The sequence below is a fragment of the Pelodiscus sinensis genome, chromosome 4 (assembly GCF_049634645.1).
Source record: "Pelodiscus sinensis isolate JC-2024 chromosome 4, ASM4963464v1, whole genome shotgun sequence".
Lineage (NCBI taxonomy): Eukaryota > Metazoa > Chordata > Testudines > Trionychidae > Pelodiscus > Pelodiscus sinensis.
In genome coordinates this window covers 36,993,446-37,137,624 of record NC_134714.1, presented here as the reverse complement: position 1 = coordinate 37,137,624, position 144,179 = coordinate 36,993,446, and the positions used below count along the sequence as shown (strand labels likewise).

General features: G+C 42.0%; 1 long non-coding RNA gene across 1 annotated transcript; it reads left to right on the top strand.

Annotated features, from left to right (window-relative positions):
- Window positions 1-72,977: 72,977 nt before the first annotated feature.
- LOC142828970 (uncharacterized) lies at window positions 72,978-137,101 on the top strand. Its single transcript, XR_012903159.1, has 3 exons — window positions 72,978-73,105; window positions 113,017-113,098; window positions 136,943-137,101. It is a non-coding gene; the product is annotated as an uncharacterized LOC142828970 (long non-coding RNA).
- Window positions 137,102-144,179: the final 7,078 nt, after the last annotated feature.

Sequence of the window (144,179 nt, the reverse complement as noted above, 5' to 3'; positions counted from 1 at the left end):
GGAGCCATGTGGGCGCCCATAAAGGTGCCACTGGTCTGGAGGTTTATATTGTCACCAAATTTGAAATAATTGTGTGTGAGGATAAAGTCTCAGAGCTCAGCCACCAGTTGTGCTGTGGCATCATCAGGGATGCTGTTCCTGATAGCTTGTATTCCATCTGTGTGTGAGATGTTTGTGCAGAAAGCCTCTACATCCATGGTGGCTAGGATGGTGTTTTCTGGCAGAAAACCAATGTATTGTAGTTTTTTCAGGAAATCAGTGGTGTCATGGAGATAGCTGAGAGTGCTGGTGGCATAGGATCTGAGTAGAGAGTCCACAAATCCAGACAGTCCTTCAGTGAGAGTGCCAATGCCCAAGATGATGGAGCGTCCAGGATTTCCAGGTTTGTGGATCTTGGGTAGTAGATAGAATAACCCCGTTGGGGCTCCAAGGGTATGTTGATTTGTTCCGAAGCTTGTGTAGGAAGTGTCCTGAGCAGATGGTGCAGTTTCTTAGCGTATGCCTCAGTGGGATCTGAGGAAAGTGGCCTGTAGAATTTGGTATTGGAGAGCTGTCTGGCAGCCTCCTTTTGATAGTCAGACCTGTTCATGATGACAACAGCACCTCCTTTATCAGCCTCTTTGATTATAATGCCGGAGTTGTTTCTGAGGCTGTGGATGGTATTGCGTTCTGCATGACTGAGGTTGTGAGGCAAGCGATGCTGTTTTTCCACTATTTCTGCCTGTGTGGCAGAAGCATTCTATGTATAGGTCCAGACTGTCATTTCGACCCTCAGGAGGAGTCCATGTGGAGTTCTTCTTCTTGTGCTGTTGGTGGGAGGGTATCTGTGTGTCAGTGCACTGTTCAGTGTTGTGTTGAAAGTATTCTTTGAGTCAGAGATGGCAAAAGTAGGCTTCCAGATCACCACAGAACTGTATCATGTTTGTGGGGGTGATGGGGCGAAAAGAGACTTACTTAGTATTATGTATTTATATTATATTTTAGTATTATGTATTTAGTGTGGAGACTTAAATACAGATAGTCACTTCAGGGAGACTTTGCCCAACTTGACATTGGGCTGGAAGATTCTTCAAGGTCTAGGTTATTAACAAACTTCAAAATAAACATCCAAGAAGGGGTTGCAGTTTTAGAAGACTCTTAGGGCTCTGTGGAGTTTTTGAAGAGCTCAGAGAGAAACTGAGGCAAGATGCTGCAGCACTGCAACTGGTTTTGAGGGGGGCAGCAGATCTGGTAATACACACTATTGGTCATGCACATCAAATGCATTACAATCAAAATCAGGCTGTTTTATCAACAAACAGCAAACTCCCTAGACACCTGCCATAGCACTTTGATTATAAGGACACCGCCCTGTACACTTACTCTTTTAATAAAAAAATTCATAGTAGAAATAGAAGCTCATTTAAAAACACATTATACAACAACTTGTAAATAAAATGTATGTCAGCAATGCTGCAAACTTTCCCTAAGGACAAAAATAAAGCAAACAAACACACACTTTATATGGCAGTGAATGTAGTGCAGACATAAGATTTTCTCCAACAATCAGCTTTTCCCTTCTGAAAAACAACAATTGGCTTGATATTGATTCAAAAACATGTTTCCTTTCAAATAACATTTTAAAGTTAGAGCTACAAAGCCATTAGTTATTAATTAGTAGAATAGAGTGAAATTTTGAATGAAAGATCTTTTACATAACTAGAAAGAAATGAAAACAGCTTTTCATACAGAACATGTTGAGTAGAGGATTTGGTTTAATGATTTAAGTCTAAGAAAATAATTCACAGCAAATAATTCACTTGACAAATTTAGCTTCTGTTTCGTCTCATGTTTTGTAAATATAAGATTATTGTGAGGGTTTTTTTTTTACTCTATAGAATTGATTGATAGGTTTGCTTGCAAATATTTATTTAACATTCAATAATTAGAAATGTGTTGGTTAGTTGTGGTTGGTCAGAAGTCACATGATATTACATCTGTTTCCTGATTGAACTAGCTTCTTTCTTAGACTCAGGAGATGTAATTATGGGTTTGAATTTCTTGTGTAAAGAGTGTAATTAAACAAGATTAAGGATATTTAGAAAATTGTATATCTTTTTAGTGGGATCACACACCTTTTTTTTTCTAACTCTTCAGAAACATCACATGATTATAATATTAGTATCAGAATTCAAAGTTTACATTAAATTTAGTATCATCATACATCACACAATAAATTTTCAATAGATATATGAAGTAGAGGTGACTAGAGGATGACAATTCTGTTTCATAACAACATTGGGACAAAAACAAATACTCTGGAACATTTTCAAAAAATGGAATTATGTCAGGCAGAGTGTGTGTGTGCATATATGCAATCTGCAATATGGAAGATCTGTGGAGTGGTTCTCATGACTTCAGTTCCAACCTACATCACTTCTGGCATATGACACTTTGGGCATCATGAAATGTCACTAAACATGTTGTGAACAGATAACTGAACTGAAATCTTGCAGGGAGGCGGGGAGAAAAGTTCAGCAGAAGGACCGAGCTAAAGATTATGTAAGGCAGTGTTTTATTTTTAAAATATTTTGATTTGTAAGCTATAAATGAAAAGTTTACCTAAGAGCTCTTAAAGATCCCAGTTGGAAGTGATCTGGAGTGATTCTGTGTTCTGAATCAGTCAAAGCAGGAACTTGAATCTGGGTTTCCCTCATCCAAGCTGTAATTAGCGTCCATCTCTTTCTCTCATTCCCTTTTGTCCTCACTGCCTCTTTGTGGTCCATCCTTTGCAGCTAACATTTCTCTGTGAAATGTGTCCATTTCAGTGAAACATCATTCTGGTAAAGATATTCCAACCAGTTCTGATGTGCAGCTTTTAGTGGGAAGAGCAGGCCTTTGAGAAGGTGTCCTGCTGCTTTATCAAGCATTGTCCCTCCTTAAATTAATATAGCCATATATAGCACTCCTGGCGCAAATAGTCCCATGTGCAAATTAATGTTTGTGAGTATTCTAACATGCAAACTTAAAATGTGGTTTTTGAGCTCTGATCCAATTATCAATTAGTTATTTTATTAATTTCACTGACCACTGGATCAGGACCCCTGTGAGCCTTCTTACGACTCAACATTGAATGCTGAATGCTCAGAAAAGGCTATTAGCCAGGGGATAAAATGGTGTCCTTGGCCTTTGTTTGTCAGAGGCTGGAAAGGGATGGCAGGAGACAAATCGCTTGATCATTGTCTTCGGTCCACCCTCTCTGGGGCATGTGGTGCTGGCCACTGTCGGCTGACAGGATACTGGGCTAGATGGACCTTTGGTCTGACCCAGTACTGCCATTCTTACGATCTTATGTTATGTTCTGATGTTCTCAGTGGCAGTGAAAACAGAATGGGGGTATTACAAAATAAATGAATATCTCTAGTTTTTTTAAGCAGACAATTACGCTCATTGCTTGAAATTTCAGTGGTTAAAGTAGCCTTTATTTAGGGTACCTCTACACTGCAACACTATTTTGAAATAACTTAGTCCAGGTCTACACAGCAGGCAGTTATTTTAAAATAGTGTCAAAATACCATCAAGCTGGAGGACTTCTTTCTTCAACTCCTATAACCCTCATTGTACAAGGAATAAGGGAAGTCGGAGGAAGAGTGCTCTACTTCGAAAGAAGTGCTGTGTAGATGCTCCCTATTTTGAAATAACCTATGCAAACTGAGCTAAGCCCTGCAGTGTAGACACACCCTTATTGTCCTAAACTTGCCTTGTGTTACTCTGTACCATTAACCTGACTCATTCCACTCCCGAATGAACTGTCTTCACTTCTAACTAGATGAAGTGATTCCTAAATGCAGTGTTAGCCTACTTTAGAACCCCTAAAAGCTCTGAGTCTGTTAATATACAGTTTAAAATAAAAAAGGATATAAAAATAAAACGGGCTATTTCATCACTTAATTATGTGCATTCTTAGCTCTGTTCTTTTGATACACTTCTCCACATTCCCAATTTCAGTTCAGACATCTGGTCAGAGCTTGTTTTGTGACATATCATAATGCCCAGAATGTAACGTGCCACAACCGATGAAGGTTGGAACTGAAGTGTGTTGGCATTCCTATACATGAAAACCTGCATGGCACCCACCTAAACTATACCCAGAAGAACCAGTGCTTTAATTCTGACACTTTGAGGACCATTACATTCCCTCAGAAACTTTAAAAGAGAGGAAATCAAAGAGCGTGGGGGCAACCATTTAAAATTAATTGACCTGTAGAAGTTCCAGAACTATGCATGTGCTTCTTAGGCACAGGAGTAGTAAATGTCTAGAATAGAGAGTGGTTCGTTTAATTTAAAATCATGGCTCTCTTGGACCATTCAAAAAGTGTGACTTGGACTGAATCATTCTGAGTGTGCTGTGCAAGTTGGCTCTGAGTATGTCCCATGAGAGTTAGACTGCTTGTACTTGAGAATAGGCTGTGAAGACAGAACTTCATGCCGTTGCTACTCTGAAGTGCTTGTAAAGAGGAGACCATGATTCCAATTGTGAGTGGCATTGTGCCTGCTTTCCATTGTTCCACTGTCCCAAAGCTGCTCCAAAGGTAGGACACTGGTCCTCAGAGAAACTACCCCACTTAAAGTGAATCTTTGAGGACTGGCTGCCAAAATCTCCCCTTGAGGACATACCTGTTATAGCACATACTCACAATGTACTAGCCCAGTGGAAGGCAACTGGTGGTGCATCAGGGTAGTTCATTGGAAGTCTCTGAGGCATTTTGATGACATTGACTGTCTGTAGGTATAGCCTTAGTAGCCATCAGAGGCTGCTGTTCATGGCCACTGAGAGCTGCAGGAAGCAGCACTGGTCATGGAGACATGCTGGCTGCCATTTCCTGCAGGTTCCATTGGCCAAGAATGGAAAACCATGGCCATTGGGAGAGGCAGGGGAAAGTAACAGGCTCCCCACCACTGCTCTAGTCTGTCATTCTTTGATCCTTTTAGGATCCATTGACAAACGGGCTGGGCTAACTCAAGGACAACTGAGGTTTAAAAATCCAGCTCCTAAGGGTACGTCTACACTGCATTCCTCTTTCAAAATACCCTTAAACCTCAGAGTAAAGATTATTTTGAAAGAAGGGTTTTTTTCTCAAAATAACCCCGTCTAGACTGCATTTGTTCTTTTGAACACAGGGTATTTCAAAAAAGTGCCTGGATGCCATTATGCAAATGAAGCATGGGAAATTCAAATGTGTACTTCATTTGCAATTTCACTCTCCTGCATTTGCATTCCTCTCTCGAAAGAGGAATGAAGTGTAGACATACCCTAAGGGCTCATCTAGACTACGCTAAAGTGTTGAAAGGGAATATGCAAATTCTGCAGGTGTACCGGTAGTTCGGAATAGGAATCCTAGTCCGAACTACCTAGTTCGAGCCCCGTGTAGCTGTGCTGCACGGGGTTTGAACCAGCGGGGTTTTAAAAATGGCGGCTCCCCACTTATGCAAATGAAGCCCGGGAAATTCAAATCCCAGGCTTCATTTGCAAGTGCGGTATGCCTACATTACCCTCCTAGTTCGAACTAGGAGGGTAGTGTAGACATACCCTTAGAGAGCCCTACCCAATGGTAACCTTCTTAAATCCCCCCCCTCCGAACATTATCATAATCTCCCCAGTGAACCAGCGCTTGCCATGCTAAAATCCCAACAATAACTTCTGCAATGACAGCTAGAGTTGTGTGAGAAATAGAACTGCATTTATCAAAGTACAAACCTGAAGCCATTGCCTGAGTAATTTCCCTCTCTCTGTGTTCATATATGAACAATTTGGCATCTTCAGTTTCACCACAGCTAGTTGAAATCTCAGATCTATTGCCAGCCAGGCCATTTTCAATAATAAGACTGTGAAATTTCCAGTAATGTAGTCCTGCTTTTCCTGCCACTGGGTAGGAGACTAAGTACCTGGAGGAAAGTAAATTACAATGTTACAGATGTTGTCCTTCATCAGAAATAATGGTAAAAGGGACCACTTTTGGCATGCTTTTCTAAGCAGCACATCACTAGCTACTGTGGATGAAAGTACATGCAAGCAACCTCCATGAATTATTTGTATAACTATTAAGCATAAAGGGTATTTATTATTAACTGAGCTGTGGTGTGCACAATTAAAATACTAAAGTGCATGTTCTTTAAAAGACATAGAGATTCTAAGTTCTTTAAACTGAAATGATCTCTGCTGTATAGGTGCTATAATGAAGGTACATTGAGATTTAACTTTGCATAAGATAATACCCTGGTAAGTAAAATTAATGAGTTGGGATAGAACTGGTCCAGAAATATTTAACTAAGTTACCTCTGTGTTAGCATGAAGAGTGAAATTTATTTCCTGGTTACACCAGGGAATTGGAGATCAGCAAGACTCCTGAAATTTCCTGTTATTTCTGACACTGATCCTGTGAACAGCCTAATTTAACCTCTCTGGCTATGTCTAGACTACGTGGAAGATTCGAAAGAGGATATGCAAATTCTATGGAAATTTCTTCCGATCTCACTTTCGAAAGCAGAGCTTTTGAAAATGAAAGTAGTCTAGATGCATTTTTTCGGTAACCCCCCTTTTTCGAAAAGCCGTGTAAACCTAATTTTTTGAGGAAGAGCAACTTTTTCAAAAAAGGGGGGATTGCCGAAAAGACCGCATCCAGATTACTTTCACTTTCGAAAGCTCTGCTTTCGAAAGTGAGATTGGAAGAAGATATGCAAATTCCACAGGAATTTCCTCTTTCCTCTTTCGAATCTTCCACATAGTCTAGATGAGGCCTCTGTTTACCAGTCTCTGAAACTGCTGTAATAAAATATTACTAACTTCCAGGGTGTGGCATCAGAACAGATAAATGTTTGTAAATGAGTTTTTGCCATGCTAACTCATGGTTTATATGCTTAGCCACTCGATGGCAAGCATGGTGAGTCAAACTTAGGCTATTGAAGGCCTTGAAGAAAGTGGGAAGTCTTTTTCTAAGAACCAGGGTACAAAATAATCTAGGCTGAAAGCAGATTCTTTATCTTGTATGAGAGAAAAACACCACAAATAATCTATCTAACTGAACCTGAGAACTTTTGCCATAGTATTTGAGCAAGTGCTCCGCCCTACGAAATACCAGGTACTTATCTCCCCTTTTTAAATTGCCTTTGACAACCTTTTCCAAAAAGATAGGTACACAGCAATTATCTCATTGTTATTGTTTACAAGTTTTATCTTTATATATATATATATATTTAGGGAGACCGAGAGTGTGTTTGTGTGTTTAAGCATCGGGAACAGCAGCTGATGGAAATTTTTTTGTTAAATCCTATATTTACCTTTTATAAATGTTTTTCTGTCAACTGAAAACTGTATTTTATGTTGTTGGGCGTTGTTGGTTTTTGTTTTCTTCATAAGGAAAAGCCTTACTACTTGATCTGAGAGACTAATACAGTTCCTCATTTGCAAACTTTATTTTTAACATTCACCTTCACTTCTTGTCTTAATCTATTGTGCCATGTTCCACCCAACAGGGTGACTTCATTTAAGTGGTGGGTGAAATTATTCCAATATATGCAAAATTATTCATATATAAATTCATACACTTGGGGTATGTCTGCACTTGCAGCCTAATTCGAACTAGGGCTGCAAATATAGGCATTCGGAATTGCAAATCAAGCCAGGGATTTAAATATCCTGTGCTTGATTTGCATCTTCCCGGCAGGGCGCCATTTTTTAAATTTACAAGCCCGAAGTAACTGCCCGCATCTACACCTCATTGCAGGAGGAATAACAGGTAGTTCGAAGTAGGGCTTTATTTCGAACGCCCATTTCACTGCCGCTTGTAGATGCGGACAGTTACTTCGGGCTTGTAAATTTCAAAAATGGCGCCCGGCCGGGAAGATGCAAATCAAGTGCGGGATATTAAAATCCTGGGCTTGATTTGCAATTCTGAATGCTTATATTTGCAGCCCTAGTTCGAATTAGGCTGCAAGTGTAAACATACCCTTGGGAATCCATAGGAATGAAAGGCTTTATATAAATGTAAGCTCTTATTTCAGCAAGATGTAACATCAATAAGATGACAAAGACATATTTCTTTCTCTACTTGACATTCTTCTCAAGGCTCAGGTTGTTGACAAGGCTGAATTTTGTATAAATAAGCAACACAGAGATCAAGAATGAGTTCTGGACTGAAATGTAGTAATTGAGATATTATTGCATAATGCATTTATCAGTTGACTATACATCAAAGCAAACTCTTGCGATGACTTCAGTGCAGGTAATTTTGCTGGATTTGTATGCATGCTCTTAGGAAGAAGAGCTAGTTTTAGGGATAAATGTTATCCCTCTCCCCCTTTTTTTAATGTGCACTGACTTTCATTATCACATTAGTGGAAGAAAACCCATACTTCCTCCAGAGGGACTATAACATAGAGCTTGAAATCAGTATTCCTGAATCTCTCTTCCCATGGGTGCTACTGATTCTCTGTGACTTTGAGTAATCCACTTAACCTCTATAAATTGCCCTGAATCTGTCCTGAGTTAAGTGCCTCAATGAATGTTTGAAAATTTGGCCCATTTGTTGGTGCTGAGCGCTTGAGACACAGGCTTTAAGCTCTTCTGTATATGTGTCTTCCAATATAACTCCCATCATCTGGCAGGTGGTACTGTGGTCTGAATGGATTACTGTTTAGATCTTGGAGATGTTAATCTTATAACTAAAGCTGCCGACAGTGAAGCAAAGGACTGTGTTGTTGAGGTGGGGGATATGGAAAAGTATGATAGCATGCCAATTCTAAAGATTATGTTCCTATCTGATAGTCTCTTGTGCACATGAGATCTTCTTTAGATTCACTGATTTACCCACACTGGAGCTCAACTGAAGACAGTAAAGTGACAGACCTGGCAGAAGATAGCCAGAGGCTGCCAGAACTCACTGCATAAAATGGCCACTTCTATGCAAGCATCTAGTAATAAACTTAATGAAGCACTGTGCCTGAAGGAAACAGGAAGTTTTACATACTTGATTGGCAGTTTCTTGAGTGCAATTTATTTCACTGATCTCTGCCAAATGCAGACTTAGAAAACTAAGAAAGCTTTAGTGAAGATAACTGAGAAGCTTTTAGAATCCCTAGTAAACATACTTCTGAATGTGGTCCACTGATTAAGAAGGGGGAAAAAGTACCTACATAATGTAACTAAATGACAAGAAGCTGATTTATAAGTCTTCTAGTGCAATTGTCTATTCCTTTCCCTATGTGCAGCAATCTCCATGGAACTTAGAGGGAGGAGCACAGTTTGCAGGATGAAAGAGTTTAGAAGAGGCACCAGTAAGGTAGTCTGTAGGTATGTGCTTAGAATGCTACCTTCAGGTGAAACACTTCTTTTTATTGCTTCCTTGTAAAGAGCCAGTTTATTACAAGCCTCATATCCTCTCCTGTTAGCACCTAGCATGTAGTACATGAAACACTATAGACAATGGGTTACAACCTGAGCCAACCATGACTATTTCACGCTGCTCCAATACCAAAAATGTGCAAAAGCCATCATCATAACCTCCAGCTGGTACAGAATAAGGTTTTGTGACTCTTTGCCGGTACAATCTTCTGTAGGAGGTGTGATTGAGGAAAAATGTATGGCCAGAGCACCAGTGTGTTCTTGTGATTCCTGAATACGGCATAGTACACCTTAGGGCTATAAGTACAGAGGGGTAGCTGTGTTAGTCTGAATCTGCAAAAACGGCAAGGAATCCTGTGGCACCTTATAGACGAACTGATTCTGGCCTGCATATTTATACCTGCCTCTGGAAATTTCCACTACTTCAGTTAGTCTATAAGGTGCCACAGAACTCCTCGCCGCTTATGGCTATAGGAACTGAAGCAGAACTTTAGTTAGAACATTTACATGTCTGTCTGTACATTTGTTGATTTCCACTTTTCACATCCTTATGTTAAAGTGATTTGAGCTGAAGATGAGTTTGGTGTTTGAATTCACCAGCTGAAACAAGATTTGGTCATTGAAAATATACAATTGAGATGCTGCCTTCCCAATTTATGACATTATTTCCTTCTGGATAGCTCCATGGCATTACAGATTCCCATAGTATGGGAATTGACACCACCTGTGCATTCCTTTGCTTTCCAAAGTAATGCTTCAATTGGGATTTTCAGGGGGCCTCATTACATTTGTTTCTTCATAATCCATTCTCCATAATCCCATCAATTTTGCAATGGTGGACAATCTTTTGGTCTTTGCTTTCATGTTGGTTAAGCTATTACTTAGACAAGCTATGTCAAATAGTATACTGTCAAATAGTATAGCGATAGATGGTGTTGCATCCATCTACATTTTTTTTCTTAGTGAAGTCAAAGGCAACTCTAAGCAGGAGCGAGGAAAGGATGCATCCTTATTTTGTTTCACTATTCACTCAAGTCTCTGTTTACCTTAACAGTGAAGTTTGCAGCTTGATATAAAGACTGATAGTGTTAATTATTTTTGTTGGCATATCATAACAGTTCAAGATATTTCAGATTAAATTTTGATTGAGACTGTCAAAGGCTCTCCTAAGAAATTTGTAAGAAGTGGTTTTTTTCATACAACCCTCTTTGTTTGTTACTTTTCATTCTGATGCTGCCTCAGTAGTTCTTGATTATGCATTGGGGTATCCATTCTGAGAAACCATAAGAGTACTTAAGTATCAGAGGGGTAGCCGTGTTAGTCTGTCTCTGCAAAAGCGACAAGGAGTCCTGTGGCACCTTATAGACTTACAGATGTATTGGAGCATAAGCTTTCATAGACAAAGAACCACTTCATCATGCATGAAGAAGTGGGTCTTTTCCCATGAAAGCTTATGCTGTAATACGTCTGTTAGTCTATAAGGTGCCACAGGACGCCTTGTTCCATAAGAGTACTTACAGCACTTCCAGCTCATGTCCAAGAAGATGAAACAGTAAATGGCAAAACTTTGGCTACAAATTCAAATTGACTTTAACCTTTTGAGAACACAGCAAGGACTCAAACTCCCCCAATATTGAGCAGCTAGGAACACATCTGTTTTTGAGGGTCAACCAATTGTTCATTGCAACCTGGATCTTATCTATTCCAGATCTGGAATCATAGTGTAGTTTCCTAATATGTCATTTAAGAACAGAATAAGGCACAGTCATTAAGATTTAAGCCCAAAAATAGGAATAAGATTGGACTCCAGTGAGTTGGAAGAAGAAGCAAGGATTGCAGTATATGGTCTCAGTTGCTTCATGTGGCAGAAAAGCTGAAGCCTTCCTGGTGTGGCTCCCATCAGTCTGTTCCATTTCTCACCTGAAGAGAGACCAGCTCTACAGAAGGGAAAAGGAATTCTCTCTTCATGGTCTAATCTTCCTTCGGGTAACCCTTAAAACTGATAATACTGAAGATTTGTGATATAAGTATTGTGGTTTGTAGCGAGGATCCAAACCCAACCCTGGATTTTAAAAGTTCCGCAATGTGGGGGTGCTTGAAATACGTAAACCTGTATTGGAACTTTTAAAATAATCTCTTGGACAAACCTGGGCATCACATATGAACAAACTCAAGCACTAGAGGATTCAAGATTTAAATGCAGAAATGAATTTTTCATTTAGACCATCTTGACTGCTGTTTAAGGGCTCAACACTAATGTTTTATCTTCATAGAATTTACTATAAAATGTGGTCAGCCCTCCTCAAATGCCTCTCTATGTTCTACAAAATATACTTTATGCTAGAAGCCAAATCTATGGCTGATGCAAATGGGTAGACTGGAATGGGCTTTTAAGTATGAATAACAATAAAGTTGTGATAAATTCAGCTTGTGATATATTATTCATTGCTCCATAAATCTGCTTTTTAAAACTGAAGTTATATTTTTTTCAGTCCTGAATTTCCAGAGAAAATTGACCTTGGCCACCCCTAATAAAACCAGCAACCCAATGACTAATCATTTTTTCTTCTCAAGCCCTATAAAGAAACACATGCAATACATATTTAATGAACAATCAAAAGACATTGTAAACACTTCTAGGGGAAAATGTAAAGAAGTTTAGTTACCAAAGCAGAATCTTGACATGATTTCCAAGCTCTGCAAGTAAAATGAAATTGTTATGGAGTGTATGTCAATTATAAGTCTATGCACCTGAAAACGAAAAAAGAAACACCCTCCCCACCTCAATCAGAGGTTAATTGGACCATTATATTCAGATACTGTATAATTTCTGTCCCCTCTGTGTGATTTCATAAATATTTGAAAAAGTTTCAGAGTAAAAATAGTTCAACCTGCATAATGGAATAGACAACAACATCTTTTAGAGTGGAGTAAAAAATGTGAGCAGAGAACTGGGAGAAAAGGATGTAAAAGAACTGAGGTAAATAATTGGTTGCTTATCTTAGATGTATGGCAATTAGATAATTAAGTTTTCTTTTTCAATTGCAAAATAGATAAAAGACTAGGAGAGACATAAAAGAGACAACAGAATAATTTGTACAGTTCTTATAGCTTCCACTGCTCTGTTTTAGTACTTAAGAGCCTTAAATAAAATTATTTCTTGCCTCCTTTTCCTCTTATGGCTCTATGACATCACCATAAATGGAAGGGCTTACTTGGTATGGCCTTTCTGGCCTTGTCACTACTCAGTTTCTCCAACTTTCCCAGTTTATCAGACTTCACAGTAATATTTTCAGTAACTCACCAAAGAACTAGGACTACTGAGGAACATTAGGGTGGTCCTAATCATTCAGGGACAGCAAAGCTCAAAGTAAGAATTCCAACTCCTTGGAAGGGTTAGCTCAGTCTTCTACACCATGAATCCTCAAGAATTTTTGGCATGAACCAGAGTTTTCTAAGTTCTTTAAAGCATTCTGGATTTTAATTATTTTTCTATTGTTGTATGAAATCTAGACTGAAAGGGTGATAGTTATGTTAATTCACTACCTCCATTCTTTTTCATTAGATCTTTTTTGGGTCCATAGATTGTACTGTGAAGGTTTCTTTTCTTCCCTTGTCTTCAAAGGCTGCTCTTTGCTGATGAAGTAATATTTTCCAATCTGGCAAACGGACATACATCTGATAGATCATTTTATCCATATATACAACATCCATATTGTGGTAGATATGGTAATTTTCTGGAATATCTTTAGGATATCTGACTATTAAATTTATGCAACATTGTGGGCCAGAGATTGTAGGTGATTCCATGAGGGAGATGGGCACAGCTCTTCAAGGATCTTCGGACGGTGTGGGTAACTATGCAAATACACTTTGCTGTAACACCAGAGTATTGCCCGCAACTGAAGTGGCTCACATACACAAACTGAATTCTTCTGAGACCCACACACACTGGATAAATAGCCAGAGTTTCTGATTCAAGGCCTTTTTTCTTTTTCTTTTTCTTTTTCTTTTTTTTTTTTTTTTTTTTTGATCCAGCAAATGGACAGGCCCTTTTCTCCCTAGAGGCAGTCCTTTCTGGAAGAGGTTGAAAGGACTTTAGTCTACCAATGGCCCCATTGATTAATGCTTTTGCTCTGCATACAGGAGCTTTTATGATTTCTTAGTTTTGCTTTCATCCTAAAAATAATTGTGCTTATTTAAAGAATCATAGAATAGTAGGACTGGAAGGGACTTGAGAGGTCATCAAGTCCAGTCCCCTGCCCTCATGACAGAACCCAGTGTTGTCTAGACCATCCGCAGGGCTGGATTAAGACCTTCATAGGCCCTAAACACTGAAAAGATTACGGTGCCCCCCATATTTAATTCAAAATAAAAACAATACTACACTGTAAAATGGTACCCCTCCTTTGCTGGTACCCTAAGCACATAATTAATCTGTCTATTGGGTAATCCATCCCTGACCATCCCTGATAGAGATTTATCTAACCTACTCTTAAATATCTCCAAAGATGGAGATTCCACAACCTCCCTAAGCAATTTATTCCAGTATTTAACCACCTTCATAGGTCATGTTCTCTAGACCTTTAATCATTCTTGTTGCTCTTCTCTGGACCTTCTCCAATTTTCCCACATCTTTCTTGAAATGTGGTGCCCAGAACTGGACACAATACTCCAACTGAGGCTTAATCAGCACAGAGTAGAGTGGAAGAATGACTTCTTTGTGTCTTGCTCACAGCACATCTGTTTATGCATCCTAGACTCATGTTTGCTTTTTTTGCAACAGCATCACACTGTTGGCTGATATTTAGCTTTTGGTCCACTATAACCCCTACATCCATTTCTGCCGGACTCCTTCCTAGATAGTTGCTTCCCATTTTGCATGCGTGAAACTGATTGTTCCTTCTTAAGCAGAGCACTTTGCATTTGTCCTTATTAAACTTCAACCTGTTAACCTCAGACCATTTCTCCAATTGTCCAGATCATTTTGAATTATGACCCTGTCCTTCAAAGCAGTTGCAACCCCTCCCAGCTTGGTATCATCTGCAAACTTAATAAGCGTACTCTCTATGCCAATATCTAAATCGTTGATGAAGATATTGAACAGAACAGGTCCCAAAACAGACCCCTGCAGAACCCCACTTGTTATACCTTTCCAGAAGGATTGTGAACCGTTAATAACTACTCTCTGAGAATAGTTATCCAGCCAGTTATACACCCACCTTATAGAAGCCCCATCTAAGTTGTATTTTCCTAGTTTATTGATAAGAATATCATGCAAGACCATATCAAATGTCTTACTAAAATCTAGGTATACCATGTACACTGCTTCTCCCTTATCCAGGAGACTCATTATCCTATCATAAAAAGCTACCAGATTGGTTTGACATGATTTGTTCTTTACAAGTCCATGCTGGCTGTTTCCTATCACCTTATTATCTTCCAAGTGTTTGCAGATGAATTCCTTAAATATTTCCATTATCTTTCCTGGCACAGAAGTTAAACTGACTGGTCTGTAGTTCCCTGGGTTGTTCTTATTTCCCTTTTTATAGATGGTCTATGTGATAACTTAGAGGAAATATGCTGCCTAGATGCCGGCAGTGAGCTAACATTATGTTGATGGTGGTCTGTTTTAGGAGTCTGACTTGCTGGGAATATCACGGTGTATGCATGGAACTGTTCAGTCTGGAAAAATTCTCATCAGGAGGGGCAGACCTTTGTCTCTGCCCAAGCAAGGTACTGTTTGGGAGCTGAAAGACTAGAAATGAGTGGTTGTGGTGGACCATGGTATGGAAATAGAGGTGCAGTTGTCCTGAATGATTCCCAAGTGTTTGTAACATAGAATCATAGATTCCTTGGGTTGGACGAGATCTCGGGAGGTCATTGAGTCCCACCTCCTGCCCAAATCTGGAATAACCGTAACTAAATCATTCCAGACAGGGCTTTGTCAAGCTGGGACTTAAAAACCTCTATGGATGGAAATTCCATCACCTCCCTAAGTAACCCATTCAAGTGCTTCCCCACGCTCTTAGTAAAAGTTATTTTCCTAATATAACAACCTCTTTATCCCCCACTGCATTTTGAGACTATTGCTCCTCATTCTGTCATCTGTCATGGCTGAGAACAACCTCTCTCTGTCCTCTTTGGAACCCCCTTTCAGGAAATTAAAGGATGCTATCAAATTCCCCCTCACTCTTAAGCCCAAATACCCCAGCCACCTAATCATTTTTGTTGCCCTCCACTGGACTTTTTCCAAAGTGTGCACAACATTTTCTGTAATGGGAGGGCCCAAACTTGGATGCAGTATTCCAGATGTGGCCTCACCAATGCCAAATAAAGGGGTATAATCACTTCTCAAGATTTACTGGCAATGCTCCCCCTAATGCACCCTAATATGCCATTAGCCTTCTTGGCTACAAGGGTACACTGACACGTCCATTGTAATCTCCAGGCCTTTTTCTGCCAAACCACCACTTAGCTAGTCTGTCCCTGGCCTGTAGCAGTGCTTGGGATTGTTCCATCCCAAGTGCAAGATTCTGCACTTGTCCTTGTCGAACCTCATCAGATTTTTTTAACCCAATCCTCGCATTTGTCTAGGTCATTCTGGACTCTATCCCTACCTTCCAGTGTATCCACTTTTCCCGCTAGCTTAGTGTCATCTGTGAACTGACTAAACAAAAACTGACTACAGGTTCATTCAACCTAAATCATTTCAATAGCAAGGTCTGATAATGTGTGCAAAATATTTCTGGCTCACAAACAAGCCCATTGAGAACAAAGGTATTTTCCTAGCTCTGGTTAAGCTTTGGGCCAAATTTAACAATATCATAAGTGAATACAACTCCTATTGATTTCTGTGAGTGTCGCAGCTGCTTAGGGAAGGGCAGAATTTGTTCCAATAAATTTTAATTATCTTTTTTTTTCAAAGCTGGTCACTGCTGCAAGCCACTGGGCCAAGTAATTCAATGCAAGGGAACCTTTGCCAAGCACACACATGGCTCTATGCTAATCACTAGTCAATTTGTCTGTCCACATTTTCAAAACCAAAGAAGGTGAACAAAGCAGTTGAATGCCAGATGTGAAATATGTCTGAGACATCAGCCAGAACAATAGCAGCATCTGTCTATTAGGTAGCTCTGAGGATTTGTTATGGTGCATGGTAGTTGGCCAGTAGCTTTGTGTTCTGGCTTGGAAAGACTGTTTCCATTATCATAGCAGTTAATTTAAGCTGTCTTCACTCACATCTATTTACTTTAACATCTTTGACAACAAAATTGTCAAGAAATAAATGTTACAATGAACTCAAGAGTTTGTTTGCCAATCCATTAAATCTATTAATCCTTCCTCAAACAACGAGTACGGGAAACATTATCCCTTTTATGGTTGAGGATTTTATATAGTAAGGATCTGAGGCAGTATGAACATGAAATCAGATGCAAAATTATGGCTCTGAGTTCATTCTTGCTACCCTGTAACTACATATTTCTATGCATAAGAGAGTAGGTTAGAAAGAGAAATACAAGATAAATCAGAGGCCAAATTATGCAGAGGCAAAACTCCATTGAACACAATGATTGTAAAACCACAGATAATTTATCCCCATACGCTACCCTCTTATAGCCAATCATTATTAGCATTGTAATGGACTAAATTCAGAATGGATGTAAATGGTCACATCTCCTATTGAAGCAATTGGAAATTCACCCACTAACACATGAACTGAACTTCTCCCGATGTATAAAATTTCACAACTCATTTCTACATAGGCTATTCATTCCAACAATTCTACAAATTTTTAGCCCTTTGACCTTACCATTTTTCTACCTACTTTCTTCCCCAATTGTCACCCCATTGGAAAGGTCAAATAGATTGAAGATACCAGCATAAGATAATTGAATTAATGAGAAAAGAAGCATACATATGTTTTATTTGTTGTTGGCTAATTTGAATCATCCTTTACCATATTAAATAACACTTTGTCCCTTCTTTTAATATCCTCTGAGAACTCAAAAACATAATAAATATTAATTTATTCTAATGCCCTAAGGTATGCAACTAGCTAAGGCTGAAACAGATATCCTTTAATTACCCCCAGGTGTTTTTATGTAGATCAGAATTGGACAAAAATCAATCCTTTAGAAGTCACTGGTATATTTTTAATGTAATCCCATAAACCAGAGTATATGCAGGTCTAAACTTATCATCCTTCGCTGCTACTAACTGGTAATTAAGAAGAGCAGCATAATTAAGACATACCTTAAAGGGCTGGAGAGATTCAATCCCATATCTAGTTTAGTGCTATACATTGTGCAGGTAAGAGAAAGTAATAGTCGTATCAGATGATACAACATCCCAATTGGATTAAAGTACTTTAAATTCTCATTTGGGATGAGTTGTGTAGCTGGTAGATGAGTTGCTTAGGTCAATCTAGAACAACTATTAATAGAGAATTATTCTCTTTTAAATAACAAACCACCCCTTTTCAGCACATCATTTTGGATAACAAGCTTATATTCAACCTCTCTAACAAGAAGAATAAAGAGAAAAAAAAGAAATTCTAGGTCTTTGATCTTATTTGCTTCTTATGAATGCAGTAACAAAGCTTGGCAGTGGTGTTTCTAATTAAGAATGTAATAGTCCAGCAAATACATTGTACCCATAGTAAATGCACATAAGCAAAAAGTATGACTTAATTTTATTACCCTTTATTTCATTCTCTTATATGGATAAAAATAGGTCCTCTACTTCTAGTAATCCCCAGGTATTATTTTGTACTTGGACATCACGTAGGAGTTCCTTCTTGGGTTTTACTTTATTTATTTAAGGGCTCTGCTTATTAATAGCCAGTTGGAAATTCTGAACTAGTTTGATACACATCTGGTTGATTTTTCCCATCCCACTAACTCCTTTATGGATTTGGTATTTGTGAGGTTAGTTCAGTGAGAGTGTCAAGAATCCCAAGGGCTGAGTTGATCTTTAGTAAAAGAGTAATGTGCTGTGCACAGAAGGTGTGATGGAGAGGTCTCAAGCCAAACATATTTATAACAAAGGTTGTAGTTGTACTTTTCATTTAAATTCAGTTTTCATCAACCATCTATTCCTTTAAGTACTTCATTGTGTAAAAAAAGGAAAATGATTGTTAGCTATATTTAAAATATGACCTTGCTTTTGATTTCCTAGAAATATTGGGCTAAATTTCCACTAGGCCAACTGTTGATTTCAGTGGAATTTTACCAGGGATGAACTTATCCATACTGTTGAACATGAGTTTATAGTTTTGAAGGATTGTTACCTTTCTCGATGACATAAGTTTTCCTCAAATTTTCCTCTAAAATATATGTTAACTCATTTTCCATTCTGACATCCTGCAGAATGGGAGAAGCAGAAGTTAATACCCTATAAACTGAGGATCAATTTTGAGAAGCTGTATACTTGGGTCTGGTGTATCCTGATTAACCCCCAAAAAATCAAGGTCTTGCACTCCTCAAATCCTCCTCTGAAAGGTGGAAATTACACTTTTGGAGAAAATCAGTATTGTTTCCGTGGTCAAGAATGGAACAGTGTTAAAATACATAGCTGAATCAAATATTTAGACAGGCTATGGTGGTTGTTACTCAACTTGACCTGCTTCCAGTGGAAAGAAAAGTTTTACAGAAGTATTCCAGTGATATCATTCTACTTGTGTCTCATTTTAGATGATCAAAAAGAGATATCTAACTCCCTCCTAATAATTATTATGTAACATGTCTTCCACTTTTTGGATGATGACCTGAATTTCCACAAATAGTACAGGATTTTTACTCAAGCAGATCAACATTTTTAAGTGCCTATGATTTGATTCTTAATTCATTTTAAAGTAAGTGTCCTACAGTACCAATCGTCTTTAATGAGAGCTGTTAGGATAACACACTATTGAGAATCTGTCTACTCTTTTAAGTTATGGACTCAAGAGTTGATACTTTCAGAAGTGCCTATGTCTCACTTCCAAATATGACTTAGGCATTTAGAAGCCTGAATGTTATTGAAAGTCAATAGGATTTGGATTCCTAAAACACAGATGCTTTTGAAAAATTTATCTGGGAGCCTTCTTTAATAGTATTTTCTGCTAGTGATTTTGCCTATGAAAAGCAAATTATGCCTTCACAACAGATAAATTCTAATCTATTCAACAGAATCCCAAAGAGACAAATTTAGGTTAGATAAATAATACAAACCAGTAAGTAGAGGGATCACACCTCCTTTTTACTTAAATTATAACTAAGCCAAATTATGCAGAGTTGAGCCTTATTAAAAGTATTCACTGTACAGAGTTAAAAGAAGTGCAGTCAATGAATTATCTATAGGTTTCCATTATCCAAAATCATGCATAAGCCTTTCACTTATTAGTTACTTAGCCTATTAAATGTTTACAGTAGAGGAGAAATTCACTTTTATTTTTCTACATCATGAAAGAGTAATAAGATAAAACACAAGTAAAGATGTTGAAGATGGGAAATTGGTTGTCTTTGGGGAATGGTAATGGGATACCAAGGCTTTTGCCTCAAAATCAACTCAATTTTGAGAGCTAAAGATCTCTCCAACGTCTGGTGGTTTGGACTGTGTGGAGTTATTTCATGGTCTCAATTCTTTTTTAACAGATTAAAAAATCATGAAAGCAATTGGCAATATTATACCCTTGTCAGTAACAGTACCGCCAACTTCAAATGTTCTAACTTCATGAGTTGGTCCTCTCTTCTCCTTGCCCCCCAAAATCAGATTTAAAATTCCCAATGTATATGGGATTCTATGGATTTACCATCTTGTTTTTGAACCTTTAATGGTTCAAACTGTATATGCATGAAGTCTATAAGCTTACTTTTTTTTTTCAAATTGTAACTTGAAATTTTTATGTATTCAACTAATCCCAGAAGCTAGGTTTTAAGAAGACAACAACAACAAATACTGTGAGATTCATGATAAAATCTCAAGAGCTGATACCAATACAGAAAGACTAGCCATTATCTCATCATGAGAAATAGTTATAATCTCTTCTCTAAAAGTACTTTCAGCGTGGTAAAGTTTAAAATGAAAACAAGATATATTGGACCTCTGTGGCTTTCAGTGGCATAGTTCCTGGCAAACTTCTGTCCTTTCTTTCTTTTTCTCCTTTCTTGATCATCATTTTAGCATTAATATTTTTCAAGCAGTGGATAAGTTCCAGGAAAATGCAATCCTTCTCAGTTGTTGCTGGACATAGAATGAGATCATATTTCTCAATGTCATTTGCAAATTGGAAGATTTTCAAAAAAACATTTGAAAATTAGTCAATGAGAAATGCACCTGCCAAGATTAAGGTCAAGATGTTGTGTTTCCCTACAGATTGGTGAAATACAGTGCAGATACATGCTTTTGTTTAGGTGTTCAGATGGTTTTAATAATGAAAGGCAAGGAAAAGTCTTGAGAGTGAATGTTGTACTTGGAAATGTAGCAGTAAGATTCATTTCTTAGCAGTGACTCTCCACAGCTGCAAGGCAGAAAGACTGGGCAGTACTGTTTTTGGCTATATGGCTCCACTGCTGCAGGAGGGGGAATTTGCAGTGTAGCTGCTGCTGCTACAATTCTATTCATTAAAAGCTCCATGTTGTACAAAGTCAGTTACTTGGATAGTAAAACAAATCAGTGTTTTCTCCATGGGTAAATAATTCTGATCCCCATTCTGAGGTGAAAGTGTTTGAACTAGTGTTAGACATTAATTTGATTCATATTCTGTAAAGAATTTGAGACCTTAATATTCTTTAAAAATGATTATTGTTCACCTTTTCATCTGCTGGATATAGAATCATTCTGCACATCTCCAGTTTTAATCAAGTAAATCCCCAGTCTACTCTCCTTGGAGTGAATGAGAGTCTTTCTCCTAACCTTGCCGTGCATTGGATCAGATGCTAAGTGGTCATTTTAAATTATTGGCATGTTTCTATACCAGTTGGTGGAAGCAGACATATTCTGAATACACAAAGGAAAATAGTGTATTGCTGTTGTTTACTCATCTATATCGTACAGTTATTTCATATTCATAATCGCATTACATTCTAGAATGAATGCCAGCTCAGTACAAACACAGAAAGTGAGCAGCAAAAGACAAACCCGCCAAAGATACCGTAACAGTTCATGGAACATGGACACTTGCGTGCATGAGTATGAAGATGAGACCCACACCACCTATTATACTCATTCATGACCAGCGGATTCTTACATAACAAAGCAAGATTTATCCAATTGTTATTTGCAGATTGAAATTTATTGGCAAGAACTTTGTATGTGACCTGTGGCTATCTGGAAGATTTGTAATACATAGACGCTACAAAAACCTTTATATAGTAAGGTATCTTATCTCCCCTCTGGCTAGTTTAACTTGATGTTATGGACAATATAGCTAATTCTATAATACTTGTGCAGAGTGATTCTTCATCATGCAAAAAATTATATCTTTTCACCTGCATGCAACAATTTACACATTTACTTGTGCACATCAATTAGTTGCTATTTAAATTATTATAATTAATCTGGTTTATGCTTTATTTCTGTGACATTTGAGATTATTTACTGGGCAAAATAGCAAAAGTTTTGCTTATTCCTGAACCTAAAAGTTTAGATTTAGGCTATGTCTACACTACAAAGAAAATTCGGAAAAAGATACATAAATTGCGAACTGCTATTTGCATATCTTTTTCCGCTTTTTTTCTGAAAGAGGCTTTTCTGACATTTGGCTTGTCTACATGGGGCCATGTGTTGGAAAAAATCCTGTTTCAGAACATCCTTTCTTCCTCATAAAACAAGTTTACAGGGATGCTGAAAAAACGCATTTGCTTTTTTGAAATTTTTTTCAGAAAATCAGACGCATTCCTTGGATGCGGCAGAGCTTTTCAGAAAAGCTCTGTTGTCTAGACATACTCATAGTCAACTGCTTCATCTTTTTTCTCCCATTTTACTTTTAGTTCTTTGTTGTAAATTGATATATACACACACCCAGATAACATTAACTGAAAAGACTTTTTGCATAGAAAGTTGTGACTATTCTTTTCAGGTATGGCTTTTACCACTTTTTTGTCATCTCCCAACTAGATTTAGTGGCATACCTGAAATCAACTCCAAAATGTCATCTGGTTGCTCCTTCATTAGTGCATACAATATGCATACAATGCATATTGTACCAATGCACAGGCTTCTAGCTAACTTATGAGTGCAATTAAAGTTGTTGACTTACCTACAATGTTTTGTAATGGTTTCAAGACACGGATACCTTGCAGACAGTCTCTCCTGTCATGTGAGATTAGCTGAGGCTACCAAGCTACTAACCTGCATATAAGGAGCTATTAACAAGGCTTCCTCTATGCAGGGTCCTTGAGTTTGAAATTCGCTCCCATATCCCTTGATATAACAGAAGCCAAACCATTCACTCTCAGAGCACAGTGCATGGCACCTCATGGGCATTTACTTACCTAAAGTGAACAGAAGGAGCTAAGTGTCACATTTGGAGGGTACAGAGTTTTTTAACCAGATATTATTCCTCTTCAATGTGCATATATATTTTAATTGCAGTTAATCTATGCATGTGCCTTCTGCACTGGATTTGCACAATGTTATAACTAGGAATATATAAAGGTAGAATATACATGGAGCAGTCACTGTGGTTATGTAAGTATGCTAGATATACTGTAGAAACTAAAGGTTATCCTCCACCATAGATAACTAATGGTAGCACTCGAGATGTTCACTTCCCCAAGACTCTGCCAAAATTTTCATTGTTAACTGGAGTGCCCTTTCTTCTTCCTGTAGGTGGCTCTCTATGTATCCCCTTCCCTCGCAAGCACCAGTCACTTATGCCACCAACATTTTGGAAGGTGATGCTCTGGACTCCAGAAAATGGCAGGCTTTGGATGCTATTGTGTTAGGCTTTGTCTAGACTACAGGGTTTCTTTGAAAAAAGTGGCCTTTTTTTGAAAAAAAAAGTCACCTGCATCTAGACTGCTGTCGTGTTCTTTCGAAATTAAATAGAAAGAATGCAGAGGTTTTTTCGACAGTGGTAAATCTAATTTTACAAGGAAGTATGCCTTTTTTCAAAAGAGCTTTGTCAAAAAAAGGCGTTCTTAAATGCAAATAAGGCTTTTTCGAAAGAGAGTATCCAGATTGCCTGAGTGCTCTCTTTTGAAAAAGCAGATCACTTTTTTGAAAGTTGTGTGGCTGCCTAGATTATCTCTTTCGAAAGAGGCTTTTTCGAAAGAGCTCTTTTGAAAACGCCTCTTTCGAAAGAGGCTTGTAGTCTAGATATACCCTCAGTTAGGAAGTGCCCAAGTACAATTACTTAGGTTGCTGAACTATAAACATTAGAATATCTATACAACAGAAATAGTTTGCATGAAGTTTTATGCAAATCAACAAAAAATGGTCAATGTATGTCAAAGATTGCCAGCCAAGCTGTTCAAATTTCTGTGTAACTTGAAACTAGGAGAAACTAGGCTGGCTCTGGATTTCATTTAAAAACTGAAATTAACCCAGTTATGCACAGAAAGTTTGCTGAGTTTTTCAATTCTTTTCATGAACAAGGGGTGAGCTCTTGTCAAGTCTATCTACTTTATGATTTGGGGTCAAAGCTTCTAGAGCTGGTCAAACAGTAAAAAATGATACAATTGTGGAGTGGAGTAGGCCTTAAGGACCCTCTGCTGGAGGTCTCAGGGTTCTGTTGCACTCATCCCAGGACAGAAGAAGTTGAAAGGTCCTTCAAGAAGGCTAGAGTGGCTTCAGGGGAAGCAGTCAATCTAGGCCCACGAGGGCCATCTAGAAAGAGCTGTAGAAAAGAGCTGAAGTTTGCAGCTAATTGTAACTAGAGAAGAAAGGACCATCTTCGTGTATGGAAAAGCCTCAGGAGTATAGACACTTAAGTCTGCTGAGAGGGAGCGAGAGGCTCCTGGCTGCCTGCTAGGACTAACACAACAGCCTGATTATATGCACACAAACTTGTAGTCTCATTTATTATTTATTTTATTTTTATTATAAATACATAAATTAAGTACAGTTATCTTCATCTACCCTGCAAGCTATCATTAATTGAGTGGTTTTTTTTATAGGTACATACGATATACATTAAAATGTGGACCAGGGATCCCTAAATCTCTGCAACTGTTATTACTCACCATCACTTGAGCCAGTATCAGTTGGGCTATGTCTACACTGGCGACTTCTTGCACAAGAACATCTTGCGCAAGGGTTCTTGTGCAAGAAGTCTTGTGCAAGAAAACGTCCACACTGCCATGTGCGAGCTGTGCTTTTGCACAAGAGCTCCCATGGCAGTGTAGACACTGTCTTGAGCAAGTAAGCTCTGATGGCCATTTTAGCCATAGGGCTTTCTTGCGCAAGAAATCCCTGCCGAGCGTCCACATTGCCCTCTTGTGCAAGAGATCCTGCACATGAGGGCTTACACCTGATAAAAAAGAGCGTAACTCTTGTGCAAGGAGCACTGTCTTACCACACCGTACTGTAAATTTCCTTGTGCAAGAGCGGGCGGGCAGTGTGGACACTCTGCAGATTCTTGCGCAAGAACGGCCATACTTGTGCAAGAAACCACGAGTGTAGACATAGCCTTGGGCTGTGTCTAGACTGGCAAGTTTTTCTGCAAAAGCAGCTGCTTTTGTGGAAAAACTTGCCAGCTGTCTACACTGGCCACTTGAATTTCTGCAAGAACACTGACTTCCTACTGTCTGAAATCAGTGCTTCTGGAGGAAATACTATGCTGCTCCCGTTTGGGCAAAAGTCCCTTTTGCGCAAAGCTTTTGTGCAAAAGGGCCAGTGTAGACAGCTCAGCTTTGTTTTGCGCAAAAGCACATCTAGATTGGCATGGACGCTTTTCCACAGAGAGTGCTTTTGTGGAAAAGCGTCCATGCCAATCTAGACGCTCTTTTCCACAAATGCTTTTAACTGAAAACTTTTCCGTTAAAAGCATTTGCGGAAAATCATGCCAGTCTAGACGTAGCCTTGGTGTTTTATTGTTGGAATATTTGTAGAAAGGTTTCTTTTCTGAGGAAACTGTTTTTAAATTGCCTTCCACATTTTTCTCTCTGCCTGCAAGCTGTGCATTCCAGAGTATGAAATATTTACCAAATATCACTTAGATGTCTTTTCTACCACATTCCTCGACTTTACAAACTAGGTTGTTTACAACTATGCTGCCCTTCTGACTAATGGGCACCCTGGGGGAATATTGTTGGCTTTGAAACTCAGCTGAATATTTTCAATAACTAACTCCTGAAGCCAGTGAAAGTTAAGAGCAGTGAACATTAATCAGTTATCTGTCTGATTGGAGTATTTGCTTCTCCTTTTGGGAGTGGAAGGAAAAAGACACACATGATGATACACTAACTACAGCAGTGGTAAGGGTAACCTGCTGGCAGGCTGCCAGACAGAACTTTATTTTACATTCACAGATACAGCCACCCGCAACTCCTATTGGCCATGGTTCACAGTTCCTGGCCAACCAGCTGCTGGAATAGAAGCAGCCTGCAGGGACTTGCTGGCCACTACTTACCCTTATCACAAGCTGCCCATCATTCACTTACAGTCACATATAACCAAATAAACCCAACAAAACATTTTAACATTCTCTGTTAATACAAAATAAAACAACAAATGGTCTGGTAGCACTTAGACTAAAAACATGTAGATGGTATCATGAGCTTTTGTGGGCACAGCCCACTTCTTTAGATGACCAGAGTTATGAGTTGGGGATATGAAAACTCGAAATAAATAGGAGAGGGGAAGGGGAAGGGGGGAAAGAAAGACAGAGCATCATTAAGTATCTGGGGAATGGGTACTTAAATCTAAGCAGATAAAAATCAATCAAGGGACTGCCCTTCTGAGTGGCAGAGTCTAGAGCTGCTTAGAGGTTATGCCAGCAACATGCAAATAGGTCTTGGTTGTAGGAGGATGAATTTACCTGCATGCAAGGAGTGTGCTACCAGCTGCCACCCCTCATCAACAAGGATCACATCAACATGACGGCAGAGGGAGGGGAGAGTGCCATCACCAGAGCAGAACTGGCACAGCCTAATCACTCTCACCTGAGATACCATCTGGAGACAGAATCCAGAGCTGTCCCACTGTGAGGGGCCACAAGCTCCAGGATATAGTAGTGGTTTTGTAATCCTCCATTTCCTTACCTAGGTCCCATCCTGGGGGAAAGGAACTCACGCCAGTTGCAGTAGTGCACCGCCTTTGTGTCACTTAAACTTTAGTTATGGGAGGCCTGGTTATAGTTACATTCTTTACTTGTTTGAACTGTTAAATAAATGCCCCGTTTGTTAGCACCCACATTTTAGTCAGTTTATTTTTCTAAGGGGCTGAGACAAACCCCCATGACAGAAGTGGGTAGGAAGATGTTCCTTTAGTCTGGTTCCCTTTTCTGCCAGGCATACCAGTCAACAGTTATGGCAACTGCAGCAGGACTCCCATTTTAGTTTGTTTTGGCCCTTTTGTTTTGCTGACTGCAACTGCAACCCATTTGGTTGCATGGATGGGTCTCTGTGGCTTAGCGCATACGATACAGGGATTGGTGTGTTGGCTGCAAGGCCTGACAACAGCAGTGTCGCCATGTCCCACAGCAAGACTTAGCGCTGCCATAGAATGGTTGGCTGCTTACTGAGCATTTTAATTTAGGGTTGTTGTTTGCTAAGGGGACTCTCAGCCAGGAAGCTGAGTGGGCTTGCTGAGACCAAGTATGGGCAACACCTGTAACAGTTAGTGGTCAACGCATCTGTGAGTGAGACTGTGATAATCTAATGGCAGGAAGCTGCTGCAGGGCAGTTGGTTCCCTGTGGAGCATAGCACCTCCAAGTCCAACAGAGGCCTACCAATGAGTCAAGCAATGGGTGGAGGCCACCCCGACAACCTTAGCTGGTTGGGGCCTGACACCGCACACAAGTAGCAGTGAGGAAGTGGCAGATCAGCAGGAGTTAGCTTTGCTCTGTTGGCCTGAGGTCCCTCACCTCATGTCATTGCTATATCCCTCTGCTACTGAGGAGGCTGTTTGTAGATGATACCAAGCTGGGAGGTGTTGCAAATGCTTTGGAGGATAGGCTGATAATTCAAAATGATCTGGGCAAACTGGAGAAATGGTCTGAGGTAAATAGGATGAAGTTTAATAAGGACAAATGCAAAGTACTCCACTTGGAAGGAACAATCAGTCACACATACAAAATGGGAAGTGACTGTCTAGGAAGGTGATAGAAAGACTGTCTAGGAAGGAGTATTGCAGAAATCTGGGGAACATAGTGGAACACAAACTGAATATGAGTCAACAGTTTGGCACTGGGGGTGGGGAGAATCCTGGGATGCAAAACCACAAGAAATCATTCTTCTACTCTACTCTGCACTGATTATGACTCAGTTGGAGTATTGTGTCCAGTTCTGGGCACCACATTTCAAGAAAGATGTGGGGAAATTGGGGTATGTCTACACTACAAAGTTAATTCGAACTAACGGACATGAGTTCAAATTAACTTTGATAGGCGCTACACTAGCGCTCTGCTAGTTCGAACTTAATTCGACCTAGCGGAGCGCTTAGTTCGAACTAGGTAAACCTCATTTTACGAGGACTAAGCCTAGTTTAAACTTATTAGTTCGAATTAAGGGGTGTGTAGCCCCTTAATTCGAACTAGTGGGAGGCTAGCCCTTCCCAGCTTTCCCTGGTGGCCACTCTGGCCAACACCAGGGAAACTCTATTGCCCCCCTCCCAGCCCCGGACCCCTTAAAGGGGCACGGGCTGGCTACGGTGCCCATGCCAGATGCAAGCCTGCCAGCACCCAGCCAGCAGACCCTGCACCTGGCATGGCTCGAGCCAGCCACCCGATGCCCCCCAGCCCTCCCTCTCTTCCTGGGACCAGGCTGGCGGCTCCCGGGAGCTTGCCCAGGACCTCAAGAGGCGGGCTCCCACCTGGTCCAGTGCAGACATCATGGACCTCATCCACGACCTCCACACTAGGCACAGGAAAGCGGCCGTCTAGGGCAGGAGAGCTGCCATCCTGGCCACCCAGAAGCAGATTTGCATGAAAATCAAGGTGGTCCACTGAGACCTCCGACCCTGAGCCCTGAGCTTTGAATGGCCGTACTGGGTCAGACCAAAGGTCCATCTAGCCCAGTAGCCTGTCTGCTGACAGCGGCCAACCCTAAGAACCCTGGAGTGGATGGACCGACGACAGTGACCAAGCCATTTGTCTCGTGCCATCCCTCTCCAGCCTTCCACAAACCTTGGGCAGGGACACCACTCCTACCCCCTGGCTAATACCACTTCATGGACCCACCCTCCATGAATTGATCTCAGTTCTCTTTAAACTCTGTTCTAGTTCTAGCCTTCACAGCCTCCTGCAGCAAGGAGTTCCATAGGTTGACTATTTGCTTTGTGAAGAACAACTTTCTGTTATTAGTTTGAAGCCTGCTACCCATTCCTTTCCGTTGGTGTCCTCTAGTCCTTCTGTTATGGGAACTAATGAAGAACTTTTCTGTATGCACCCTCTCCACCCCACTCGTGCTTTTATAGACCTCTATCATATCCCCCCTCCATCTCCTCTTTTCTAAGCTGAAAAGTCCCAGTCTCTTTAGCCTCTCTTCATATGGGACCTGTTCCAAACCCCTCATCATTGTAGTTGCCCTCCCCTCTCCCACCCTCTCTTTTCCCCTCTCCCACCTCCTTTTCCCAGTCTCCCTGAGTTTTGTTCAATAAAGAGAGATTCTATTTTTGAACATTATTGTTCTTTATTTTGTACATCAGGAAGGGGGGCTACGGAGGGGTAAGTGGAAGGAGGTGAGGGAGGAATGGGGTACGAGCCCCCGATGGGGAAGACTGTGCTGGCTCTGCGGGCTTCTGGGGGTGGAACCTCTCCTGCAGCCCCCCAATTGCCCCCTCTCCCCAGATGGCAGCCTGCGGCAAGTGCAGCCGGTCTGATGGCCGAGTGCTGTGATGTGCCCAGTGTGGGCACTCAGGGCACTCCAAGCCAGGACTGCTTTGCAAGCGGGCACCCCTGAGAACTGTGTGTCCAGGGTGGGGGTCGGGTCCCTTTAAGCACAGCCCTCGGCTAGCCTGAGACAGCAGCTCCACGCTCTAAGTCCTCATCTGATGCCCTGCCGGCACTGCTTCCGGCCATCCTTAACCCCAGTTCAAGGTCCACTCTGTGTGGACATGCTAGTTCCAATTAGAAAAATGCTAATTCGAACTAGTTTTTTAGTCCGGGTGCGTTAGTTCGAATTAGCTTAGTTCGAATTAACTAATTCCAACTAAGTTAGTTCGAATTAGCGCTGTAGTGTAGACATACCCATTGAGACAATTCAGAGAAGAATAACCAAATGACTTAAAGGTCTTGAACACATGACCTATGAGGGAAGACTGAAAGAATTGGGTTCATTTAGTTTGGGAAAGAGAAGACTCAGAGGGGACATAACAGCTTTTAAGTACCTGAAAGAATATTACGAGGAGGGAGAAAAATTACTCTCCTTAACAAATGATGGTAGCACAGGAAGCAATGGTCTTAAACTGCAGCAAGGGAGATTTAGGTTGCACATTAGTAAAAACTTCCTGTCAAGTTGGTTAAACTTTGTAATAAATTGCCTAGGGATATTGTGGAATCTCCATCATTAGAGACATTTAAGAGCAGGTTAGATAAACATGTATGCAGGATGATCTAGATCAATGTTTCTCAAACTGTGCTCTGTGGAGCCCAGGGGCTCCACAAGGTTGACAAACTGGAAAGCCTTCAAAAGCATAATTCAGAATCGCCATGAACTGATGCAATTAACACACATGGCAGGGGCTCTGCATAATTTTTTATGTATGTATAGGGTTCTGGAGCCCATAAAGTTTGAGAACCACTCATCTAGATGATACTTGGTCCTACCATACCATGTGGGCAGGAGACTGGACTTGATGACCTTCCGAGGTTCCTTTCAGTTCTAGTATTCTGTGATTCTATGAATGACAGCATGAATCACACATTATTGTAGATATCATACTCATGCTTTTAAAATCATAGGTCAAAGGCCCACTAAAATGACTGTAATAGGGAAATGGTGAGGAAGGAGGGGAATTAGAGTATGAGGAGAAATTTGAGACTATTCATAATCATTCATCACCACTGGTTAATCAACCATTCACATTTACCATACGCCCCTTATTCTTTTTTGCTGTAGAAAGAATAACTCAATAAAATAACAGACCCAGTCAGTTATATGCATAATAATTCAGTAAAGGCTGACATATGAGATCTCTTCTAAAAGCCTGTGTCACATTGGTAGTTGTAATCTTTATGAGAAATACAGTTGGATATTATGTAAGGAGATAGACATATGATATATAAGAAAATTTGTCCCTTAAAGTCTTGAAGTTAAAGGCAGTTAACATAGAGGTAACATGCCATAACACAAGTTGGTTTTATGAAAGGAGGGCTCAAGCCTCCTGACTGAAAAATGCTGAGAGAAACATTTTGGGTGAACATGACCTTATTAGACAAGAGGGAACCTTGTGTTAAATTTAGGCCCCAGAGAAAGGTTTATGATTTTATTTTACATGTAAACCTTTTTTTCCAATATCTCTGCTTACTGTTATTTTAATCTCTGTTCTTTGTTAAATAAACTGATACTTACTTTTTCTACACAGAAATCTAAGGGCAGCATGTAAGTGATGCTGTGTCCCATGGTGTAATTGATAAGCTGCAGTGTACTGTTCCTTTGGGAACAGAGGATTGGGAAAATCTTGGAGGCTGCGTCTACACCACATGATTATTTCTGAATAGCTATTCCACAACAAATATTCCATAATCGCTTATCTAATGTATAAAAGAGAATGTTTGTATGTTTGTGCTCTAATAACTTGGACACTATAAGAGCTACCGCAACCAAACTTTGCATGGGATAACCTTTTCTCCAGGAGAAGGTTTTAAGGAACAAATTTTCGCCTTCCTCCTTGTGACACCCTTTTAGATACTTGAAAACCGCTATCATGTCCCCCCTTAATCTTCTTTTTTCCAAACTAAACAAGCCCAGTTCATGAAGCCTGGCTTCATAGGTCATGTTCTCTAAACCTTTAATCATTCTTGTCGCTCTTCTCTGTACCCTTTCCAATTTCTCCACATCTTTCTTGAAATGTGGCGCCCAGAACTGGACACAGTACTCCAGCTGAGGCCTAACTAGTGCAGAATAGAGCGGCAGAATGACTTCACGAGTTTTGCTTACAACACACCTGTTGATACAACCTAGAATCATATTTGCTTTTTTTGCAACAGCATCACACTGTTGACTCATATTCAACTTGTGGTCCACTATGACCCCTAGATCCCTTTCCGCCATGCTCCTTCCTAGACAGTCGCTTCCCATCTTGTATGTATGGAACTGATTGTTCCTTCCTAAGTGGAGCACTTTGCATTTCTCTTTATTAAACCTCATCTCTTTATTAAACCTTATCTCAGTACATTTTCCTTTCATGATCATTTGTCAGCCAGAGCCCGTATGCTGCCCTCAATTTGTCAGTCAACTTTCATTGAGGCTAACTCATTAGTTGGAGTTGCATATGTGTATCACAGGAACGGAATATGAAACCAACGAGATGTAGTGGAGGGAAGAGGTCAGCTATCAGATTAAGAGCAGTCTCCTCCAATAATTTCTTCATTCTTTGCCCCTTTCCACAATGCTTTCCGCTCTTCTCTTCCCACCTTTATGATGATCTCAAGTAGACATGGGATGGAGATGATGAGTCTGGCTTCAGAGCTGAACCTTCCTCGGGTAAAGACTTTGGCCTTTTGCTATCTCTAAATTCAATTGGCCACTTCTCCCATAAACTGGCATTTGAGTCCCAAAAGCACTGTTCCACTAGCACAATACCATTGACATTTGTTATTTGAATATATGGTTTGCTGCAGCATACATATATTATGGTCTTCTCCTACTCCCATGAACATCCATTGCAAAACAACATAAGGGCTCACTGATGTCAGTGGGATCAGGATCATGTGTATTTTTAAATTTACTAGCAAAATAATATTCCCACTTTGTTCAGCCCTTTTTCATCCATTGATATAGTTAGTATTAACAACTCCTGGTGTGGAAGAGGGACAAAAGGAGAGGAACAGAATCTCTCCCTCGTGCTCAAAGACATGCTGAAAGCAGGAGCATGGTCTGTAAACTGAGGGGCACGCTCTGTACCCAGTTATCGATTCCGTCTGTTGCTATAAGCAGCAAGCTCCTGTTTCTGCTTCAAAAAGCAGTTCAATAGCACATCCAGAGAAGGACCTCTTGCCCTAACCAGAAGGATCCCTTGAGTGGGATGCACTAGGCATTAGCTTGGATCTCTGTGATTATACCAGCCAAGACACAAATTGACTACAAATGTAATAATGACCATTTAAATTCATTATTCCATGACAAGTGAATTACCGTGTGTTTCCACAGACTGTCACTACCACATGGTAACAATTTTGTTAAAAACTCTGGGAATCCAAATAAGTTTATAAAAGGGATGGCACTTAGTGAATTATTCAATTCATTTTCCCAACCCATCTCGCAATGTTTAGCTCACATTGTCAACCTTGTTGGCTCAATTTAAAAACACCATCTCTAGTTTTGCTAAATACCATTAAACAGTTCCTTGACCATCTTTGACTCTTTAAAAATAATTTGGATTTATTAATCCTACCCGTGCCACTGTAAGCATCCAAACTGCTGTCACTTAAAAAATGCTGCAGCACAAAAATAGCAAAATGAGGTTTTTTTCTCATCTTCTAAACATCAATTTTATACAAACAAAACCTTGGGAAGCATAGATACCCTCTTATTGTACAGAGACTTGCAATGATGACAGTCAACTATTTCCTTGATTCAGAGAAATATTATGTCTGTTAGTGACATTTATAAAATAAACTGCTCCTTGACCTTTACCCTTATGTATGATTCATCTTCTTGGGCTTTAATTTTGTGACACATGCTGAGCAGCTAGCATTTAATGAAACAAACTGCTGTGTTGATGCAGTACTTCAGAGAGAAAATGCATGCCATTTCATTATAACACACAATTGTGAATAAATGCTGACACATTTAAGAAAAAAAACATGTATAGTTATTGTTCTTTATAGCTGAGGGGTGAGAGGGATGGATGAGGCTCTGGAAAAAGAAAAAAAAACATTATACACACATTAAGGTTTTAATCAGTCCAGAGTGCTGTATAAAAGAAACCTTTGCATAGCCACAAAAACTCCATACGGTAGATGTGGAGAAAATTATTCTGCCCATTTTTACAGCTGGGAAAACTGAGGCAGTGGAGAAGTGAGAAATCTCAGGCCATATACCAAAACAGTGCTAGAGGCAGACTAGAATGTGGGACTCTCTGACTCCTAACCCCATGCTCTTGCCTCCGTATTTCATTAGACTGCAAAATCCTTGCAAGTATTTTAGGAGCCCAGGACTGCAAATGTGTACACACGTACATGTGACAATTCCATTAAGCACAACTGGACTAAGCATGTGAATAAAGCTAAACACATGTGAAAGATGAGGTCATTAGCTCCTGGTCTTTGAAATGGTGAGTGCCACCTGAGAAGCTCTGAACATCTTCCAATGATCTCAATCACCTTGAAAGATAGGGCTCTCAGCTAGATATAGTATAGAAAGGAGTGATCAACTATGTGGAGAGATGATAGATTCATAGATTTTATAAAGCCAGAATAGACCATTGTGATATCTAGTCTGACCTCATACATGTCTCCCAATAATTTCTTCATCTAGCATAATGTCTTAGCAGGCATCTACACATCAGGGCTTAACTTGCAATAAGCTACACAAATTGAGCTACGTCAGTAGCATAGCTTATTTTGAAATAGATTATTTCAAGTTTTGGTGCTGTCTGTACAGCACTTATTTTCAAATAGAGCACTCTTCCTCTGACTTCCCGTACTCTTCATAAAATGAGGAATACGGGGGTCAGAGTAAGAAGTCCTTCATCTTGACAGTAGTTCAACATTATGTTGAAATAACTGCCGGCTGTGTAGACACGGACTACATTATTTTGCAATAACTCTAGTTATTTCAAAATAATGTTGCTGTGTAGACATAGCCTTATTGAATTACAACATATCTTTTAGAAAATATCTATTTTTCATATAAAGACATCAACTGATAGAGAATTCACTATGTTCTTAGATTAGTTGTCCAAAATATTGCAGTGGTTCAAAATACTTACATAGGCCATGTTCAGTCAGCATATTTTCCTACAAATAAGAAATTCTAATTTAACAAGAATGTTGGGAAGAATAATTTATAATAAAATTCATAAAAATAACGAGGAATGATGGGTGATTAAAATAGTTTGGAATAAAAGAACTTTCATCCAAAGCTTGAACAAGACCCAAAACTGAGCCTTTATTGAAGTTCATAAAAGCGTCTTACACATTTTTCCTCTTTATTTTTCATTTTTGTTGCTTCTCCAATTCCAAGTTATTAGCAAGATTCCCATAGTATAAGAGGCAGACCACACACGTAGAACACCAGACAGCCTCGTGAGGGAGTGTGAGAACTGAAGGTTCAGATCAGATGCTTTGCAAAATACTATTAGTTGGATATTCACCCAAACCAGCCCTATGTTTGTCAACCTTTGAAGAATTCTTATCATAATTAAGTTTAATTAAGGCCCCAAAACTCAGCATGTGCAAAATCCTGGAGTCCTTTCTCATCCTCTATTTAGTTGCTTTACTGAGGCCAACTCCCGTTACATTCAATGGAAAAGTCTTATTGAAATCAGTGATATTATCAGGCCCTAAATAGCCTGGGGTAGGCTGTGTCATTAAGCTCAGCATATAATTAACTGATGGGGGAATTTCATCATCTTTAGGGTGGAACAGGAAGGCATTTGGCATCCCCTGACAAGCAGGGAAAGGGCATCCGCTATTGCATTCCATAATGGAGTGTACCGGCTAAAACTCTCTAAACTGGGACTCTCTGGTTTGGCAACATCCATGGTCAGGCACAGATGTTGCAGAACAAGAGAGTCCTGGTAGAGGGCCAGCAGCAGAGGACAGCAGGCTGCCCACAATGAGCTGATGGAAGCGCTCCCCCGCATGTGTCAGCAGAGTTGCCCATTAGGGCTAGAAACCTGGAGAATGGCTGCTTGTCGTAGTGGTGATGGTGATGGCTCGCTGGGTCTGGGAGCCATGGCAGTGGTGGCTGCCCTGCGGCGCTGGCAGGATAGCGGGGCTGGCAGGAGGTGGGGAGCTGTCCAGGAGGCCAGTGGCAGTGGGGATAGAAATATCCTTCCTTGTTCCAGCAAAATCCTTCATATGGGACCAGTCAGGTGTCCAGGGTGCCAGACCAGGGAGGTCCAAACTGAGATTAGTATATGGTAAACTATGGGTTTACACCTGTGGATTAAGGAGGGAGTCTCTTAACTCCTCTGAACTAGGTCCGAAGGAACAATTTGTATATTGGAATTATAGAATCATGGAATACTAGGACTAGAAGGGACCTCGAGAGGTCATCGAGTCCAGTCTCCTGCCCTCATGGCAGGACCAAGTACTGGTTAGACCAGTGGTCTCCAACCTTTTTACATACAAGATCACTTTTTAAATGACAGAACGAGCCACGATCTACTGCCCTGCTCCTTCCTCAAAGCCCCCCCCTTCCTCTCCATCACTTACTATCCCCAACCCTTATACTGCTGCTTTTTTCCCCAATTCTTCTGTAGGAAGAGGTTTTTCCAACATTTGGCCAGTCTAGACTGGACCAAATGTCAGCAAAACCCCTTCTTTTGGAAGCCCCTTTATTCCTTTTGGAAAGCACGTTTGCTCTTCCACTAAAAAAAGCAGAAGAACAAACACATCCCTGGATGAAGAAGAATTTTTCTGGTATATCTCTGGAATCCTGAAAAATTCCTTCAGTCTAGCCTTATCCTCATTGAGTTGAGGCAGGATGTGTAGGCTTTTGGGTGGGAATGAGGAATTTGGGTGTGGGAAGGGGTGAGAGATGCAAGCTCGGAGAGGAAATCTGGATGCAGGAGAAGGTGCGGAAGAGGATGTTGGGTCAGGGAAGGGGCTTCAGGCTGTAAGTGTTGGGGTCAGATGTAAGGTTAGGGTACTAAGCAAGCCACAGGCTTATGGATATGAGGGTGCATGAATTTGGGTTAGGGTATGTGAGGGGCTCAGTGCAGGTGGTTCCAGTGTATGATAGGTTCAGATCGAGGGTCTAGGGGAAGGAGGAGTGCAGGAGTGTTATGATGCTGTGGGCAGATGGGGGCTTGGCCCCAACTGGGGGTTTGTTGGTCAGGCTTCATTTTAAAATAAGGGTATGTCCACACTACCTTCCTAGTTCGAACTAGGAGGGTAATGTAGGCATACCGCACTTGCAAATAAAGCCCGGGAAATTCAAATCCCGGGCTTCATTTGCAAGTGCGGTATGCCTACATTACCCCGCTAATTCGAACTAGCGGGGTAGTGTAGACATACCATAAATACTAAGTCAAACACAGAAAGTTTCTGCATTGTCTTTAATTATGAGAAGGGCAGGAAACCTGTTCTGAGTCAGAGGTCACTGACCCACAGAAAAGTCATTTGGGGCCAAACAAGTGAGATGCAAAATAAAAACTCCTCCAAAACCCCCGCAAGCCTCACTAATGTGGCCCCAACTGTGCTGGTGGAAGCAGGGGACATGGTATTGGGGAAGGGTGCCAATGGGTGCTGGGGCAAGGTCCTGGGGCAGAGGACAGGGTGTCAGTGGAGGCAAGGGACAGAGTGCTGGGGTGGGGACAGGGTGCTGGCGGGGGCAGAAGCAGGGGCCAGGATGCCAGTGGGAGCAGAGTGCCAGTCGGAGCAGGGGGCAGGGTGTTGGCTGGGGCAGGGAATCCTCAGCACACACTTCCCCCCCCCCCCCCGAGGAAGGAAGCAAGCTCCAGCAGGAGCCTCCTCCCGGGACTCCTCTCCCCTCCCCCGCAAAGGAGGAATGCCACGGCGTGCGTTTCCCCACAGAACTCCTCCCCCCTCCCCAGTTCGCACTTCCCCCTGGGACTCCTACCTCCTCCCCCGCAGAGGAGGGGAGCCCTGGTGTGCGCCTCCCCTCCCTGCTCTTCCCCCCCCCCCCCCGAAACCCCAGCACATGCCTCCCTCCGGGACTCCTACCTCCTCCCGGCGCATCACAGACCTGGAGATGGGGAGCATGCAGTGCACTTCCAGAAACCCCAGAAGTGCTGTGCAGCTGCCGGACTTCCCTCCACCCCTTGGGAAGCTGGCACTACCTCCATTTTTGGAGGTAGGTAATGGGGCTTCTTGGGGGTGTAGGAAATTGAGGGGGCCCCAAACACCTTGTGATTGACTGGTCAAGCCCTCCCGCTCGACCAGTAGATCATGATTGATGGGTTGGTGACCACGGTTCTAGACCATCCCTGATAGACATTTATCTAACCTACTCTTAAATACCTCATTCCATTCCATGAGGTGTAACAGTTAACTCGAACTAAGGACTTCGTTCGAGTTAACGTTTGACTGCCGCATGTAGCCACAGGCAGTTAGTTCAGACTAAGGGGATTTAAAAATGCCGCCCGGACGGGAACATGCAAATAAATCCCAGGATATTTAAATCCTGGGTTTCATTTGCAACTTTGAATGCCTACATTAGCCTCCCTAGTTTGAGCTAGGGGGCTAGTGTAGACATACCCTTGGAGTTTTGCTTGTCTAAGCAAAGTCTTCAAAATCAGGTCCTTATCTTCAAAACCATATCTTCAAAATCAGGTCCTTGAATTTCAGTGGGAGGTTTATTTGGATGCAGACCACAGGATCAGGTCCTGAAAGAGTTACTTATTTGTTGAGGGCCTGATTTACCACTGTGTGCGTCTGATTCCTCACTGGTATTTCAAAGCATTGCACCAGAGTGCATGTGCAGTAGCACAGTAGGGACTCAAACTACCCCCTTTAAAAAAATAATTTCCCAGACTTGACATATTTAGCTACATATTTAGATTACAATCTATTGATTTAAATAAATTAGGTTACGTAGATACGTGCATATAACATATTTAGACATTAAAGTGAAAATTAAAAGCTTTGGGAAATAATTTGTGCTTCAGAATGAACATAAAAACAAAAATAGTTCCTGTCCCCCCACACTCCTTCCTGATTAATGTGCCATGTGTTTTCGTTATAAAGCCAGATCTGGTGCACCGTGCTAGCAGACCACAGCATGACATTGGCATTGCCTGCTGATTGGAAATGAGCCACCACCAGAAGAGAACTGTGATTAGACAATTTTGTGTGTGTGAGTGTTAGTAAAAATAGCATCTTGGCGTTGAACTTGTCGTCTTGTGCCTGGATATTTTAACTGACAGGAAATATAAAGTCCCTTCCACTGTTCAGAGGGCCTCTTTTAGAGAACTGCATCATCAAGAATACTGTGTTAATGATGAAATTTCAGGAATAGTGCTAAATTTCATGACATTTGAGGGTTAAGCCAGATATTCCAATTTATTTTAATGATTTAATGGTCATTTTATATATTTTGTGTATTTACAGATGTGAACATTTGTAAGCAGAAAAATAAATCCTTTGTGCATTCATGATCTATCATTTAATTTAATTTGTGTTCACTTTTTTATCAGGAGACCTATCCCAACACCCACTGAAGTCAGCATGGGAACTTTATTGGGCTTGGTGTCAGGCCCTGGTAGGATTAAGAACCACATTCTTCCTCATTATAGGTTCATATCAGCCCAAGCCTATTTATTAAATATTATGAAACAAGAAGTAGTCCTGTAGCAACTTAGAATAGTGATAGAGATGTAGCCGTGTTAGTCTGGTGTAGCTGAAACAAAATACAGGATTATGTAGCACTTTAAAGACTAACAAAATGGTTTATTAGATGATGAGCTTTTGTGGGCCAGACCCACTTCCTCAGATCAAATAATGGAAGAAAATAGTTGTGACTATTTTCTTCCATTATTTGATCTGAGGAAGTGGGTCTGGCCCACGAAAGCTCATCATCTAATAAACCATCTTGTTAGTCTTTAAAGTGCTACATAGTCCTGTATTTTGTTGTAGCAACTTAGATACTAACAAATATATATAATGATAGTATTGAGCTTCTACTCACACCTCATTATATATATATATATATATATATATATATATGGTCTGGTAGCACTTTATAGACTATAGTGATAAATCCGGTCATCTGAAGAAGTGGGCTGTGCCCACGAAAGCTCATGCTACCACTTTATTAGTCTATAAAGTGCTACCAGACCATTTGTTGTTTTTTTCTGTAACAGCCTAACTCGGCTACCCCCTGAAGCTCCTACATATATAATGTGTGTGTATGTATGTGTGTGTGTGTGAGTCTAAGGTGCTACAGGACTACTTCTTTAAAGAAGTTACAGACTAACACTGTTACCCCTCTGAGACTATTAAATATTATGATGATTTATTCTTAATAATTATAACTTAGTACCTTTTAATGGCTGCTTTTGATCTGAAAGATGACTGAATCCAGTCATCTTCTAGTATCTGGAAACAAAATCATCAACACAAATAGCATGAATTGGCATTGTTACTACATCCCACCAAAAAAGGCCAGGGGTTGCCTCTTTCATAGAAATTGAACATATTTCTTACCTGCCTCCAGGTCAGTCATGAAGTAAATCAGAAGCATGGAGGAATCTGACGTTTCTCCTGTCTGAGCCATGATTTCCTTTAATCAGATTAATGGCCTCGTTTTCCATGCCAGTCAATCAGTATAGTACTTTTCACTGTACCTGTCACATCACTATCTACAATAAAACATTTTTGCCCTAAATTCTGCACATTCTTACTGACATCAATGTGAATTCAGTCTGAGAAATGCCTTCAAAATCAAAATTATTATTTTAAATAGGTGAATGTGTGTGTTCATACTTGGAAACTCTAAAATTCCCATAATTTATCTACTTATCTATTCTACTGCCTTGGAATTATAGCACACCGGTTATGTCTACACTGCACCTGTTTTGCACAAGAAATATGCAAATGAGGCAAAGCATGGACTATCTTCAAGCCTCATTCACATAATTAATGAAGCTCCGTTTTTGCACAAGAGGCTTTTGCGCAAAAAGGAGCCATCTACATGGTTCCTTTTTTCACAAAACCCCACTCTTACGCAAGACCCATTGTTCCTGAAAAAAATGTGGAAGAATGGCTCTTGCTCAAGACGGGGGTTTTGTGCAAAAAGGAGACGTGTAGACAGCTCCTTTTTGTGCAAAAGCCTCTAGCACAACAATTATGCAAATGAGGCTTGGCGATATTCCATGCTTAGCCTCATTTGCATATTTCTAGCACAAAACGGGTGCAGTATAGACACAGCCACATTGTTTTTTTGGCCTTGTTGGTTACAGAATATTGGAAAGAGGTAGGGTAGGTAAAATCTTTTGTTGGACCAGCTTCTGTTAGTGAGAATGACAAGCTTTCAAGCTACACAGTGTTGTTCTTCAAGGGTATGTCTAGACTGCTGGCTTCTTTCGGAAGAAGCTTTTCCGGAAGGGATCTTTCAAAAAACTTGTTCCGAAAGAGAGCATCCACACTGCAAAAGCACATTGAAAAAGCGATTTGCTTTTTTGAAAGATAGCATCCAAACTGAATGGATGCTATCTCTCATTTAAGCTGTGATTACTATGGATGGAATGGCCACTAGGGCACCTGTGCTTTTTCCTCTTTCCTCTTCTTTCGAAAGAACTCCCTCTTCCCTGTCCACACACGCCTTTTTCTGAAAGAGCTCTTTCATAAAAAGGCTTCTTCCTCGTAGAATGAGGATTACCAATGTTGTAAAAACCCCTCTGTTCTTTCAATTTTCTTTTGGAAGAACGCGATTGTTGTGTGGCCGTAATTGAAGGGGTTTTTTTGGAAAAACATTTATTTTTCCAAAAAAAACCTCTGTAGTTTAGACATACCCCAAGTCTGGGGAAGCTCCTCAGACTTACAGTGTATGTTTATGTCCTGGAGTAAATTACAAAAAGAGTAATATTATTGATTGAATAGAATCTAATGACTTTGGAGCTATTGGGTTCTCTCTTACCGATCCTTAGTCAAGGGTCTGTTAGAAAGCTGATTTGGAATATTTATTTTGATTATAGAGTGCATTAATTTAATATGTAAAAAACTTCAGGAAATTTCGTCTGGAAAAAGAAACAAAAGCAAAAGACCCCAGTGCATATGTACAGGAAACTGTATTTCCAGAGTAAATAGCTTGTTGCTTATTGTTTCTTTTTTTCCAAGACACCCTTGAGAGAAAGAACCATATTATAGACCTGGAAATTGTCACTTTGATCAATGGAGCAATTTTTTAGTTATAGGAGAAAAGAAATCAAAACAAAACAAAATAAAAAAACCCCATGAGAAGCTGCTCAATTTTCTTTTTACTCTTTTTATTTGCAAACAAATATCAGAAGCTCATGTCTTCATAACTGCTTTCCTCCTGCCCTCCCACTGCTCAGAAGGAAGGTCCCTGGATACTGGTCTCTATATCACCCTTATATGGGATAGCACTATGGGATAGGGCATGTCTACATAGCAGGACTAAAGCCAAAATAAACTACGCAACTTGAGCTACGTCAGTTTGTGGAGCTAAAGTCAAAATAGATTATTTCGGCTTTTGGCAATGTCTACAGAGCAGGAAGTCCGAGTTGGAGCACTCTTCTTCCAACTTCCCTTACTCATCGTAAAATGAGGTTTACAGGAGTTGGAGTAAGAAGTCCTTCAGCTCAACATTATGTTGAAATAACTGCTTGCTGTTTACATGTGGACTATATCCTGATGTTATTCCAAAATAACACTGCTGTGTAGACATAGCCTTATTCCAAAATAACATAGTCTTCATCCACACAACAAGCAGTTATTTCAACATAATGTCAACATAATGTCGAGCTGGAGGACTTCTGTGACTTCTGTAACCCTCATTTTATGAGTAGGGAAGTTGGAAAAAGTGTGCTCTTTCTTGGACTTCTTGCTGTGTAGACAGTGCCAAAAGCCAAAATAAGCAATTTCAACTTAAGCCACACAACTGATGTAGCTGAAGTTGCGTAGTTTATTTTGGCTTTAGCCCTGCTGTGTAGACATGACTTTAGAGAGGCTATTTTCTGCCCAATGGAGTTATACTCTCCTCACCCTTCCTGCCCAAAAATCCTGAATCCAGTGGTGACCAGAAGTCAGGATGGATGCCTTACTGCGGCTATGTTCCACACTCTTCTGCAGTGTGGATGCATGAAAGCATGAGAAGCAGAAACATGTTGGACAATCATTTTCTAAAACATTGATATCCTACACTCTTATGCTGCTGAAGAATAACAAGAGCTGGAATAGTCACACCAAACTTGTGTGAAAATGAATTGTGCTTCTCTTCTTTCTGCTAACCACTGTTGCTTTGAAAATATTCAGCCCAGGGGTTGGTTTAGTGTGACTTTTCCCCCAAAGCTAAGTCCCCTCCAAAAGCTATTAATACTTTTTTCTCAGCCTCTCTGATCTCAAACACCAAATGCCTCATCCACCTAAAGTCCCCTTTATCAAAGGAAAATAGAAAATTAGGGGAGGGCAACTGCATTCAAGGCTTTGGAAAGTGTCTTCTTCTTTATATATACACTGTTAATAATTAGGAATATTAACAAAAGAAGCATCTCTAGCCTACTGTAACACTGGTAGGGCAGTGATTTTATTTCTCTTTTACAGAAACTGAGTGGAAGAAAGGTCAAGAAACTAACCAAGGGATATACAAAAATCAGTGGCAGAGGTAAAAGACCAGAACTAATAGTTTCAGAAACACCTAAGTAATTTAGTAGCCTAAATTAAGTTTAAAAAATGTCTTAGGCACTTAGGAATAATCACAATGTATCACACAGTTAACTGTGCTGTTATTAAAAAATAAGGGCATGTCTACTCTAGGAATTTATTTCAAAATAACTTATTTTGAAATAATTCCCAAAATAATAATTTTCGAATAGCGTAGTATGAGGAAGCCCCAAAATCAGTTTACCACAACTTAGCACCCCAGGAAGCACTTGGGAGTAATTAGTTTGAGTTACTCTGGTGAGTAGTTATTTTGAAATGGAAATACCAGGTTTGCTGTCCGCCAAGGGGCAGTGTATACACAAGCTTGTACGAGCCAACTCAGGGGAAACATTTTTCTTACTAGCGAAGCACCGATTTATAGTGAGAACAATAATGAGTCAATTACCAAAGATTCAAGTGATAATAAGTAACAGTAATTGGCAGACTCACCTCTTAAGCACCCATCCTTGTTGCTGCTGGGTGAGTCCTTTTCACCCTCCTAACACCCTATGTAGTCTGTCCACCTTGTTTGACAGGTTTTCAGTAGCTTCATCCTGTGACTAGGTCCCACAGTAAAATAATACCCTTCTGCGGTAACAGAAGTCCTACAAAACTGTTTATCTATCAACATTTAAGCTTTAAAACCCAGCTCTAGAGCCTTGAAATTCAACCCTTCACTTGGGCTTCCAAATGAGCCTTGGCCTTTTCTCAGGGTTTATAGCATTTCATTAAAGGCCTGTGGGGAACCTAGAGCACCCATTACTCTAGGTTCCATCTCTGGGTCCCTATAACAGCAGCCACATACTGCTTCCCTGGGCATCGTCCTACCTCATCCATTTACATTCACACCTTACCTCCGAGTGAAAGTTCTTAGGTCCTCTCTCTCCCATTTTAAGAAAATTTGGGTCGCAAGGAATAAACTTTGGGCCGAGGACAATACCCTACTTCACCCCGCTGGTTCCAGCTAGACCCACTAACTCGACCACTCCTTCTGTCTGAGGCTGATGGGGTGCTTGCTACTTTTTTCTTGGGGTGGGATGTGTAGGACTGCAGGGCTGCCACAAGAGGACCACAAAGACCAAATACACACTCCTTCCAGTTACATATGCTGAAAAATCATAGCACACTTTCTGGATACTAAACTTAATCTTTGGTCTGTAGAAGTGTTTTCGCCCCCCATAATATTCTGCAGAATTTCCAGACAAGGCTGGTTGTGACCACATTAATGTAACCACATTAATGTAAATGTGCTGTCCATTTACTTTGTGAATTAAGCTGAAGGGGATATCTTCTTTGCCTTTTACATACAATCCAAATTAATTGTTTGTTCTCAGAGACTGTAAAACCCTTCTATGTCTCCCTCAGTCACTTATTTTTCATGTGTGCTGCCTCCCTGTTGACTTCTTGTTTTGCCGATGACTTTGTATATAAATAGGTATCAATTGGGTTATCTTATATTAATTAACTTCTGACAGAGACAGGTGAATAAATATCATTTGTCTGACAGGAAATCTGTTTCTCCATCTCTGCTGATGACTGTTACCTTTATATAGAATCTAAGAATATATATCCATAATTCCTTACATATTATCTGTACTTGTATCATAACAATATCAATGACTACAATGTCCACCATTTTCATTTAAGAGATCTCAGTACATGCTTTAATGAATGAGAATGTACATTCCAGAATGAAGCTATTTCTGTCCCCCCTTGTCAGGTTGGCAGTAAAAGATCACTTGACTTTCAGTGAAACTTAGGGTCCTAAATAGAGCTGGCTAGGAACTTAATTTCATTTAATAGAAATTTTCTTCATCTCATTTTGGAATGGAAACAAAAATACAAGTAAAAGAATTTCCCATTAAATGGTAAATTATGTAAAAATAAATTATTTCAAGTTGATCAAACTTTCCTTTAGTAAAAAAGTGAAGCATGTCATTCCGGTTTTGACTTTTTAAAGCTGATTTGTGTGTGTGTCCAAAACCAATTCATTTTATTTTTAGAAGTCATTTCAAAATGACAAATCAAAATGTTCTCTTCCTAAAATATCAAAACATGACACTTCAAAATTATTGGAAACTTAATTTCATTTCTTTCTTAAATTTTTCTCAAAATTGACACTTTTTTTTCAAAATACATTGATTTTGAAAACCTCCCCAGCATTTTTGTCAAAAAAAATTTTAATGAACATTTTCTAAGGAGCTGTACTCTTAACTAAATATCTAGGTCACTTTTGAAAACTGACCTTTGGTTTCCCAAGTCACATAATTGTTTTCTCAATGTTTACCATAGAACTCAGATTAATCTATTGCTTTTGCTGTCCTCCAAGGAGCGTGCTCCCAAATAGAAGTGTGTTCCCATGGCAGTTGTACTGACTTCTTGAATATAAGGGAGACTGACACAATACACATGATAAAAGAGATAGAGTGTGACTCATTCCGGTTTTAAAGCATAATGAAACCATGAATCTAGACTGAAAGTTGTCTCTGCTAGTTTTTTTATGAGTTTTACAGGAGAGATTTAAATTCTTGATGTAAATGTAAATTCTCATGGTCCTATAATTATAGCATCAGAAACACACTTTTCCTTTTCCACATACATAGTATAAAAAGCATTTTGTAGGATCTTAAGAACTTGTTCATATACATTGTGATTTTGCAAACTAAGAGGGAGAGGTTGGTCTGGCATTGGTTTGTTTCCAAAATGTAAATTGAACTGTACATTGTTCATCAACAAACTATGATTGCTCAAAAGAAGTCCTACATAAATACACAAGTCAAGGGATTGTTAGTTTGCTGCAAAGCCTTTGTTTTTTAGGTTTAGCAGATTATTCCAACAAAGCTTTCCTTTTTTGCAAGTATAGAACATTGCCCAAAGTACAGTACAAATGAGACTCAATGCCTCATACAATGGTAATGAAATAAAAGTCTTTCATATCTGTGTCACCATCAGTACTAACCTGTATTGATGTGGCCCAAAATAATTTACACTTGATGGCTGAAATGAGGGTATATCTACACTATAGAGTTTTGCCTACAATCCCATCCAGAGCCCGTGTACTCCAACTCTCTGTTCCAACCCTCGGCTCTGGCCCCACCCGTAAGCCCACACCCCCCAGCTGTGAAGCCCTCACACTCCTGCACCCCAACCACACTCTTCCACCCCCTGCCACATTAATTGTGTTATGTGCTCCAATATGAAGGTAACAGGTCACACATCACCTCCATATCAGTGTACATAACAAAATTCATTCCACTCAGGGGAAGGAAAAATTAGAGGAAACACTGTAGATATATATAAAAAAAAGGCACCAAAGGGACACTGTGATAGGACGAGCGGCATCCACCCCGCGGAGGCAGACCTGCCCTGCACTGACCCCATGGTCACGCTCGCGCTCCTGGGGGCGGCCCAGGAAGCGTGGGTGGCGTGCGGCCCCTGTACCACCGCCGCCTCTCAGCTGAGGGTGGAGCTACACGCTGGCCGTGACGTGCGTGGCAGGTGACGTCACACCGGGAGGACACCGGTGCGGCATTTAAACCCGGAGGGGAGCCCACCGGCAGAAGCCAGAAGGGAGAACAACTGGGGGAAGGAGGACGCCCGGGAGAAGGAGAGGCAGGAGGGAGGACGCCCGGGGGAAGGAGGACGCCCGGGAAGGGGGTCACATGGTGGGAACCAGTCCCACTGGGACAGCAGTAGGACCAAAGAGAGACTGTGGGGTAGGAAGTAGCCCAGGGCGGTGCTTGGAGCCAGTGAGCTGGAGAGTTGTGGGCATTAGCTCCGCCGGCTGGGCAGGTTCCAGCGAACCTGTCCTTAGGGTCCTGGGCTGGGGCCCGTGAGAGAGGACGGGCCCGGGCTTCCCTACCCCACGTCCCGGCACTAACGATCGAACCACGTGTCAGACGATGAGGGAGAGCCAACGAAGGGTACTGAGGACCTACCCCGGGTGGAGGAACACGAGTGGGGGCAGCTAAGCACGTGTCTGATGGGTAGGGCTGACCCCCCACTTGTACAGACACTTTTTGGTAACAGTGTAGCTAGTTGCACACAGAGACAGAAAGCTTTCTTTCACAGATGCAGTCCATTTAGTACAGAATTTATTGGCAAGATGACGGAAGGGAAGCTTGCACTGCTGTAGCCCATGTTATACTTCTTTTGGCTAGTGTCCTTCTTCCACATTGTAAATACACTGAAAACAAAATGGAATTTGAAATTAATGCTGAACACCATTTTATACATGTACTAAGAGTTAACAAGAGGACTTTAGTCTCTGGGGATGAAATCCTGGCCTCATTCAAGTCAATGGCAAAATTCCCACTGGTTTGAATGGTGCTAGGATTTCAATCTAGGTATCTTAGTCTGGCATTCTTCATTCACACTCAAAACATTAATAGAAAATAAAGGTGATCTGAGTACTGTTCAGTCAGTACCAAAACCACTGTTGCTTTCTTCAATATAAGGTCCCAGATCCCCATTTGGGGTAAATTTTCATAGTGCTGTTGAAGGAAGTTGAGTTGTATCAGTTTATACCAGCTGAGGATATGACTCCTAAGAAACAACAGAGAAAATCCAGCTGTATCAAAGACATAGCTCTGGATACTGTTAAGAATACAATACTTCACATAAGCACAAAAGCCAACCTACCCACTGGAAAAAAAACACATTTTGTAAGACTGAATAGATTTCTGAATACCATGTGGTATCAATCATAATAATTATATATGTTAGGCAAACTTAATGAGAGAACTCAGCCAATGTTTTTATCATTTAAGCAATATATACTATCTCTTTCCAAAAATCATGCTGGTTTCCTTTGTGACTGTTCATAATTAAGATTTTTTAAAGAGTTATTTTAATTTTCAAGGCTTTTTTGATTGGGGTCAAATCTATATTTGTTTTCTTTTATAAAAAATAGAAAATTATTTAAAATCATTTCAAAATGTTCACCTTATTCTGGAGGATTGAACAAGACACAAATATTCAGGACTGCAAAGGATTCATTATGAGACCTTTGGCAAATTGCTTCACTGTATGTGTTTTGGCTACTCTATCTGTAAGACAAGGATTGTATGGCTTAATTACTTCACGTCTGTAAAATATTTTGAGATCTTCAGATCCTTGGCTAAGCTAGGTGAGTTCAAAATATTATTGTTGTTACAGGTAAAAAGTCATTTTTGTTACATTCCAGTGATAATGTAAAAGATTGATTTCCTTTTTACTAAAACTGTACATTTCATTCATAACCCAAGGGGCTTAACACAATATTTTAGTAATCATAGTAGTAATAATGCTAACAATGTATTTTAATTTATTAGCATCCATAACCTAGGGTTTGTTGGCATCCTAACAGAAATAATGAAACATAAAGTTACAATAAAAAAGTCAAAGTGCCTGTAAGCAAAACCCCACAGCCTACACAGTCTAAAAATATAAACATAAAGTATTAAAAAATATCAATGAAACTAAAATACATAAAAATTATCTTGGAAAGTGCATTTGGGGTTCAAACACCACTCACACAGAATACAAAGAATGGGGCTGGAATCCTAGGTGAAAATCCTGGTTCAAACATTCCTGCATTATTGTTGATAATTATTTTTGTGGTCCATTATATGTAAGGATCTTGACAGATAAAATCTCAGGATATTCCCATGCAGAGCTTCAGTTTGGCCCCCAAACCCAGGAAACTCTATAGCATCTTTCCAGTGATAATTTGTAGTCAAAGGCTATGTCTAAACTGCAGGGTTCTTGCGCAAGAGTGCATTCACACTGCCATGTGCATTTGTGCAAGAGAGCGCCTACACTGCTATGGATGCTCTTGCGCAAGAAAGCTCTGATTGCCATTCACAGAACGGCCATCAGAGTATCTGTGCTTTTTCCATCCACACACACCTTTTTGCACAAGAGCTCTTGCACAAAAAGGCTTATTCCTTATGGAAAGAGGAATAACTCTTGCACAAAAAGCCCTGTCTTCTGACGATCTACTGTTCTTTTTCTTACAAAAACAGCCATTTTGCGCAAAAACTCTGCAGTGTAGACATAGCCAAAATCTTTATTTTTCCATCTGCAAACAGAAAAGTGTTTCTATAAAAGTCAGCATCTCTGTTATACTGAGGAGCTCTCATTTATGTACATGCGACCTGTGAACCCCTCAATGCCACCTGGCAAAGGAGTTTACAAGAATATCCTCATTTTTGGTATACACATTCTTATTTACCAAAGAATGCCATGTGAGTTCTTAAATGAACGCCAAGATTATACTGCTCATTAATATCATTATGTAATGTACGAACAGATATTATGTAAATAGCTATGTGGAGGCACATTGGAATCATCTTCTAATGTTTGAATAAAGGCAGAACTAACAAACAGGTTTTCAGACAGATACAGATAAGAGATGTTTATTCATTTGTCTATCTGTTGGCATGTAAGTTAAACATTGTAAACCAACTCCATAGCTGCACATACACATATGAAGTCAATAAAAGGATGTATAACCAGCAGGAAAGAAAAAGGGATGGAGGAACATTACAAGCAATGCTTTGTTTTTGTTTTATTTTTCTGAAGACAGGCAATGGATTTGGCAGATAGAAGTAGAAGCCCAGGAAATATCTCTTTATCCTTCAACTAAAAATTAAATGGACAGTGTGTTTACATTTATGAAAATGGGATCTCAATCAAGCTTCATAGAAAGGTCACAAAGGACATTTAGGAGCATGAGAGAAGAATCTTCAGACATAACTTTATCGTGTTTAGTTAAGTTTAGGCTCTAAAAATCACATTATAATTTTGTTAGATATCTAACCCTTTTGTTTTCATTATCTTTCCTCATCTTTTCTTGAATGTCAAATTGTTGAAAATAAACATATTGTTTTCACTATATTTCAATGCCGTGGTATGATACAAGAAACTGATCTTGAGTTAAATCATAGAAGACCCTTTGGGACAATTAACTTGACATTTCTGTGACAGATCAGGAAATAAGGGCACTGGAGATTATTGGAAATGCTTTAAAAGGACTCGGGACTTGGGGATTGGGATACATCAATTCTTTACCGAGGCAAAAGGAGGGCTGATACAGCTCAGAGGAAGATATTTGGATGGGTAACAGGTTGGTGATGCCAAGAAGCTGACATCCAATTATGCACCAAGAAATTTTCTTCTTGAAGGAGCCAGAGTGGGGAAGAAGGTGACTCACAGTCCTGGATGCCCCAAGAATTATCACAAAATTATGCATCTGTTGTTTTTGTTTTGTTTTTGGTAAATGTCCATCTCTTTGAATGGTTGTTGTGAAGAGTTAGGGGCACCTGTGGGTGGGAAACCACAATGGAGATTTTTAAGATGCTCTAGTCTCATGATCAAATTATATGTGTTGGAGACTAGTTTTGATGCTTTCAGTAATTTTTACTTTGAATCCTCGTGGGATGAGGCTTACCGGGGCTGCTGACAAAGGGCTTTGATGTTGGCAGGGGAGCGTCCAGACTAGCGCGCTGAGCGGACAAACAGCTGATGAGCTGTTTGTCGGCTCAGCGTGGCAGCCATTTAAATGTAAATGAAGTCGTGATCATTTAAATTGCAGCTTTATTTGCCTTTGCCAAAACAACAAATCTACATGGCTCCGTCGACGGAGCCATGTAGTTTAGACGTACCGTAAGAGAAAAACATTTTTAAATATTTTTGAATATATTCTACATTTTAAAGTATATTCATTTCAATTACAATACTGTGTACAAAGTATACAATGCTCACTTTATTTTTTATTACAAATATTTGCACTGTAAGAACAAGAAATAGTAATTTTCAGTGTCAACGTTTCAAGTACTGTAGTGCAGTCCCTTTATTATTAAATGTTTCCCGCTTCTTGTTTACAATGCTACCTGAAAGTCAGAAAGGCAATTTCATTGGCCTGTTCTAACTGGTGTCGCAAGATATTTATGTGCCAGATGCACTAAAGATCAGGGATGTTCCTGCCAGTTCTGGTGCCCTATGCATCCCGAGCACCTCCACTCCCCTGGGGGTGAGGGGGGGGGGGCGGGAGACCATCCACACCATGTTGGGGAAGGGCTGCACTTTGGCACGTGAGGACACAAGGGAAGTAGTTGTGGGGGGCAAGAGCAGGGCAGGGAGGCAGTAGGAGTTGGGCCCACCCTGGCACTCACTTGGCAGTGGCAGGAAGCTGAGTGACCCCTCCCCAGCCCACTCCACTCCCGGCTCCCACCTGTGTCACTCAGGGGTTTGAGAAAAGGGGTGGAACCGTTTCCTGCACTCACCAGTGGCAGGAAGAGGAACAATGTGGTTGGGAGCCAGAAGAACAGAGCTGGCTAGGGCTTGGTTGCTTTGCTTATTGCTGCCAGAGGTAAGTGTGTGAGCAGGCCCAACTCATACAGCATGTGCCAAGTTCCTCACTAATCTCCTGAGCTGCATTGCTTGGGGGAGAGGGCTTAAGGGAATGAGTAGAGTGAAGGTGGGCTGGGCACAGAACAGGGGCAGAGTGGGGGGTTATTCCAAATCCTGCTCCCCCCAGGGATGGCCCTGCTGGGTGCAGCCCGGGGAGAGTCTAGCTGGGGGATGGGGCTGGTCTCAAGAATCAGTGCTGGCACATATGCAGCTGACTTGGACACTACAACATTTGGGGCAATTTGGTGCCCCAAATTTTATGGTATTCTATACTGCCATGTATTATGTGTGTTAGTAGGTACAGCCCTGCTAAATATTTATGTATCCCTTCCTGCTTCATCAACCATGCAATAGGACATGTGTGCATTCTGATGTTGGGTTCATCTTTATCAAGATCCAAAGCAGTAGAGACTGACATGTTCATTTTCATTATTTGAGTCAGATGCCTCCAGCAGACTTTTTTTTTTTTTTTTTTTTGATTTTGTAGTTACTTCAGTAGAGTGTTGCTCTTTTAATCCTTCTGAAAGCATACACTAAACCTTCTCCCTCTCAGATTTTGGAAGATACTTCAGATTCTTAAACCTTGGGACAAGTGCCGAATCTATCTTTAGAAATTTCACATTGGAACTTTGTGTTTAGTCAAATCCACTGTGAAAGTATTCTTAAAATGAACAACATGTGCTGGGTCATAATCCAAAAGTGTTATAACATGAATGCAGGTAAAAGAGAGCAGGAAACAAGAAGCTCAGTCACAAATGTAATTGAAAAGTAATGTTTTAAATGAGTGTCATCAGTAGGGAAGCATTTTTTCTGGAAAGGTGGATGAACTCATGTTTAGCATATATGGCATGTAAAATACCTTGCAATGACTGATAAAAAATGCCATGTGAACCCCTCTTTTCACTTTCAGGTGACATTGTAAATAAGAAGCAGACAGCATTATCTTCTGAGAATGTAAACAAACTTATTTGTTTTAGTGACTGAATAATCAAGATGTAGGACTGAATGGACTTGTAGGCACTAAAGTTTTACATTGTTTTGTTTTTGAGTGGCATTGCAGAACAAAAAAATCTATATTTGTAAGTTGTACTTTCATAATACAGTTGCATTAGGAGAATTAAAAAATACTATTTCTTTTATCATTTTTACATCACAAACCTTTATATTATTAATATAATAATATAAAGGTTTGTGGTGTAAAAATTATAACTATTAATAATAATAATAATAATAATGTAAGGTAAGCACTGTACACTTTGTAGTCTATATTGTAATTGAAATCAATATCTCTCTCTGACAGCCTCCACCAGGAAGCTTCTCTTATCTTTGCTGAATAGCAAACACGTAGCAAGATTCCTCAGGTCTGGTCTACACTAACACAGGCCATTGATCTAAGTTATGGAACTTAAGCTACGTGACTAACATAGAGGAAGTAGACATGCTTAAAACTACTTACCACAGTGTGTTCATTGCATTGAGTCAATGGCAGATGATCTCCTGTCAAATCCCCCCTACACTTCTCTTTTAAGTGGAGTACCAGAGTTGACAGGAGAGTGCTTGGTGGTCAATTTATTGTGTCTATGCTAGATATGTTAAATTGATCCCCAGGATAGATTGTTGCCTGTTGATCTGGCCGGTAGTGTAGTCATGCATGCACTTTAGATTTAAAGGTGCAGTATTAGCTGAATGTCTTGCAATTACTTAGCCACACATACCAGAGTAACCCTTGAAAAGTCTCCTTTTTTTTTTTTGGTCAGAGGGGGACAAGTTATTGAAGCAGAACTATCAATACTGAAGTACATTGAAGCAAATATCTATCCTGTCAATAACTATAGGAAACATATCACTGACTGTGCATAATATGAAGTTGCCTTAGTAACTGCCTCATGGCTAGAAGGAATTTCTGATTATGGAGCATGGCCACACAGACATAGTGCCACTTAAGGCTTTTTTTCCCCACTAAGATTTGTGTTCTTTTAGTGTTAGAAATAAAACTGGGGAAAAAAACCCCTCCTGCCTCAAACGTTTTGAAGTCACAAAGGACAAAAAACCTAAGTAGAAGCTGAAAACTGCTCCAGGCTTTGAATGAAATGAAGGAAATTTATGAAATAGTGATTTGTACCCTCCAGTTAATGTCATAAACTGGATTAGGGCATGAATAATTGATATTTTAAATGTGCGATTAGAAAGAAAAAGCCATTTGGAAATCCCACCTGCTGATTATATGTGAAAGCTCTGCAGTTTTTGTGCTAGACTCAGATGACTATATCCTGACCAGGGTTATACCTTTTCAATCCAGAATAATTCCTCTCAAATCCATGGAGTTGCTGCAAAGTTATGCTACTGTAACTGAGGTCAGAATTTGGTCCACAGTTTTCTAGTAAAGACCAAGTGCACACTGTATGTGTTTTTACCTCCATGCAGATAAATGTCTGGAGGACTGTATAACATTCAAGCAGAGGAGATTGTAAACTTAGTGCAAAATGGTTGCTTGTATGTTCTCAAGCAGGGAAGAAATTAATACTAGCTGTTTCCCTTTAACTGATCTTTACTTCCCTGCCTGGTCTCAGCATGACTGAGGAAGGCACAGGATGACAGGAGTTGAGAAGGGGAAAATTGTACCTCCACAAGACACACACTGAACTGCACAGCTGAGGCCATGAAGGGGGACAAGTTACATGTGCCTCATAATGGGTTAGCACATAGGACTTTAACCCTGGAGCAAGCAGAGAGCAGACTAATTCCTGGAGTACCAGAGCAAAGCCTCAGAGGCACGGCATCCCGCCGCTGCTGCCGCTTTACTCCCAGTGCCTCTGGTCTGCTGGGGACCATCTCCAGCAGACCAGGGACACCGGGAGAAAAGCCGGGGAGGTGGCGGGGTGCCAGAGCAAAGCCTCAGAGGCGTGGCACCCCGCCGCCAGTGCCGCTTTGCTCCCGGTGCCTCTGGTCTTCTGGGGACTGTCTCCAGCAGACCAGGGACACCGGGAGCAAAGCCGGGAAGAGGCGCGGCACCCCGCTGCCGCTGCGGCTTTGCTCCCCGTGTCCCTGGTCTGCTGGGAGGGGGTGCGCAGCTAGTGGCCCCCCCCAGCAGACCAGGGAGTTGTGGAGCAAAGCCCCGGGCCTGTGGTAGAGCAGGTGGGGCGCTGCCGGTTGGTCCCGCAGCACTGCTCCTTGGCGCTACTGGACCAACCCGGCAGCACCCCAGCTGCTCCGCCCCAGGTGTCCCCAAGTCAGCTGCTGCTGAAACTGACCAGTGGCTGACTACAGGAAGCCCCTGCCCCGGGCTTCCTGGAATCAGCCGCTGATCAGTTTCAGCATCAGCTGAATTGGGGATGCCTGGGGTTCTTAAGTTGAATCTGTATGTAAGTCAGAACTGGCGTCCAGATTCAGCCGCTGTTGAAACTGATCAGTTTCAGCAGCGGCTGAATCTGGACGCCAGTTCCGACTTACATACAGATTCAACTTAAGAACAAACCTACAGTCCCTATCTTGTATGTAACTCGGGGACTGCCTGTAGTTTCTTTCCGGGGGGAGAGGGGAAATTACATTGTGTCCCCTGTCACCTACCAAAACATTCATCCTGACCCCAAAAGTTGCACATAGCTGCTTTGTATAAATGACATCATGCATCACAGGACTTGAAAGCTCAAACATTAGTGGGGATAAGGTAAAAAACTGAATATCTGGCATTAAAGTTTTGCAGACTTCCATCTACTCTGTGCTATGAATGGTTACATGAAGGTCAGATAAACAGCAGCACTTACACGTCTGATAGTCCCTTTCCACTTACAGGGCTAAGATGATTCTCCTCCAAGAAATTGTGTTAAACTCTATTGATGATAGCATGCAAGTGTAAGAGTGACAATACTGTGTATACCACTGGGAGATTGTGCCCTTCTATGAAAGGCTATTTTCCTGTGGGAACTAGGGAAGCTATGAGTTTCCCCTTGGGGTATTCCCCCCGAATTGTTCGGTGGGGAAGTTAGAGTAGTATCATTCCTATCCTCAGATCTGAGAATGGAAGGCAAAAGTCAGTATCATGGAGATGTTTTTCCTTTGCTTTGGCAGCTGCCAAAAGTGGATAAAACATATTTATATGGAGCACATTCCTCACTCCCACCTCTGCCTTCCCCATATATGCCCTCCATCATTTCTCTGCCAGTACTAAGCCAGTGATCTTCTAAGCTTTTGACATTTGAGTCCCTTTCAAGATGCAGATCTTTCTTATACTTAGGACCTTTGAGAATTCAGGGGGGGAAATCACATTAATGCAATGATTGAATAACTTTAAAACAACAACACAACCAAACATATGTTTGTTTCTTGATGTGCAAGTTCTAACCTTCTCAATAAGGTTCTTTGACCTCCTCAGCCCTGCTGACCATCAATCCTTCATGTGTCTTTGGACTAGTCTCTGGTGATCACTTCCTTGTTTGTAAAAAGTCAAAGGCTTTATGAAAACATTTTCAGCAATTATAGAAGGCAAATGCATTTGGCTGACTTGAGCCTGCCAGCATTGTAAGGGCTGTGCTAGGAAATTAAATGAAGGGTGATCCTGCCAGACAATTCATGCTGCGAACATGTGGCTACTATGGACTGCTAACAAAGGAGGAAACAAATGCAGAAGTGTGAGCTTTTATGGCAATACATATATTATACATTTATTTTACTGGCAAATCAAACATATAAAAGGGAAAAGAAGGTGGTAGGAGTAGCTGGCATGGAACACTTTGACAGCATTGGTGGAAAAGAAAATAAATAGGAAGCTGAAGTCTTTAACTTACAAACTCAGGGGAAAAATATCAAATGTGCCAACTGAACCTGCTGGTAATAATTAGATTGGGTTGCTGAGAAAATGAAACACTGTTTTTATTATTATTATTATTTTAATTCATAAAACAGATCTAAGTTTTGTGGTTTAAGTCTATCTGTAGATTTTGCAAAATACAAAACACAAAAACAACCAAGAAACAAAACCCTCTCTCACATCCAAAGGGAGGTAGTAGAAGTTTGGTACTTGTCTTTTGGAATATGGAAAACTACCTAGTCCTGTGTAGGTGACCTTTGTGTCTCATCCATATTTTTCTGGGTGAAGGCAGTAGTCAGTGAATCAGTGAAGATGAACAGCTGTTGTACTATATTCCCTGGCCATTTTGTAGTCCACTTCTATTCCCAAACTGTACATCCCACTAGAGACTACTGTTGATATGCAAGCGATGTGTTTCCAAAACCTGCCTGCCCTGCCACTGTGAAGTAAGATAGAGCAAAATGCAGAACTATGTAGCACTTTAAAGACTAACAAGATGGTTTATTAGATGATGAGCTTTCGTGGGCTAGACCCACTTCCTCAGATCAAATAGTGGAAGAAAATAGTCACAACCATATATACCAAAGGATACAATTAAAAAAAAAAGATAGAGGTGATTCTGGTGCTTTTGGGAACTTTGTGTACCCATGTAAATGGGCAAGAACAGTCTACATCCACTCAGGACAAAGAGCAAGTCAAAAATGAATATCAAAGAAATGTACCTTTCTGCCATGATCTTTTTGATGCTTATGTAAATAAAATAATTGCAGTTGTAGTACATAGAAAGGGTTCACAAAGATTAATTCTTCTAGCCAGCCAAGCTATATCCAGGTCAGTGATTCCTTTGTTTAAAACTTCTTTCAGGATCACAGGATTGAATTCTATGACAGCTTTTTTTTTTAAGACAATAGACTGTACTACTCAAAGACAGTGATCATTGTTTTGAAATTATTTTTCTCCCCATATATGTTTACAGTCCCACTGATGGGGGGACAAAGGGGACAACTGCCCCAAGGCCCAGTGATTTTAAAGTGCCCATGGCCCTCATCCACTGACACTGCTATTTCAACAACAGCAGCTGCTGGAGACCTAGGAAGTACTGAAGGACTAACTGAGAGATGCTAGCCCCAGTCCTGTCCCTTCTGCCCAAGACCCCACCTCTTCCAGAAGCCCAGAGCCAGCTCCTCATCGTCCCCAGGGTCCTGCGATGTCTGTCAGCTCCCCTGTGTCTTTATGGTTCATGAATAATTGGAATACTAAAGAGTATTGTTTTAAGAAGCCTCAGAGGGCAGTTGGGTGCACTGCTTATCACCACAGGTTATCAGAAAATCTAATTTAATGCTCATCAAAAACAGTGCCATTTATTCACACAGCAGAAAGACAATAACAGTGCAAGCTGTTTTGCTAATATGCCTCAACCTGTTACCTGAAGGGAAAGTCCTAGTAGAAGTGAAAACCAAGTTGTTCAGTTTCTATGGTCCATCCAGTCCGTCTTTTGAGTGGGGCGCTGTTGACATGGTTGTCAATAGCAATGACAGGATTTTTTTCTTCCTGGGGTTATCTCTACTTTTATTACTGGATTTATATCACTAAATAATATGTTTAACTCTCTACTAAGTAGCTACAGAGGCCTAGTTTTCCTGCTTATGTAATTAAAGTTAATAATTAAAATCCATATCAGGGAACCTAAGTTTTGATTTAGGGATTAAATGGAAATGTAGTTGGTTAAATCAGCATCAGCATTTAGATGACTAAATATAGATATAGATACCTAAGTAGAGATACTCAACCTGGTAAATTCGGCAATCAATTCTAATAACTTTTGGTCACTACCAGCTTCACCTGGATTTAGACAAGTGATCTAAAAATGAAAGTTTCTGTATTTTATTTGGCTTTTCTCAGTTATCCAAACCTCCTTCTCCCCTCTCCCCACAACCGTGCCCTCCTCCCCCATGTTACTGATTGCAAGACTCCTACAGAGACCAGGAATTAATATACTTTCCAATGTTATTGATTGCGAGGAAGCATCCAGTGACCTTGCTTCACATATAATAAATTAGCAAATTCTCAGGTGCTGAGTATACTTGGAATTTTGCCTCCCTAGAACAAAGAATAGTTTGTTTAGGGATTTGTTTCCTAATAGGATCGATAGAATCCATCATCATTAATCATCTTGCACTTTTTAGCTTTTTTTATGTTCCAGAAAGGACCTTTGTCTGTTTTATATCTATTATTGTTTCAGATATTTTTTTTAATCTCACCATTCCTTGATTGGATTACAAACCAACTTCAGTCTTAAAGAGATATACCTCTCTGTGAGATGGAGATTATTTACATTTCTGATGTCCATTGTAGAGAGAGCACAGGCTACTGGAGGTTTGTGTTTACCTTAAGTGTGGCCCTTGTTAACAAAGAGGTAGGATGGTCTTGTGACTTAAGCTCCAGGCTGCACCTGATGACATCTGGATTCAAATCGTATCTCTGACACAGACTGCTTCTACATTAGGCAACTCACTTAACCTCTTGGTGCTACCATTTCCCATTTGGGCTATCTGTCTCTTACCCCTTGACATTCATGATTCGACATTCCCTTTAGTGCATAGACAAAGAACCTTGTTTTGAGTTCCCCTGCCATCTCCACAGCAGGGAGCTGATGGGAGCAAATGCTTCTGTTGGCTTCCTTACTCCTCACAGAAACAGGAGTACTGGTACTGGCACTGGCAGGGGCGCTGAGTTTGATTTATCAAGTCTTAACTAGATCCATTAAATCAAACTCTGGAAGTTCGATCGTGGTAGCGTTGCTCTTCCATTTAGTGAAGACGTGGCCCTAGATTGGAAACTACTGGTTTGTTACAGGTTATTTGATTGCTATTGTGTGGGGATTCTGGGGCACTGGTTCACTACTGATTTAAACGGAGTCAAGGATAAGGAACATTTGGTGTTTTTCTCATACAAGCTTCAAGTGCTGACCAGATCTCTCCCTGATTAGCTTGTTAGAAGTGATATTGTAGCAAAAACATAGGCAATAAATAAATAAATAATACGATTGCCAGCTAAACATGCAGCATCAAGTGTAGAATCAAAGACATTCAGTCCCTGAAGCACAAACTCTGCATTATAGTAGTCTGCCAGTCCCAACCAACAAACATAGTCAGACTTTACAGGCAAACCATAATGGCTAGGATTTTCAGCAGGTCTGAGGTAATTAGTTATTCAATTGGCACTGAAATCAGTGAAAGTGGGAGGCCTAATTTCCTTAGGCGCCTTTGACATTTCTAGCATTTGTTTTTTCTCTTCATGCCAGGATTAAATTATGAGGAGCTGATTTGGATTTTCATCCAGACTGCTTTCCACTGTTTTTGCCAGGTAAACAGGCCTAATAGCAGGAGTGAGGAACCTCCAGCATGGCAGCCAGAAGTGTTTCACTGGGGTTAGCAAGTGGCGGGCCACCAGATGATTTGTTTACCTCAGGGTCTGCAGATGTAACTGCTTGCAGCTCCCATTGGCTACAGTTCATTAGTCCAAGTGAAAGCAAGTTGTGGGAAGTAGCCTGACTCAGATTGCCACTTCCAGAAGCTCCCATGAGCTGGGAACAGAAAACTGCAGCCACTGAGAGCTGTGAGCATCTGTGCCTGGAGATAGTCAGCTAAACAAATCACCCAGTGGACCACCAAGGGCTAACCCTGGCAAACTATGTCTGGCCTGGAGGCTGGAGGTTCTCCATCCCTGACTTATAAAATGTACATTCCAATTTTCAGTTCCCTTTACTTTGGGGAACCCTGCAGCAACCGCCTCCGTTATTTTATGGATGAGACCTGTGGAGCCCAAGATGGCTTGGGGGGATTATTGGGGATTACAGGGAGGGTCTGGCACAGGGCGACAGTAGTGATTGCACTCACCATGGGGTGGGAGTCAGAGTAACCTGGCAGCCTGCTCTGCTCTGCTCCACTCAACCACTCTCTCCCAGCCGCTGCACTCTGCTTCATTGCAACAACAGCAAGCAGAGTGACCCAGCCCCAGCTCCAGGATGCGCTTCTTCCCACCACTGCAGTATACAGGGGAAGGGGCTTTGGGCAAGTGGGCAGAGTCAGGGCAGGAAGGTATGAGAAGGGGGAGAGCCAGGGCAGCGTTTGAGGGAAGGGGTGGTTTTGGCTGGTGGAGAGTTCCCTTGAGCCCTACACTTGGGATACCGGGGTGAGGGGGGAGTTGCCACTCATCCCATGTGCCCCTAGGAATGGCCCTGCCCTTTACATTACCTGAGCAGTAAAACAGAACCAGGCCTTGATTTCTAGGCAGTAATCATATGTGTTACGCAACCATAACTTGATTTACGCAGAGAAAAGTGTTACATTACTCTCATTGTTTGCTACATTATACTAGCCAAGGGGACACTTTCAATCATGAAAAGAAATTCCCTAAATTCTGGCAAATGCCTGATGGCAAGATAGATAAGGGAGAGAGGATTAGAAAGGTTAATCTAGGATTTTCTCAGCAAGTCATGTGACAGGGTCAGGCCAGGGAGCTGCTGCAGAGAAGGGAAAAAGCAGCCCAAAAGGGAAAAACCCTGTGAGAAGAAGCAGAGAACTGCAGCCCAATTAGATGGAGCTGGGAGGGAACTGGCTTAGGCAAACTGGGGCCAGCTGACTTCTTTGCTGTCTGTCTGAGGGCCTTTAAAAGCCTCTGCAGTTGGAGGCTGGAGGAGAGAGTGAGAGGACGAAAGAAAGGTGGTGGAGAGACAGAGAGGAATAAATTGGAGAGAACAATTTTGACCAGAATTAGGTAAAGGCAGCTAGGGAGGGTGCCTGTGGGCCCCTGTCCGGGCTCCCTACCCTTGAGACCTGCTGCAAAACCCCCAGACTTGGGGGCTAATGGGAGGAGGCCTACCCAGTGGTGGCTTGGGGAAGAGGGCCCTTGCCACACGTGGTGTCAGGGGTGGGAGCTACGGCTGTGAGGCCTCACAGCAACCCTCAATCTAGCCAAGTTGGCCACTCACAAAGAAAAAGTACCCATGGAGGACCTGGTAAAAGCACTGGTGCAGGCCATGGCTGCCCAAAAAGAGGCTACTCTGGTGCAAGCAGCCGTCCAGCAGGAGTCAGTGTGGATCCAACAAGAAACCAACCAGTTGTTGATGAGCCAGGTAGCCCAGGACAGGGCCACCCTGCAGGAGGTGGTGAACCAGCTGAAAGCCCTGACAGTTCAGGTACATGATCAAGATGGGGCCCTACCCTTATGGGCCAATTTCTACTTACACAAAATGACAAGAGATTATGATGTTGAGGCCTATCTGTTGGCCTTCGAAAGGACAGCTGTACGGGAGGCCTGGCCTCAAGCTCAGTGGGCCAGCATTTTGGCCCCTTTTCTGAGCGGGGATGCTCAGAAGGCATACCTTGACATGGCAGAGGAGGCTGCATCCAACTACCCCCAACTGAAAGCTGAGATCCTGGCATGGGCTGGGGTCACGGTCACAGTGAGAGCCCAGAGATTTCATGACTGGAGATATCGAGATGAGCAGGGACCCAGAACTCAGTTGTTTGATCTGGTCCATCTGGCCCAGAAGTGGCTGTGGCCCGACATCCACAGCCCCGAAAAGAGTATCGAGCGGATCGTCCTTGACCGGTATATCAGGGGTTTACCCCCAGACCTTCGGGAATGGGTGGGCCAGAATGACCCCACGACATTTGATGAACTAGTGGCCCTCATCGAGAGACGATTGACTGCTAAGGGACTCTCCCACAGCCCCAGGGTCGAGGTGCAGCAGAGCAGAAGGTCCACCTTCACCCCGAGGATCCATGCCCCTGAAGTTTCTGACCGAGTCCAGACAGGAAGAAAGGAGGCAGAAGAACAACCAGAACGGGCAAAAGACCTTGGGGGCTGGACTAGAGAGGGCCAGGGATCAAGACCCAATAGCCGAAAACAAAAGGGGCCGTCCCGCCCAGGTTGTAGGTGTTATGCCTGCGGGAAGATGGGGCATATTGCGGTTCAGTGTCCCAACGTAGACGAGCCTATGCAATGTGACCTGGGAAACCTACAAAGTGTCCTAGTCAACTTTGCAGGGATGGCAGTGGGCCCCCAGAAGTATACCCAGCCCGTGAATATGAATGGGGTGGAAACCACTGCCTTAGTAGATTCCAGGAGTGCAGTTATGTTGGTCTCAGGGAAGCTAGTGGAGCAGGACCAGCTGACTCGAGCCAAATACACTGGGGTATCTTGTCTACACGGGTATTCTAATTATTACCCCACCATCCCTGTGGAAATAGAAGTACAAGGGCGGGTCACAGAGGTCACTGTGGGGGTGGTCCCAAGGCTCCCCTACCCGGTGGTCATTGGACGAGACTTCCCCAGGTTTAGTGACCTACTACCACGTGACTGGATGGAGGAGGATAGCTCCCTCCCGGCCTTCCATGAGTTCTCCCAGGACCTGTTCTCAGGGAACCCTGGGAACCCCGGAAAACCTAACGGGAGAGGGGGGCTGCAAAAAAAGTGGGGACAAGGATCTTGGCCTAAGGTAGGAAGCAGGCACTGGTAGAGGGAGAGACCTACCCAACTACTAGGGCAGAAGCCCCGGGACAGGATGAGACTGAAGCAGGACCCATCTCATCAGGGGAGGAAAGGGGGCTAGGTTCCCTGTAGCCTGAGCAGGTGAGATCCCCAAGTGAGACCTTTGGGCAGGATCAAGCCAATGATCCAATCTATCAGAATATCCGTAAGGAGGTGGTTGAAGTTAATGGGGTCCCAGTGGAAGTCTCCTTTGAACGGATTGCTATGGACATAGTTGGCCCACTAGAGAAGTCTGCCCGGGGCCATCAGAGCATACTAGTTGTAGTGGACTATGCTACTCGATACCCAGAGACAGTGCCCATACGCATTACCCTATCCAAGACCATCGCTAAGGAACTAATTCAAATTTTTTCTTGGGTAGGGATTCCTAAAGAAATCCTAATGGACCAAGGGACCCCCTTTGTGTCCAAGCTCATGAAAGACTTGTGTACCATGCTCCGCATACGGGCCCTGAGGACCTCGGTATACCATCCTCAAACCGATGGTCTAGTTGAACAGTGTAACAGGACCCTAAAAACTATGCTTAAGAAAGTGGTAAGCCGGGATGGCAGAGATTGGGATATGCTACTGACCTACCTCATGTTCGCGGTAAGGGAAGTTCCCCAAGCTTCGACTGGCTTCTCCCCGTTTGAACTTTTGTATGGGCGTAACCCACCGGGCAAAGTAGACCTTGCTGAAGGGCCTGGAAGAAACAACCCAACCTGGGGAGAAATGTAGTTGCTCATGGGCTCCAAATGAGGGACAGGATAGCCAGAGTCACCCCCATAGTGCGGGAGTACCTAGAAAAGGCCCAGGAAGCCCAACAGGTCTATTACAACCGGCGAGCAACCTCCCGGAAGTTCCAAGTGGGAGACGGGGTGATGGTGCTAGTGCCGACAGCAGAGAATAAGCTCCTAGTCCAGTGGCAGGGGCCATATGAAATAATAGAAGCAACGGGAGAGGTAAACTATAAGGTTCGCCAGCCTGGCCAGCGAAAGCCTGAGCAAGTATATCATGTCAACCTGCTGAAACCTTGGCGAGACAGAGAAGTGGCATTGGTTGCGCTGGGGCCACCACCCCAAGGGGAAAACCCACCAAGGCAGGTGGGAATATCTCCCGAGCTGACTCCGGACCAACGGGCCGAAGCAGCCGACATGACTGAGTGGAATCAGGATGTGTTTTCGACAGAACCTGGTAGAACTATGGAGGTTTACCATGACATCTTCACAGACCCCGGGGTGAAGTTGCACGTTAAGCCATACCGGATACCCGAGGCAAAACGAAAAGAGGTCCAAACTGAAGTTGAGAAAATGCTGAAACTCGGAGTCATTGAAGAGTCCCATAGCCAGTGGCCTAGCCCTATTGTTATGGTGCCCAAGCCAGATGGAAGCCTTCACTTTTGCAATGACTTTCGAAAGTTAAATGAAGTATCCCAATTCGATGCCTATCCCATGCCAAGGGTTGATGAACTCATTGACCAGCTGGGCAAGGCCCGATTTCTCTCCACCCTTGATTTGACCAAGGGCTACTGGCAGATCCCTCTAGCACCAAGGGCCAAAGAAAAGACAGCCTTTTTGACTCCGGAGGGTCTTTTTCAATACACGGTCCTCCCTTTTGGTTTGCATAGGCCTCCTGCAAAGTTTCAAAGGATCATGGACAAGCTGTTGCGGCCTCATGCCAAGTACGCGGCTGCCTATTTGGATGATGTTGTTGTCCACAGTCCTGACAGGGACACACACCTTGAAAAAGTAGAGGCAGTGTTGGAGACATTAAGGAAAGCAGGATTTATGGTGAACCCCGCAAAATGTACGATTGGGCTGGCTGAGGCCAAATAGCTCAGGTATATTGTGGGAAGGGGTCTAGTGAGGCCCCCGCTCAACAAAGTGGATGCAATACAGAATTGGCCCCGACCAACCCGAAAGAAGCAGGTCAGGGCATTCTTAGGGTTGGTTGGATATTAACGCAGATTCATCCCCAACTTTGCCTCCAGGGCCTGCCCTCTGACTAACCTGACTAGAGCTCGTGGTCCCGACATTGCAAAGTGGACCACGGAGATGGAAGAAGCTTTTAAAGATCTCAAGAATGCCCTCTGCGATGATCCAGTTCTCAAGGCTCCTGATTTTAAAAAGGAGTTTATACTGCAGACCGATGCCTCCGAGGTAGGAAAGGGGGCTGTATTGTCTCAAATGGTTGGAGAAGAGGAGCACCCAATCCTATACCTCAGCAGGAAGCTTCTGCCGAGGGAACGAAATTACGCCGTCATAGAAAGGGAATGTCTCGTGGTAAAGTGGGCCATGGAAAGCCTTCGCTACTACCTCCTTGGGCGGAAGTTTACCCTGGTCACCGATCATGCACCTCTGCAGTGGATGCACCAGAACAAGGACAGAAATTTGAGGGTTACCTGGTGGTTCCTGTCCCTTCAGCCGTTCCACTTTCATGTGCAACATAGATCAGGAACCCAGCATGGGAATGCAGACGGGTTGTCAAGGGTACATTGTTGTCCAGCCCAAGTAACCCAACTCCATGAGGTTGAGCGGGGGATCGGGGTTACAGGGTCAGGCCAGGGAGCTGCTGCAGAGAAGGGAAAAAGCAGCCCAAAAGGGAAAAACCCTGTGGCTACGTCTACACTGGCCCCTTTTCCGGAAGGGGCATGTAAATTTCACCAGTCGTCGTAGGGAAATCCGCGGGGGATTTAAATATCCCCCGCGGCATTTAAATAAAAATGTCCGCCGCTTTTAAAAAAGCCGGAAAAGAGCGTCTACACTGGCCCCGATCCTCCGGAAAAAGTGCCCTTTTCCGGAGGGTCTTATTCCTACTTTGAAAGCCGGAAAAAAGCGGCGGACATTTTTATTTAAATGCCGCGGGGAATATTTAAATCCCCTGCGGATTTCCCTACGACGACTGGTGAAATTTACATGCCCCTTCCGGAAAAGGGGCCAGTGTAGACGTAGCCTGTGAGAAGAAGCAGAGAACTGCAGCCCAATTAGATGGAGCTAGGAGGGAGCTGGCTCAGGCAAACTGGGGCCAACTGACTTCTCTGCTGTCTGTCTGAGGGCCTTTAAAAGCCTCAGCAGTTGGAGGCTGTAGGAGAGAGTGAGAGGACGAAAGGAAGGTGGTGGAGAGACAGAGAGTAATAAATCGGAGAGAACCATTTTGACCAGCATTAGGTAAAGGCAGCTAGGGAGGGAGCTGTGGGTCCCTGTCTGGGCTCCCTACCATTGAGACCCGCTGCAAAACCCCCAGACTTGGGGGCTAAGGGGAGGAGGCCTACCCAGTGGTGGCTTGGGGAAGAGGGGTTCTTGCCACAGTCATTACTGTGGGAGCTATAGGAATAGATATCATAACTCATCCTACAACATCTTGTTTTTCTCATACCAGTATTCCAGTCCAAAAAGGAATTCAACCAGAAAATATTGAGTCCAAATATGAGTATTTTCTTAAGAATGCTGAGTCAGTTAGAAAGAATACTAGATCCAAGTTGAATGTGTACTCACTTCAGGTACTGCCCCAGATGAGCTAAAGGAACAAATGGATGTTTTAGTTTTAGTTTTAAAAGGAAATTACTTAATATTATGACTCATCAGAGAAAGTTACATTTTGTGTTACTATGTTTTACCTTTAAGCCATAATTTTATTTAAAAATCCATAACAATACATCTGGATTGTATTTTGGAAATAAATTTGATCTTCAAATATAACCTGAGGCATTCAAACAAACAGAAAAGGTCTTTTATTTCAAAGCAATGGTCATCAATGATGTACTGCCTTGGCTTATAGTAATATTATTTAGGAATTATACACTATTTTACAAAAAAAAAGCTAATTAATTTTCACATTACCTTTGTTGGTCAGGTAGATAAATCATGAAACTCCTCCTTTTACAAAAGGAATAACTGAGACAGAGAACTTAAGTGACTTGCCATTCACCTGCTGTTCTGGAGTCCTTGGGCACTGGTGCACCACTATTCCTTCTATTTTCTGCTTGTGGCACATAATATTCAGAGGAATATTCAGTGTTCTGTGGATTGTAACTAATTGTGGTTGTGCTGTTTAGAGAACATGTGCTGGGTGGTGTTGGTGGCCTGTGATACACAGGAGGAAAGACTACACAGTTTGGTAATCTCTTCTGGCCTCAGAATTTACAATTTGCCCAAGATCCTGCAAAACATGACAAGCAAAGCTAGGAATGGAATTCTAGCCTCTTAAATTCCAGTTTAATCACTAGATCATATTGCCAGTCATTCTCTCATTGTTATGAAAGAATGCATCTGTTCAATCAAGATTTTCCTTCATGCACAGTCATTCAAATGAGGTATGCCTAGAATATACAACCATTCAATGTCCCCTGAAGAATATTGTGTCTCCCCACGCTTTAGAAAAGGCATTCAGTTTGGCATGAGGGCATTTAACCTCCACAACCATCCAGGCAGCAAGCATCTCCTTGCTGCCTCCCTGATGTGCATATGAAGGCGTATGACTTTATATTTCCTTTTTCAATTACTCATGAACTAATTTAAACTTTGTGTTCCAAGCATTTTCTTTCCCCTGAATGACAAGTATATTAGCTAACACTGTTGGTGCAGCTGCCAACTCCCCAAAGCAAACCTGGCACAGTGTGACCTCATGTACATAGCATGCAGGACGTTCGAGTCTGACCAGGGCCCTTTCAGTAAATAGCCGTGAAGGGCAGGCCTGGTCTCAACTGCCATGGTAAGTGTGCTTTATAATAAACTTTATGTCATCAGAAGGGTGCGTGGGGGGAGGCTTGGTCAAAGTCCAGCTTCAGAGCTTATGTTGAGACTGAACTTTTCTGCTCTCCAGATCTGCCATATCAAATTAAGCAGAATAAAGCCGGCTGCTTGCCCGATTATTTATAACATCGCAGGAAACTTGGAATGACTTATTAAAGATGGAAATAGTTTTCTTTCCTCAGAAACGGACCTGACTTTGCCAAGATACACAGCGACTGACTGAGTGCAAGAGTAGTGCAAAAATGCCTTCCACAGTGAAGGTTATTAAAACATACCTGGCCTCATTTATCAGTCCTAATATAATGCACGCACCCATGCTTGATTCCAAGACTGGAATCTTCTGAGAGCCTTTTTTCTCCTGGGGACAGGCCCTGATTTGTGAATGTGAAAACCTCAGCAACAATACTGTGAATAGACTGCATGGCGTGTTTGCAGCAGCCTTGAGATCATAAAAGTGAGCCCTCTGTGTCATACTGGAAACCATTTTAACATCTCTGCATGAATACTCATTGAGTGCATGAGCTTTCATTCAGAAAAACCCCACAGAAACAAATTTAAAAAGCACAGAAATGTCTTCCCCTTAAGCACTACAAGAATAGATCTTGGTTGGAAAAGCATTTGGAAATAAGAAATTATGATCAGGGGGTTACAACATGCAACTTAGAGTTGAGTTTTATTCCTATCTTTGCCTACTGACTTACTGTGTGATTTGGAACACATTACATCACTTCTCTTTGCCTCATTTACAACATCTTTAAAATTGACCTAATAAATCTTACCCACCTCACACAGGGTTTGTGGGTCTGAGTGACAATTTGTAAAATGTTTTCAGATGGTGAAATCTCTATTTCCTGAGACCATTTAAAATGAGATGTAATAAGGCATTTTGCCCCACACTGGCTCTTTAAGGGTTAAAACCCAGTCCTGGGAGAGGGCTGGAGTGGTGGGGCCAGCAGTTGAGGCAGAGATGGCCAATTAGGGCCCAGCTGGGGCTGTATAAATAAGTGCTCCTAGCGGGGTAGAAACAGATTCACTCTTGCTCTTTTGAGCTGGAGGGACTTAGCTGACAGGGGGAGTGAGAGGCTTCCTGACTTAAAGGAGGGCTAGGGAAAGGCAGGCAGAGCTGGGGAAGCTCTGGCCAGGCCAGCTCCCAGGCTGCAGGGCTTGAAGCAAAGTCTGAGGATATTAGGGCTGCAAGGAGGCAGTTAGGGCAGCAGAAAGCAGCAGGTCCACACCCCTTTGCCCATGATGAGCAGCCATTTCAGACTGCAGTTTGCCCCTGAACTAAGGGGATAGATGATGGCTGGCAGTGGGTCACTGAGGCAAGGTAGGTTTAAGGGATTGGGGGGGGGGCTTCCTGAAGGGGAGGACCCCATAATGTGGGGGTATTGCATCAGGGCAGTACCCAAAGAGGATACAGTTTAGGAGGGATGTGGGTCCTAACAGAGTGGTGGATAATAAAAGCTTTCAGCAGCTGTGAAACCAGCCATAAGGGGGCACTAGAGGGCTGAAGAACTGATTTCCTGAGTGACCAGCAGGAGGTGCTGTGATGGTGAGTCAGACTATGTCAGAAGAAAACAGAGGATAATAAACGGGAGGGCACAAGACTGCACTAGAAATGGAGTAGACATAGAGCCAGTTTTGCTACAACTCATCTACTCTATGCACCCACTTTAAAGAGAGAGAGCCTGACACAGATCCCCCACCTAACCTCCTCTGACAACTCTATGCTTCACTTTCAACACTACAACATGACAGAACATAAAAGATGATCTCTGCTTACCAGCAATAGACCACAGGCTAGACTGTGAAATCCACAGTGCTACTAAATATACAGGCCTCTTGCAGTGATGACATCTGTAATCCTCAGATAAAAGCTATGCCCCCTGCCAGGGAAAAGGAGTAAGGAAAGACACATGATGCCTTGCTACCTGTACGACAGCTCTGTTAGGAGTTGGCAGTACAAATATGCTTTTGTTGGTTTGCCTTTTGTAGCACCTCCTGCCTTATTCATAAGGCCCTCAGTGAAACAAAATTCTAGCTTGGAGCAGTTCAGTCCATTCACAAGCTTTGTGAATAAAGCAGAAAAAAAGGCCCAATCCTGGACAGTACTTTGTCTGTCCTCTGCCTTCCCCCATGCTATAATTATCAGCAGGGTTCAACCCGACACAAAATCAGGTCCTTCTTTACAGGGGAAAGCTGCTATTCTTTCCACATTCAATCTGTTCAAAAGATGCGTTCTCTAGAGCCAGTTTGTGCCAGTTAACTCCTGGCTGCAGTAGGAGTGGCCTGGAGCTCAGGGCTACACAGGCTGAACTATCCATGAGAATGGTGTAGTCAGTTTGACCCCTAGCGCCCATGAAAGGAGGGGGGGGGAAAGAGTTATATTATTTTGCTTATTATTTCCTATCTATATTGGTAGCCCAAAGCAGGCAAGTCAATAACCAGAACGAAGCAGGGCAGAATGCAATAGATGAGGCCATGGTCTAACTTTCACCCCTTCTCTTTGGGAGAAGACTCGGTGGTCATAATAGATAAGGGGTTGGCATTAGGATGGGCCCTTGCTTGGTATGCCTAAGGTAAGGAGTAGGTTGTCTGCAGGCTCCTGATGCAGAAAGCATTATGCAATCTGGTTCTCAGTTTCTAAGGTGAATTCATGTGCAGCAATTAAGCAGATTGAAAAGCATGAGCTGGGAAATGTATATTTCACTCTTTATTTTCTGTGGGGATAAATACTAGGAACAAGCAGCAGTTTTCTGAACAATTCTCTAAGGAAAAGAGGTAAAGAGAAAATGAAGGTGAAAAGCTTGCTCTACATGTTAGGTTTGTGAGTGACACAACTGTGCCGCCACTACCTTCATATCAAGATGTTGCACGCTACTGAGGATTTTCTTTATTTCACATGCTGTAGATCATTCACTTAGAAGGTGTCAATTTCTAAGGAGATATATTATGCAGCAGTGTTGAGCTCGTTTTGAGATTTATCATGGAAACACATTGGCAACAGAGAAAACAGAAAGATGGAGAGAAAATGGTGTACAGAAAAATGTAGAAGCATATCTGGCTCTCCCAGTGGGATTAGACAAGTCTCTTAAGATGGATTTATTGAAAAAAATTGTAAGCATTAAGGGTAAATCCATCAAGGCTAACATGATGAATGTGTGGGTAGTAAAACATATGCACTGACACCTGCAAGCTGTTCTCCTGGAAAAGAAAAAAACTGGTTCCCTCTGTACTTTCTTTCCACCCCAAATTTTTGGAGGTAATTGCATCCTTCGGGGGGGCTTTATTCAACACAGAAAGATTCAGCTGAGGGATTTTTGGTCAAGTTGTTTCTACAAAATGTTGATGGTTATGCTGTAGGAACCAAATGCAATGATGTGTGATTTAGGAGTGCAGAATTATTCTGGTCCAGGAACTCTGAGACAGAGTCTCCAGTTGCATTCAAAAATCAAAGTCAAATCTTTTCCATCCACACATTGTCCCTCATTCTCTTTCTTCACAGTGATAATGTCCTATGGAAAGAAGTAAGCATCTTCTTGGAGAGTAGAAATATAGTAAGGATTCACAGAATCAAAGGATTATTATAAAATATGAATGACAACAACTGCCTTTCCCATGCCCATTACTTTAAAAGGAAAACACATGTTTTGGGCCTATTCCTGACCAGCTGTTTCCAAAGTTTGCCTCTTCGTGTTTGAACCATGTCTGCTTGAGTCCATGGACCATAGGGAAGAACTAACTAATCTATAGTGATAAGTATAAACAGATGAACTCATTCTGGTGAAACATGAATCAACACAAACTTTATCTGCATCTTGAACTGAATCCAAACCAAATCTTTCTTAGGGTTCAAAAGAGTACACTTTTCTTGTAATAAACTATAACTTGTTTCTTTCACGTTCATTTCTGCTGCTGCATTTTGGGATTCCAGTTGGTCTTTTGCTTGATATTTCTAGTTCAATTAGAATTGGGAAGTTTCAGAAACTTTCCCCCAAAAAGTCTGCTCTCACTGCTTTTCCAACTAGATACACAGACTCGGGGACCTGAATCATAGAAAATCTGGGCATATCAGATGTCTGGGGCTCATTTCCCATAATGCATTCCTTCTGCATGAGTCATTGATCTTCATGAAGCCTGAATTTTTTTGGATATTCAACTAATTGGAGGGAGGTGGAATGTGACTATTTTTTTCCTGTGTCTTACTGGTTTTAGTCTAGCTTGGAAACTGAAACAAGTCAGTCAATAGGTAGGCTGAATTAGAGGAATGCAAAATTTAATATTGCTTTGCATAGTAGCCCTGATCGAAAAATATGAGTTTTGTCATAAGCTCAAGATGGAAAGATCAGGGCTACACACATTCCTAATATTAGCAAAAAAAAAAAAACGGTCAGTATGCAATATATATTTTATTGCTGATGAAATATTTTAAAGATATCCATTACTTCTCCCCTTGTTTCCTCCTGTTTTCAGCTTTTGTTAGTCCCAGGAATGTGATTACCTTGCAGATCCAAGTTCAGGATAAACAGAGCTGAATCTGCATCAGTGCCTTGTGACAACTCTTTAAAAGTAAAACATTGTCAATGGAACTTTTTTGGAGTTTCTTGCTTTGGTAATTCTTCCATAAAAGCCAATGCCTTTACTAGGAACTGAATATTTTTACATAAGGCTGTATTTGTTTTTAATTGTCTGACACAAGTGCCATGGTATAAACAGCCCACCCTGTTAACATTGCAGACACACTGTATAAAAGAAAAGAGATTAGAGATTTAGCATAAGGCAACTGAGGAGTTTACCACCAAGCAGGGGTGTGAAAACTTTACTTACAAGTTATTTTTCCCACTGTGTCTTCCCTGCAGTTGATGGAGTAATAGAGTTGTAATGGTTTGCTTACAGGCAGCCAATTAAGCACCTACAGTTACTCCACAGGGTGTAGATTTTACATAGCTGGCTTGCTCATAAATAAAGAGGATTACTGCATGTTTTGCCATAATGTCCTCTCTCTTTCTAAGCATAACTCCATCATTTATTTCAAATCTTATTGCACTTTCAATGACATATTCCCCCCCTCACCCCCCAGCAGCTTACCCTGACAGAGGGTGATTTGTAACATACCATTTTGAAGCTATGGAATGCATACCACCTGTGGTCACACCACCTTGCATTGAGATCATGCTGGAGCTCACATGTTAATCAGATTGGATTTGGATGCAAGAGCTCCAAGGAAAATTCTGAGTCCTAAAGTAGTAGTGGTGTTCATGATTCACCAGGAGCTGGGGCAGCAAGTTTGCAGAAATGTTGATGATGCCCAGAATGCTCAGAGCCCAAACATCTCTACCATGCAAACTCCCACTACCATCACCTGCCTAAAGCTCTTGGAGGGAGTATGTTTAGCAGTCTTCCTGCTTCTGATGTATGTAAAACATTTTTGTTCTTTTTGAGTTTTTGGCTATCTGTTCTTCAGATTGTTTTTTGGCCTTCCTAACTATATTTTGCACTTCATTTGCCAAAGTTTATGCTGCTTTCTGTTTTCTTCACTAGGATTTAGCTTCTACTTTTTACTCATTGCCTTTCGTTTATTACTGCTTCTTTTACTTGGTTAAGTTAGAATGACACTTTTTTTGATTTCTTCAAGTGTTTGTTTGTTTGTTTTTTAATTTGGAGCATACATTTAAATTGAGGATCTATTATGGTGTCTTCAAAAATTTCCATGCAGCTTGCAGGGACTTTATTTTGACACCGTACCTTTTCATTTCTGTTTAACCACCTCATTTTATGTACAGTAGTTCACCTTTCTGAAATTAAATGCCACAGTGTTGAGCTTCTGTGGTGTTTTTCCCAGCACAGAGATCTTACGTTAATCTGACTGGACCAACAGGGTGCAGGGATAGAGAAAGGGATGATTATATACTATATATTTCAGAAAGTTTATCTGTGTATGTGTGTCTCTCTGAGCTGGGGAACATGCACTCCTATCCTGACTACATCCACTGCAGCTGTAGTGGTTATGGACAGGTGATTCTCACCTGGTCCCAAGCTGTAGCAGTGAGTGAGGGCTGGGGTTGTCTCCTCTTCTTGGAGGAGCCTGTTTACTGAACCCATCCTCCCAGCCCCACTGCAGAACAATGATGTAAATGAAGAAAATTAAAACTTATTTCAGTTAATAACCCAAGCAACAAAGAGTAAATCTAGTAATTTAATAATGACTTGAACATATCATCTACATGCAGGCAAGGTCACATGGAAGGCTAGGGTAGATGTCCTTCCAGGAAACATCACAAACGGAAAAAAACCTGCTTTTTTTCTTTTTAACCATGGTATGCCTCCTGTGGCAAGTAGGAGAACCCATTTCCAAACTGGATTTGTGGCAATATGTTCAATACACTGTGGTGTTTTTCATTCCTATCCTTTGCCACTTTTTAAGACACAAAAGCTAGTCCATTGCAAGTTAAAAATATCAAAAGATATCTCCTCATTTTCCTTGCCTTGCTTCAGGTTCTTTCTCAGAGAAGCTTGGCAAAGAGGTAAGTAAGTTAATGAAGAACTTGAATCTTATATTAAAAGTATATATTATACCCACGCATCAGAAACATTTGTGTAAGTAAAAAAAGGAAAGACAATACTGCAAAAGGCAGTTGAGGAGGAAATTCTGCAAAATAATATTCTTTTCTGGCTGTGGAATTCCCCATAGTCCTTTGAGGCCTCCACTTTCCTCTGCATAAAGGAGTTTCTGAGCCAGGGGGCTCTTTCGTCCACCTACTCCTGCCTATGCTGCATCCATGACAAAAGGGGACCCAAGGGCTGCCCACTGGCTCCACAAGAGAAAGCCCTGCTGTATCTACCTCTCCACTAGATGGCAGTTCAAACATCACCTGCTCCCAAGGCCCCTGTCTACATTGCTCAACCCTAGGGCTGGTCCTATACAGAATGAAAAGTTTTTTTGATGCTGTAAAGAGGAATTAATCAGTCAATGTTTTGAGAGCTATACGTAAATGTTTTAATCAATGAAAATACATTTTACTACACAGGAAAGCTTTCAAGACTTAATTTATTAGCTTTTGTAATGCACTTTTGGATCCTTGAAAGGTGGCGATATATATATGCAATATTATTTTATTAAAGCAAAAAACTATTAATATTGGCAATGTTATGACACAAAGACTATGAAGAAATATAGCCCTCCATATAGAATGAAAATATTTAAATGTACTAAAGTAAACTCAACTTACTTTGTGGTTAAAGACAGGCATGGCTAAACAATACTGGATCTTCTGAAAGGCCAATGAAAACTTTTAAGTATTCATTAGCCTATCTTTTGGGACTGCAAAATTGAACAGAAAATATCATGTGAATGAACTTTCTCATTAGGTTTCTGGTATTTTATAATTCAGGAGATGGTGGAAATATTGTGGAGATTTTGGAACAGTATTTTGGGACCTTTACTTCTGTAACTGGGATCTAAAGAAATACCTAAAATGAACAGAAATAACATTGTTAATTAATATTTATATTATTATCTCAATGTTTTTTGGAACCTACAAATAGACTTATTTTAACTTTAGTTTGAGTTTAGGATAGAAATTGTATTATTTCACATAGATAAAGACCAAAGCCAAATAATTTGGAATTTGATTTCAAATGTTTTAATGTTCTACATGTTCAGAGCATGGCTTTTGGCTATATAAAAAGCCCTACCAAATTCACAGTCCATTTTGGTCAATTTTATGGTCATAGGATTTTTAAAATAATAAATTTAATGATTTCAGCACTTTAAGTCTGATATTTCACAGTGTTGTAATTGTAGGGACTCAAAAAGGAGTTGCAGGGATGGGAGTGGATGGGTCACAAGATTATTGGAGTGGTGAAGGTCATGATATTGCCATCCTTATTTCTGCATTACCTTCACAGCTGAGTATCTGGAGAGCAGGGGTAAAAAAGGAAGGCATGGTATGATATTGCCACCTTTACTTCTGTGCAGTTACCGGCAGGGTGTTGCTTCCAGAAGGGGGTGCACAGCCAATAGCTTCTGCTCTCCACCTGCCCAGAGGTAAGAGTGGTGTACAGTTACCTCCTAAAATACCCCCTGCAGGGCCCACAATCTGAAAAATGCTGGTCTCCCTTGTGAAATCTGTCTAGTATAGGATACAAGTACACAAAAGACCAAATTTCAGGAGGAGAGAGGGAGGCCAGATTTCATGACACATTTTTCATGGCCATGAATTTCGTAGTGATCTTGCTATGAAGGAAGGATGCATTAGCAAAATGTAGATGTGGGTTGATATATCAATTTACCTAAAATTTGGTGGCTGTAAAATATTGGGCTGATTTGTGCCCATTACCTATTTAATCCAAGCTACTTCATGTTAGCATATGGAAGATGAAAACACAATCAAAAAAACAAAACTCTCACATTAAAGCAAATACATTTGTTCCCTCTTGTATGTTATACTCTAAAATGGATAATGTAGAGCTTCGAAAAATGTGAGACGTTTCCAGTCCAGAGTCCTTGCCAAATATGAGCATAGTGGGAAAGCATTTGATCTCTTTTTGTCAAAAGCTCAGCATTATTAATGTAGGGCTTATATGTATTTGGTATTTGAGGCCGAGATAGTGTAGTACATAAATAAGAAACAAGGAGGAGTGTATCAAGATTTGAACTACAGTTTGTTTACTTAAGTTTAGTGAGAGGGAAATGTACAAGACACACACTGCAGATATGTTTTCTCTGCTTAGAGCATGTGCATGTGTTGAGCAGTGAACAGATAAGGGAATGGTAACTATTTTAAATATGCCACTGGTCATAATGGGAGATAACTGAACAAGAGTCAGACAGGGGAAAAAGACAGATCCATAAATCACTGCTTTAGGCCTGTGAACAAGAATAGGGTGGAAAAACAGTTTGCATCCCATTCCAGCATCCTCTGTGCTCAACCCTTTCCCTGCAAGACTTCCCCCTCCTCCTAGCTCCCTCATTTCAAGCATTCTGGAGTGGGATTGAGGACAATGGAAAGACAGAAAGACTGCAGGAAAAGCATGTTTATACAAATGTGTCCCAGGTGCACTGATTTATCCTTGCCCTCCAGACAGTCACACTCACTGTTGACAGGATGACGAACTTCAGACCCTAATCATGGTCCATAAAAAGACAATGATGTCACTAGCTCCATCCCTCCACAGACTGTTGGGACAGAGGGAACACAACTGCGAGAGTAATAAAATCAATTGTAGAAGTGTTTATTATGACGATGATGATTATGGAAATAAATCCTTTCTTTCTTTCTTTCTTTCTTTCTTTCTTTCTTTCTTTCTTTCTTTCTTTCTTTCTTTCTTTCTTTCTTTCTTTCTTTCTTTCTTTCTTTCTTTCTTTCTTTCTTTCTTTCTTTCTTTCACAAAAGATGAGTTCCCTGCTTAAAAAACTTGCATTCTAAATGCCCTGTACATATATTGACCCATGAAAATAAATATTAATATATAATAATTATATATCATAAACACACAACCCCAAAAGGCCCATTAAAAAAATCAAACATCTTGAGATTTACAGCTCATACAAATTTAAATTACTGCCTGAAAACTTTCTGGCACTGACATTCTATGTCTACTGTTTATTGCCCCTAAATTTTCCAGCTTTCATAAAATAGAGAATTCCCCCATCTCCCTTACACACATACACACACCTCAGTATGCTCTCCCCAAAGAAATGAGTGATTTTATGGCATTCATTTTACTACAAGGAATACATATGAAAGCCTTGATATATTTTTTTTTCTTTTTTAGGTTTATTTGACCATATAGAATGAATGGTGGGCAAAATGCCAGGCACACTTGCTAGACCAGTTTTATTGTATTATTTAATGCATCTGTTTCTTTCATTGCTGAGTGAAACAAACCTACAAGTGTAGCTATTGTACAGCTTGAGCAATCTTGAATATCTGCTATGTATTTGGGAGAGTTTGTCTGTGAGTGTGTCTGTCTTTTCAACAACTCCTAGAATCATAGAAACATAGGACTGGAAGGGACCTCGAGAGGTCATAGAGTCCAGCCCCCCGCCCTCAAGGCAGGACCAAGCTCTGTCTACACCATCCCTAAATGCTAAGAGCTTAGACCAACAAATTTAGTATGCAGCTTCTGCTTACCATAACTTAAAACAAGATAAGGGTTTGGTTGTGCAGGAAAATGGGATTGCTTCTCATAAAACTATACAGACTAGAGACAGGATCACAAGGGAGGCAAAATAACTGTCTGGGAACACACACCTTCATTCAGGACTGCCCCAGCCCTGAGCGCACTCTCCCCCACACCTCCCCAGGCACCTTTTAAGCAGCAGGGGAGGGACTGTAGTTCCTCCGACCCCTGTTTTGTACAGGCTGCATAAAACCATACAGAAGACAGAATCACCAGGCAGGTGAAAGGGGCTGACTGGGGGCACTCACTCCCCCAGGACTACCCCAGCCCTGAGACTCCCACCCTCCAGCTGCTCTTTGGGAGGGAAAGTGGGACTAAAACTCCCCCCACCCCCACCACCACCACAATTTGTATGGCAACATTGCTGCCTGTTTCCCCAAGGTAAAGTGTACCATTTGCTGCATTCTTCACTCTGGCTAGGGAGTGCAGAGGGCAGTTTTAGCTGCCATGGAGAGATGCTTCTCACCTGGCCCCTAGCTGCAGTGGTGAAAAAGAACTGGGGTTGTCCTCTTTCCCTGGGGAAGCCTGCATACTGAATCCCTCATTCCCAGCCTCACCCTAGAGCAATTATTTAAATGAAGAAAAACAAAAATTAATTGAGTTAAGGACCTGAGCAACTCTGGGTAAATCTCATATATATAAAATACAGTCAGTTCTTCTCAACTGATGCACAATCCAGTTGTCACTGACTGATTCCTTCTAGATGCTACAGAAGAAATGGGTCTTGAGGAGGGATATCAATGTAGAGAGAGTGGTGGCCTTACAGATTAATGCAAAAAGGGTATCTCATGTGAAAGGGGCACTGCTTTTTACTATAAGTTAATAATGACATCTTTGGCTGCTTTTACCTGGAAAAGCTCAAAGTGGGAGCTATATTTCATAGCTACAGTCCAGTGCATATGGGATCTTCTTTACCTTGTTGTACCTACATTACTATATCTTGGACTCAGTTCCTATGATATGGCTGTCTGGAATACTAGGACAGCATTTCTACAAATTCTGCTACCAGAATATTTCCTTGTGTTTGGTGCCATACTTTAAACTTTGTATTCCTTACACGTGGTCATATATATTATTGTGGGCCTGATGGGGTTCAGCTACCAGCACAAAGTCTAGATAAACATGCCATTGCTATGGCATTTCAAAGCCTCAGTAAACACTTATTTTCTGGGGGAATATTTGTTGTGTGCACTTGTAGCTTTGGAGCTGGGGTGTGGTAAGATAGGAATAAAGATGTTTGGAATCTGTTAAATAAGGTGAATAAGCAGAAGAAGGATGTGGGGTTCAGAAAAATAAAACAATCCAATAATCAACAGAGGAGAGGCACATTGGGAGATTGCCCAGGAAGGACCCTGAGAATAGGCTGTAAAAGTTCAGAGTCCCCTGAGCTTGTGATGCAGTGATTGATTTTAGAACTGCAAGGTCACTCCTAGGGCTGCTGTGCAAATGTCTAAACACCCTGATATTCAGTTACAGTAAAAGGATGGCCATGGAGATGGAGTTTGCTCAAAGTATATAGGATGGGTTTTGCTCTTTCCCTGAAAGAAGGAAAACTAACTTCAGACTTTTGCTGCCTCAGCTATGTGAACTATAGGGCTGCATCTAGACTGGCATGATTTTGCGGAAATACTTTTAACGGAAAAGTTTTTCCATTAAAAGTATTTCCGCAAAAGCGCATCTAGATTGGCATGGATACTTTTGCGCAAAAAGTGCTTTTGTGCAAAAGCATCTGTGGCCAGTCTAGATGCAATTTTGCGCAAGAAAGCCCCGATGGCCATTTTAGTCATCAGGGCTTTTTTGCTCAAAACAGTTCTTCGCTGTCTACACTGGCCCTCTAGCACAAGTATTCTTGCGCAAGAGGGCTTTTTCCCGAGTGGGAGCGTGAAAGTATTTGCGCAAGAAGCACTGATTTTGTACATTACGAAGTCAGTGCTCTTGCACAAATTCAAGCGGTCGGTATAGACAACTGGCAAGATTTTGCGTAAAAGCAGCTGCTTTTGCGCAAAAACTTGCCAGTCTAGACACACCCTAGTTGTTTATTGAGCCATCCTAGACATGTAGGAAAGAGTTCCCCCCAAAATTATTTAGATTCTTCTCTACTTGGAAAGTATCACGTTCCATTGACAGGAATACAGCCAGATAAACTGACGCTACTAGTACAATGTAACTTATATGACTTCATATAGCTACAGGGTTCTCCTATATGGCTGGTTGAAAATTTTCCATCAGAACTTTTTCAGGAGCAAATTTGGGTTTTTCATTGTACATAATTTTCCTCAAAAAGTGTCTGTTTTCCACAAAAATGTCAGTTCTCTTCAAAATATTTTCAGCCAAAGTGTTCTGAGTTTGGGAATTTTGGGCTCCAAACTTTTTTGGACCATCTCTACTCTCCATCATTCCATCGTCATCACTCCTAGGACTGACCATCACTTATTTGCACTTATTTGGTGTCCAGGAAATGGACCTCTCGTGTAGACTAATCAGCATGGATCAGTCTACACAGGAGGTCCATTTTCTGGACACCATGGTGCAAATAAGTGACGGTCACATAAACACCACCTTATACCGAAAGCCTACCGACCGCTATGCTTACCTGCATGCCTCCAGCTTCCATCCCGGATATACCACATGATCCATTGTTTACAGCCAAGCACTGAGGTACAACCGCACATGCTCCAACCCCTCAGACAGAGACCTACACCTACAAGATCTTCAACAAGCATTCTGTAAACTATGATACCCACACAAGGAAGTCAGGAGACAAATTAACAGAGCCAGATGTATACCCAGAAGCCTCCTGCTACGGGACAAGCCCAAGAAAGAAACCAATAGAACACCACTCCATCACCTACAGCTAAAATCTCTTCAACGCATCATTAGTGATCTACAACCCATCCTGGGCAACGATCCCTCACTTTCACAGGCCTTGGGAGGCAGGCCAGTCCTTGCCCACAGACAACCTACCAACCTGAAGCATATTCTCACCAGCAACTATACACCGCACCACAGTTACTCTAATTCAGGAACCAATCCCTGCAACAAACCTCGGTGCCAACTCTGCCCACATATCTACACCAGTGACACCATCACAGGACTTAACCAGATCAGCCATACCGTCACTGGTTCATTCTCCTGCACATCTACTAACGTAATATATGCCATCATGTGCCAACAATTCACCTCTGCTATATACATCGGCCAAACTGGACAGTCCCTAGGTAAAGGAATAAATGGACACAAATCAGATATTAGGAATGGCAACATACAAAAACCTATAGGGGAACACTTCAATCTCCCTGGACACACAATTGCAGATCTAAAGGTAGCCATCCTGCAGCAAAAAAACTTCAGGGCCAGACTTCAAAGAGAAACTGCTGTGCTACAGTTCATCTTCAAGTTTGACACAATCAATTTAGGATTAAACAAAGACTGTGAATGTCTAGCTAACTACAAAAGCAGCTTCTCCTCTCTTGGTATGCACACCTCCAGATCAGCTACTAGAAGTGGGCCTCATCCTCCCTGATTGGATCCACCTCGTCATCTCTAACCTGATTCTGGCCTGCATATTTATACCTGCCTCTGGAAATTTCCACTAAATGCATCTGATGAATTGGGTCTTTGTCCACGAAAGCTTATGCTCCAACACTTCAGTTAGTCTATAAGGTGCCACTGGGCTCCTCGCCGCTTTTGCAGATTCAGACTAACACGGCTACCCCTCTGATACTTGACTCCTAGGGCTGTGTCCACACTCACTAAGGCAAAAGAAGTTGACATAGCTGAAGACTCAAGGCTGAATACAGAATCTATTTTTTTTAAATTTTGAAGCTGCTCTGATTAATGAATTTGGTTCAGTCCATTACAAAGGTTACTGCAGAGATGTGAAGTTTTGATAAGGCCACTTGCTTGGCCTTTCTTCCCCCACATGTGCCTTAGTCTATTGTGTACTCTGATATAAAGAATCAGAACAGATATCCTCTCTGGACAAAAGCCAACACTAGAGCCAGGCAGGCAGACATACCATTCAAGTCTCTAGTGTGCACCCCTGTCTCCTCAGCACCAGAGTTTTTTCATTAGCAGTTTGGCATGTGTCCAGTGGTGGCATCATTTCATGGGACAAAAAGTCACAGGAAAAAAAATCATGTAGTAATTTCTGTCTGTCTGTGGCAAACACTCTGCCTCAGGGATCAGTGCACAGGCTTCCTGGGGTTTCCTTCAATTGTTTGCGCAGAGCTGTCTTGCTGCTAGACTATAAACAGATCTGGCCTCACCCTTATTCAGATAATGGGAGGGGTCAACTTCCATTTTATTTATTTGTATTCAGGGCCTTGTCTGATCCTACTTAGCTCCACTCTGGCTAGGCAGCATCAGACCCGGTCAGTGCTTTGCAAGATGTTCTCCAAGAGCACCTTACTGCTTGAGACAATGATGATGTTGGTGATTCCACTGAGGATACAATAATGTACTGAAGTTCTATGCATGAATGCATGTAGGCTTTTGGCCGCTCAGTAAATGTCCCAGAGAGCAGATATGGTAACCTACTATTATATGTAGCAGCTACTAAAGTTCTCCTTAAGCTCAAGAAGTTGAGACTGGTGTTTCTGAATCTGAAGGACCTGAGTGGTAAGGACTGCATTTGTGTGGTGAGTGAACTGATCCCTGTCCGTGGTTTGTATTTGCATTTGTGAAACTCTCTCAGATTGGGATGGAAGGTGTTATGTGCTCTTTAATGTGAGATCTGTCATGGCTTGCTGGCATGGCCAATAGTGGAGTGCTGACCAGAAAGGCACATCAACTTGGCAACAGCCTCACTAAGGCTACGTCTAGACTACATGCCTCTGGTGACAGAGGCATGTAGATTAGGCTACCAGGCATAGGAAAATGAAGCGGCGATTTAAATAATTGCCGCTTCATTTAAATGTACATGGCTGCCGCGCTGAGCCGATCAGCTGTTTGTTGGCTCAGCACGGTAGTCTGGACGCGCGGGTGTCGACATCAAAGGCATTTGTCGACTACCCAGGTATGCCTCCTGGGATGAGGTATACCTGGGTGGTCGACAAATGCCTTTGATGTCGACACCTGCGCGTCCAGACTATCATACTGAGCCGAGAAACAGCTGATCGGCTCAGCGCGGCAGCCATGTAAATTTAAATGAAGCGGCGATTATTTAAAAATCACCACTTCATTTTCTTATGCCTGGTAGCCTAATCTACATGCCTCTGGTGACAGAGGCATGTAGTCTAGATGTAGCCACAGTCAGTCACAGCCTCCAGGACGGCATAGTAGGAACTGCAGTTGCTATGCCCTTTTATCAGGTGCCTCTCAAACTCCCCCTGCTCTTGCTAAACTCCACTAGGCAGTGCAATGGGGAAGGGTAGCATGAGGAGATCTCTCCTTTCTACCTATCATTCTCTTAATGCCACTCCAGGCATAAATGTCCTCCACTCCTTGTGCACAGGAATTACATGGCCAGAGGTTATGTCAAATCTCAGGGCAGAAATACAAAACTGGAAGGAAGGCCTTCAATCTAGACCTATGAAAATAAATCACAATTGAAACATACACAGGGATAGATATACTAAAATGGATAGATTGGACACATTGCTATAATTATTATCTATATATTAGAGATTTGTGTGTCTGTCTGTATATCTGTCTGTGAGCCTGTTTGTTCAAGAACTCTTCTTAAATGGTAAGATCAAATTTGGTATGCAGCTGCCTCTTATTCTAACTGAAAGCAAGGTCAGGGTTTGGCTGTGCCCAGGGAATGGGACTGTTTTCCATAACATGGAAAGGGAAGGGCACAGAGAGGAAGGCCATGATACTAAGAGTGGCCACTGGGGACAGCAGTCCTGGAGAGCTATACTACAGAGTGATAATGGGACAACTGCAGCACCAAGGCTATGTCTACACTATGGGGCTTTATTAGAAAAAGGTACACAAATTGCGCTGTGCAATTTGCATACTTTTTTCCAATAGTTTTTTCAGAAGAGATTTTTCTAAAATTTGGCCTGTCTAAACTGGGCCAAATTTCAGGAAAAAACCCTCTGTTGGAAGAGCCCTTCTTCCTCATGGGAGGAGGAAGACAGGGCTTCTGAAAGAGCACGTCTGCTCTTCCACGAAAAAAGCAGACAAGCAGACACGTTCCCTGGATGTGGCAGAGATTTTCCGGGATACCTCTGGTATCCTGGAGAAACTCCGTAGTCTAGACATAGCCCAAGAGAATGGCCAGGAAGGCTGGGGATGTGCCACCTTGCCTGCTGAGTAAGCAGTCCCACTGCCCCAAAGCCTCCCCTCCCCCCACCCTCCCAGCCTTTGGCTGCAGCACCTGAGTGGGAGAGAGAAAAGGCCACTGGCAACTGAGTGGGCTGGGAGGAGATAAAAGACCCATGCCAGCTGGGGTGGCTGTGGGGGAGAGAGAAGGCCTGTGCCAGCAGTGACAGGGCTGGGAATAGAGAAAAGGGATGTGATGGCTGGGGAAAGGGGCCTGAAGGGGAGAAAAGGCCCCACTAGCTGAGGAATGAGAGAAAGCCTTGCCAGATGGAACTCCTCTACCCTGAACCCCTCATTACCCCCAATCCTCTCTCTCACACCCCCATATTCCCAGCCTCCTGCCCTGCCTCCCACATCCCCAAGGCCCTGTCCTGACTCCTGCACTCTCCACCACACACAATGCTAGTCCCCTGCCCTGAACAGCCCAGGCAACACCGGGTAAGTCTTGCAGTTGTTGTTATATGTACATCAATACAGATGAGGCCCCTCTTCTCCTTTTGTCATCCTGAGCATTAGCAATTAGCATTCAGCTGGCTGTTACTTTATTTTGCTTCAATGCATTGTTGTTTGAAATTAGATTGCAAACTGCAGGTTTGCAATTGCTTTACAATGTTTATCAGCTGGAACATCTAAGTATAATGTCACTATTGTCATCTGATTTTAAAATGACGTAAAATAAAACTGTCTACCTCTTCAGAAAGCGGGTATTAAATAAAATCATTTCCAGCTCATAATATAGTATCCTGCTAACAATATCACAATTGTTTGAAGAGAATGTGGCCAATACTCCAAATAATAATAACATAAATTTAGCAGCATCCAGCATGTTGGATAGGAATTGAATTACCCACTAGAGATTTTAGGCCGTAATCTTTCTTTTTCTCTTCTGGATTATCCACCATTCAGACACTTCAGAGTGGTTCTTGTCATCATAACTCACTAGCTTATTCTCAAGGGCCTATCATCAACTGTGTTCCAACTAGCTTCCACTTGAAGACCAAAAGCAATCAAACAAAACAATAACAAAATAACTAAACAAATAAGCAAAACGAAAGGAGAGGGCAGGAGTGTCTGCTCCAGGTTTCAATTATGTATAAAGCAGGGGGCAATTTCTATTGAAAATAAAGAGGATTTCTTATTTATTACTATTATTTTAAGGGAAAATAGTGTGTTGCTTCCTAATGTCTTAGCCGAAGCACACTGACAACGGGGCTCTTTTAAGCTGTAGAAACAGATGGTGACACAGAGTTATCCTGGCTACTGCTGTTCATTTGTCTTAGTACTCATCAGACTAATGAGCAGAGCAAGGGTGTAACGATCTGTGGCCGCAAACATGTATAGATAATGGGGTCATCAAGTAACTCTGCATGGCAGCTTAGGTAACAAAGCGTGGAACCAGGAGAAAGTTTCCCATCTCCATATGATAGCCTGATTCCATAAGGCTGGGTTTGGAGAAGACATCAGGGAAGAAGAATTATTTGGTTGTTGTAATAGATGGCATCACAATGGAATTATAGGCCTACTTCTCAGGTTATATATGTGGACACATTTCATCTCAATATAACACCAATGACATTGGCAGCCAAACTGGGGGTTTAATTTGGCTCAGAGGGGATGTAATTGATACCTTTCCCAGCTACCTAAACATGTAAATTACTTCACTGTAGACACTATTACTCTCTCTTAGATCTCTTCATACACATTTACAGCATGGAACACGGCCCTCCTTCTATATCATCTCTGAATTTTACCTACGATAGCTACAGAGAGAACAAAACTATAAGTGCTACAGACCCAGTTATATATGTTGATGTGATTAATTCAGTCTATGGTTAAATATGCCATGATGCAGGCTTCCATGTGTTCCTGGAGATTGTTTCATACTTTGATAGGCCTCACTGTTAGGAACATTCTTGTATACTGGGCCTATTTTCTTTTCTTTTGAGAGATCATCCCCTTCACCCTAGTTATAACCATCATGCCACTCTTAACCTTAAAAATGAAGAAAGAGAATATCTGTATCAGACAAAATATTGTTTTTACCACTTAATTTGACTCATTCACAAGGCTTATATTGTCAAGGGAAATCAGGTGGCACTGTTAGAGAACACTTGGTCTTTTAAATTCATGTTAGTGAAAGCAAATCTTCAGTTCTAGGAAGACATATACTCTGCTGTTGTTAGCTTTGATCATGCAAGGTTATGCAAAATGTTGTGCTGAGAGAGCTGTATGAGCAACAGGGCAGCTTGATCTCATCTTTAGACTCCAATGAGAGTCAGTTCTTGAGGCTTACTTGCTCTCTGGAAATCGGAAATGATTTCAGTCTTCAAGCAGCAATTGCTTGAATACTGTTTGTGACCACTTCTATTTCAGGATCAGTGTATTTGGGTAAATAAAACAAATTACACTAAGCATATACCCCAAGTCTCTGCATCAGTAATTTCTTCTACACTGGGAAACTGACCAGCAAGACACCAAACATCTCATACCACTTGGGTGACTGTGGATTGATAGAATGTATATTGTGACCATTTTCCTTGTTTACTGAAGTAGTCTTTGTTGTTTGTTCCAAACCCAGTCAAGCTGAGAGAGGCTGAGGACAGGTATTTGTACCTGGTGGTGGGGCCCTGTCTGAGGGCCTAAAACATGCTAATTGCACCCCCTTCTCTCTGCACTGTGAAATATCAGAGCTAATATGGATTCCATTAGGAGTCTAGTTGCAAGCTGCTGAGCTGACTTCACTGTGGGCCAATGGTGCACTAGCATGGAGGCTCCTGTACTATAAGATGAACTTGCTGAAGATCTGAAATTACTGTGTGCTGAGGGGAGCCTGACACTATACTGCTGAAGAACTGAAATCTACTGTGAGCTGAAATCACTGTGTGCTGTGGGGAGCCTGATGCTATACTGCTGAGCTACTAGCAGAGAAGTTCGTGGGATGGCTAGCAGAGCAGTTTGCGGGAACGACCAGTGGGTGCAGGCAGCCAGCAGAGCAACTGGTGGGGACGACTGGCGGGTGGCCGGTACGAGCAGCAGCAGGCAGCCAGTGGAGCAGCTACAGGAACAACCAGTTGGTGGCCAGGGTGTGGACTGAGATGGTTGGCAGAGCAGGGCAGTTCGTGGGACAGCAGGTGGAGTGTGGTGGAGTGACTCAAGTTAATGGTGGCAGCAGAACCCTATGGAGAGGCGGAGCCATCGGCGGATCATGTAAGGTATATCAACCCCCGCCCCCTCCATTCCACCCAGATTGGGATGGTAAAACCCGGCCGGTTGAACTTTTGAGCCCTCGGGCAGCACTGACCCGGGGCAGAGACTCTTGGGGTATTGGACTTTGGGACTTTAGGTGATTTTTTTGGGTTGCTGGACTCAAGAGACTCTTGGAGTGTTGGACTTTTGGGGACTTTGGGTGATTCTTGGCTGGAGGTAGGTCTTTTCTCGTGTTTGGTCTCATGTTTGGTCATCGAGTTGTGGTGTTTTCCCAATTTAATGCTGATGTCGGTTACCTCATGTTATTAAAGATTTGCTGCTTATACCGAGGCTCTGTGCTTGCGAGAGTGGAAGAATTGCCTCTTTGAGGTGCCAAGGGATGTGTGTAAGATTTCTCAGGTCACTGGGTGGGGGCGCGAGCCAGTGTTGTATTACGTTGTTGGGAGGAGACACCTAGATACTGAACCCGGCCCTTGCTGCTATTGACTTGGCCTGGCAGAAGGGTTACAGAAATAATCTCAAAATAATCAACACCATTTGTGTAACTTATTAACTATGCAATTTGTGTAGCTTATTTTGAGGTAAGGGTGCTGTGTAGATATACCCTTACAGTGTGACTGGAAAGGGAGTTTTAGCATGTATTACAAAGAAGGAAGCTGACAGGAAAGGGTTATAAGAAATCCCCAGGACCATATAAGTAATCAGTGTTGGAACAAGGGTGAGCAGAATTCAAGAGACCTGGCTTCTCGATCTGTACTTATACCCAGGTCTGCCACTTCGGAGAAGGGCAAAAGGGGATGTTGCCCCAGTAATTCAACAGGGCTCACTACTACAGTGGTGGTGCCTGGAATCCCAGGCCATTTAAATCAATGCCAGAGCATGGCGCAGGGTGCACAGCACATTTCAGGCAGCTCTTAGGGCTGCCTGGGGAGGCAGGGGTGCCTCACAGTGCACCACAGTCTGGACAAACCTGAGGGCTGATTGTCCTTCACCCCCACCTCTTCCATCCAAGGCTTCACCCCTTTTGGGAACACAGAACTGCCACCACCACCTTGTCCAGGAGCCCGGCCACAGCTGTTGGTTCCCCTGTTTATACCATTACGCCATATTTCATCCTGATTGCCTGATCCTTAACAACATTAGCTCTTTGCCCTGTTCCTCAGATTCAAAGATTCTATATTGAGATGTAATTCCAGAGGTCCAGTATAACTTTGAATCCAGAGGCTCTTAGTCTGTATTTAGTCTCTCCTTACTCCCATTAATGTCCATGGGAATTTGCTAGAAGAGTGTAAGGGTACGTCTACATAGCAGGGCTAAACTTGAAATAAGCTATGTAACTTGAGCTACCCTAATTGCAAAGTTTAAGTTGAAATAGCTTATTTTGAATTTGGGCACATCTACATAGCACTTATTTCGAGAGAGATCACTCTTCCTCCGACTTCCCTTACTCCTTATAAGATGAGATTTGCAGAAGTTGGAGTAAGAAGCCCGTTATTTCAAATTTATTTTGAAATAATGGGCTTGCTGTGCAGACATGCAATAACTAATGTTATTCTGAAATAACGCTACTAAATAGACATACCTTAACTGAAAACTGCCAGAGAACCTCAGGGTTTGGTTCTACTTGCAGATCTTTCCTGAATGTGTCTGGAGTATTTTTATATTGGGAATTTAAAAATATTTAGTTATGCCCCACATTAATTCATGTTCCTACTTTGAAATACATGGAGAAAAATATAAAAATGGCCTTATTGAATCCGAACAATGGTTCATCTAGCCCAGTATCCACCAGTGTCAAATGTGTCAGAAAGAATTAATAGTACATGGCAAATTATTGAGTGATCCATTTTTTATCAACTAGTGCCAGCTCTTAGTGGTCAGAAGTTTAGGGACATTTGGAACATGAGGTTACATCCCTGACCATCTTGTCAGTTGGCAATTGATGGACCTATCTTCCTTGAACTTATTTGTTTAACTGAGTCATACTTTTGGATTTCCTCTGGCAATGATTGCCATAGACTGTGTGTTCTGGGAACTACTTTCTAATGCCTATTTTAAATCTTCTACCTATTCATTTTATTGGATGACCCCTGGTTCTTGGGTTTTGTGAAGAAGTAAATAACACTTCCTTATTCACTTTCCTTATATATGATTTTATACACATCTATCATATCCCCCAAATAGCCATCTCTTTTCTAAAATGACCAATTTTAATATTTTAAGTCTCTTATTAGATGAAAGATGTTCCATACACCTGACCATTGTCATTGCACTTCTTTGGTGTTTTGTTTTGTTTTTACAATTCTAATCTATTTTTTTGCAGGTGGGATTATCGAAACTGAATGAAATATCAAAGATGAGGATGCAATATACATTTATATAGGGCATTATTGTAGTTTCTATTTTATCTATTCCTTTTCTAATGGTTCCTAACATTTAGTTAAGTTTTTGACTGCCACTATACTTTATTCAAATATTTTAGAGAACTTACTTCAATGACTTCATGATCTCTTCCTTAAGTGTGACACCTAATTTAGACCCCATCATTTTTTATGTATAGTCAGGATTATGTTTTGCAATATGTAATATTTTGCATATATCAACACCAATGTTCGTCTGCTATTTTGTTCCCCAACTGCCCTAATTTGTGAGCTCACTTTGTAACTCTTTGCAGTCACATTTGGATTTAATTATCTTGAGTAATTTTGTATCACCTGCAAATGTTGCCACCTCACTACTTAAGCTATTTTCCAGGTCACTTATGTATATGTTGAATAGCACTGGTTCCAGGACAGATCCTCAAGAGATCTTGCTACTAACCTCTCTATGCTGTAAAAACTGACCATTTATTCCTATCCTTTGCTTTCTTGCAACTAGTTATTGATGCACGAGAGAACCTTCCAAAACTGCTTAGTTTGCTTAAGAACCTTTTGGGGGGGACTTTGTGAAAGGCTTTCTGACCATACAAATACGCTATATGAACTGGATCCTCCTCGTCCACATGCCTGTTGACCTCTCTCAAAGAATTTTAAAGAATTGATAAGGAAGGATTTCCTTTTGGAAAAGCTGTGATGACTTTTCCCCAATAAATAGAGTTCATCTGTGCATCTCATAATTCTGTTCCTTATCCTAAGTTCCTTACTGTCTTGTAATTGCCATTACATGTGTTGTGTAGCCTTTTTTTAAACGTTACATTAGCTAGTCACCAGTCATCTGGTACAGAGGCTGATTTAAGCAATAGGATACATGCCTCAGAGAGCAATTTCATATTTGAATTCCTTCAGAATTCTTGGGTAAATAGCATCTGGTGCTGGTTACTTATTACTGTTTAATTTGTCAATTTGTTCCAAAACCTCTACTGGCATCAGACTGGGATAGTTTCTCGGATTTGTCAACTAAAACTGCTGTTACTTCAAACTGCATTCAAAAACTTCTGTTTTTGTTACTTCAAACTGCCTTCAAAACTGCTGTTACTTCAAACTGCCTTCTACTGTTACTTCAAACTGTAGACACAAGATGTAGGAATGACCCAGTCTGTCCACCCTGTGGAGATGATTGCAAGGAATCACTCAGTGACTGAGACAATGTACCTTGCATCTGTGACTAGAATATACAGCACTCTAGTAACCCATCAGTGCAACTCTTTTCTGCAGATGCCTGCTGTTTTGCATTCAGCACAATATGTTTTTCCTGTGTGAATGTGCAGTGGCCACACCACCAGGGTAATGCAGTTGGAAATAGCTCTCAGCTACTCAAACTAGTCCAGAGTCCATGGGGGCTGATTGCTGTCAAGTATGAGTGCATTAGGAAAGATGATTCTACGTGTGTGAATCCTCACCTTCTGAATGTGTGACTTGTCCTTTTGGTTCAGGCTCCACATCACTGGTTTGATTTTTCTCCTCTGTTCATAAACTCATCATTCTCCATGGAGCTTTTTCCTTACCCTATTTGATTAAGTGCCTATTCCTTTTTTTTTTCTTCTCACGTCCTTCATCTTTGTCCTCATAGGGGGTTTATTCCTGGCATATTATAGCCATGGTAACAGCCAAAATCACAGAATGAGATTATTTGGGGATAGCTTGTGTAATCTTCAAAAATTTAAAAAGATGCTCCCCAGCTTTGGCCAGAGGCCTATTTGTCAAAACAATGATCCCAATTATGCTTTCAATTGCTCCTACCAACATAGCTACTGTCTTTTTCTGGGTGTGGTTTAATTATGTCAGCAAGAGAGTTCTCTATCACCAGCAGAGAGTGGTTACACAGGAGATCTTATAGCTGCATTAGAACACCTTTTCCACATGTAAACTCTCTAGTGTAGACATGGCCTTAGATATTCTTTGTGCTGTATAGTGGCCTAACACTGTCATGGTTTTTGTTTCAGGACACTTTTTAGTAAAAGTGTCTTTTTATCCATAAGGGTGCATCTTCACCTGGGAACCCCACCCACTTTTTTTTAACCATTATCTAATATGGTAAAATCTTCATGAAGACTAGGCAGGTAGAATCATAGAATCATACAGTTGGAAGAGACCTCCAGGAAGTCATCACGTCCAACCTCCTGCCCAAATCAGGACCAACCCCAATAAAATCATCCCAGACAAGGCTTTGTCAAGGTGGGACTTAAAAACCTCTAGAGATGGAGATTCTGCCACCTTATAAGGTAATCCATTCCAGTGCTTCACCACCTTCCTAGTAAAATAATTTTTCCTAATATCCAACCTAGACCTCCCCCACTGAAACTTGAGACCATTGCTCCTTGTTCTGCCATCTGTCACTACTGAGAACAGCCTCTCTCCAACCTCCTTGAGAACTCCCTTCAGGTAGTTAAACGCTGCTATCAAATCCCCCCTCAGTCTTCTCTTCTGCAGACTAAACAAGCCCAAATCCCTCAGCCTGTCCTCGTAAATCATGTGCTCCAATCCCCTAATAATTTTTGTTGCCCTCCACTGGACCAGTGTGTCCACATCCATTCTGTAATGGGGCGCCAAGTTGGATACAATACTCCAGATGTGGCCTCACCAGAGGAATAACCACTTTTCTATATCTACTTCTAATGCTCCTCCTAATGCCCCTAATATGACATTAGCCGTTTTGGCTACAAAGGTACACAATTGACTCATATCCAGATTCTCACTCACTGCAATCCTCAGGTCCTTTACTGATGAACTACTGCTTAGCCAGTTGGTTCCCAGCCTGTAACAGTGCTTGGTATTCTTGTATTGCAAGTGCAGGACTCTGAACTTGTCCTTGTTGAACCTCATCAGATTTTTTTGGCCCAAATTCTCCAATTTGTCTAGGTCGCTCTGTACCCTATCCCTACCCTTCACCCCATCTACTTCTCCCGCTAATTTAGTGTAATCTGTGAATTTGCTGGGGGTGCAATCCATCCCCTTATCCAGGTTATTAATAAAGATATTGAAAAAATGGTCCTAGAACCAACCCTTGGAGGATTCCGCTTGATTACAACAGCCAGCCAGACATCGGACCATTGATAAGTACCTGTTGAGCCTGACATTCTAGCCAGCTTTTTAACCACCTTACAGTCCATTTATCTAATCCATACTTCTTTATCTTGCTGGCAAAAATTATATGGGAGACCATATTAAAAACTTCGTTAAAGTCAAGGTAAATCATATCCACTGCCTTCCCCATGGCCACAGAGCCAGTGACCTTGTCATAGAAGGTGAGGAGGTTGGTTAGATGTGACTTGCCTTTGGTGAATCCATGTTGACTATTCCTGATCACTTTCCTCTCTTCCAAGTGCTCCAAAATGGATTCCTTGAGGATCCCCTCCATAATTTTTCTGGGGACTGAGGTGAGGCTGACCAGTCTGTAGTTTCCTGGATTGTTCTTTTTCCCTTTTTAAAAGTTGAACACTACATTTGTCTTTATTCAGTCATCTGGGATCTCCACCAATCTCCATGAGTTTTCCAAGATAATGGCTCTACAATCTAGAATGGAAGGAGGAGATGGCTTATAATGGATATCTAACAGCTTTCATATAAGGGTTGTTAATGGATAATTACCTTGCCCCAAGTTCCTCTTTCCCTCCCTTCACACGCAGTCTACAGAGCTGTTTGACTGTGGTAGGAGGGGTAGAGGAAGACCACCAACCCTTGAAAAAGAAAAGGATGCCTAATGAATGGGGAGAGCACAGGAGGGGTAGATAGAAATCCAATCAGAAGATAAACCTGTCTTCATCTCTATTATGAGATGGAATTGTTTTAGATAAGATAGATATGCCTACAGATGCGTGGTGTTGTCATTCTTTTTTGTTTTTTGTTTGTTTTTTTCCTACTCCAAAATGGAAGTATTGTATTTTCTTTCAGGAACATGGCTGTTTGTCAGTATTATTCACTGGTCATTTCATACCTATTCAGAGAAGTGGTAGACATATACTGGGCCATGTGAGCATGCTCTCAGTCAAAGTGTATGAGAAATTTGGAAACCCACAAGGACACAGATAGGAGTCTAAGACATGCAATGGGTGTACTCAGAAAGACCAAAGTAGAGATGCAACTAGCAACTGTAATTACAATAGTGCCCAGTCAAAACTGCTTGATCTGAAGGTGCAAAATCAATGTTTTCACAAAAGAATGAACTATATACCAAAAAGGATTCCTAGGAATAACAAGTAAATTTGAGACTCACCACTTTTTCACAAATAAATGAAGAACAGAAGATGTGGTGATATTAATGAATAAATTTGTCTTTCAAAATAATTCACTAAGCTGCTATGTCTATCATTGTGGGTAAGTCCACATTATTCCTTAAGATTGTGGGAAAATCCACATTAAACTTTTGTCCTTTCTCTTACCCCCTTAAAAGTCTTCCAACTACATTTTTGTAAATGAACGATCCGTCGGGGGAAAAAAGTGAGATCATGATCACTGAGCTAATATAGCACATCAGTTATGGCATGACACCTAACATAGATGTCTGCCTGTAACTGGGCAGAACAGTGAGCCTGTGTGAAGCCTTATTTACTAGTGTGAGACTCTTGGCAGGCCCAGGGTCTGTCCTCAGAAGCCATGGACATAGTGTCAAGCAAATCCCCAAGCCATGTTTAGTCTAGAAGCATCCCATAAAAGAGCGGGAAATGCAAGAGACAACAAACATCATGTGCTGAACCACTAACAGATGCCCATATAGTCCTTGACCTGAACAAATTTGGCTTTTTAGTTAATGTCTGCTTTATTGGTGTGAAGTCTGCATATGATATTCTTAATGATGCCTTGTTCTAGCTCAGGCAATTCTGATACAAAAATAAATAAACAGAAATTAGCAAATAACAGGTTCTTGTACTCTAGGATGACTCACTTCAGAGGGTTATTTTACCTCCTGGACTAAAGATGCTGTGCTTGCCTTTCATTTCCTGGCATTACTGATAACCACAGCCTCTGGCTTACGCTAAAAGCCAAGCAGTGGATAAAATAACAGTGGTATTACCTATAGTGCATGAGTAAAAATAGCTTTCCTTTAAAAGAAAAAAAAAAGTGTTTCAATGAGGGGAACACAGCCTGGCTGCAGCAATTATTAGCCTGGTTTATTTTACCCCCATGAAAAATGCAACCAAGTAGAGCAAAGTAATGGCTTGGAAATTACTCATATCAAAATGGTGTTGTATGCCGGATATTCTCTGCAGTCTTGAATCACCCTTTCCATTCATTTTCAGTTGTTGCTGCCTTCGAAGAAACATACCATTTCAATTTTCCATGGTATAGTCAAGGTCCATATTGAAAACAAATGTGAACCCTCTTAGAATAACAACCTTGTGTTATTTTTTCCATCAGCATTTTTTTTCTTTTCCCTTTTAAGTCTGAAGTTCCCTCTGTCTGGTTTGATTAAGTGTGTGAAAAGGTGGGCAGGCTGCCCAGGTCTTAAGAAACGCAAGTTCTTTAAGCAGCCCAGGTGGTTGCATGAAATCCAGAAACTCAGTGGTTAAAGAAGTTGTAAGGTATGTGAGAGAGATACCATTTTGAGTCCCTTAGCAGTTATTCCAATGGCAGAAGCTGAAGAAGACCCCCATCTGCTGCTCATTCTGCAAGGGAGATTTGACTGTCTAACTAGACCACATAATAATAGTATTTATAGGGAAATCCTCAGTAAAGTTTGACAGTCTTTACAGACCCCAGCCAAAACAATTTCCTTAAATGCTATGGGAAGCATAGCATACTTAGCTGCATTATAATACTCAGAGAGGGTGGGGAGCTGGGGAGAGGGAGAAGAAACAGAGCAGGATTTATTCCAATTTGTCATTATGGCTTTCTCTTCTGTCTTCAGGCACTATTAAGGATAGATGGGATGGGTCACTGCACTAAATACACAAACTAAGATTTCAAATATAAAATCTCAAAGATTTCAGACAAATAAACAGGAAGCGTATCAGCTTTCTGATTTTAAACAAAATTGGGTGGGGTTTCCTTTGTTTTGTTTTCTTTTTGTTTGCTTTTTTCAATTGTTTGTTTTAGTGTTTGGCTTCTTACTGTGTAATGTTTGTTTTCTAAATCACGTGGTAGCACTAGTTTTTCAAATCGGAAAAATTAAAAGGTAGGTTTAAAACAATAGGGAGTTCTGTTTAAATAAAGAGAATCAAGAAAAACAATTGACTGAATAGTTAAAAACATGGTGGATGGGAAATGCTTTTTTAATTTATAAAACTTTCTGTGTATTCTCTTTTCCAATCTTTTGATCAACTATAATTCCTACTGAGTTTCAATCTTAGGCTGAGATACACAAATCCAATACTACATAGTTTGGGCTGCAAAATACAACAGAGGTATGCTTATTAGTTTTAAAAAACTAACTTTTCCCACTGTACTTCATGTACAAAAACATTTGAAATAATTTGTTGCTATGTATTCAAAAACTTTGTTTTGGTTTTCATTTGACCAAGTTTAGTATCCCTTTAAAGACCATATTACAGTAATTTGCTGTTGCTGAATTTTAATTTACATACTCATAGCGCTGACATCTGATCCAAATCCCACTGAAGTCAATGGAAAGCCCCCACGTTTTTTAGAGAGTCCAGGATCAGATCCATAGCTCCCATTTTCACTGGTGGGGAAGGGTTGAGTGGAAGAATACCTACTTTCAGATGAAGCCATTTTTATTGGCTCCACGCACGTATAGAAGTTAACTCATTGGAATTCAGTGTATCTCTTAGGATCTGGACAATAAATTCATAGAGATAAGGATTTTGATTTCTAACTTAGAATTGTACATTGTAACTTCTGTAAAGAGATGGTATTCATGTAGATCAGGAAAGAAATAATACCTCTATTAAAGGTATTATTAAAATTGACCACGTTTGCTGTACATGTTGCTGGGATGATCTGGTTATGTTTTCCCTAGTCTAGTAGCTACATAACTTACATTTCCACTTCCACTCAGGCTATCATTCCATTGATTTTTTTTTTCAAGACAACACTGCAGCATTTTATGGGATCCCTTTTTTTGAGTTACAGATCCATCCTGCATTTTATTGCCACTTCTTTCATGGATTCAATTAACAAAGTTGATGAATGGTATTCGGGATTAAGGTAATAGGGACATAAAGTAGCAATGGAATTATTTTGAAAGTCATTGTTTAAGTCCTAGTAAAGCTTCCATGACGTCATTGTCTGAAGGGGTGTTCCCCCAACACCAGCCCTAAAAAAGAAATGAAGCTGAGAAAAGGTCAGTTAGAAATTCAGGATACTCATGAGGGGCTTAAGCTGAAGAAACAAACCCTGATTGGAAAATGGAGCTCCGATGAGTGGGATAGGCCTGGGCTGGTATAAAGCCAGCAAGCGGGCAACACAAATGGTCACGGTGAGAGAGTCTGCAGCTATTCTCTGGGCATTAGAGAGGGAAGGTAGGTAATCCAGGAAAAAAAAATAGGAGCCTGATCCTGAGAGAAATGTGTACCCAGAAGAGAGATGTAATTAAAAAAAAAAAAGGTTATCTAGATACTTTAAAAATTACTTTGAAAAGAAAAGGTGGGAGTGAAGAGAAGCTGATGTAACTCTTTGTTCAAAAAGAATTTCTATAGACAATCCAGGGAACTGCAGGCCTCTGCACTCTAAGGCTGTGTCCAGACTCGGGTTTTTTCGAAAAAAGTAGCCTAGACTGCAGCCGCGTTCTTTCGAAATTAAATCGAAAGAATGTGGCTTTTCTTTCGACGGTGGTAAACCTAATTCCACGAGGAAGAACGCCTTCTTTCGAAAGTGCTCTTTCGAAAGAAGGCGTTCTTGAAAGCAAACAGGCTTTTTAGAAAGAGAGCATCCAGACTCACTGGGTGCTTTCTTTCGAAAAAGCGGCTTGCTTTTTCGAAATTCCGCGTGCAGTCTAGACGCTCTCTTTCGAAAGAGGCTCTTTCGAAAGTATCTTTCGAAAGAGGCTTGCAGTCTAGACATAGCCTAAGTGTGGAATTTGATGTTTTGATTTCTGTAGCAAGAAGAGCAAGAAACATTTTAACCAAGGGCAGCACAAGGGAAATCTAGAAAATTAGGATTTAATATTTATGAATATTCCAATACAGAGAAAACATTTAAACCAATTTTATTTTTATTATCTTAATACTTTTCATTTGATTGGGGCCTTTCATCCAGGGATCTCAGAGATGTTTATAACAGATATAAAAATAAGAGAATCACAATTCTCTGTGAGATAAGGGATGTGCCGCTATTATTTGCATTATTCATTTGGGACAGAGTAGGTAAAGAGAATTACGTGAATTTCAGGGTCACACACAATCAGTGGCAGAGCCAAAACTAGAATTCAGCTTTCAGGATTCTCAGTCCTGTGTTTCCACCGCAAGACCAAGCTTCGTCTCAACTATAGTGTCTGACCGCTGTCTTCCAGCTGTATGAGCTAGGTAAACATCTGGTGATACAAGACTGGAGTCTAAGAAATCATATAAGGTAGAAAGTGACAATAGTGGTTCTAGCCACTTTCTAATGTCTTGAGTTCTTCTTTCTCTGATGGTCTCCAGTAATGGAGAGGTTTACAGTAATTTCCAAACATCGCTGTTCATGTGAATGAAATTCACACAAGAGTTCAAAATGTAATCAGACCAAACTGTTTATTTTTATTTGAGTGCTGAAGCCTTAGGTTACATTTCCTGTCACAATGCAGAAGCTTCAAACTGTAGTTATAAACACTACAAGCTGACTTAAGAGGAAAAAGTAGATTTCTAATGCACATTCGCCCAAGGGCACTCATTAGAGAAAAATGAAAAACAAATGATAACTTTTTGTTTCACCAGTCATTTAAAAAAATGAAGCCATTGATCTTGTGCAAGGCAAAATGCTTATGCTACATTCTAAATGAAGTAGATGCTCACCACAATGTACTGCAAGCTTAAAAATTTTCAGAGCAACTGACAGACCTCAATAAATGGCATAAATTTGTTAGCAGGTATCCAAGAATTAAGACTTTTGGCAAAGTTCTTATTTTATATATGTATTTTTTGCTGATAGTTTTTTATAAAATGGCACAACGAATAAGCAGAAAGGAGCTCTGGACAAGGATTTATGCATGGCAGAGCTAAGGCCTGATACTTTCTGGGATATCAGGTGTCTCTTGAAAGGCTCTGAACACCTTCAATGTTAAAGAGCATCAGTGCTCAGGTCCCTGGAGACTTGAATTTTTACTGGCTAATCACTTAGCAGTGCGTTTTAAAATTACTTATTGATTATATTGTATTGTGGTAACACCTAGGAGTGCCAATCACAGATTAGGTTACCAGTCTGCTCACTTTTGTACAAACAGAACTAACAGATGGCCCCTGCCTGAGAGAGTTTTGAATCTAAATCTATGGACAGCAGGCAGATAAGGACAAGAAGAGGACAAGGAAACAAGGAGGCAGTACTGGTCAGCATGATAGGCAGTGGCCACTGCACACCAGCAGCTGAAAGACTGACAATGGATCTGTTTGCTTTTTGGTTTTGAAGGCCCCCCCGACAAGGAAAGTTTTAAGGGGGGGATAGGAAGGAAGGTAATGACTTAGTTTTGCAGATGTTTTACAGGAATTTTGAAAAATTAACACATGATCAATGAAGGTTGCCATCACATGCAGAGCAGACGCAGGATTCAACATCAGGGGGTATGTCTAGACTACAGGCTTTTGTCGACAGAAGTTTTGTCGACAGATACCGTCGACAAAGCTTCTGTCGACAAAGAGCGTCTAGACTACATTCAGTTCTGTCGACAAAGCAAGCTGCTTTGTCGACAAAACCCTGTAGTCTAGACACAACCCTACATGCAATAACACCTTCTGTCGACAGAATTCTGTCGACAGAATTCTGTCGACAGAAGGTGTTATGCCTCGTAAAATGAGGTTTACCAGCGTCGACAAAACTGCTGAGTTCTGTCGACGTTATGTCGACAGAACTCAGTGGTAGTGTAGATGCAGGTATAGTTTTGTTGACAAAAGTCCACTTTTGTCGACAAAACTCTGTAGTCTAGACACACCTTCAGTGGTGAATGAGTGATGAGAAGTAAAGTGGCAAATAAGCCATGACGAGCCTTGAAAATGATAACTAGTAGCTTGTGTTTGGTGTGAGGGAGAAGAGGAATCTAGTGAAGGGAACATGGTTGAACATGGGCAGGACAATGATCTTTACAGAAGCATTTTAAGTGAAACAATGAACAACTACCTCAATAGCACCTAGGCACCAAGATTCATTATGTGAAATTAAATTAACAGAGGAGCTCCATGAAATAAAGTTATTCACAATGAATGAATCTCCGTGCCAAGCAGTCGGCTGACATGAGATTTAAGAAGTGCATAGGATTTGACTGGGTTATGTCTCAGGATGAATTTCACTTTATTTCCTTTGCCCTGTAGCAAAATCTGTTCAAAGAAACAGGTTATTTTATTTTATTAAAAAAAACCTTGGGGATGGAGTAAAATATGGAGTCAACTCAGGTTCCTATCTAGGCTAAATCCAGACTAATTTATGACAGCATCAAAAACAGGAAACTTGCCATTTCTTCTAGTTTTGATGTACAATTAGGTGGAAATTGAAACTCTGAAGTCAGTTTCACTTGAAGCTTTTTGGTTTGTTTAAAATTGAGAATTTAAAGTTGAACTGCAGGCCTGGAGCCACAATATGACTCCCACCCAGTGAAAACGTTCATCCCTCTGACCCCAAACTGTTGATTTCTACACAGACCTAACTATAGGGCCTTAACACATTTTTTTTCCTAACAATGAAATAAAAGCAGGTAGCTCCACATGCGCTGGAACTAGAGGTGTTGGCCGTGTCAGAGTCCCCTTGGCTTGAAGTGGTTTCCATCATATGCAGGGTTTAGAGTTTTGTTCAGTGACTTCAATATCCCCGTTATAAAAAATGTTCCAGAACCCATTGGTGGGTAGCTAGCTGTAGCAGGCTGAGAGTCTAACTGCATTACACTCATATTCAATCCAAGAACCTGTGCCAAAAGATATTTAATGAACACCTTTTACTCAAATAATAATCTTAAAAACTTAGAGCTTGCTGAAAGCACTTGGGTAGCATTTCTCCAAAGTGGTACTAAATAATATGGCAAATCTTTAATTACAACACATCCATCACCTGTGTAAATCATTTGGTTTTTAACATAGAAAAAAATGAAATGCTAACACATTCTTCTAGAATGCCTGGACTATAGGTATGATCATGCTCCAACAGAATGGAAAAACTCCTATTGATGTCAGTAGAAGAAGAATTAAATCCCAAGTTCTTCCCTTTCAATTGATCAGAATGAGAAGTATCCCTAACTGTAGAGACATTTGTGTAGGCCAGCAATAAGTATCAATTAATACAAACATCAATTAAGACTCAAATCAACATCTGCTGCAGCAATGAGAATCTGGCCATTCCAAAGTTGAAGGCTCTGATCTCAAATAACTGTTGTGAACGCCATCAATAGCACAACAGAGAAAGCAGGTAATAGGAAAACAGACCATTATGGAGCAACAGCATTTCATCAACAAGTCAAAAAAACACAAAACACTTGAATAAAGCCCGGCATAATGATGGCTGGCCAGAGAGTTTATCCACAAAAGGGAATAACATATCCATAAACAGAAGGGCACAGGCCTCAGAAATAAACATAATGACCCAGACAACAACAAGGTGAGCCAATCTAAACTTAACATCATCATAGTGATTTAATGACTCTTATAATTTCTCTTTCCCTGTGTGTAAAAGAGAGAGATATTCAGGTGTAAACAGAAGCTGTACAAAAAGGATGAAGATTTTTTGCAGTTTTTTGTTTGCATCATTCATTATTTCATTGTGGGCCATTTTTCAACCTACATATAGAATTATAGGACTGGAAGGGACCTCAAGAGGTCATCGAGTCCAGCCCCCCGCCCTCAAAGCACGACCAAGCTCCCTCTACACCATCCCTGACAGATGTCTATCTAACCTGTTCTTAAATATCTCCAGAGAGGGAGATTCCACCACCTCCCTTGGCAATTTATTTCAATATTTGACCACCCTGACAGTTAGGAATTTTTTCCTAATGTCCAATCTAAACCTCCCTTGCTGCACTTTAAGCCCATTACTCCTTGTCCTGTCCTCAGAAACCAAGAGGAACAAATTTTCTCCTTCCTCCTTGTGACACCCTCTTAGATATTTGAAAACCGCTATCATGTCCCCCCTTAACCTTCTTTTTTCCAAACTAAACAAGCCTAGTTCATGAAGCCTGGCTTCATAGGTCATGTTCTCTAGACCTTTAATCATTCTTGTCGCTCTTCTCTGTACCCTTTCCAATTTCTCCACATCTTTCTTGAAATGTGGCCCTCAGAACTGGACACAGTACTCCAGCTGAGGCCTAACTACTGCAGAGTAGAGCGGCAGAATGACTTCACGAGTTTTGCTTACAACACACCTGTTGATACAACCTAGAATCATATTTGCTTTTTTTGCAACAGCATCACACTGTTGACTCATATTCAACTTGTGGTCCACTATGACCCCTAGATCCCTTTCCGCCATGCTCCTTCCTAGACAGTCGCTTCCCATCTTGTATGTATGGAACTGATTGTTCCTTCCTAAGTGGAGCACTTTGCATTTCTCTTTATTAAACTTCATCCTGTTTACCTCTGACCATTTCTCTAACTTGCTAAGGTCATTTTGAATTATGTCCCTATCCTCCAAAGAAGTTGCAACCCCACCCAGTTTGGTATCATCTGCAAACTTAATAAGCGTACTCTCTATCCCAATATACATCAATGATGAAGATATTGAACAGTACGGGTCCCAAAACAGACCCTTGCGGAACTCCACTTGTTATCCCTTTCCAGCAGGATTTAGCACAGTTAACAACAACTCTGTTGTTAACACATTAAATAGCCATTTCACATCAGGCGGTAGGCAAATTATTATATCATTTTGATCTAAAGAGATTTTTGTCCAAATGAAATTTTGAAATATTTGCCTTTTTCCCCTTTGAACTGGACCAGTTTTAGAGGAAAAGTAGTTCTCTATTCAGAGGAAACAAACCGTGAATATCTTAAATTTGAGTGAGAGGAAGGGATCTTTTTTCTTTGTTTTGTTTTCCACAATTAAACCATTTTCAGGAAATTCTGAATGAAATGGAAAACCTAGGTCTTTAATGTATTCAACATCGTTGCTGTCTTGTCATATGCCTCAAGGTGTAATAGTAACCCTGAGTAAGGAGAGTCTCTTTAGAGATTAATAGTTCTCTTCTTTGCCACTCCTCTAATCTCACATATGGATTAATGGAATCTCATTGTTAGTTAGCCTCCACCTCATGAAAGAATGCACTTAATTCTAAGGCTGTAGTTTTCTTTTTAGCCTGTTCCTGGTTATCTTCCTGACAGGGTATTTAATGAATGAAACAGACGTTCTTCTGATTTGTATTTGGCAAAGGTGTGGCCCGTGCACAGCGTTCTGTATTCTCTGAATTGCCCAATAACATGGGGAGTTGGCTTGTAGGAACCTTTTTGTTGCTAGATTATGTGAAATCTAGATGATTCTTACAATACTTGGCTCTCCTTGACATTTTCATGCTGAGTCCCTCTCCTGACATGTTGCATCAAATTTTCATCCACCTGCCATTAAATCTTAAATGGAATACCTCCCTGCTAGTTCACATAGCTGTAACAAAAGAGCTTATGCAATGTTACAAGCACATTTATATTTACCGGCCATACACATCTTCTACATGTTTCCTTTCTATCACTGATTATCTAAAGATTTCTGTCTAGATACAAGCTACATAGTCTGTAAACAGCTTATTTCTTCCTGTCTGTTTCACTAACTGATGTAGCCAATTTCGAAGCCATTACAATCTATTTGAATGGTAACAAACCAAAATTGTAACACCACAAGTATCATTTTCTGAGGTCACTGAAGGCCAGAGGGGGAAAGAAAGGGAATTTGGGGCTTAAGGTGACACACAAACATCAGCATTAATGGGGAAAGCAATGGCAAAATGTGCATAGAAGTAGTAACATGGGATTGTGAGTGTGATGAGAGCTGTGTAGTCTACATTTGAGCACAGGAGGGAAGGGAGTGTGAAAGCACGGCCCTCAGAATTCTGTGAAATGTGCTCTAGTCACTTTAAACTCCAGGAGGTGTGGCCTGCAGAGACTGCAAGTTCTAGTAAGCAAGTAATGTCTGACCCTTAATTCCGCATTAATATTTATGATGACAATATTGGCTGTACTGTTTATTGAATGATGATGGTGAGCTTAGTACTATGCAGAAAGAATGCCTGAAACTACATGGGGATGAACATCTTCCAGTCACTGAGTAAGAAAACCATTCCCGGAGTGATTGCCCTTTGTATAACGGAGATGATGGTATTTCCCTACAAAGGAAAAAAAACTGACATTTAGGCACCATAGTCCCAATTTTGGGTTCTGTGAAGCTGCCATGTCCCATGGAGTCTACCAGGACCTCTCATTCTTTAGAAAGACAAAATCCATGGTACTCCTGCACTTTGTGGGTATATCTACATTACAAAATTGAATGTACATTTAGCCTCTGATTTCAAAATGTCTATGCTGCATGTCTCCTCTATGCACAATAAGGCAGCAAAGTTCATCCAGGGCATGCATTGATTCATGAAGCAATACACTGTGGGTAGTCATCCCACACTTCCTACTGCTGATTGGAATTCTGGATTAAACTCCCTATGTCAGATGGGGCAAAAACATTTTTGAAATAATTCTGGGTTCATGTCATCAGCCTCCCATGATGCACTTGCCTCCTTCCTCACTCTGTACCAGAAAGCAATGGCAAACAATCATTTTGGCACATTTTGTCTAAGCCTTGGGGTATGTCTACACTAGCTCATTACTTTGAGTTAGGTAAGCAAATGAGGGCAACCAGAGTTGCAAATGAAGCCTGGGATTTAAATATCCCGGGCTTCATTTGCATGTTCCCGGGCACTGCCATTTTTAAATCCCCCTTAGTCCGAACTAACTGCCCGCGGCTAGACGCGGCAGTTAAACATTAATTCGAACTAAGTCCTTAGTGGAGTAACAGTTAATTCGAACTAAGGAGTTAGTTTGAATTAACGTTTAACTGCCGTGTCTAGCCGCAGGCAGTTAGTTCGGACTAAAGGGGATTTTAAAATGGCAGCGCCTGGGAACATGCAAATGAAGCCCGGGATATTTAAATCCCGGGCTTCATTTGCAACTCCGGTTGCCCTCATTTGCCTACCTAGCTCGAACTAACGAGCTAATGTAGACATACCCTTGGTTACCTGTACAGATACCATAGCATAGCAAGCATGGGCCCCCCTCAGATGTACACTCTTGTGAACATCGCAAACACCTTATACATTTTCCTGCATTATTTCCAGAGTGTAACCAGGAGCAACTGCATGGAAGAATGTGATGTGATGCTAACAGATCTGCTGGAAGCCATTAAATGGAACAATTGGCATATGGTGGTGGCGGTTGGGCATGTTGAAATGCCACTTCTGGGTCTGGGAAACAAGCACTAGTGATGGTACCAGATTGTCTCATAGCTGCATTACTATGACCAATGGCTCCAGGACTTTTGAATACACAGGACCACTTTCATAGAACTTTTCAGATTGCTTTCACCAGCCCAGAAGTGCAGCAATCCTAAAATCAGACCAGCTCTGACAGTTAAAAAGCATATGGTGGTAGTCCTGTGGAACTTTTTGCAATACTAAACTGCTACTGGTCAGATGACAATTAATTCATAGAATGTAAATCTAGCATAGGGGCTGTTATAATCCAAGTAGCCAAGGCAACCAATACCCTTCTGTTAGGAAGGGTAGTGACTCTGAAAAATATGCAGGACATAGTGGATGGCTTTGCTACAACGAGGTTTCCTAATTGTGGTGAGGTGAGAGATGGAATGCACATCCCTATTGTACCACCAGACCACCTTGCACAGGTTATACAAACTGCAGGGGTTACGTCTCAGGGTATGTCTAAACTACATGGCTTTGTCGATGGAGCCATGTAAACTAGTTTACCCGGCATAGACAATGAAGCAGGAATTTAAATAATCCCTGCTTCATTAAAATAAACATGACCACCGCGCTGTGCCGACGATCAGCTGATCCGGCACAGTACAACAGTCTAGACGCGGATCTGTCACTGGGGAAGCCTTTGCCAACCGATCCCTTATGCCTCGTGAAACAAGATTTACAGGATCGGTCAGCAAAGGCTTCCCCAGTCGACAGATACTCGTCTAGACTACTGTGCTGTGCTGGATCAGCTGATCATCGGCACAGCATGGCGGCCATGTTTATTTTAATGAAGCGGGGATTATTTAAATGATTTAAATCCCTGCTTCATTGTCTATGCTGGGTAACCTAGTTTACATGGCTCCGTCGCTGGAGCCATGTAGTCTAGACATACCCTCGGTGATGTTGCAAGCACTAGTGGATCACAAGGGCCATTTTCCTGACATCAATGTGGAAAGATGAATGACATGCACATCTTTAGGTACTCTGGTCTCTTCTGAAAGCTTCAAGAAGAAACTTTCTTCCCAGACTGGAATATTACCAGGGATGACATTGAAATGTCAATAGTTATCCTTGGAGACCCAGCCTACTTTTTGCCCATGGCTTATGAAGCCATACACAGACAGCCTGGGCAGTAGTAAAGTGCAGTTCATCCATAGGCAGAGCAAGAGTGGAATGATGGTAGAATGTGCTTTTGGGCATTTGAGAGTGTGTTGGCACAGTTTACTCACTAGATTAGACCTCAGAGAAAGTAATATCCCCCTTGTTGTTGCTGCTTGCTGTGTGTGTCATATCTGTGAAGCTGAGGGGAAGAAGTTTCCGTTGGCATTAGTGTGGGCAGATTGCCTGGCTGCCACTTTTAAGAAGTCAGACCCTGGGGCAATAAGAAGAGCTCATCAAGGTGCACTTCATCTCCATGAATCTTTGAAAACTAAGCTGCCCCCCTTTTTGCATATGCTGCCCTGATAAACTAAAACCACACAAACCACAGTGTATAGAGTGAATAAAGAGCCTGTAGTCCTCAATCCATGCATTTTATTCTGCTAACAAACACTGAGCAGAGACACAAACAAATAGTAATGATAAACTGGGTCTAATGGCTTGATAACATGGGATGGGGGAGGACAACAAGGACCTGTAGCTTACAATTGCACTGAGTAGCCATCAAAGCTGTGAACAGGCTTCTGCTTTTTGAACTGTCCCCTGGAGTTGAGTACAAATAATACCAGAGCTCCCTCTCCACCACACATTCTTACATGTCTGGGAGAAAAGGATATGGAATTTTTTTCAGGAGGGCATCTGATTCGTCATTGGGTGCAGCAAGACTCTAAGGTCTAGCTGCCTTTCCTGCTCCTCAGCCTCTCTGACATTGTAAGTAAAAATCCATGTATTGAGCTGGACAAAAGAATGCATCAGATCAGAGAATATGTTTTCTCTTTTCTGTTTTTCCTTTTACTATAGGACAGCCTTTATGCAGGATGCACCCACAGAAAAGATCCAGCTGCAAGGAAAAATAACCACAAGGGTAGCTTGACAGAACATACATTGTTAAACACAAGGTGAAGTCTTACAATGAATGAAACACTTCACAGGAATAAATTCATTGCCTTTAGGTACAAGGTCAAATTTTGTCTTTTAAAAGCAGCGCCTACAAGTGAAATACAACACACAGCAGAGCACTGGGCAGCAGAATTCAGTTTGTAGCCAAGTATGGTCAGCACAAAAGAGAGATTTGGGGGGGGGGAGGGAAAGGGAGAGAAAGAGGGGATCTTTTGTTGCTGATCATTAAACATATTTGATTGATGGCTACAAACTGTAACCCCCCCCCCCCACACACACACACACACACACTTTCCCTCAGCAACAAGGATGTCACTTGAGTGTTTGTTAATGTGTTTTTTTCTATAGTGGCACTGGGTTCAGGGTGGAGAGGGACAGAATTTGTACAGTCAGTCTGGAACTATCCTCATTCTGAACCTGCAGGCTGTGGTCTAGAATGATCCTTTCCAACCTAGTGATAACAGGGCACACCTGGAGACATTTTTTTGGTGGGGATCTACAAACAGTAGGTGGATTACATAAGTGCTAGCCCTGAAGAAGCAGCTACCATTTAACCTATATAACCCTGTGCAGTATCAGTCTCCTGAGGGTAACAGAGTCAGAAAGGGAGAGGTTGTTGCAATGGGGAGAGTGCTGGGTGTTGCAATGATGCCAGATCACTTAATACTGGCATGGCATGGGAAAATGTCCTACCACATTGATCTGAGGCAGTGCTCCCCAGAAACCTTCAGCAAAGGATTTCAGAGTACCTCCAGGAGAGTTTCACAGAGATATCTCTGGAGATTCCCAGTCCATCCCCAGGCAAATAACAGGCTTTTCCAGGAAGTGCTCTTTACATAGTTGCAGTGCCTACCACTATATGACAGCTGTTTACCTCAGATGAAAGATGAAACACAGTTGCATTTAACCCCTCTCTTTCTCATCAACAATGTCCTCGTTGTGGTTGCCCGAAGCTGCCTGGGACTCCTGGGAGCTATCCAACTAATTTGGATATTGATGGTATCCCCCCCTAGAATGGCCTGCAGCCGCTCAGAGCAGTAGCATGTCTGTGGCTCAGTGTCAGAGCTGCTGTTCACCTCCCTTGTCTTGTGATACTTTGTCTCAGCATCTTTATTTTTATGTGGCACTGCTGGGTGTCCCTGCTGTAACCATTTCACATCATGCCCAGTGCAATTTTGGCATAGATATCACCATTTCTTTTGCTGGCTCAGAGTTGTGCCTGCACAGACTCTTCTCCCCAACCAACAATCAGATCCACTGTTACCTGTATGCCCCATGTTCCCGGTGCTTTTCCTGTGTACCTGGCTGAAGTGCATTGGAGTTGAAAGTGCTGCCCAGAGTGTTCACAAAGGAGCACTCTGGGATATGTCCTGGAGGCCAATCCCATCAATTTACCCAGAGCTCTGTCTATACTATCTTAAATACAACCCAGGAAGGTCGACTCTAATGCTACTCTTCCTGCTGACATTGAATACAGGCATGGATTTTACAGGACTTTGAGATCAATGGAAAAGGCTTGTTAGTGTGGACACACACATTATAAATTTGACCTAACATGGCATATGTTGACATAATGCCATAGAGTAGAACAGCTCTTTGTGTTGACTAATGGTAGTAATCTGGTACAGTGCTAGCATTCAGATGAATGAAAGCAAAGCTGGGCTGGGAATCATTTTCCCACTCCACCAGTGATTATCAGAAGATACATCAACACTGCTGCTTTTCTGCAACCAGTTTTGCTTTCAAAGAATCAGTATTTTCCAGTGAGGGGACAAAAACAAACAAACATTTGGGTTGCAAATTCCCAACCAGCACAGAGGACTAGGACTGTCTGTGATTCTGTTGTGTTTGAGCTCAGAAGTGAGCTTTTTCAGGGCAATGAAGAAGAAAGCTCTTTTATGTCTTTTCCATTTCTTGTGCACTCACACAAGGCACAATTTAGCCTTATCTCAATGAAATCCTTGCAGCACTGCAAGTGAAAACCCTTTAGGATGAGTATCATCTTTAAACAATGTTTGTGAATATTTTGTTATAATTCTGAATATTAAATACTTGCAAATGATATAGCCATACATCTAGATCAGTTGTTCTTAAGCTGTGCATTGGGACCCCAAAATGGGTAATGACCACCATTAAACAGGGTGCCCAGGGCTGGCTTAGACTTGTTGGGGTCTAGGGCTGAAGCCTGATTCCCATTCCCAAGGTCAAAGTTTGAGGACTTCCAACTTGAGCACTAAGACTCAAGTTGCAAGTCCCTGGCCTGGGGCTGAAGTCCTTGAAGTTTCAGCTTTGGCTACCCTGCTCAGAGTGGTAGAACATGGGGTTTGGTGACCCCTTCCCCCGCCTGGGGTAGTGGAGCTAAGGAAGACTCAGACTTCAGTCCCCTCTCCTGGCTTTGTGAAGTAATTTTTATTGTCAGAAGGAGGAGTCATGGGTTCAATGAAATTTGAGAACCCCTGTGTAGTGTGTCAGCTTGGCCTCCCACTAATTCGGAAGAGGAAATGCTCCCTAAGACCCCTTGGTGAGAGATGCTAGAGCAACCAAGCCCCACCCACAGGAAGCAAAAAGGTGGGGCCAGAAGTATAAAATGAGGAGCTCAGAGTTCAGTTGGAGTCCAGCAGCCGAGCCAGCCAGACACTTGGCCCTAGCACCCGATCAGGAAGGCCCAGCTAAACTGCCTAAGAAGGGAGAACTGTCCTGAGCCACCAGGGTCTCTGCTGGGCCCAGGAGACTGGGTTGGGCAACCTGGGCTTCTGTCAAGCCCATGGAACTGGACAGGACTGCCATGGCTGCTGCTAGGTGCAGGAGATTGGCTTGCACCACCTGGACCATGACTGATCTGGACCCAGAGCCCATGGACACTCTGCCTGTGCCATCATCCACAGCTGCCCCCGAGGAGCAGAGGCTGAGCCAGGTAGGCCCCCAGGAGGAAGTAGGAAGATGCCCAGGGATCACCAACACTGGGTCGGCTGACGAGATGGAGGTCAACTGGGCAGTGTGTTGTGGCCAAGATCCCTGCTGACCCAGTTACCTGGCTGTCGTGTTATGGACAGGATCCCTGCTGATCCTGTGGCAGCCTCCTGCTGCCATGGTTAGGGCTCTGGTATGGGACTCAGTGGAGTGGGTAGCTCTGTACCCCCCTGTTATCCCTCACCCTGGGTGGCAGGTTTCTCCTTGTGGGGATAAAACCCCTGTGCTTCTCGGCTCTCCACCAGCAAGGGGACCCAACCTCTGCTCCACCCGCAGACAGGCCTTAACTTTAAACTGGTTAACTAGTTATACTGTTTGCTTGTTGCCCTGCACTGACCAAGGGCTTGGATGGATAAACAGCTACTTGGCCTGCAGAGAGCACTGAGCCTTTAAACTGTTTTTTGCCCCACACTGCACCAGGGCCTGGGCCTACGTGAACTTGTAAACCATTGTTTGTATGCCTGGCCTGCTTTGCACTAGGGCCTGGGCTGGCTAAAAGACTACTTATTGTGTGTTTGTTAGCCTGCCCCGCCCTGCACCAGGGCTTGGGCCTGCATAAAGATGCAAATTTGATTCTGGCCCATATTTGTCACAGACAGATGAACCATTAAAGGCTCTGCAAGATGCATCCAACTACAACAGGTTGTGTCTTTCCTTTCTCTTCCTCAGTCTTCATCTCACACTCAAATGTACCAGCTCTCACTTGCTTCTGCCCATGTGTCCCGCTACCTATTATAGTTTTACATTAACATTCTTCTTTAATCACTAACCTCTTTTTCTGGTCCTTCTTGGTTCAGGCCCGGCTTGTGAGCTGGCCTCAAACAAGATGGAAGTATAGGAGCTGGAACTAACTTTCTTCATCTTAAAGATTTCATTTAAGACCCCTTCAATGATGTTCACAGAACAATGAAAAGAAACTGAGACTGGGACGGCTGAGCCTGTCTGAGAAGAAGAATTGGCAGCCAGAAGGGAGAGCAAGGAAGCTGCAATACATTGCTCTTCTTGTTTGTAAACAGAATCCCTGTGGGAGCCCTGGATGAGAGAAACCTTCATTAATTACATCTGAGGAAGAATGTCTGGTTTAGAGCTGGGTAATTTGACACCATTCAGATAGGGTTTAGATTGTTCTCCCTGAAGCTGTGGCACAGACTCTGGGCTCATCAGTCATGACTGGTGATGAAATGAAACAGAGCCCATAAGGGATACGAGGTATTCTAAAATGTTACAGAATAGTAAATCAGAATGAGCACCAAGGTTCATCCAAAATCCAATGCTGTATTTCAGATTCAAGCAAGAAAGTAGCTAATTGCAGTGTACTTACCAAATACCCTGAGTGTTTTGCATAGTAACACCTTCCTTAACACCTCTTAACCAAAGATTTTTCAGGGCTCAACAAAGTACTTAATGAAGGCCCCAAACATGCTACTGTTTGGTAGGTACCATTAAAAACAGTGGACCACAACAAGGAGAAGGCCATACAAGAACCAGAAAACGAGAAAGGTGTGAGGTCAGCTGGAGGAATTGCAGAGTTTCTCCTTTTAATTTTTAATATGGCTTATTAGTTCTAAATACAGTAGGAGAAAATGCAATTTAATGGGCAAACCTGAGCTACCTATGAATTTGAGAGTTACCAAAAAAACAGACATGTTATAAAGAGAGGACATTCAGTTTAGCTCAACCCATAACAACAGGCAGATCTTAATTATATAAGAACGTAGCCGTTATTTATACTAGTCAGAAAAAATGTTTTTGATTACAGCCTTCATTGAAGCCGTACAATTCTGAAAATTCCTTCCACCCTCACCTGGAATTCCCTCACATCTTAAATTAGTGTGGGGGAGTTGAGAACATTCAGCAGGATGCATATTTTGGTTCCAATGTCCATGTGTTTGGTATGGTATGTATATTGTTTAGAAGCCAGAAAATACTTCTCTAATAGAGTTTATGTTAATGTGAACTTGGTTCCATGCCCATGTTATTCTTCACTGAAGCGGTAAGTCCCTGAACTTACAATTTTCAGAACAATAGAGTACATACTTATTGCCGTCCTTCCTAGTCAGCTCTAAATTGTATTTTATTATTTAACAAACCACATAATCATTTAATATTATGAAGTTGCTTGGCCAATAATTTGAATGCTGCTATTACACATTCGAGACAGGGACATCCTCAGAAACATTCTTGCACCAAGGCTGAAAACAAGAAGATCAGCACTCTTTCCAGTGGCAAAGAAATGGACAAAAGAGTGTGTTAAATAATGTTTCCATTATTATTCTACTACATATGCCAGCAATAGGTCAATTGTTTAGCTATCTTTTGTGGTAGATTGCTTTTGACTAAAATGTTTATTGATGAATAAATATTGAAATGTATCTTTTAAAAAAGATGTAGTGTTTCCAAAATATTGTTCTATTAGCACAAATTAAGAAAAGGAGCATGTACCAGTTGTTCAGTAGGTGGCAGAATTCAGGCTACATCTCAGGTTCTCAGGTTGGTGCTAGGGACACTGTGATGTTAAGATTCATACAGCTACAATTTTCCCAGATATATTAAAGTTCTTATGACCCGTTTGAAAAAATGAAGAATGTTCATCGTATAGACCAGGAAAAATCTGGCTAAATACAGTCTGCAGGTTTTAGTGCATGCAACTTTCTTCTTCATCTTCTGTCCTTGTTGCAGGGCATTGTTCTGCGGCTGCCACATTCAATTCCAAAGTGGCAATAGGGATACCTGCAGAGGAAGTTACTATACAACGTGCAAAGTAAGTGTTGCAGAATCGGCTCTATGATTTCTAAGAAATGTTCATTCAGAAAAAACAGCAGAATCTCTGCTGACTATTCTTTTATGTGCATAGGCAGGAAAAGGGCTCAAATCCTGTAAAAATGATATTTGTTGTAGAGCTTTGATGGGACATACAGGCTGCACACTAGTAAGGTGAAAGTTAATGAGGATCAGGCTGGCCTCTATTACCATTGATAGCAGATGTAGTAGTGGAGAGTGGAGTTCAAAGGAGAAAGCCTAGCTCAGTTTGTGGCTATCCACAAAATGACCATAGCTCTCCTTCTACCCTAAGGGTATGTCTACACTAGGAAAATATTCTGAAATAACTAAATTTGAAATAACTCCCGATTTACCAGAATCAAAATAGCATGAACCCACTATGGGGGAGTATCACAATTAGTCAGAATTATTTTGAAATAACATGTCCACACTGATTGGAGCCTGCCTCAGATTTACAGCCCCCAGAAGCATTCTGGGGAGGGCATCAGGAGGGAGGGTACTTCCTGTGGCTGCTTGGTCAGGCAAGCAGTGAAGCATGCTTTCAGAGGCTCCTCTTGACTGTCACGTCTCATACACCATTCCTCCACTGCCTCCCCCCTCACGTGATACAAAACAGACTCAGTATGCTCTTGTGGACACCACAGCATGCATCGCATTGAGCCAGAGCTACTGCAAAGCAGTGCCAGGCTCATGGGCCTCGTGCTGCACCTCGTTGCGCAGTACTTCCAAACTGCTGCAGCAGGATGAGGATCATCCTGGACTGCAGGCCCTGATCACCCAAGTCCTGGAGCTCCTGCTGCTCTGCATGCCCTTCAGTCCCCTGGACACTGTGGAACATCACTTCTGGCGGTGGGACACCACTTTGGAGTGGCAGGACCAGTCCACTAGTGGCTGAAGAACTTCTGCATGCATAAGGCCACATTCCTTGAGGTCTGCGAGTGGCTCATCCCTGCGCTCAGGCAACAGAACATCCGACTAAGACCTGCCATCCCTATGCAGAAGCACATCACCATTCCCCTGCAGAAGCCTGCCATACATCTCTGTCTTCCCCAGTTTGGTGTGGGGAAATCCATACTCAGAGCCATGCTTCTGGGGATAGCCAAAGCCATCAACCACATGCTGTTATGGAGGGTTGCCACTCTGGGCAATGTGGACACCATTGTGGATGACTTTGCTGCCATGGGTACACACATCCCCGTCCTGGCCTCTGACCACCATGCTTTGAACAACATAAACAGAAAGGGGAACTTCTCTATGGTACTAAAGAGGCTTGTGGATCACAAGCAATGCTTCAGTGACATAAGCATCAGCTGGTTGGGGAAGGCACATGGTGCCCACATCTTCCAGTACTCATGTCTCTTCCAAAAGATGGACACCAGCACTTTTTTCCCTGACTGCACCTTCAGAGTCAGCGAGGTGGACGTGCCCATCTGCATCCTGGGAGACACAGTCTACTCCTTGCTCTCTTGGTTCATGAAGCTCTACATGGGTGGCCTGGACCCCAACAAGGAACACTTCAATGCCAGGCTGAGCAGGTACCACATGGTGGTAGAGAGTGCATTCAACTGTTTAAAGTGGAGGTTCCGGAGTCTCTTCTCCTATCTAGACCTCAGCGAGCTCAACATCCTCTTTGTGGTGGCAGCCTGCTGTGTGCTTCACAACCTGTGAGAGAGCAAGAGGGAGAATTTTCTGCCAGAGTGAGGGGTAGAGGTGAAATGGTTGGCCAGGGCATATGAGCAGCTGGACACAGTGCCATATGGAGAGCACATCTAGGGACTGGGCTCATCAGGGAGGCCTTAAGGAGAGTTTTGTCCAAGGGCAGCTGTGAAAGTCTCCTCCATGCCTCTCCATAAGGGGACCCTGCTTTCCCTCTGTCCGCATTTTCTCCCCCTCTCCTCCATTCCCCTGCCCTCCCTTTCTACCTTCCCCCCTCCCATACAGAGCACATAAAAAGCCCCTTCTTCTGTGAAAAAAGTGACTTTTTATTAGGAGGTTATTCAACAAGAAAGGAATAGGGGAAATAACCTGGAATGGGGGAGGGAGGAGGATGGGGAAGAAGGGCTCAGAGATGGGGACAGGATTGCCTCTGATTACTCAGGAAGCTTTGGCTGCCCGAGAGGTCCCACCACCTTGTGTTCTATGGCCCTGGGGAGTGGGGCTAGAGGAGGGGATGCCATAGGGAGGGGTGGGCAAGTGGCTGGTGGCCTACTCCAAGCATGAGGCCATGTGCTCCATTACCAAGTTGAGGGTGGAGCACATGGCTTTGTGCTGGCTCAGCAGCTGGTCCCAGGTGGCTTTCCTTTGCCCCTGGTCAATGGCCCACTCCTGGTGCCTCTTCTTTGAGCCTCCAGATGAGGGACTTCAGGCAGGCCATCCGCTCACACACAAGGTCCTCCTAGGTTCTCTTCCATCTGCGGATCCTGTGAAATCGTGTAGGTGGTGTGGGAGGTGGGGAATGTGCTAAGCTTGCAGCTGGTCCAGCTATGATGAAAAGTTACAAGGGCAGTCATCCCAAGAGACACTGTGAATGAAGCCTAGCCCCAAACTCTGAGCCAACACCAAAGGTTTCAGTTCAGACGATGGCAATGTGCTTCGAGCAAAGCCATATGTTGCCTAGACAGCCGGCACTTACCAACCTGGAATCAGAAATCCCTGGGGAGCCTCACTAAACCTCCGCCTGGGGACAAGCAGGCATGGGAAGGTGCCAGCCAGGCCAGGAGCCTGCAGGATGAGGAGGAATATGGTGGCTCGTCTTCCTACTCTGTTCTACACACATTGGGTCCAGAACTCATGATGTTCCACAGACAGCAAACTTCTATCCCTGCTCACTGGAAGTGGGGTGGCGGTGTTGGGAGAGGTGTGTGTGTGTGAGCGGCAGATGCCACTTGCTGGAGAGAGTGCTAATGGGTTTCCCTTCCCCGGCAGGTTCCCCAACACAAAGTCAGTGTCCTCAGCACTGCTGTGCTTCATTGGTAGGGAATGGTGCCTGAGTGCAACCTCTTGCTGTGTGCAGCACTGCTGTGTGGTTCCATGATCCCAGACTCTGTATTGGTGGCTTGTCATAGGAAGGTGTCTCATCACAGAAGCTTCTCTAGGAACCTTGTGAGAAGGAATGAGGGGTTCCTGAGTGAGAGTGTCATGGATGCAGCTGTGTGGCATGGGGCTAGTTTCAGCCAACCATCTCTAATAATTTGCTGCTTGAACGAGCCTCATTGGATGAAATAAAAAGGCTCAGGAGGACTAAGTACAAAGACTGGCTGTATGTAGACAAGCCCTGAAAAGATGGCTGGATTCTGCTAAAGAAGCCTTGAACAACCCTGGGTTCATTGTATTCCTTTATTTTTGGACTTTAATACCCCAGAAGGAGTGGAACTCAAGTGTGCCTTAACCTAAGAGCTAAAGCACCAGAGACACAAGAGGGAGCAATGGGCCAGTAGAGTCTACGTGCTGGAGAAAGTGAGCAGTGCCCATTGGTACCTAAAAGGGTACCACTGAGGTGAATCTCTCATAAGTGTGCATACCAAAAAGCTCCAAAGTTTTAAAAACTACTATGAGTGGGCAAAAATGTAACATATTGTAAAGTAGGAGATGAAGAAAGAGAGGGAGTGAGCAAGAGGATGTTTTCCCATCCTTGCTCATATAATAGTGGATATGGATCACCAAAAAGAGCCAGATTTGTACTCAACAGAAAGACTATTAGTTCTGGCTGTTAGGATATAGTATGTCTCTTGAGGTAGTGCAGAATGAAATCTGCACAGGCATTTGCAGTTATTTATAATTGGTGAGAAATTATGCTGCTTATCATTTTTAACAGTGCAAAAAGCCAGTTTGTTGCCCTCGTGGGACAAAAGGCTTTAGAAGAAAAGCAATCTGTAGACATGGTTTCTTTCTGCTCTACAAACATGAAATAGTCCACCCAGAGCTAACTGTAATGGTGTGGAGCTCCCCAGATGAAACTGAAAATGTGGAAGTCATTATAGCTTTATAAACAAACCACTATCTGAACCAAAAACTCAATTGGTGTTTGGATTTTTTTCCTTTCTTTTTTATGTTATGCCTGATTATCATCAGCAAACCCTAAATTGCAATACTAAAATGTAAAATTACATCTGGCCTACATAGAAAATGAAGAATAGATTCTATTGAAATTACAGTGAAAATTTTGTCTTGGTAGTTTTGCACAGTGTTACTTTGTGCCATTGAGCAGTTACCACATATCCACTCAGAGATGATTGAATTTCAGTGATTGCTAGGTAAAGTGGCTCATGTATAATCTTTAAGTTAAGGTCCGATAAAGACCCATGTTGCACAGGCCTTTGGGAGTTTTGTATTAACTTCCAGAAGATCAGCATTAAGTTCTCAAACCTACCATTTATCAAGGACCCGCAAAGGTGTTCAGAACTGTTCAATAGGCACTAAGCGTCATGTTACTCTGGGCCTTGTTTGGGAGGGGAGACAAATGTTTTCTCAAAGAAAGGCACTTAGCAAATGTGGCTCACTGTTTTCAAAAGTGACTACTGATTTGAAGAATTCCCCTTTTTCCTTCCCCCCTTCATCACTTGAGATAAATGAAAGAGGGTGAATTTTCAGGAACTTCTGAGCATCCAGCCTCTGAAAAATCACATCCTTTTGAGATTGTCCCAAATTGGCAATAAACTATTGAGAGGATCCCAAAAGCTCTCATTATGTTTTTATTCGTAGGCTTTTATATTTGTGAATAAAGGGAATTAGTGATCTTTTGAATTTTGCATTTGAATTTTGGTTTGTTCTTGTTTTGTGTGGTATGAAAATTTAAAATGTGTCAGGATTTCACCATGGGTAGTAAAATCTCTGCTGTTTGGGTCCCAGACTATGTATCAGTTTTTACAGTAATCTTTTGACTGGTCTGGTACTGACTGAAGTGTAATAACCCATTGGATGTCTAAATAATATTGGGATTGGTAACTTAAACATATTTAGGACAGATAAACAGTTAGTAACCAGATGGTAGGGACTTTTGCTTTGTACTGCTTTACCTCAGGGTATGACTTCAGTGCAGAGTTAGCCCATGTGACCAGCAGCCAAATCGGATCCTAGCCATAGTACAGAGCTGTATCTGTGTTATCACATTTTTACTGATTCTTCAATCACTTTTATGTCACTAGGACTTAACGGGGGCATACTCTATGTTTCTGTGTGCTCCACTGAGCTGAACCATTCTATGATTCTGTCCAATGAATTGTGGGATAACTTGTCTGCCCTTCTGGGATATGGGAGGAATTGTGAGAAAGCACTGGAGGACTATCAGCACTCAAATGGTTTAGCATACATCCTCATTGCAAGGTGGGTAAGTTACCGGCCTCACCAAAAGCAGAACCAGGAATCTAACTCATAGCTCTAGCCATGCCACCTTGGTCAGGCTGAAAGCATTACTAACTCTGGTATGTATGCGTGGATGAGGGAGTTTCATGCACCACCGAGGTAAGAGTTCAGGCTCACTTAACAGTGAATATGTACTCTTACGGTATGTCTACACAGCGGAGATATTTCAGGATACCGAGGTATCCCGAAATAGCTACCCTGCATCTTAGATATGTGCCCATTATTTCGAAATACCGTATATACTCGAGTATAAGCCGAGTTTTTCAGCACAGTTTTTGTGCTGAAAAATGCCCCCCTCGGCATATACTCGAGTCAGCCTCCTGCTCGCGGGCGGGCTCAGCGCGTCTCTGCCGCCGGCCGGGTCTAGATGCGTGAGCCTGGAGCTCTGGCCCCCCTCCCCATGCCCTCCTGGCCCTTCCGGCCCCTGCCCTCCTGACCCTCTCAGCCCCCCTGTCCCCTTGTCTCCCCCAGTCCCTGTCTCCTTGTCCCCCCCAGCCCCTGCCCTCCTGGCTCTCCTGGCCCCCCAGCCCCTGCCTGCCTGGCACCATGGGCCCTTGCCGCATGAGAGGAAGGGCGTTTGGGGCCGTTCACCATGACGCTCGGGTGCAGCGCTGAGCTCGGGAACAGCTGGGCCAGGAGCCGACTCGGCACCGTGGGCGTCTGTTCTGGAAGAGCCCGGGAGCCCTGATCACGAGCTTGGGCCCGATTCTGGGGCAGGTGCACAAGGACCAGCCGCTGCTCCCTGCTTCCCCTCCCCTCCCCTCTCCTCCCGTGGTAAAATCCAGCCAGCACCGGCACCCGCTCCCCCCGCTGGCTCACTGGCCCATCGACGCCCGGCCCGGGTCTCGCACAGCCTCCCCCCCCCCCCCGCTGGCTCATTGGCCCATCGATGCCCGGCTCTGGTCACTCACAGCCCCCCCCCCCCCGCTGGCTCGTTTAGAGGGGGCTCGTTGGCAGGCGAGGGGGCCGGAACGTGGGGGCTGCGGGGCGGGGGTGGCGGGGGCTGAGCTGTGGCCGTGCCTGCAGACCATATTGTTTTGGTTGACCCCCTTTTCCACTTACAGAGCTAGGTTATTGTTTTTCTTTGAAATAAATATTCATGTAATTTTATTGGTATCTATCTTCATTTTTTACATTTACCAGTAGCTGCCTCATTTCCTACCCTAGGCTTATACTCGAGTCAATATTTTTTCCCAGTTCTTTGTGGTAAAATTAGGTGCCTCGGCTTATATTCGGGTCGGCTTATACTCAAGTACATAGGTAGTCTATTTTGAAAGAGACTCAAAATAAGATATGCAATTTGCGTAGCGCAAATTGCATATATTATTTTGAATTTAGGGTGCTGTGTAGACACACCCTTAGAGATCAGAGTTTCTTTATTTACAAAACCATTGAGTTATTTAATAATTCCTCTTTTCTGAGGGATTTGTCTCTGTAGAGACTTAACACAAATCACCTGTTGATGAGAACATGAAGTCTCACAAAAAGAGCAAATTTCACATTTTCCTGTGGTTACCCTCTCGAATGCACTCATTTCTTCTTGGTCTCACACCCCTTGATTGGCTTCCAAGGGGAAGAAAAAAAACCCCACCAGAAAACAATTCTGTGTGGGGGAAAAAAATTGCCCCAAAGTGGTAATAGTCCCCGCGCACAATAATGGCACATAAGGCCTGTGATAAGGCCAGGGTTCATTTTGTCCAGTGTCCTGTCTTCGACAGTGAACTGTGCCGGAGCTACAGGGGAATTTAGATTCCTTGTTTGCACAAATAATGGATATGTGTGGCCACTTAGTGACACAATTTTTGTTTGTTTTTCTCACTGAAAGATTACTTTTTGAAGCTAGTAAATTGCACTTTTTGGAAGGCAACAGATAGTTTGATTTGGAAAGCTAATCCCTAAGAATAAACACAATCTGTCCATTGTCTACCCTTCATTTGTTCGCTGTTCATGAAAATTAGGAGGCACTAAACAATGTATGCTGCAGTGAAAGTACACATCAGTCAGCTCTTTACCATTTATAATTAGCTTTTAAAAGCCTAGTAAGAAGAGTTCAAATCTGCTTTTTCTCCCTGTTTTGAAGGCAACTGAACCACATGATTCAATATTGCCTAGTTATTGCACTAATTTGAAGCGGTTTATCCAATACTGTTTACGGCTTTGTCCACATTCCATTCTGCCATACAGTATGTCCTGTAAAGATCCTTGAATGGTGCATACTTGTACTCATAAACTATGTAACTCCTAAATCTAATAAAAACCAATTCACTCAAACAGGATAGAAACCTTTTAAAATCATGGGTTGCCTTAGGGGAAAAAAAAGAGTTGACACTGTGTGAAAGAAAGAAAGAAAGAAAGAAAGAAAGAAAGAAAGAAAGAAAGAAAGAAAGAAAGAAAGAAAGAAAGAAAGAAAGAAAGAAAGAAAGAAAGAAAGAAAGAAAGAAAGAAAGAAAGAAAGAAAGAAAGAAAGAAAGAAAGAAATTTCCCTTCTGCCAAAAGAAAAGTAAGTTTTCTACCTCTCTGCACACTGTTCCGGCTGTTAGTCCATATCTAATATCTAGAGGATTCTTTCAAGCATAGAGCCATAGATTCATATATTTTAAGGTCAGAAGGGACCTCTATGATCATCTTATTTGACCTCCAGCATAACTCAGGCTATTAAATTTCACCCAGCCATTCCCGCAGTGTAAGTGAATGCTATTTAGCCAAAGTGAATTGCTCAGCTTGTCCTTGGAAAGCCCTGCTGGACAAGGTGCTGGTATCCCTCTGGAACTCTTCCAAATGATTGCTTTTAGCTGGGGAGACCACTTCCTCACTGAGAGCAAATTGGTCCTTTGGGGTTCCCGGTGTCGCGCGTGAGCATGAGGGAATAGTGTGTGCAGAAAAAAAAACAGGCCTTTGCCAGACCATCTGCCCTGTTCCATTCTATTCACTCCAGTCTGGGATATCAATTTATCTGAAACTTGCTGCAGCCCCATGATCTATACCCACCATTTTTCTTTATCAGATTAGGAAGAGTATAGCTTATATGCCTATGCTGATATAATGATGAGTCCTGCATCCGATGAAGTGAGTTTGTGCCCATGAAAGCTTATGACCAAATAAATCAGTTGCTCTTTTAGGTGCCACAGGACTCATTGTTTTTAAGAATACAGACAAACACAGCTACCTCTCTGATACTTACATTGATATAAGCACCTTTATACCAGACGAACTCCATCCACATTAAGAGACTGTCTAACTTCCACTATATCAGTTTCTAAACACTTAGGCTATGTCTAGACTACATGTCTCTGTCGGCAGAGGCACGTAAAATAGGCTACCCGACATAGTCAATGAAGCGGGGATTTAAATATCCCCGGTTTCATTAAAATAAAAATGGCTGCCACGCTATGCCGGCTCAGCTGATTGTCAGCACAGCGCAGCAGTCAAGATGCGGATTGGTCTACAAGGGAAGCCTTTGTTGACCGCTCCCTTATGCCTCGTGAAATGAGGTTTACAGGAGAGGTCGACAAAGGCTTCCCCTGTCGACTGATCCGTGTCTTGACTGCCACGCTGTGCTGACAATCAACTGAACTGGCACAGCGCAGTGGCCATTTTTATTTTAATGAACCGGGGATATTTAAATCCCCGCTTCATTGGGTGATTCGATCGTTAGAAACATAGATAGTTGGATTTGTGATGACTGGGAGAACCGTATGGTCACTTGCCTGCCTGGTGCGAAGGTTGAGAATCTCTCGAGGCATCTAGATAGACTTATGTGTAGTGCTGGGGAGGAGCCGATGGTCGTGGTACATGTAGGTACCAATGGCGTAGGGAAGGGTAGGAGAGATGCCCTGGAGGCCAAATTTAGGCTGCTAGAAAAGAGACTGAAATCCAGGACCTCTATGGTGGCATTCTCGGAAATGCTTCCAGTTCCACACGCAGGGCCTGGTAGGCAGGCAGAGCTTCAGAGTCTCAATGTGTGGATGAGACGATGGTGTAGGGAAGAGGGGTTTGGATTTATTAGGAACTGGGGACACTTTTGGGAGAGGGGGAGCCTATACAGGAAGGATGGGCTCCACCTAAACCAGGGTGGAATCAGACTGCTGGCACTAAACATTAAAAAGGCTGTAGAGCGGTTTTTAAACTAAGAGATGGGGGAAAGCCGATTGGTGCGGAGATGCATGTAAATAGGAGGGAGACTACTCTCAGGGTACGTCTACACTACAGGCTTTTGTCGACAGATGTTTTGTCGACAGATACTGTCGACAAAACTTCTGTCGACAAAGAGCGTCTACACTACATTCAGCTGCTTTGTCGACATGGTAATGTAGACGCAAAGGACAGTTTACATGCAATAACACCTTCTGTCGACAGAAACTCTGTCGACAGAAGGTGTTATGCCTCGTAAAATGAGGTTTACACGTTATGTCGACAGAACTCAGCGGTAGTGTAGACGCCGGTATAGTTTTGTCGACAAAAGTGGACTTTTGTCGACAAAACTCTGTAGTCTAGACACACCCTTAGAGGAGAATCCATTGATAGAGATTCTCTAAGCTGTAGTCAGAAAGAGAGGAGGGGAGAGGGCAAACCATGGGCCAGAGCAGCCAAACAACCGCATATAAAGGAATCCAATGCATCAGGGAAGGGCAGACAAATAAGCAGTGGCAAATTTTTAAAGTGCTTCTACACAAATGCTAGGAGTCTGACTAATAAGATGGGTGAACTAGAGTACCTCGTATTAAAAGAAGAGATTGACATAATAGGCATCACTGAAACCTGGTGGAATGAGGAAAATCTGTGGGACACAATCATACCGGGATATAAAATATATCGACAGGATAGAGCAGGCCGGGTAGGTGGTGGAGTGGCACTGTATGTGAAAGATAATATAGAATCAAATGAAGTAAAAATATTAAGTAAATCAACATGTTCAATAGAATCGCTATGGATAGTAATTCCATGCTCCAATAATAAGAAATTATCAGTAGGGATATATTACCGACCACCCGACCAGGACAGCGATACTGACATTGAAATGCTGAGGGAGATTAGAGAGGCTACCAAAATAAAGAACTCTATAATAATGGGGGATTTTAATTACCCCCATATTGACTGGATACATATCACCTCAGGAAGAGAAGCAGAGATAAAATTTCTCAATGGCTTAAATGACTGCTTCTTGGAGCAGCTGGTGCAGGAACCCACAAGGGTAGAGGCAATTCTCGATTTAGTCCTCAGTGGAGCGAGGATCAGGTCCAGGAAATAAACGTTACAGGACCACTTGGGAATAGTGACCATAATATAATAACATTCAACATTACTGTGGTGGGAAGAACACCTCAGCAGTCCAGCACCCTGGCATTTATTTTCAAAAAGGGGAATTACACAAAAATGAGGAATTTAGTTAAACAGAGATAAAAAGGCACAGTGACTAGAGCCAAATCCCTGAAAGCTGCATGAAAACTTTTTAAAGACACCATAATAGAGATCTTGGAGTTATCGTGGACAGTTCTCTGAAAACTTCCACACAGTGTGCAGCGGTGGTCAAAAAGGCAAATAGGATGCTAGGAAATATTAAGAAAGGGATAGAAAATAAGACCCAGAATATCTTACTGCCCCTGTATAAAACTATGGTACGCCAACATCTTGAACACTGAGTACAGATGTGGTTTCCTCACCTCAAAAAAGATATTTTGGCCTTGGAATGGGTTCAGAAAAGGGCAACTAAAATAATTAGGGGTTTGGAACGGGTCCCATATGAGGAGAGGTTAAAGCGACTTTTAGAACAGTTTAGAAAAGAGGAGACTAAGGGGGGATATGATAGAGGTATATAAAATCATAAGTGGTGTGGAGCGGGCTGATAAAGAAAAGTTATTTATTAGTTCCCTAAATAGAAGAACTAGAGGACACCAAATGAAATTAATAGGTAGCAGGTTTAAAACTAATAAAAGAAAGTTCTTCTTCACACAGCGTGTAGTCAACCTGAGGAACTCCTGGCCAGAGGAGGCTGTGAAGGCTAGGACTATAACAGAGTTTAAAGAGAAGCTAGATAATTTCATGGAGGTTAGGTCCATAAAAGGCTATTAGCCAAGGGATAAAATGGTGTCCTTGGCCTCTGTCTGTCAGAGGCTGGAGAGGGATGGCAGGAGACAAATCGCTTGATCATTGTCTTCGGTCCACCCTCTCTGGGGTACCTGGTGCTGGCCACTGTTGGAAGACAGGCTACTGGGCTAGATGGACCTTTGGTCTGACCCAGTACGGCCATTCTTATGCTTTCTCAGATTTTTTTCTGAAAAAGCGGACGCATTCCTTCTACACAGCATAACTTTTTCAGGTGACCTCCGGTATCCCGGAAAAGAGCTGCAGTCTAGATGTAGCCAGAGTATATCATTCCTTTATTTTATTTTGCATACAACCCAGATCCTGTGTTTACCTTCCCCTCATCCCACCTTAGTGCCGTAATAACTTAGTGCCTTTAAATATGAATATATGGAGCTGGAGAGAGGAAGCCCTTGCTATCATAATACTGTGCCTTACTATTTATGAAATATGATTATTCAAGCAGTTTTCTGTGGGTTTGGCATGTTCGCCCCAGCAAAAACAAGAACCTCATGTTGCCAGAGATACACACTGCAAATGCTCCTAGATTTCTTCTGAAACTGCTGAGCTGGCACATGGGATTAGGTAGTGAGAGAGGACTTAGATTTCTTTATCCAAATTCATGGTTTTAACATCTGTAAAACTTGCTTTTGACTGCTGTTTAACTTCTAGTGCCCTCGTTTAAAAAGTTACTTAAGCATATGTGTATCTTTCAACACATTAAGTAGTTCTACTGAAGTTAATGTGTTTCAATAGCTTGCTGAATTAAGGCCTTCACCAGTGGAACATAAGCACATGTTTGTGCAATTCTCTGAGCAGGGTTGAATTTAAGGACACACTTCAGTGCTTTGCTGAATCATGGCCTTTACATTATCAGGAATGGGACACTGGTATCAAACATACATTTGACCTCTTCCTTTGGACCATTACCTCCAGAGACAGCCACCAAATGGTGGAAATAATTAATTTAATTGTAACAGCCTGCTCCAGAAGAATTTATTTCCAATTCATCACAATGAGCTAGTCAAAACATTAAAAGGAAAAGAGAATATTGAATCATAATTACAAGTATAAATTAATAATAAACTTTTATATATAATGTTTTTCAAACATCCTTTTTTTTATCAGAAGAATGTGTACACATGTAGGCTGCATCTAGATTGGCATGATTTTCCAGAAATGCTTTTAACGGAAAAGTTTTCTGTTAAAAGCATTTTCGGAACAGAGCGTCTAGATTGGCATGGACGCTTTTCGGCAAAAGCACTTTTTGCGGAAAAGCATCCGTGCCAATCTAGACGCGCTTTTCCGCAAAAAAAAGCCCCAATCGCCATTTTCACGATCAGGGCTTTTTTGCGGAAAACAAATCTGAGCTGTCTACACTGGCCTTTTGCGCAAAAGCTTTGTGCAAAAGGGACTTTTGCATGAACGGGCGCAGAATAGTATTTCCGCAAGAAGCACTCATTTCTTACAGTAGGAAGTCAGTGCTTTTGTGGAAATTCAAGTGGCCAGTGTAGACAGCTGGCAAGTTTTTCCGGAAACGCGGCTGATTTTCCAGAAAAACTGGCCAGTCTAGACACAGCCGTAGAATAATAGTAGTTTTGATTCTGTTCCCTGTTCAAATACACACTGAGGGCACAGCTATACTTCAGGGCTAACCTCGAAATAAGCTATGCAACTTGAGCTATGCCAGTTCCGTAGCTGAAGTTGAAATAGCTTATTTTGACTTTTGGCACTGTTTTCACAGCAGTTATTTAGAGAGAGAGCACTGTTTCCTTGACTTCCCTTACTCCTCATATAATGAGGGTTACATGAGTCAAAACAGTCCTCCAGCTCAACATCATTTCGACATTGTCAAAATAACTGCTTGTGTGTAGACACAAACTTTATTATTTTGGAATAACGGCAGTTATTCCAAAATAACACTGCTGTGTAGACATAGCCTGAAGGAAGAAAATAATATCCCATAATTTATAATTATTTCTCTTGTATGGTTTACACCCAGAGAAGTCCATTTCACTTAGTAGAAGGATCATTGTACCAAGTGTACTGTAGAAATGATAAATAGCAAATATGTGAACGGTATTGCAACAATATCCATTATCCCTTTCTTTATCATTCTTGAATAAGAAAACTCAAGCAATCACTTTTCCCCTATTGGCAAATAATTTGCTTGCCCTGAATGTCTAAGAAACTCCAACTAGATCAATACCTAATCACTTCAGTACTCTGCCTATCAGCTAAAGAATCAGGGTAATGGAATTTTTTTTGTTATAAGTTATCATACCTGGAGAAATAGTAAACCAATACTCTCGTCACCAGTTCACCCACTGTGACACTTTACTTTCTTGGTGAAAAGCAAAATGAATTAAGGAACCAAATCCTGGACTAAGGGAAAGGTTCAAGAAAATAAAACATTTTCTCAGATAATATACATTTGTATGAAAATGAACTAGAGCACACATTTCTCTGCCTAAAATTCTACCAGCACAAAGAGAAAAATGTGCACGAGCAGAGGTTATAATTTGGTTTTCAGAGGGGTCTGATAAATGTGAACCTTTAATCTCTAAAATATACAGCTTGCTGTAGGTTGGTCAGTTCCTACAGAATTTTCACAGTTTCTCCTTTGATCAGAGCTCATGGTAATTTTAAGAAATTAAAAGGTGAGATTTTGCTTACTGTGGGGATAAATTCTGAGGCTGGCTAATACTGCTTCTGCTTTGGTCTGGCACATACATTATCTGGAATTCCTTGAAAAAACTTTTTAAAAAAGTCATAATTCAACTAAGATACATAAATCCAAACAAAAGGAAGCAGAGAGAAGTTTTAATCTCAGATGTCAATTGGTGCAACATGTTATCTTGCTAGAGTATTCCATATATATAATATGAAAAATGGAATTTGAGGGAGTTTGTATGTATCTAATGAGGAAAAACAGAATTATCCTCACTTTTTTTAATTCTGGTCATATAAAGAATGTACAATAAAGAAAGAAGGAGAGAGGGGAGAACTTTATGGTTAAAACACTGGCATGGAGCTCAGAAGAGTTGTGTTCAGTTCCCTTCCTTCCTTGAACTTTCTATGGGTATGTCTACACTACAGCGCTAATTCGAACTAAGCTAATTTGAACTAACGCATCTAGAACTAAAAACTAGTTCGCATTAGCGTTTTGCTAATTCGAACTAGCATGTCCACATTAAGTGGACCCTGAACCGGGGTTAAGGATGGCCGGAAGCAGTGCCGGCAGGGGATCAGATGAGGACTTAGAGCGTGGAGCTGCTGCCTCAGGCTAGCCAAGGGCTGTGCTTAAAGGGTCCCAACCCCCACCCCGGACAGACAGATCTCAGGGGTTTCCCGCTTGCAAAGCAGTCCTGGCTTGGAGTGCCCTGAGTGCCCACACTGGGCACATCACAGCACTCGGCCATCAGACTGGCTGCACTTGCTGCAGGCTGCCATCTGGGGAAGGGGGCAATTGGGGGGCTGCAGGAGAGCTTCCACCCCCAGAAGCCCGCAGAGCCAGCCCAGTCCTCCCCATCGGGGGCTCATACCCCATTCCTCCCTCACCTCCTTCCACTTACCCTTCCCTAGCCCCCCTTCCTGATGTACAAAATAAAGAAAACGTGTGGTCAAAAATAGAATCTCTCTTTATTGAACAAAACTGGGGGAGACTGGGAAAAGGAGGTGGGAGAGGGGAAGAGAGAGGGTGGGAGAGGGGAGGGCAACTAAAATGATAAGAGGTTTGAAAGAGGTCCCATATGAAGAGAGGCTAAAGAGACTGGGACTTTTCAGTTTAGAAAGAGGAGACTGAGGGGGGATAGGATAGAGGTCTATAAAAGCATGAGTGGGGTGGAGAGGGTGCATCAAGAAAAGTTCTTCATTAGTTCCCATAATAGATGGACTAGATGACACCAAAGGAAAGGAATGGGTAGCAGGCTTCAAACTAGTAACAGAAAGTTGTTCTTCACAAAGCAAAGAGTCAACCTGTGGAACTCCTTGCTGCAGGAGGCTGTGAAGGCTACAACTAGAACAGAGTTTAAAGAGAAGTGAGATAAAGTGATGGAGGTTGGGTCCATGGAATGGTATTAGCCAAGGGGTAAGAGTGGTGTCCCTGCCCAAAGTTTGTGGAATGCTGGAGAGGGATGGCACGAGACAAATGGCTTGGTCACTGTCTTTGGTCCATCCCCTCCAGGGTCCCTAGGGTTGGCCGCTGTCGGCAGACAGGCTACAGGGCTAGTTGGACCTTTGGTCTGACCCAGTACAGCCATAGTAAGCTCAGGGCTCAGGGTCGGGGTCTCAGTGGACCACCTTGATTTTCATGCACACCTGCTCCTGGGTGGCCAGACTGGCAGCTCTCCTGCCCTAGACGGCCACTTTCCTGTGCCTAGTGCGGAGGTCATGGACAAGGTCCACGATGTCCGTACTAGCCCAGGCGGGCGCCCGCCTCTTGCAGTCCCAGGCAAGCTCCCGGGAGCCGCCAACCTGGTTCCGGGAAGAGGGGGAGGGCTGGGGGACATCGGGTGGCTGGCTCGAGCCGTGCCAGGTGCAGGATCTGCTAGCTGGGTGCTGGCAGTCTTGCACCTGGCACGGGCATCGTAGCCAGCCCGTGCCCCTTTAAGGGGTCCGGGGCCGGGAGGGGGGCAGACTAGTTTCCCTTGTGTTGGCCAGAGTGGCCACCAGGGAAAGCCGGGGAGGGCTAGCCTCCCACTAGTTCGAATTAAGGGGCTAGCCACCCCTTAATTCGAACTAGTAAGTTCGAACTAGGCTTAGTCCTCTTAGAATGAGGTTTACCTTGTTTGAACTAAGTGCTCCGCTAGTTCGAATTAAGTTCGAACTAGCAGAGTGCTAGAGTAGCGCTTATCAAAGTTAATTCGAACTAAAATCCGTTAGTTCGAATTAACTTTGTAGTGTAGACATACCCTATGTGACTTTCTATGCCTTTTTTCCTGAGCTTTAAAATAGGGATGGCAATATTTCCTTTTCTCCACCCTTTGTCTAGCTTGTCTTTTATCTTACAAATAGGATCTGTCTCCTATTATGTGACTATTAAGCAGCCAGCTCATGGGAGCTTTATTCTTAGTTGGAGCCTCAAATAAAATAATAGTTAACAATAATGCAGACTTCATTGTAAATCTCAGAATTATAGATGGAAAAGTTGTGGTAGATTATGTTGTCCATCATGCACATGCAGGCTTTCTCATTGAATTTTATCTTTGATTAATTAGATAGTTTTAAATGTTTGTATCATTTCTCATTTCCCCTGGGGAATACTTCACGTTCTAACAGAAGAACCTGTTCATATTTTTCTTTCTTTCTTTCTTTCTTTCTTTCTTTCTTTCTTTCTTTCTTTCTTTCTTTCTTTCTTTCTTTCTTTCTTTCTTTCTTTCTTTCTTTCTTTCTTTCTTTCTTTCTCTTCCTCTTCCTCTTCCTCTTCCTCTTCCTCTTCCTCTTCCTCTTCGGCTACGTCTACACTGGCCCCTTCTCCGGAAGAGGCATGCTAATTTCTAATTTTGGAATAGGGAAATCCGCGGGGGATTTAATTATCCCCCGCGGGATTTAAATAAATTGGGGAAAAGTCGGAAAAGAGCGTCCAGACTGGCGCGACCTTCCAGAATAAAGCCCTTTTCCGGAGGATCTCTTATTCCTACTTTCAAGTAGGAATACTTTCAACGTATTCCTACTTATATAAGCACCATATGAGAATACAAGTGTTCAGTTTTTAAACTACCATTCCTCTGGCAAACACACAGTCAGTCTAAACTTTCCTATGTTTTAGTGTCAGTAATTCTAGTTAGAAACAAAGCCCAATACTGTTTTAGAAAAACAAAAGCATTTGGATTCTGTTTTGTGATTGGGACTTTTCCCCCCAACTATTTATTTTCCTTAAAATTTCCCATGAATAATATCTGGCACTTTTCCAGAAGCTCCATTGTTTCCATATCCTCTCTTATGCCATTGTCCTGCAATCACATGTGCTTAATTTTATGCATGTAAGTATCACAGAATCAGAGAACTGGAAGGAATCTTGAGTGGTCATCATGTCCAGTCCCCTGCATATAGCAGGGCCAGTAGTCCTATTAAATTCCATGAGAGTGCTCAGATGCTTTAAGTTAAACCTATGCATAAATGTTTGCAGCACCCAGACACGTGCTATTACATAATCAGACTGGAGCATGGATATTTAATCTAACATTACCTCCTAAATGAGTCTCTGAAATCCCTTTATTTTATTTCTTCCCTCACCTCCTTGAGTTCTCTGCTATTTGTGGACATTTAGTATTGTAGTGCACCATCCTGTATAGGCAGGCAGAAATGATTATCTCCTAATTCTGCAACATTCTGTCTATGGGATATCCCAAATTTACATTGCAAGCTCACATTTGGCTCTGCACTGTCCCACCCTAAATTCTTTTTTATTTCCGTTTTCTACCTCCCATTGACTTTCTATGTTTAGGATTAGTTTTCCCCAGATGCATTAGTTTGTTCTGATCTGGAACAAATCTGATTGTTGCTTCCTGCACAAATACACAAACTCTCCAGATCCTTTTGCACCGTTTCTCCTTTTCCCATGATTATTTGTAACAGTTTATGGAAGCTCCTGGGATGGATTGGAGGAGTAGCACTCGGTGACTAAAGGGTTAAACTCAGGTAGATAGCCAGGGTGTTGGCAGGGGGCAGAAGAACTAATGGGATGCAGTGCTGAAATTTGAATAGGATATAGTTACCTGGCCTGCTCTTCCTTTGTGTGAATTCTAAGTTAAGGACTGGAGGGAGCAAATACAGTACTCAGAATTACCATGACTATAAGAAATATTGGACATGGGAGTGAACTGGGTCATGAAGTATGGATCAGCGCAGATAGTGAGTAGAGGGAAAAGGTGTATATGGTTACAATCAGAGCATTTTTCTTTATTTTGGTTGTTTGGTTAAAATTCTCTATGTGAATCTGTGCCTTCCCTCCCACATTCACTGTGTAATAAATATTTTCAGGAGCATACCCGGAGATGTTGTCTGTGTTTTAATTTGTTTTATTCAGTTGTTCTGTAACACCCAGCAACCAAGTATGCTTTATCAAGTACTGGACTTCTGCGCTTCTGGACTTCTGTGCTAAGTGACGCAAGATGGGATGAAGATGGACAGCCCGTGGTGGGTAAAGAACAGATTAGGAACTATTTAGAAAAGCTAAACATACACAAATCCATGGGTCCGGACTTAGTGCATCCGAGGGTACTGAGGGAGTTGGCAAATGTCATTGTGGAGCCTTTGGCTATTATCTTTGAAAAGTCATGGAGATCGGGAGAAATCCCGGATGACTGGAAAAAGGCAAATGTAGTGCCCATCTTCAAAAAAGGGAAGAAGGATGATCCAGGGAACTATAGGCCGGTCAGTCTTACCTCGGTTCCTGGAAAAATCATGGAAGGGATCCTTAAGGAATCCATATTGAGGCACTTGGATGAGAGGAAAGTGATTGGGAATAGTCAGCATGGATTCACAAAAGGCAAGTCGTGCCTGACCAATCTGATTAGCTTCTATGATAAAGTAACTGGTTCGGTGGACATGGAGAAGTCAGTGGATGTTATATACCTTGACTTTAGCAAGGCTTTTGATACGGTCTCCCACGATATTCTTGCCAGCAAGTTAAGGGATTGTGGATTGGATAAATGGATGGTAAGATGGATAGAAAGATGGCTAGACGGCCGAGCCCAGCGGGTAGTGATCAATGGCTCGATGTCAGGATGGCGGTCGGTTTCTAGCGGAGTGCCCCAAGGTTCGGTTCTAGGACCGGTTTTGTTCAATATCTTTATTAATGATCTGGATGAGGGGATGGATTGCACCCTCAGCAAGTTTGCGGATGACACTAAGCTGGGGGGAGAGGTAGATACCCTTAAGGGCAGAGATAGGGTACAGAATGACTTAGACAAATTGGAGTATTGGGCCACAAGAAATCTGATGAGGTTCAACAAGGACAAGTGTAGAGTCCTGCACTTGGGACGGAAGAATCCCAAGCATAGTTACAAGCTGGGGACCAACCGGTTAAGTAGTAGTTCTGCAGAAAAGGACCTGGGGGTTACAGTGGATGAGAAGCTAGATATGAGTCAACAGTGTGCCCTTGTAGTCAAGAAGGCTAATGGCATATTTGGTTGCATTAAGAGGAGCATTTCCAGCAGATCCAGAGATGTCATCATTCCCCTTTATTCGGCTTTGGTGAGGCCGCATCTGGAGTATTGTGTCCAGTTCTGTGCCCCCCACTACAAAAAGGATGTGGACGCATTGGAGTGGGTCTAGCGGAGGGCAACCAAAATGATTAGGGGATTGGAGCATATGACTTATGAGGAGAGGCTGAGGGATTTGGGTCTGTTTAGTCTGCAGAAGCGAAGAGTGAGGGGGTATTTGATAGCAGCCTTCAACTTCCTGAAGGGAGGTTCCAAAGAGGATGGAGAGAGGCTGTTCTCAGTAGTGACAGATGGCAGAACAAGGAGCAATGGTCTCAAGTTACAGTGGGAGAGGTCCAAGTTGGATATTAGAAAAAACTATTTCACTAGGAGGGTGGTGAAGCACTGGAATGGGTTACCTAGGGAAGTAGTGGAGTCTCCATCCCTAGAGGTATTTAAGTCTCGGCTTGACAAAGCCCTGGCCGGGTTGATTTAGTTGGAATTGGTCCTGCCTAGAGCAGGGGGCTGGAATTGATGACCTCTGAGGTCTCTTCCAGTTCTATGATTCTATGATTCTAAGTATATCTTTTTGTTTTGTGTCCTGGAAAGAAAGAGAAGGGTGTGTGTGTGTGTGTGAGTGAGTGTGTGTGTGTGTGTGTGTGTGTGTGCACGTGCATGCCTGAGACTAAGAGGTCAGCTACTGCAGTTTGTTTTCTCTTTGTTTTTCAAGGTCTCTTGTGGTAAAGAAGCTTGGGGGTACCCCTCTGGAAGGAGTCCAATTGCTTTCTTCCTTGGTTCAAGGATAAAGATGTTTTTTCTTTTGTTGCACTTGGTGGTGGGAGCTTCCCCTCTCCCCAAAACAAAAACAAAAACACCTCAGTGAATCTGTGACTCTGAGGAGTTTTTGCAAGCAGAGCCTATAGAGGCAAAGTATTTATGGTCTCCTGCAGGCCCCCATCTTTTGCACTCAGAATGTAAGAGTGGGGAACAGCCTTGACAGACCCATGTCTGCAAGGTAATTAAATACATGCCTAACTTTAAGCATAAGATGTGACTTGTCCAGTTGATTTCAGTGGACCAACTCACACGCCAACCTGGGGGCCTGCATTAGCATCACCTGAAAATATAATTGATGTGCAGTCTGTCCATCTTCCGGATCATTAGTAAAGATGTTATAAAAGACCAAGCTAGGCACCAGTTGTGCCCTTCATTCTTGTGCATTATGATATTTGTTTTTACTACCTTTTGTTTATAGCTCTTCAGCTTAAGCTTTCAGTCCTCCAGACAGTGTTCCTAACTAAGTCAATCTGAATGATTGCTTTCAAGTGATATTTCATGAGTCTCCATATCAGATGATTTGCCCCGATATATGACATTGACAACAAGGCATCCCCTTCATCCATTAACTTTGGTAATATCATCAGACTAATTGAATAAATAAATAAATCTCAAGCTTCTCTGGTTTGAACTCGGCTTTAGAAATACTGATATTGCTCATGGTTCTGGTATATTGGTGAGGTTACCGAGCAAAGGCACTTTGTTATCCTGTTGCTGATGCACTTCTTGTACTGCCCCTCGCACCTGGGGTGCTAACCAATTGCTGGGTAGCCCTGCTGACACAAGCTTCCCTAAGGAAAGTGCTGAATTTCTACATCCCAGGTTACCCTGCCCATACTTTCTTCTCCAAGAGGATCGTTCACTTTAAGGATTGCACTGATCTGTTAGGGGGTATTGATGGGTAGGGCTTCCCGGTGTTTTGTGCTGCAATGTTCTCCTTTTAGTTACCATTGTAACAATAAAACCCACTCCCTGACAGCTTGCCTCCAGAACAGAGTCTGTAATGGCTTAGGGCTTTTGGATTATATGTTGTGAGTTACAATGTAACCTGTACACAGCCTTATAACCATGCCTGAGCTGGGGTTGGGGGGAGTACTGGAGTGTTAATCTTGCACCACTGAAGTCAATGGGAATGTAGGGCATATATTTGAGAATCCAATTACATTAAATATATTGGGCCCAGTTAATCATTTAGTGTAATTCAGCATAACTCCTCTGAAATCAAAGGAGTCAGGTCATTTACACCACATGGATATCTGGCTTAATTTAATTATTCTCAGTCATACAGCCTTTTCCACAGTAGCAGTTTTACAGGAATGTGGCTCAGAATAAGGCAATGTGCTGAGAAACATCAAGAGAATTTTTCACCTCTTCCCTGCCTCACCATCTTGTGTTCTTTTCCTGATTAGTTAAATTATTTGAAAAGCCTCTTTTTTTTCCTGAGGTGCCTTCTTTCCTTATAGATTTTCTTTTTCATAGTACAGGCCAGACCTAAAGAAGCAATATACAGACAATTTAATGCATAAGGCATAAACAGTCACACACACAAAAATGAAACAAAGTTGTTGACACATTCTCACAGAAAAATGTGGTGGCTGCACAGTCAAATAGGTAAAATACTTACATCATTTAGCAAGTTCAATGTCTTTGCTGGGTCAAAGATGCCAGAATTTTAAGTTACCTGCTTCCTTATTAGCTGGGAAATAGATGAATTATTTGCTATTATAAGAGGTTATATAGCAGTGTAAGGCATCCAGGAGAAAAGATGTTTTACTCATTTCTTAAACAAGTGGAACCAGACTATTATTATAAAAACTTAAAAAACAATGAATAATCTAGTAGCACCTTAAAGACTAACAAAACATGTAGATGATATCATGAACTTTTGTGGGTACAACCCACTTCTTCAGATGACTGGAGTATTAAAAGTCCAGATCCAAAAATAAACAAGGGAAGGGGAGGGAGAGAGAGGAGAGAAAAAAGACAGTGAAAATAGATGGTTTAAGCTACAAGAGGCTGATAAGAACAATTAGCACCTCCACTGTTTGTTTGGTTCATTAAGTCATTAGGATGAGGGAGGTAGTGTGTGAGCCAGCCAATATCTCTGTTGATTCCATTCTGATAAGAATTAAACTTGGAAATGAAGTTAAGTTCCAACCATACCCTGTGTATTTGGTTTGTGGAATTGGCCTGAATCAACATGGTGACTTGGAGATCCAATAATGAGTTCTGGTCAGGTTAAAGTGTTCTCTAACAGGTTTCTGTGTGTTGCCTTTTCGGATATCTGATTTGTGTCCATTAATTCTTCCCGTAGAGAATGTCCAGTTTGGCCAATATACATGGCAGTGGGGCATTCCTGGCATTTGATGGCATAGATCACATTGACTGCTCTGGGTTTCTGTTGTCATGCATTGTCCTCGCTGGAGCTTGAGAAGATGTTGTGCCTGAAGTAAATACAAAGGCTTCTGGACTATGGGAGGAACACAGCTACTGCTACACCCTCTATGATGCTGGCAGGCCAGGTGCCAACTCATGTCAAGGGCCCTTGACACCACTGAACACTGACAAATGCATAGCTAGAAAACAGCCTGGGTCTCCTGTGTGTGAGAATTGTTAAAACTATTTGTTACAAGAATGTGTTTAGTGTTTAGCATAAAATGCTTGCATGATGCTACATGTATAAATTTTACATAGTCTGTATATATCCCATATTATAAAATAATATTTAAGTGTGTATTAACTATAAAAATGTTTGCTCAGGCTGTAACCTCTGTCAGTCTTGAGAAAAGGTTAAATACTAATTTACCACAACAGGTGTCATTTCCTCCCCAACAAAAGAAGGTCTACAGACATCAGATAAAAAATTCAGAGGGGTAGCTGTGTTAGTTTGTAACTGGAAAAACTTTAAAAAAAACAACAAATGGTCTTGCAGCACCTTAAAGACTAATAAAACATGTAGACGGTATCATGAGCTTTCATGAACACAACCTACTTCTCAAGCCATTATAGAGCATTAGAAGATAAACGACTTTGCTGATTGTCTCCCTCCCATCTACCTCCAATCGTTGAAGTCGAAACAAACCCTTATCCCACTAATCCTCATCCCATCAGTTTAAGCTTTTGGGAAGGGGATAAAAAACCCTGAAAATTCTGAAAACTATTGTCAATATGTTTCAGGGAATTTGGAGAGGGCAATATTTCTAATCATAAGCAAGGCATTCCAAAGCTGCTTAGTTTGTTTTGCCCAAAAGGACACACAAAGAGCTTGCATATATATCAAATACTATAACCTTTTAAAACCTCAAATTAACTTGTGTGTGTGTGTCTGCCCACTTTAACCATGTTAAATAAGTCATTTATTTCTCATAGTTAATAAATCATTGGTCAATTTATTACAGGTTTGGCTTCAACTATCGTTTTTGGTAACAAATCTACAGTGCGATTGATCTGGGGGTAAGTAACAGGACCTGTTCACTCTGAGCTTGATTGACTGCCCTAAAAGTCAAAAGAAAGATTCCCATTGGTAAGGATCTTTGAAATGTTCAGCTTCTTCTAACTAATAATCATAGCAAAGCCCTTGTCTGGCAAGGAATTTCGTATTAAATTATTTTGGCGTCATTGGCCTAAAATAATCAATGAAGTGACAATGAGACTTTCTCATTCCCTCCATAATTTTCTGCATATCTCCAAATAAATGTGGAAAAGGTAGAGGCACTTTGCCTTGTTGCCTTCACTGCAAATTGTAAATATTACAGTAGTCATCACTTTATGCTAATGAAGAAAATTATTTGAGGATACAAAATTATTCCCATAAAAGGTAACAGTCCCGGGTCTTAACATAGTTTTCGGCATAAAAAAACTTGATGAAGTTATTGAAACACTAATAGGATAAGTCCAGAGTTTTTAAATAACGAATTTTCTTTAATAAGCTAATTCAACCTTTCTGTCACAAGTATTGTTCTTTGTTCTTATGCTGAACACAGTATTTGTAAAACCTATCTGCTTTTTCCAATGTCACGGTGTGCTCTCCAAGGGGCTAATCCACAGCACAGTAATGTTAAGAGCAAGTCTCCCATTACCCCAAACATAACTCTGAATCCCATAAGAGACCCTGACAATGTCATAGCAGCATACAGCTAAGAACAGAGGTATCAGGCATTCTGAATTGCACACTCGCTGCCAGAATTAAAATATCAGATGCAGAACTGTAAGAGCCCCACTTCAAAATATTCCTTCTATTGTCACTGCCATTAAGGGTATCAGGTATAGTCGGGATTTTTCCTGAAATGGTGGCCTTAGGACACCTTCTAATGACAATGACATTTTACCACTGAATAGCCATCCAGTGCCACAATACCGGTCATTTTATCCCATTGCTGCTGCAAAAAAATACAAATCATCTAAGTGCCCCCCACCCAAAATGGTAATCAACAATATCTTGCATTTATTAGAGTCACATATTTTAAAGTCAGTTATGTTCTTCATAATCACCTAGTTTGACCTGTGGAACATATATAATTTCAGCCTGCAATGTCTAAATTTAGTCTACTAACATGTCGTTGAACTACGCATACCTATATAACCTTTTGCATGAAATATAGACTCTGTGAAAGAGGGATAAAGTATAGGCTTACCAGTGAAAAGAATTAAAAAAAAATACTATTTTGTCATTCCTCATCAAGATCTGGTTTGAAATCTAAAGCCAAAACCCACTGTAAATTGTAGGAATTCTGACTACCCAAAGAAAAACAGGAAAAAATGATATTTTTTCTTGTCTGTTAGACTCCAGTGGAGGGTTTTTCCAGTGGAGGGTTTTTCATAAATATTAAATTGAAAATGATATCATGCAAACCCAGCATCCCAGTTGATACTTTTATTAGCTGTCTCAACAGAGAAGCCAAGGAATAAATGGGCACGGAAACTGAGCTATTGCTTTCTAGAACATTGTCTACATGAACCCTTCCCCCCGCGTTGATCTGATCTATACAACATCATCTATGGAAATAGCATAGCTGAAGTTGATGTACTTACTGTGGTGTCTTCTTTGCTGCTCTCCCATTGACTCTGGCTACTGTTCTCATCCTGATGGACTACTGGAGTTGATGGGAAAGTGCTTAGAAATCGATTTATCATGTCTAAGCAGACATGATAAATCAATCACCGATGGATCACTTGCTTCAGCATCAATCCACCATGTAGTGAGGACAAGCCCTGGAAGTGCTCCCTTCTTTCATATTAGAGACAAGAAGCACTGTCAGGTCAATGTGATAGGAACTTGTAGTAGAGTTGCCCATAATGTTCCTCTTCCGTGCAAGTAAAAATTGAATCTAAAGGGCTGTCAAGTACCATCACCTTTCACCAGTGCTATAAAAATGCAATGCACTTTTAAAGCACTTAATCAAATATTAACAACTACTAAAGATTCTTTAAAAGACATAGCTAACATCACGGATACTTGGTGGTAATGAAGACCAAGACAATGGATCAGATTTTATGCTCCCAGAGTATAGAGCAAATGAAAGCTGAATGTAAAAGAATGGCTCTGTTTCTACAAATCTGAGAAGTTTTCATAGCAATATCCATAGTGTGCACACATTCCAAACAGAAGAAGAAGAATAGGAATTAAGCAGCATGTTTTCAATAACTAAAATCTCATCAGGAGATAACTAGGGACCTACCAAATTCATAGCCCTGCAAAACACATCACGGATCATGGGATCTGCTATCTTCCCTGGCCTTCTGAGGGTGGGCAATAAGCCAGAGGCGGTTCACCAGGATTATCCCCTGCCAGCCTACCAGCACCTTATTTACCTGCACATCCACAAGTATGGTTGCTTGTAGCTCCCATTGGTCGCGAATTGCCATTTCTGGCCAAAGGGAATTGCGGGAAGTGGCATAGACCAAAACACCACTTCCCACAGCTCCCATTGACTAGAAATATCGATCTGTGACCAATGGGAGCTGCAAGCAGCCACATCTGAGAATGTGCAAGTAAATAAAGTGCTGATGGTCTGCCAGAGGTTAGCCCTGATGAATCACATCCAACCTGTGAGCCACTTATGTGCACCCCTACCCTTTACAATATAGATTTCATGGAAGAGACCAGCATTTCTCAAATTGGGGTCCTGACCCAAAGGGGAGTTGTGAGGGATCACAAATTTTATTTTGGGAGGCTCACTTTTTTGCCACCTTTATTCTGTATTGCTGCCTTCAGAGCTGGGCAACTGGAGAGCAGTGATTGTAATGTTGGCCAGGTGTCTCTGAAGGTAGCACCCCACCTGCAGCAATGCAGATGCAAGAGTGGTAATACCATACACTTTTTGTTCTTACTTCTGTACTGCTGCTGTCAGAGCTGGGTGGCCAGACACTGATGGCAGCTGACTGAGATCCCAGCTTTGCCAGCAGCAACGCAGAAGTAAGAGGGCAATATCATACCATGTCATCTTTACTTCTGTGATACTGCTGGTAGCTCTGCCTTTAGATCTTGATTCCTGGCCAGCAGCTACTACTCTCCAGCTGCCCACCTTTGAAGACAGGGCAGAAATACGGGTTATAATACTGCAATCCTCCTATAATAACTTTGTGACCCCTCCCCGCTCCCCCCCACACAACTCCATTTTGGGTTAGTGCCCCTACAATTCCAACATGAAATTTCAGATTTTAATATCTGAAATCATGAAATTGACAATTTTCAAAATCCCATGAAAATTAAATTGACCTAAATGGTGCATTTGGTAGGGCCCTAGAGATATCACACTGAGAGTGCATTATAGCATGTTTGAGACACCTAGGAACAGATACTTGGCACTGCTAACATTGCTATACACTGCTGCACTGATGCAAATAATATGCAAAGTTGGCTTTGTCATTGTCTTGAGAATTTAGCTTATTTTCAGAAACTTTCTTTGTGTAAGGGGGATATGACGTTGTTATTCCTCTACCCAATGATTCCTATTTGTCAGAACAGCCTTTTGGCATTATTTCGATTGGGTTGCAAATTAGAGCACTTTTGAGGTAATTATAAATTGCTCCCTATAGTTAATTTGAGGCAACAGCCCCAATGTCGGGGACACTGAGTGCTAGAAAGGTGGATCTGAGCCTCTGATTCCTGAAATATAGTCTTTAGAGCAAAGAAATAGAAAATAAGGATGATCTTGTGTTCTAGAAAGAAAGAAACTTTTGGCATTATGCTGAAATTAGCAGCAGAAATTATGCTGCTTACTCAGTTATGTTCTCTAAGTCACTTAAAACTGGTAAAGAGGCAGAGGAAAGGGCCTGATCTTGCTCCACTGAAACCAATAAGACTTTTGCCATTGATTTCAATGGGCTCAAGTTCAGGCAAAACTTGAGATGGGGGAAAAAAGATACAGTTGAGTTGAGCATTCCTTCAGTCAATATATTATACATACTAGCTACAGAACAATGAAAACAGAGACAGAATCATTCCCAGTGTAAAAGCACTTTTCTTGAAGAAGCAAAGTGAAAGATTATGAGTAATGCCTGTTATCAGAGAAAGGGGTTAGATTCAGGGTCAAGAATATTTGAAATGTCACCCATTTCCATTTAAGATGGGAAAAAATGTACCATCTGCTCTTTGGTTTTTGGGAGAAATGGTACATAAAACAAAGTTATTGCCTTTCCCCCCCAGTATTTATGGAAAATACCTACAGTTATAGCTGAGAAACTATAAAAATTTCAAAACATATAAAACAAACCCAAGCTACTGTATTATGAAGATATAGCATACCTTCACATACTTGCATGATCAAGTGCTCATCAGCATTTCGAAGGGCATACACAAGTTCCCCCAAAGTGGCTATTCTTCAGGCATGGTTGATCATTACCTGTATAACAGTAATGTTGGTTCTGACGCTAGAAAGCAGGTGGTGATTTAAAGAATGATATTTAGCTCCCATTTATTGGGGTGGAAGCAATGGGAAATCAGCACATCTGAAAGATCACCCCATTAATGTGTCTGTGATGGAGTTAAAACACACAGAGCCTGGTGCTACACTCATACCAATGAAAATCAGATGTAGCACTACTGACATGAAAAGAGTAACACTGCTGTAAAGTAAATTCTGCTGAGAGCAGAAACTGCTCAAGAGTTGGAACAGAAGGATAGAGAGAAAAGGTGTGGCTGAGAACTTAAACACAGCCTTGTTTCTTCTAGAGTGCAGGATTACATTTGTGCATTGGGAGATGGATTTGAAAGGATGCACATAAATGGGACACCGAGGAAAGTGAAAGCATTTTGGTGGAGAAAAATCCCATCAGTAATGAGATTTACTCGATTCATGGTTGGCTGTGGAAAATAAGACTTTTTCACGGTTTGGAAAGAAGTAAGGGATCCGATTAAGAGAATTACATAGGCTAGGCAACATAAAAAGAGTCCAGGGAGGGATATGGTATTGCTGAGACGAAAAGAAGTCTAGGAAATAATGGAGAAAAAGGAATGGCAAGGAGATAGGATATACCCAGACTTTGTGAGGCTTGTCCAAACTCAGCAAGAGTGAACTAGTCTGGAAAACTCACTTTTCCTATTTCAACAATTTCTATTTGTAAACTGCCTTCTGGGCTTCAACTCAGACTGCCATATCATGATGAAGGCTATTCTTCTGGGATTCCCAGGGAGTATGGGATGTCTAGTCTAATAAAATAGCCAGCCAAAAGTTCAAAAGTTTTGTTTAAAGCTTCACAAAAGTATCTGAAATCTCTGGTGCTTATCCCAATGCATTTCCGAGCTCCAAACTTTTTGTACTTCAGCCATCATCAAGGCTCCAATCTTCCACAGATAAGAATATCTGTGCATGTGACTATTCCCCGAGGTATGTCCACAACATTGTGTTCTTAACTCAGGCTAGCTAACCCATGCTAGCTTTCTCAGGTTCAGATAGCAAAGAAAATGTAGAAATTGGGATCAATTTTAAAACCTGTTAGGAAACAGGCACTGAAACTGAGCTGCTAGCCTGAGTTCAAAGATGAATTATCATGTATTCACTCGTGCTTATACCTGAATTTGGTAATATGGGTTAGTTACCTTTTATTCAAAGTGTAAACACTCTCATGGACTGGGAGGATTAGTGCCTAGGGTAAGTCAAGACTACATCCCACTGTCGGTAGAGGGATGCAGATTAGGCAGGTCAACATTGCAAATGAAGCGGGGATTTAAATATCCCATGCTTAATTTGCATAAAAAAGGCCACCGTTTTTGCTGACAGCACTTTGTCGGCAAAAAGCAGCAGTCTAGAGGGGGATCTGTCGAGAAAGAAAGCCTTTTTTGACAGATCCCTTATGCCTCTGCAAGGAGGTTTACAGGATCTGTCGAAAAAAGCTTTTTCTTGACAGATCCCCCTCTAGACTGCTGCTTTTCGCCAACAAAGTGCTGAGTTGGTAAAAATGGTGGCCATTTTTATGCAAATTAAGCATGGGATATTTAAATCCCCGCTTCATTTGCAACGTTGACCTGCCTAATCTGCATCCCTCTGCCAACAGAGGGATGCAGTCTAGACATACCCCTAAAGGTGGTATGTTGGTGGGACTGTGTATGAAAAATTAATATAAATATACAGTTATATGGATCATAGGCTTCATGGTCATCGATACCACATGTTGTATCTAAATGGGCTTCATTATCATACATAAAACAGAATTCAGAATTGCTTTCAAAAATTACAATATTCAACACATGACCTGAGTTAGAATCTGAATTAACTATAGCAGGGGTAGGAAACCTTTTTGGGACGGGGGGGCCACTGACTCTCAGAAAAATATTTGGGGGCTGCACACAAGTGAGAAGCAAAAAACCAACCAAACAAAAAATGGATCCAAGCAAGCCAGAGCCACATTTGGCTCCCGGGCCTTCCGTTCCTCATCCTCGACCTATAGTTATCTAGCATCTTGGTGTAGTGTTACCTTATGTGCTGTAGACCATCCAGTACCCACATGAGCACCAAAACACATAGGCTATGTCTACACTGGCACGTTCTCACGCAAAAACTCTTTTGCGGAAGAGTTCTTCTGCAAAAACTCTTCCAGAAGAGAGCGTCTACACTGGCATGTGCTTTTGCGCAAAAGATGTGCTTTTGCGCAAGAGCATCCATGCCAGTGTAGATGCTCTCTTGCGCAAGAACGCTCTGATGGCCATTTTAACCATAGGGCTTTCTTGTGTGAGAAATTCATGTTGCCTGTCTACACTGTCCTCTTCTGGAAGAGTTCTTGCACAAGGGGGCTTATTCCTGAGAGGGGCGTCCGAGTTCTGGCACAAGAAGCCCTGATTTTATACATTAGAACATCAGTTTATTTGCGCAAGAACATGCGGCCAGTGTAGACAGGCAGCAAGTTTTTGTGCAAGAGCAGTCGCTTTTGTGCGAGATCGTGCCAGTGTAGACACAGCCCTTAAAATCATAGAATCACAGAGCTGGAAGAGACCTCTGGAGGTCATCAATTCCAGCCCTCTGCCCAAGACAGGACCAATCCCAACTAAATCAACCCAGCCAGGGCTTTGTCAAGCCGAGTCTTAAACATCTCTAGGGATGGAGACTCCACTACTTCCCTAGGTAACCCATTCCAGTGCTTCACCACCCTCCTAGGGAAATAGTTTTTCCTAATGTCCAACCTAGACCTCTCCCACTG